At 43.3% G+C, this 129,109-nt stretch overlaps 1 protein-coding gene and 2 long non-coding RNA genes across 5 annotated transcripts; 2 read left to right on the top strand and 1 right to left on the bottom strand.

The window, feature by feature from the left end:
• Positions 1 to 20,903: 20,903 nt before the first annotated feature.
• Positions 20,904 to 114,833, bottom strand: ADCY9 (adenylate cyclase 9). Of its 3 annotated transcripts, XM_075106036.1 has the most exons (11): positions 114,155 to 114,759; positions 112,924 to 114,043; positions 64,938 to 65,110; positions 55,888 to 55,992; positions 51,286 to 51,503; positions 46,472 to 46,574; positions 43,221 to 43,429; positions 35,244 to 35,403; positions 32,059 to 32,207; positions 29,016 to 29,057; positions 20,904 to 23,061 (listed from the first exon to the last, which is right to left on the bottom strand). In XM_075106036.1, the coding sequence occupies exons 1-11, from the start codon at positions 114,620 to 114,622 to the stop codon at positions 21,873 to 21,875; spliced, it is 3,936 nt and encodes a 1,311-aa protein (XP_074962137.1). In that variant the 5' UTR covers positions 114,623 to 114,759; the 3' UTR covers positions 20,904 to 21,872. The 3 variants fall into 3 exon arrangements, with proteins under 3 accessions (XP_074962137.1, XP_074962135.1, XP_074962136.1); XM_075106034.1 differs by having other exon boundaries at positions 112,924 to 114,833; XM_075106035.1 differs by lacking the exon at positions 55,888 to 55,992 and having other exon boundaries at positions 112,924 to 114,833.
• LOC142062881 (uncharacterized) lies at positions 102,441 to 106,789 on the top strand. The gene is made up of 3 exons (XR_012662577.1): positions 102,441 to 104,279; positions 104,762 to 104,973; positions 106,537 to 106,789. It is a non-coding gene; the product is annotated as an uncharacterized LOC142062881 (long non-coding RNA).
• A 2,956-nt stretch (positions 114,834 to 117,789) lies between the features above and the next one.
• On the top strand, positions 117,790 to 123,802 carry LOC142062880 (uncharacterized). Its single transcript, XR_012662576.1, has 3 exons — positions 117,790 to 117,864; positions 121,838 to 121,889; positions 122,328 to 123,802. It is a non-coding gene; the product is annotated as an uncharacterized LOC142062880 (long non-coding RNA).
• The last annotated feature ends 5,307 nt before the right edge of the window (positions 123,803 to 129,109 follow it).

The following is a 129,109-nucleotide window of genomic DNA, read 5'->3' as shown; positions in this document are numbered from 1 at the left end:
CCCCCCCACCCCGCCAGACTCAGGGATTCTCAGAATTATCTCTGCCTCTTTCAGAGCAAAGTTAGCCCCATCTCCATCTTCCCCACCTCTCCTCAAGCAAGCAGTGACCCTCTGCACTCCCATTCCAGCGCGAGTTCCCACCACAACACTGGGCTATATAATATAACTTTGGTTATGAATTTGGATCCTTGGCTGGCTGTGCCCAAACCATCTCCAAACTGCCTGGCTTTTCCTGAAGTTTTAGTCCAGCTGAAACCATTAGATCATCTTTTCTGTGTCTTTGGATGTCACAGGTCCTTGTATTTCACTTGAACACTGAGCTCTGTAACTTGGGCCAGATTAAAACCCCACAGCCCTCGGGAGAGCGGAGCTGCTGTGGGCTGAGATGGAAAGTGACAAGGTGAGGTGCTGGTGCAGCCCCGGCACAGGCAGGGAGGGTTTAAACGCTTGCAGCACAAGCTTGGCGCTCCAGCCCAAAGGAAGAGTGACGATCCAGGCACCCCGGACCCCTCTGCCTCCCTGGCTGGCACAGGGCACTGAGCTCTTGGAATGCATGCTCTTGCAGCACCGGGGTAAGGCAAGAAATCCTCATGGCTTCACCTACCAAGTCCCTGCTCACAGGCTGAGCCATTCCTCCCAGAAACTGAATTAAAAACATACCATTGAAAATGAACTAATTTTGCTTTAAAGGCTGCAAGCCCTGGTGAGTGCACCGCTCCCCTTGCAAATTGTCGCAGTATGCAGTTACTGTCGCTGTGAGAGAGATGCAGCTTATTTCAAGGTTGAATTTGTCCAGCTTCTCATCCCCAGGACATTTACATCTCTGGAAATAATCTGGGGCCATCGCAGTCTGTTATAGTGGAGCTGTCACTTTCCTTGGTCAGATCTCTAGGCAGGAGCTTGGTTTTTAACAGTCTGATGTCACTATATACTCCCTTCTTTATATTCACTGTTTTATTTAATGTTAGGGAAAACATACATTTTATTTTCAAGCTTTTCTTTGCAGTTGCAAGGACCAGATACTTTTTTTCTAATGATGAGAGCTGAGATTCTCATGCATTTGCGTGACTGCAACCAATGCCTTTAAAAACTACTTTAACTAAATCACTGCCCAGAATTTATCAAAGACTCATGAGGCTGATGTACATGAGGGCTGCTGACATGCAGCACAGAACATATGAGCCCTAAAGTACCTAAAATTATCTTGTGTTAGCTTTTGAAAATATGTCTCCACCCTCCATTCAGAATGACAACTTTTGGCAACAACAAGAAAACAGAAACGACAGATGGTAACAAAATCTGGTACACAAACATGACAGTAGGCAATATAATGAACATTTCACCCACTCGTTCATTTATGCTAATCATCGCTTTTGAGCAACCTGAATTGTTATGCCAGACAGCAGTGGATCTGAAGCATGGCATAGCAAATCTCAGAGGGCCACCAACCTGAAACCAGAATAAAACCCCCACTGGGCTACTCGTTGTGAATGAAATTAAAGTATCGCTAAACTACAACCTGCTCTGACGGCCGCTGAAAAAAAATCCCTCCTTTCCTAAAAAGCGCATCAAACTCTCCTCCTGCCCTGAAATTCCTGCCCTGAAAAACACCACATCCACAAAACAGAGGTAGTCCAGTTTTCCTGCTACCTAAAGCTTCACCAAAACTCAGACAAACTAGAAAAAATATGCAGGCAAAGGTGAGAATTAGCATCCTTGCAGTAAATGCTTATTGTGCAGCTAACACGTATTTTTTTTTACAGCAACAAAAAAATTCTTTAAAAAATGCTTTCCACCCCAGCTAAGCTCTCTGGTAGGAATTCAGTCCCCACAGGAAAATGTTTACTCTTTTATTTGAAGCCCACTTATCTCATGCTGACATTCTCAGTGGAAGGTGCTACGTCACCCACAAAACTCCTTTTATTTCCTATACAAATGTAAATCAGCCTGGTTTTTTTCCCCCAACAACCTTATGTAATGAACAGTATCCTTGCTCAACCATTTTGAAGACATGCTTTTAGCCTCTGTTTCATGCAGAAATTTGTAAGACTGAAACCATTCCTCTCCTTCCTTCCCGACATTTCAGTGCTTGCTCCTCTGCCTGCTGATGCAAATGTCTGTCGGCATTCCTGGGGTGGGTAGGACCTAAAAAACATCTCAGAGGGCAACAGTAACCCCATTTTATTCTCCTGAGGGTATAAAATATCTTTTCCCACAAACAAATCACCAGCACTTTCAGGAAAAAAGAGGTAATCTTGAGCAATTGCCCTCAGAGCTGACCAAGATGTGCAATTGTATAAAACTTGTATTTGTGTATAAATGTTATATTTGTTATTATAACAGAGGCCAGTCTTCCATGGTGAAGATTTTGAGACACTGCCCTTTATAAGACCCAGTCTTCATTTGCTCACAATGCTGTCAAACATCACTTATGGCAGATGAAATGCTCTCTTCTGGGGCCAGAATCACAGTGAAAACTCACAAGAAAAAAGTAAATTTCAGCCAAAACGTCTAAGTTGTTTTTGAGGGGACAAAGAACCCCTGTAAGGTCTTGGAAGGTTTCCAGCAATCACGTCTGCAAGTCCTACACTTGCCCCAGGAGAAGGGGTTGGAGATAATCTTTGTGTCAGCGATGCACCTCCCATCGTCTTAATGAAGACCCACCCACATTTGTCTGACCTGGGGAAAACTTAGCTTTTCCTGCCATTTGTCTTCTTTTCCTTGTCATCTCCTGCCCTAGATGAAACACCCCAGCCTGTCTAATTGTTCCTTAGGTGGAAGCCACTCCATTTCTTTGATCATCCTTGTTGCCCATCTCCACTTCTCTAGCCCTTCTGCACAAAGAAATACATCTATTTTGAGTCAAGGAGATTTCAACGGCATAGACTGGCCAAAGCAAAAGCCTGACATGGATGGAGCCATGCTAGACCAGGGCTTTCTGTTTTCCCCTCTGCTTCAGTCTCAATCATTCCTAAAAATGATGCCCCAGCCAACTCCCAGCCTCAACCATGCTGCTGCTGGAGAAACACTGATTGGCAGGGCTGGGGTCTTCCAGAGACCCCTATGCTGCAGTGCCAGCAACAAGAGCATCTGGGCTCTGCCGGGTGGTTGGGTGTCCTGCACAGCGATCAGTGGCTCAGCTCACCCTCAGGAATGCCACTGCTCACTTTCAGCGGTCCTGCCCTTGAAAGAAGGCTGTTTCAGACTCAGGATGCTAGTCCTCAGCTGGTTTGTGGCTGGCTCCAGCCCATGTGCCATCTCCATCAATGGCAAGAAGACATTGCTAGATCTGACTTTCTGAGATCTGGTGCCTTCTCAGCTCAATGCCCTTTTGGAAGCACCTAGCCAACCATGCTCCAGACAACACCTCCTTGAGACACTTTTCTTCCTCTTAACAAGACCAGCCTCCTGCATAGACCGCTGATGTCTATGTAGACCAGGACAGGACATCTGATAGCTGTGGTCAGCGCTGCAGATTTGGGGTGACCCCTACTGCAGGACAACCTCAGGCTGAAGATGGGCGATTTGTTGGGGAGCAGGGCTCAGCAGCACTAGGCAGTGGCAATGCAGGACGTGAGGCTCCCCATGGACGTAGAGTGGCTGTGGCTGCCTGTAAGCCCAGGACGTCCTCCAGCCTATCACCCACCTATCACAAACCATATCAACACAGACAAACTGACTGCTGCGTTGAATGTGGGGCCTGACGCTCCATAGGTACAGCTGCCACCTGTTAAAAGACACGGAAATCCTCAGGTTTGTTTTTAGGTTTTTTCCACAGCTTTACGTACCTGCAAAGGTTTCCCATCCCCTGCCACGCACACTCCCTGCGTCCTCTGCCCCGTTTCAGGGTTAGGAAGCCAGAGGTGATGTTGCTCTGCTTCACTCCAGGACGCAGTGAACTGGCTGGCAGGTAATCAGGTGGGAAGGGATCTGGACTGGAACAGGATGAGAAGGTGGGAGCTTCTGCCTGTTGTTTGTCATGGAAAAGGGCAGATGTCTGCGTCCTGCTGACAGCACATGCGGCTCCCCAGACTGGGAACACCAGCTTGCAAGGACACTGCTGTGATGCCATGGCCGAAGGAGGCTTAACCCCATGCCCTCAACCACCGGGGTTCATGGTGGGGTCCCACAGCCTGGGGTGCCTGGGTGCCCTGGTGCTGCTGGCCTCAGTTGCTTTGCTGCAGCCCTGGAGCTGGGACCCCTGATAGCTTCCAGCTCATCCGGGGCCTCCCTGTGTCTCCAGCTGGGGTTTTGCCTGCTCGCTGGACACACTCAAAGTTCACCCTGCTATAAATACCCAGGTGCAGGGCTGCCAGTGTCCTCCTGGCTGGGGAAGGCTGCTAAAACAAAATGGGGTTTCATTGCAATTAACCCTTTGGGCGACTCCCTTCTATGCAGTTTGAAAAAGAGGAATCCTCTGATTCAAATTGTTTCTAAAGCCAGAAGAGTGCAGCAAACTCCTTCTGTGGGCTGATTCCTGCTGGGAACAGCCCAGGGATTGGTACCGGGAGCAGAGGAGCACAGAGGGGCTGGCAGCACACTGCAGAAGATTGGTGTTTCATAGCCAGGAACATGCACAGCCCCGGTGCAAACCCCTGGCTTAGTCAGGGATGTCCTCCTGCACCGCGGACACGTGGTGTGGGGCCAGTGTTGCTTCTGTACCTCCACAGAGCAGAGGCTTCCTGTGTGCCCCATGCTCCCTGGAGAGCATAGCCTCATGCTGCGCAGCCCCACACCCTGCACCAGATGGTCCCATGCCCCAAGGCCCCACACCCTGCACAGTATTGTCCTACACACCATGACCCCCCATGGCCTGGCCCTGTGCTGCCCAGCCCACCCTGCGCCCCTGTCCCCATGTGCAGGTCTCGCTCTTAGCCACAGCTGAGCAGAAGCACTAAACCTTGTCTAACACCCCAAAGGGCAACAGAAACGCACCAAACAGGACAAGCTCTCTCCCTGGCTTGGGGACAACCCGAAGACGGAGAGTCCCCAGTTATGCTGTGTCACCTGAAGCAGAGTACAGTGTGTCACCTGCAGTGGGGTGTGAAAGGGCACATGGGCAAGAGGCTCCCTGGGGAGCCAAACACAAGGTAGACTCCTGCTACCTGTAGCTGTACAAAGCCCTTTCATGGTGCCAAATGTGTCTTTTCAACCATTTTCCTGCCATGCATTACCACGCTGGGCTGATGGTCCGGCCATTCTCCAAGGAACAACCTCTTCCTCCTTTTACCCTGTTCAGACCACAGGAGATGTACAGCTCGGACCTAACAGCAGAGGACAAACCGCACGCCGGCTGCAGCGGAGAGGAGATGCCTGGGGAGCCCCAACAGGCTGTGTATGACCCCACGCCCCTGCTGAGGCTGGACATAGTTCAGTGCACATATGGACCAGGGACAAAATGTGCTCAGGACTGAGCAAGGTCCTTGTCCCCAAAGGTCCCACAGCACCCAGGGCTGATTCCCAGCTCCAGTGGGGCTGGGGCTGCCCCGAGTGTGGTGCAGAGACCAGCAGGGCTTGGTCTTACAGCCCCCCTGGCCTTGCAGATTGGGGACAACCTTCTCCTTTCACCCTGGGATCCTCGCAGCTGTGACGAACTGTTAACCTCAGGCCTGTGCAGGTCACAATGTCCAGCTAACTGTGACATGGAAACCACCTCATTTCAGCCTCAGAAATGTGACCTTTTGGGTACCTTTGGGCCAAGAAAAGGTGCCTTCATCGCCTCGCTCTCCTTCATGTCCCTCTCCTTCCCATCCCCACCGTAGCCATAACGCTCCCAAGATGCTGAATGCCTCCTTATTGCTGTTGGATGCCATGGCCCTGCCTGGCATTTGCTCAACCAGGTTTTTGGGTTACTCAGGTTGTTGCTCCCGATGCCTACATGAGTCCTGCCCCACTGCGATGCCGCACCCCGCGCCCCCGGCCATGCCCAGTCCCCCGCACCCCCAGCAGCAACTGGACTCCCTGTGCTGGTCTGGAACGTCGCTGCCCCAGAACTGGGTTTCCCCAAGCCCCATGGCTGCCGTGTGCGGCACAGATGGACTCTGTGCACTGTGCAACGCTGGAGCAAATGAACAGAGTGGATGGCACTAGGGGGAGATAAAGGCCGGGACATGCCGGGCCCTGCGCCTTCAGCAGCCCACTCCTGTCCCCGTGTCCCTGGGGCCACCCTGGCCCCATTTGCCCGCAGAGGTGAAGGGTAGAGCTGCAGGTTTCCACATGTCACTGTCCCCTTGCTTTGCAGAGTCTTTCCTGGCATTTTGGTCTTTGGGAAGCACCTTTAGTGATAAAGGTCCTTTAGGAGTTTACACCTTGCAGCAGATATAAAAGCAAGAAGCCACGTCTTGCTACATGCAGGTAGCACAGGGGCACCTGAAAAATGCACCCAGGAGGAAGGAAAATAGCACCCGATGCACAGAAAAGGGTCCAGCAGTGAAAGAGAAGTCTGGGGACCCAGCCTGGAAGCAGAGTGTGACACACACTGCAAGACCTCAGCTGGAAACTCAGCCCATCGCTGCCCTAGCTACCCTTTCCCAATGCCCCTGCGGGGTCCCTATGCCAGCAAACCTGGCTCCTCCAGGGCTAAAAACCATTTCAGGGGGATTTCTGGCACCAGGTACCACCGCGGTATCGCACCAGCTCCTCTCCTCCCCTGGATAATCCCCTCTCAGCACGCTCCCTGCAACCCTTCTCACTGGAGATGGGAGGATTTCACCTGGCAGTTTGGGAGCTGAGGAGCTGAACCAGCAGAACCTGCCCCTGTTAGAGCTGTTCGTGCATAGCTGGATCTCACCAGCACCCATTGGTGCAGCCGTGGGTCCCATGGCACGAACCAGCACTGCACACTGGGGTAAGCAGAGTGTGTCAGCGGCTCCATGGGGCAGCAGAAACACAAGGGGGGCATTTTTCATTTGTATTTTCTATGGATTAAAAACAAAAGATAGAATTTATGCCCTTTTTTCCAGGAGGAGGGATTCAGAGCCCAGCTGGCATAGCAGTTCCAGGGTTATAGTCACAAGTGATACTGAAAAAGGTTTGTACGTTGCCACAATGCCATCAAACCATGGTGCCCTTGGGGGCTGAGCTCACCAGCCACATCCCTGAGCTACCCTGAAACACCCACAGAGCACCTGCTACTGAAACCACCAACCAGTTCCAAAACTATGTTTTCTCTCCCCATTGCCCACAGCCTGGATTTGCAGAGGTTTTGGGCTTGTGGCCTCACCAGATCCCCGTGCCAGAAGGGAGCTGGATGTGGCAGGGGGTTTCAGGCTTTGCTGGCAGCCCCTTGGGCAGGGGAAAGCCCGTCTTTGGGTCTGTGCTGGCTTTCTACCACCTCCGCCACACCTCGGTGAGGGCCCTTTGGCCACAAACGGATCCCATGCCCCTGGTCACACAGTGGCACAGAGGGGCATTGCTTACCCTGCAGCCACATCCCTATTTGTGCTGGATGACCAGAGGTTTCGGTGCTTTCCTGGGTGCTGAGCATCTTTCCAGTCCAGCATCGCAGTGCGTAGCCCCTAAGCATGCAGTGTCACCATCACTTGCTAATGTTTAAAATTTTTGAGAGCTCCATATCTAAATTTTTCAATATTCTCACTCTTAAACTTTGTTAGGCTGGGGTGCACTGGAGGAAAACGGGGAGGCTGGGGTGGCTGGTAACTCGATAGTGACATTGGCCTTGGACTAGGGAGGCTGGGTGCAGAGGGAGGAAGGCAGAGGGGTGCCCGGGCCAGGGTGTTATCTGAGCCCCTGTGGGAACAAAGTGTCTTTGCTATGCAGTGAGCTGGCAAGAGCAAGAGAAGGGAAGGAGATCCTCCTCCGTCAGCACTTTGCTATGCATTGCACTCCCCACTCACCAGACACACAGACTCACCCCTGCAGTGGTAGGACGCCCATCCCCAGGGCTGTGCAGCTCGGAGATTGCTGTGTGCCGGGTCCTCACTCCCTCCCAGGCTTGGAAAAATTCACGTTCTGCTTTGGCTTCATTACAAACATACCCTGACAAGTGGTGACTCGGTGCAAAGCAACATCACTGCTTTTCCCTGGACTGATACACCAGCAGGCTGTGCTGCCATCCAGAGAGACCTGGGCAGGCTGGAGAGCTGGGCTGAGGGGAACCTGGTGAAATTCAACAAGAGCAAGTGCAAGGTCCTGCACCTGGGGAGGAACAACCCCACACACCAGCACAGGCTGGGGGCTGACCTGCTGGAAAGCAGCTCTGTTGAGAAGGGCCTGGGAGTGCTGGTGGGCAGCAAGCTGACCATGAGCCAGCACTGTGCCCTTGTGGCCGAGAAGGCCAACGGTATCCTGGGGTGCATTAAAAGGAGTGTGGGCAGCAGATCGAGAGAGGTTATCCTCCCCCTTTACTCTGCCCTAATGAGACCACATCTGGAGTACAGTGCCCAGTTTTGGGCCCCCCAGTTCAAGAAGGACAGGGAACTGCTTGAGCAAGTCCAGAGGAGAGCTACCAAGATGACCAGGGCTGGAGCATCTCCCTTATGAGGAAAGACTGAGAGACTTGGGTTTGTTCAGCCTGGAGAATAGAAGACTGAATGGGGATCTTATCAATACCTATAAATATCTAAAGGGTGGGCGTCAGGATGATGGGACTAGGCTCTTTTCAACAGTGCCCAATGACCGGACAAGGGGCAACGGGCACAAGTTGGAACACAGGAAGTTTCACTCAATATGAGGAAAAAATGTCTTTCCTGTGTGGGTGCCAGAGCAGGCGCACAGGCTGCCCAGGGAGGCTGTGGAGTCCCTTCCCTGGAGACATTCAAAACCCACCTGGATGTTTTCCTGTGCCCCCTGCTCTGGGTGTGCCTGCTCAAGCAGGGGGGTTGGATGAGATGATCTCCAGAGGTCCCTTCCAACCCCTACCATTCTGTGATTCTGTGATTCTGAGAGGGCAGCGAGGTACACACAGCAGCAGCCTGGCAGGTCAACCCTGTGCACTGAGTTCCCTGACAGAGGCAGCTCTGACACAATGCTGTCGTAAAAAAGAGCTAAAGATTTGTACCAAGTCCTGCGCTTGGCTTGTTTTTCCCTGCCAGAACACTACCTGCACCCAGCGTCTGACCACAGCATCTCCAGCTCCACATCCCAACCCCTGAAGCTGCTTCATCCCCTCCTCCAGAACCTCTCCCTGTGCTCAGCCCCTGTTATGGCCCATAAACCCTTTGGGGGCTCTGGTACAAGTCTGGGATTTGCACTGCCCCTTACCCAGCAGATCTAAGGATTTGCAAGGCAACCTGGAAGTAAAGGCTCATTTTTTATGATATTTTTGAATAAAATTAAATAAGCCCAAAAGCCAACAAGGGATAAACATTCAGGATTTTGGGCTGCAAATGGGTAGGGTTTGGTGTTTAATTGTTCCCTATGCAGGAGAGGAGCCAGCCATCAGGGAAGGCTCTGGTGCTCCGAGTTCTCAAAACCAGGCTGGAGCACTGACCACCGAAACAGACAGCCAGACCCAGAGATTCAGCTCAGAGAAGATCCCATTTGGCTTTCGAATGCTCTCATGCCTCTGTCTCCAGCTTTGCTCTGTGCACCAGCAGAAACCCAGAGATTCTCTCAGCAGCAGAGCTTGGCAGGGCGCAGCACCTTGCTGCAGTGAGCTTGTTGCCCTTGCACTGCCTCTCACTGCAGTTACAGATGTGGCTGCTGAAGCCCTGCCACCCCAGCATCTTTGAAACCATGCAAAACCCACCCACCTTTCTGCCAGAAACTACAGAAATCACCCAGGCTTTCAAGCTTCAGGTGTGCCCTTCATATCCTGGCCCGGAGGCCAGAGATTGCTGCAAGTAATTGGTGTTAGCAGCACCTGCCACCCTGATGCTGTCACATGTGCCAGGCTGGTGTCCCAGCAGGGACCCATGGGTGCTCTACTGGACCCTGCAGCTCTCCTGCACTGCCAACGGCACCCGAGTGCGAGAGAGGAGAAAGCCTGACCTGAGCATGAAGCTCTGCAGTGGCCCTGACAGCAAACCCGTCCTCTGCACATCATGAGACTTAAAAACCCCTCATCTAGAGACGCCCAAGTGTTGGACAGGTCCTTCAGTGCAGTGCCACGAGGTTAGGTCCCTTCTGGGGACTTGTCCAAAGCTTTTCTATAGTGAACCTCCTTGGGCGAAGCTCCTGGCTCCAGGTCTGCCTTCCCAGCCCTGACCTCTCGCCCATTAGGGAGCTGCTGGCCCCGAGCCTCTTGTCAGTGTTTCTCCCCTTTTGACACATCAGAAAAGTTTCCATGCTGGTTTTTTTTTTTTTTTTTTTTTTGCTTTTAATAAATCATTCCTAAGATCATGTCACCCTGCCACGTGTTTTACTGGTTCATTTCCAGGCTCCCAGCTTGGACCCAGCCTTTGAAAAATGAGATTTCACCTCCAACACATACCCCCAGCATTAAAGCCTGGTCCCTCCACAGGCAGAGCCAGGTTCTCCCCAAAGGCTCCCACTCCCAGCCGCCTCGTGCCAAGCCTAACATAGTGGCTTGTCTTAAAGCGTTAAGTACAAAGCATATGCAGGGCAGATGGATATGAGGTTATAAGATAATTAAGCATGTTAATTTCATTTGCATCTAGCTCTTAAATTCCCATAAACTCTGCAGAGCTGTGAAATGAGAATTGCCGCTCGACACCACAAAGCAACAAAAATTTAGTTACCAAAAGCAAAACACTGATTAACAAATGGGAGCAAAAGCCAGCTGCGGGCCAGCCGAACGAAGCCCCAGCAGGTCCCTGCTCCCCCAAGCGCTTGGCAGATCTGCGCCATGTGACGCCACCAATGGGTGCTTCAGTGGCAACGGTAATTGAATACGAATTGCTTATGGGCTTTGGCTGGACTGAAACATTATGAAGCCAGGGAGAGCTGGGAGAAAAAAATCATTGCTTCAAAAAAAGATTTGACCCCAGAGGTGGAGGAAAAGCTATTTACATGGTGTGAAAATGAAAGCCAGGTACTGGTGTGGGGAGCCAGGCCCGAGCACCCGCACTGCCACACCCACGGGCTCCACACGAAGCATGTCCAAGGCTGGCACCATCAGCAGGGTCCTTTAGGGAAGGCTTGGTGATGGTGCAGTAGCACGAGGTGTGTGGGCATGCCCTTGAGCAAAGGTGGTGTCCAGCTGGGCTGCTAGGTTGTGGGGCTGAGACCCAGAGGGAGCTGGAGCAGCCCCAGGGAACCACCAGAGCAGCTGGAGCTTGGGGACCCGCAGGGAACCCCTCAAGGATACCCCACGGAAACCAGGAGGTGGCAGATCTGCTCCTCAACCACCTTCCACGGCACTGGAGCTGGAGGGCACCCAGGTGTCCCTGTGCCCTACAGAGCCCAGGCCAGCTGCCACACCCCTGGGGTAAGTTAATACTTACCTTTCAGGCATCCAGGACAATTTTGAGACAAATGAAGAAACCAGCATCTCCTGCAGAGCTCCCTGCTGCCACAGCACGACTGAGGTGCGGGATCCCCGGTGGTGCCTGCAGGCGGGAGAGATGCAAGGGCCTCCAGGTTGGCCCCATCGTCCCAAGGCTGCCTACGGATAAATGCAGCCTGGCCTTTTGGGAACCGCTGGGAAACATGTCCCTCTTGTACCCACAGTACCCACGTAAACTAAACAAACACAGGGTGTATCCTTCAATATACCCAACATCGGAGTACAACGTGTTCCTGACCGCGAACCAAAGCACAGAAAGAGAAGAAACCTTAATGTGGGGTTACCTGGGGAGAAGACAACGCAGAACTGAAAGGAAAACAGGAACACTGGACTTATTTGAAATGCTTTAATAAGATTTATTAAAAAATATCCCTTGGCAGTTCACAGTCACCACGATCTACAATAGAAACTCGGCTGGATAACACTTGGAACAGTTTTCCCCTACAACAGAAGGCAACCCCCCAGGAACACTTGAGCATGGCTTAAACACACCTATTGGCATTAAAACCCTGGGTTGGCATCAAACATGGTGCAACCGCTGGTGGCAGAGCCCATTGCACCACACACGCATTACACATCTGCCCCGATACTTACCTTGTCTTTGGGAAGAAAAAACCTATTTAAAATATGGGGAAAACAATAAATCAGTACTGTGGAGAAACTGGACTCCACTTCTCTGCGATTTCAGGAAGACAAAGCTCTTGGTGTGCTGCAGCCTGCAGGGAGAGCAGGGGAAATGGAAGCTTGAACATCTGGCTGGACCCATACAAAAGGTTACAGCCACACGGCCCTGTCGTCAGCATGAAGAGGGGGACGGTTTGGTGCTGCAGGACATGACGGCTGTGGGTCTCGTCCTCCAGAGGAAACCTCCAAATCTTCCAGGTCAAAACCTTACTTTGCAAGGGCTCAGGGCTTTATTAGCATTTTTTCTTCCCCAGTGAAACCCCATGAATGTACAACAGGATGCTTAAAGAAGGGGGGTGCGTGTGTGAGAGCAAGCGAGCTAGAGCCTAAGCTTTGCTGCCGAGCCGCCTGCAACAGTCCAGCTCCATCAGCCAGACAGGTTCAGATTTTGAAAGCATTAAGGCTCCTCTCCTCAGCCAGCTGCTCCCGGTCAGCCAGTTCTTTTTCTGGGGACTCTTACTCCAGAATAACAATGCCTCACTCCACTTTCCAAGTGGATTAAGAGAATCTGAATAAGGCACTGTATTCCAGAATAAACCATCCATGCTCTCTGCTAAAGAAAAAAATAACTATTTAAAATTCATCCCCAATTTTGGCCAAAGCAAGCTCCCTGCGTGGAAAAGCTCTCTGTCGGGACCTCCTGTCACAGCCAGTGGTGCCAATACGACGGCTGCAGAGGTGCTGCTGGCTTGGCTGCTGCACAGCCCCTTCCCAACACTTCACAGCAATATTAACATGAGGAAAAACTGAAAAATTGGGAAGGAGTCTTCTCCTCAACTGGCACTGGGAACATGCAGGCTGTTTACCACCAACCAACACATTGAAGTGCAGTGGGTCTATGTGACAAATTCCTTTTGCATTTAAAATGCCTTCTAAATAGGCACCCGATCAAAAATTAACTCGGTGGTTTCATGATTTATCAAAGAAACATTGTAAAAAGCCAGATCCAAAACAAAGGGCTGAAAAAACTTCTGTTCCACACTATTACTCTTCGAAACAACGTGCAAAGGGCATGGGACTGCGTTTCAAGTCGTGCTGGAGCAAAAATAAAAAAGCAAACCAATTTTAAGTTGACATAGTGTATTGTGAATTACTTTCTCAGCGTTTCTACATCTAAGATAGCATGAAATGATCTGCCATACAGTAAAACAGTTTAATATACAGTTGATTACAGAGCCGTATTAACGAGTCAGAGATAATACACATTTTATCTATATACATATATAGCTTAATATTTCACAGATACAACTTTTTTTCCATTTCAGTTTTCTCAACGAAGCATAGGCAGAATATTTACAGTGAAGCCGCTGCGAGGAAGCCCCATCCCCCAGCGAAGCCCCCGGCAGAAGCCGCCAGCTTCCCCCAGCGGTGTGTGTAAACAGACCATTTCTCTCTCTCCTCGCAAGAAGGGAGGGCAGCAGGTAGCAGGGACAGAGACGTCATGAAGAAACAATTTCCAGCTAACCTGGAGCCTTTGAAATGTTTTAGATTTGATTTTTTTCTTCTTTTCCTTCCTTTTAACTGGAAACTGTTCTCAATGTTTCAATAGTGTTCTTGGTTAACGCGTTCTGTACAATCGCCGCGTGCGCTCACGCAAGGCCAGGCAGTGCTGAAGTCTCAGGCAATACTGTGAAGCAGCTTTTAAAGAAAGCAGAGGGTGGTTGGGAGGGTGCATCACTGCCCGGCTGACAGCTACGTGCTAAACCAAACGCAACCCCAAAGTGAGTTTCACTTTGAAAATAATTTCTTGCAGGCTGTTTGTAATGGGGTACCACAGGTCCTTACACACAGCGATTGCTTACGTAGGGTCGTGTGTAGGTGTGAGACTATATAAACCAAGGTTGGACAGACCAACCCCAACTTGCCACGCAGTCCGGCCATGATCAGACAGCAGCGCCTTGATTTCTAGTGCATGGTGTTAACAGCCAGTTGATATTTGCTCACATGAAAACGTGAAACGAAACCACCAGGCTGGGAGGGAAGACTTATTTACACAGGCATCTGGTAGCTGCTGGGCTGACCAGGGACACTGTCCCCAGAGCACACCTTCCCCACCTCGCCAGCCCACGGCTGCCAAAGCCTGCTGCTGCCCGGGCGCTGCTGCTGGACCGGCACAGTGGCTCCTCAGCTCCGGCCCTCTGCCGGGTCCAGCTCCTTCCCGGCTCTCCCAGCTTTCCCATCGTCTACATCTCTGCCTCCTGCCTTCTCCTTCACCTCAATGCTGCAGCACAGGAGCCTGGGGGGTGGGAAAGGAGGAATCCAGACCCCATCACCAGCAAAGACAGCTTTTTATGCTAAGTTAAAAATACTGTTTCATGGAAAGAAGCTTTTCCAAGCAATGCAATATATAAAGCCATCACACCAGCCCTGGGGAACAAGGTGACTTTCCTGAGAGCACAAGGGGAGAGCCTGTCTGCCCATTCCTGGGTAATTCAGGGAGGGTGGCCAAGGTCCTTAGCATCTTTGGACACCGCCACTGCCTCCTCTCAAACAGGAGATACCCGCCGTTGAGCAGAAAAATTCCTAAATATTCAGCACAAACTTGAAACGGTGTTTTGTCTCACGGCAGATGTTTGGAATTGTTAAGGCTCTTGGCTTTAAATAGTTTATTACTTTGGAATTTTAAAGCTGTACTCGCAGTAGGGTATAACAAGTCTCTGTCTCAGCATACATATGTATGTGTGTGTATATCTCTCTCTCTCAACACGGTCTCTGAAAACTAAAAGTGAGAAATTAAATTGGGGAGAAGGTTACTCTGGCAACTGTGGACTCCTGAACTACTACACATGAAGAGAAACATACGACGGTGCGGGTGGGACCGTGCCGGTACCTGCACAGTGGCCAAATCCTGGTTCAGGCAGTGATACTGCAAACCCCCTCTGTTGGACAACTTCTAGGGGCAAGAGCAAGATGAAGTCATACAGCTAATATTAGAAATAAATCACTAATGAAGCTCTGGTCTCACTCAAATAAGGGCAAAGTTTCAAAGATGCTAAAGAGGCATCTTCCCTCTGGGCATACCTACAGATGTACCACACGCTGCATTTCCCCTGCCCGGAGCTTAAATCTTTCAACAATAAATCAGTACAAACAATCTTTCAATTGCAAACTAGTATTTAGCCAATGCGTTAAGATGTGAGTGATGATGGGAGAAAAGAAGGAAAAACTCAAGAAGGTCGCTTTGTTTTGACTCATCCGAAGGAGGATTTGAGAATCAACACTCAAACTGGGGACGTGCAAGCGGCAGCGCTTGCAGCGGTCACCCACTGGGACACTCAGCTCTGACTTCACTCTGCATCACTGCTCACCATTGGGTGACCAATTGGTTAGAGCAGCACTGGTTAGAGCTGAAACTTAAGATTTTAGTAGCTGTTCCCAGCCACGACCTTCTCTGCTGTTCTTCAGACTCAATGAATACTGCAAGTCCTGGAGATTAGAATAGGGGATGTTGCAGTGAGCCAGAAAACAGGGAGAGAACGGAACAAACCATGTAAAGGTTTAAAAAAGCTGACACAGCAGCCTCGAGGCCTTTTCAGAAGTGTAAAACACAAACAACTAAATCCTCGACACCAATTCCTGACTTGGGAGACACACATGTGGAACAGCTGCTAAAAATTATGTTAAATGTATTGCAATTGGGGCGGCGCACGTGCAAACGCTGGGTGCCTGCCTCCCACTCCTCGGCAGCCTCGGGCTGGGCAGCTTCGGTAGGCGAGATAATGTTTAATAGCTCTAATGAAGTACCGGGGGCGGTACCACCTATCTGGGCTGAAGACAGAAGTTTAGCTTGCCTGATAAAGACTTGAAAAAGGTTTTATACAGAAAACTTGGATTATTTTTATTTCTACCGGAGCGTTACCCAGTATCTAAAGCACCTCAAAACTGTTCCCCATGGCACCACTCAAACTGAGCTGCTGTTAAGACACACCGTATTTCACTCCTATTTTCTACTTGAATCTCTTCAGAGCCTGATGTCTGATTTTTAACAAACTCTGAAAAGACAAAGACGACAAGCTCCTGGTGTCCGATTTTCACTGACAAACCTCCTTCTCATCACTGTGGACAGAGTTCAGAGGGTGGTGTTAAAGCAGATTTAAAACAAACATACCCATTTTAAGGCTCCCTGATGCCACCGCAGGAAACGTGCACTGCTCAGCCTGCTGGGAAGTCAGGGGTCTGCTCCACACCCCAGAAACCTTCCCCTGTGGCAGCCAGCAAACACATCACACCTCGAAACTAAAGATGAGCCTTAAAACCAACCCCACACCATGCTTCACTTTCACCTTCTCCTTTTCTCACTGGTTTCAGACCTGGAAGCACATGTTATCGTACAGAGCATCTCCCATGCCACATACATTTGCACGGCGAGCCAAAACCCCATCACTGCGCTGTCTCTGTTTCTGCAGACTGTGGTTTTCCACCTCTCCAGTTTCCTTTACATTTTTGGTATATTTTAGCAGAAAATGGTCCATAGTTTCACAGCTCTTGGCTGAAAAATCTTCAGACAATTGTACCACTCAAACTAAATACCGGACATCTACAGTGTCGGCAGGAATTAGTGCGTAATGGTTACAATTTCCAACTTTTTTACAGGACTTTGCAGAATCCTTCCACCACTGCCTGAGGAGGTAGCCTCAGCAACAGCAAAGAGTAATTCAGGTGATTCCCCTTAAATGTTGCTCCCCTGAAAATCAAAACAAAGACTGCTGCAGCCTGTAGAGAGATTTTGAAAGGAGAAAAATGCTGGAATGACTTTCCTGCCCAAATTGATGTTCCACATACAGCTAGCCAAGTCTCAGGGTTACTCTGAGACCCTAATCGGGTTCTTGCAGCTGCTGGGCATCGAGACGGAAGCACCGTGGCATTGGGGGATCCCAGCACCTCCACCTTGACTGTTTCTCTTTCCACGTGAAAATCATTCTGTATTTACAGACAAACCACCCTAACAACATCCTCAGCAATTGGGAAAATCACACCAAGAAATAATTACTGCATTTTAGCAGTTTTGTAATATGTAACTAAAACAGGACTTACAGGAACATGCCAACACTGACAGCAAACATTGGGATTTTATTTCTTACCCTCTTCTGCTTTTGCATGCTTGTTGAAACTCAGCATAAAACTTTTTTTTTTCCACTTTTGGTGTGATGAAAAATGTATTTTTTCACAGAATTCTTAAACTTAGCTACTAGGATGTGCCTGCTGCTCTTCTGTAGCTTCTGTCAAGCAGCTTAACACCCCCACAAGCAGAAAGCTGCAGCTGTGACCACACAAGTGGACCAAGACATCAAATCAAACGTACTCTTCTCCTTTATATTAGGAAGTACAGAGAGAGGCAGACAGCAGTGAAAGCAGCATCTGAAGCCACGACCTGGCAGCAGCAGCAGAGCTCAAACACTGCTGTGCAACGCGGAAGACGCAGTTTAGCAAAGGCGAGGAGCAGGGAGGCAAGAACCACTCGCGCGTCCTGTCCAGACCGAGTGAACAAGACAACACAGCAGGGAAGAAGGGACAAAACAGACACAGTCTTTACGTTTGGCAAATAACCCCCACCCCAAGCCACACAGTTAAATAGCTGATCGCATTATAACCAGCCTCAGGCACTCTCAGCCTCTGGTGATGTTGCAAAATAAAGATATGAAGTTAATAAACTGCTTCCTTACAACATTTTTTTTTGTTGTTCTATTCAGGATTGAAGTTTTAGAAAGAGGTTAGAGTTAGCAATTAAAAAATGCTAGATACCCTAAAAGCATGGCTTTTTAATCAAGAATAAGCTGCTCTTTACCTAAAAGCTGGTATGGGTACACTGTTTGGTCTACAGCTCCTTTCATTTTTGTTCTGGGCACCTCCTTTCTGTGTTTTAAGCCCCGAAGTAAGAGCTTTGTTTGTAAAGCCCTTGCGGAAGCCATCCTCCCCCCCAATTTTGCCACATCAAAATCCTCCTGTGCTTTGCCTTAGGACACAGCAGGAGCCACAGCCAGGTGGCAGCCCCGTCCCACCCTGCTTCAGCACAGGGGAACAGCCCCAAATCCTGGGAACTAACAGGCAAATCTGTTCTTCCCAAAACCATAAATGCCAGAATTACATTAATGGGAATGCCATTTACTTGTTTTTGAACGAGAAATCTGTCTCAGAAGCTGGGAGAAAAATAAGCATTTTGGTGTGTTAGCAGCAGATTGAGATGACACTGCAGGAATATTCAGCATATTTTCATTACTCTACACTCTAGAGCAGCTCCTGCAAGTGAACTGTGGCAGAAGGCAGCATGGGGCTAGCAAATATTCAGCAATCTTCCCCCACTCCACTCCTCCGGATTATTTTTAAATTACCACCATTAAAACACCCGAAAAATAGAAAGCACAGCTATGTGCCGACTATTTTTGCAGAATATGTTCCCAGGTACCTGGCCAATTCCTCAACTTTTACACCATGTTGGAATTGAGCTGGCCCAACAGAACAAGCACAAGAGACAGCTTAATGAAATGAACTTTGATCAAGCCCTCCTGCAAGTGTACATGTGCCGCGGCTGCAGAGAGGAACATAGAACCACGTAACACCATTAAAAATGTCTCCAGAGTAATTCTTGCGAGTATTGGGACATATTTTCAAAGGTGTAAAGGGAAGGTGTGAAGCTTCAGCTCCCACTGTTTCACAACAGAAAATAGGTATCTCCCTGCTCCTTGGGCCTGGGAAAATTTCACTATCCAAACCTTATGTTGAGAGCTTAGCTTCTTGATTTCGTTACTATAGTGCATCAAGGAGAAGATTTAAAACCCCCAAAAGAAGACCTGCAGTCTCAGTTGTTGAATGTTTGCTGCTATCCTGGTGGCAATAAGCAAACAGGCGTACTACTAGTTACTCAACTTTTCATGACTGTTTTCCCAGCTTCAGAGTTAAGGCAGAGTAACATCGCGGCAGTTCCCAGAAAAGATAACAGCCCTTGATTTCAGAGTCCGTTAATACTTCTGTCCTCAGTCATTTTATTTGCTTAGTGCCAACAAAAGGAGGCCCTGGTATTTTTTTTCTGGTATCCTAATGTTATCAGAAAACCAACGGTACTCCTGCAGCACCATACAACAATAGCACGGGAGTGTTATTTAGAGTTTATAGGCTGGAGGATGAGGCTTTTGTGTTCTGCAGTGCATTGCTTGAACAACGAGAATGAAGGTGCTCTGGGTCTGGGGCCCTACTCCAGCACCTTCTCCTTTCAGGTTTAATCACAGGGTGCAAATCTCCCACTGGATGCAGGACTGTTGCTGGTGGAGGCTTAGTTATTGTGCAGTGTCTCACGCGAAAGAGAAGCCAGTGTGTCTCAACTGAACTCTGCCATTGCAAACAGCTGATCAATGAGAGAGAAACGCTGGGTAGAGTTGTCCATAAAACTGGGAGAAAGAAGTGAAAGGGAGAAAGGTTTGTACAACTTTGAGACACTAATATAACACTAGAAGGCATGTAAACAATTCTGGACACGTTAACTCCTCTACTGTAAGAAAAGAAATACTGACACATACTTAACTGAAATGAGAACCCTAAAAATGGTTTCAAGAATACATTCTTCGGATACAAGAGGTATTTGCAGAGTTATACTACCTGAAAGTTGGAAGTGCAACCCACTATGGGGAGAGGGGCAAAAGGGGATGAGTTTTAATCTATGGAGAAGGAAGGCTGCTGTAGAACTGTGCACTAATAAAAACTTTATACTGTTGCTCATCAGGAATAGCCCCCAGACAGGCTACAGCATCTGTGGCAGAAAAGTACAGGGAAGAGAATCCCGTTTCTTTTGTGTGCTGGCAGATTGAGCAGGTAAGATTAATTTTAAATAGCGTTCCTATCAAACGCAATTTAGAGGCACATAAGCAGCAGCTTTTGGGAGAACAGTGTGCAGAGCCTTGTTTAACTAACTGAGATCCAGAAATCTCACAGATTTGCATCTGACAAAGGCTTCTAGGGCTGAGTGCTGCCCATGGAGTGTAGATGACCTCAGATAGCCGAGTAGGAACTTCACAATGTATATATTTATTACTCAAACTCCAAAAATCACAGAGGGAATAAAAAGAAGTATCAGTATATTCTGATTTTAGTTCAGATGGAAAGAAAGAATTAAAACCCACACCAAGATGCAGACAGCACAGCGTTGCATTTCACCAGCTCTTCCCTGGCTAACAAACTTATTTTGGGCATAAAAATTCTTTATTCGGTATCACAAGGAGTTAGCTGAAATAGAGTAGTTCAATAATTAATATTACCCAATGTGGGACATCAAATGTAAGTGAAGGAGGTGACGGAAGCATGCAGAGGGCAAACTGGTATAGTCTAAGGCCCCCATCCTGCAGTTCCCTCTGCGTAGGCAGGTTCCTGTGCTCCTGCAGGTCACCGGTCCCAGGGACCTGCACAGAGTTATCTGCAGGACTGGGAAAATATTGTGCTTGTTAGCTCACTAGAAAGAACTCTTTTCCCTATTCCTGCTTTCAGTGGACTGCAGGGAGCATGCTGTTCTATTCCCTGCTGCAAAAGCACAGTGTAGGGGGGGAAAAAAATCCTGAAAAATATCGTGCAGCACCATTGACTGAGTACAGAGGGAAGCTGGAATACACAGATGCATTTGGTGGCTTCAGAAGTTTCACCAGCTTTGAAACAAATATTGCCTAGGTAACATCCTCACAGTGGTTGGTAGTTCAAAGAGGCTGAAACACCATCTTATACTCTTATTAAACCAATTAACAATTCATCTCTCTTTATCCCTTCCATACAAGAAAACCCCCAAATAAAATAAAACCAGGAACAAAATAAATAAATAAATAAAGGCATTCCCAAAACATTTATTTTGCTTTTCTCTCTCGCTCAAATCAGACCAGCTCAGAGATACCAAACTTCACCTACCTTCGCAAATTCAGCTAGGGTACAGAGTAACATGACACTCCTTTAGATTTGTAAGACCTGAATTGTAACACTCTCACGGTCACTCGTCTGCTTCTGGAAACCTGTCCTGAGAGCTGGTGAAGTCCAAACCCTTATTCCATTCCCACAAATCAGTAACTCATTGGCTATACGGAAGTGTATCCAAAGCACACAATGGCACATTAAGGTTGAAGAAAGCATTGGTAAAGGAGAATAAAACTACAGCAGTTGTTCAGCCTACTCTCACTAAATGTTGAGCCACTGCAGAACTCCTCCAGCCCAACACAAAGTCAAATTGTGTCACTCCCTCACCAAGACATTCTTTTGTGGTACGTTACTGGCACTTTACATCAGTCTCATATGGTAAATACATGCGCATTTGTCTGTGTGTTTACATACAAAAGGTCTTATAACAGTAAAATATTGTTCAGAGATATATAAAAAACCCAAGGAGTTGCAATAGCCAAAAAAAGTGTTTTGTGAGAAACAACAATAAAAATGATATAACCACAGCTTTTCTTTAAAATTAGATAAATACCCAAAGCTATGATTTCACTTGGGGCCTCTGTACCTTGACAGGGAGTCCAATGGAGTATATCTGAAGGCACTTAATATCCTCTACTCAGCTGTAAGATGGTTGCCCAGTGAGCTGGGGAGCTTGGGATGTGATTTGGGGCATGGAGGAGAGAGGTGGATGAAAACAAGCCCTGAAGAGCTGTGATCCACACAGCACCAGGCGCTGAAATGAAAACAAACGTACAACCCAGGTGTTGAGAAGGTCTCTCTAGAAAAAGAAAACTGCCAATTGCAAATGTCTTTGTGTTTCTATTGACAGAGCACTTCATGCAACTCTGACAGTGCATCATACACTCTTAGAGATATTTAGCTTTGTCAGTTCATTGACCTCCTCAGTTCCTGCTTCCTCACAGCCAGTCTTCTCTGTGGCTTTGCCAAACCTGCACCTCTCCTCTGCTTGCACTGCATCTTTCTGGAGCTTCTTGGTGGAAGGATGGATGTCCCTGGTTTCTGAGTTATCTGTGCCATGGGCTATCTTATCAGAATTCTGTACAGAAGGCACCAGGTTGGCAATCTCATCCGTCGGAGATCGCCCAATGCTGCCATCCACTTGAACCCGAATGTCTGGAGATATAGACAACTGGTGATGTGGCACGATCCCATTGTCCATGCATTTTGGGTAAAGGTAGGTCTTCATCTGACCTTTCCCCTTCACATTGACTGTCCCCCTATAGTCAAAGTCATACCCCATCTTGTTTAGGATGCGGTAGCTCTCCTCACTCACCTGTATACGACACTCAACGCCAGTGGTGTCCATTCTGCTAGCAATGTTCACAGTGTCACCCCAAATGTCATACAACAACTTGGTAGTACCAATGACCCCAGCAGTGAGAGGGCCATGGTTAAAGCCAATCCTAAGTTTAAAATTAAACCACAGCATGTTGTTGTTGAAGTCATCTACCACTCGCATCATTTCTTTGGCAAATTCAAAAAGGGTCTGCAGATGTCCATGGGGGTGGTTGTTGTCCTGACACTGCGAGGTGTTCAGTCCTGAAGCGGCCATGTAGGTTGCCCCAATTGTTTTGATTTTCTCAATGCTGCTGTAGTGTGGTTTGCTTAGTAGCTCATCAAAATCCCCAATCAATTCGTTCAGGACTCTGTAGCACTCTTTGCCTCCTTCATAGTTCTCCTCATAGAACTCGCTGAAGTTCACAATACTTGCAAAGATTACTCCGCCGCTGTCGTGGTTTTTGGAATAGCTCTGGGAAACCTTCAACTGCTCAGCCACATGATATGGAATAATATTCCTCAGCAACCAGTCGGCTTGATCCCTCATGCTCTGAATTTTGGTGCGATGAAGATCAGCCTCCACGTCTCCATGGTAGTGGAGGCGGTAACTGACCTCAAACTCTCGATTCAGAAACCAGACCAGGAGGAGTAGAAGGAAGGAAACCAGAATCACTTCCTGACCAATCAGGTCTGCTGGCCTCTTTGTGTCATTTGGCACTGAACTGTTGCATGGACTTTTTCTGGAGCTGGAAGCAGAGGAAAGGGAAGAACATGAAAGGTGCATTTAAAAACACGGAGTTAGGGCACTGCCATTTCTGCTCTGTAGTTAGAAATTCTTTCCTAGAAAAAAGTGTAGGAAGTGTATGTTACATACTAAATTATAAAACAGGCTTTGATAACTTTAAGCATGCTAAAGAATTAATTTCATTCTTAAACTGAGTACTTCCTTAAAGGGGTATCACCAGGTTCAGCAACACAGAAATTGCCCAGCCTTTATGCAGTCCTATTTTAAGGACTTCACTAAGGAAACAGTTATTGTTATATCTAAATGTATAAGTAAAAGCACTACATGTAAATATGTACAGAAAAATTCTTAATAATGCCTGTGTGTGCATTTCAATGTATGCGTGCACAAGTATACCTGGATAGGAGGAGGGTGTAAGTTTTGTGGAATTTATCTCTTTTTTTTTATTACCGCCAATATTCAGAAACATCTGCTTTATTATATGCTCTTAGTGCTTTTCCCTTGTCTCCTCATCAAAGACCAGTAAGCTTTGCAGTGTGTCTTTATGTTAACACCTGAAGGTTTTGGAAGAAGTCAACCCTGTACAAGACACTTATTGGAAAAGTGCACGTCTCCAGCACTAAAGCAGAAAATATGGAGCTCCGGATTGACATCTTTTGTACATTAAAACACTGAAGCTTTTTATGGTGTAGACAGAAAGTTCTCAAAGTGCCAAGATTTAAAAAAAAAAATAAAATGTCATGTTTCTCATAGATGGAGAATAATATTTCAAATCCTTTTGACAATTCATCAACTGGCTGTGCAGATTACGAAGCACTGATGGAGGATGCTTCCAGTGCCAATCCGCCATTAACAAGGAGACATCTGCAGCTGACAATCTCAACATTCCGGAGATGCAAAGACACCAGTTTAATCTGAGAAGACACCACCTATGCAATCCTAGAAACTAAGTCTAAACCCAGACAGATTGGCATGCAGTGATTTCTGCAGTCACTTAACTGCAATTTTTCTTCTATAAAATTATGCCAAAGCTTAAGATTTGATATGAGCAGACACATGATGAAGTTTTTCAAGTTAAGAGATGGTTTGATAAGGGAAAGTGTCACATCAACCTTTCTCCTTGAAAAACAGAAAGGCAATCCATATCTCAGTGTCTGCCTGTACTTCTCTTATGAAGGTATGTTAGCAAAAGAGATTAGAACTCAAAGCACAACTGTAGCAACAGCTCAAGGAGAGAAGACGAAATTTGTTTCTGTATTTCTAAGTACAATTTGTTTCTTTATGTCCATTGGGGACATACTTCCACTTCTGAAACTGAAGCAGACATTTTTGCAATTGAGCTATGTTATGGACCCAGTTTCTTCTTCTGAATGTTCATTCTCAAATATTTGATTGACAGAAAAGCATGATGAAGAAAAAACATAGCACAGCTGTGAAACATGAACACGCACAATCTCTGAAAACATTTGTATGTGCTATGGTCTTTGTATCTATTAGCTTGTATCACAGAAAGCCTATAACACAAAAAGTTTCCCATAAGTAAAATATTTACAATAGAGAGCTTACAGGTTGAATTTCTGATTAAAGCCAAAACCACATACGATGTTGGAAATCACTGCTTTTGTTTTCAACCATAAATATACCTCTCCCAGGAGAAGTGAGGTATATTAATTTTATTGGTTTGATATTAAGAAAAACCAACAACCCATGAGGGATGCATGAAGGGAAGAGATTACTCCCAATTCACAGAATAGGTCCCTGTGATGAGGTTCCTGTAATTGCTGGTGCGTTGCCGTACTCCCTGCTTTCTCCCTTACAACTACTTTTCTCAACAGAACCTCTGTTACGAGCCTATTCATTTTCTCCCTAGAGAGACAAGTCAGAGACTAAGACAAAGGCCAAGTTATGAATGACTAGAATGGTAACAATCCCTGAAATATTCGCAGGGGGCAGAGTATCTCCCAATTTGGTGGGCTTATAAAACAAAACAAGGGGAGGATAAGTAAGAGAAAAGACCTTAGAGAATCAATAAGACTGGAGAAGATGAGGAACGAATGTTGGTTAAGGAACACGATTCAGGTCCTTTTCAGAACAGTTCATCATTTTCCGTTATCTTGTGGGAAGAGATCTGCTAGAGGATCTGAGCAATGACACGTTACTCCTTTGAGAGTACGAGTTTGATCCAGATCATCTGCTCTAACATCAAACATCTCTGCCACAGGGATTTATTTAAGTCATTAAAGGCTTTTTATTTACAGTTTATTGTACAAAATACTCCTCAAAGTACTTTAATTCCTCCTAAATGAATTGGGCAGGCACCACAAATTTTACGTTACAAGAAGTGGCTTGCACTGAACACAAGACCTGCCTTTTAAGAAAACCCTGCTGCCTCCCATTCACCATTCCTGAAGTACTGGCATCTGCGAGCTCTCAATCATCTCCTGGGGGTGTACAACCTTAGAGATCTGCACGTGAAATGAGTGACTCACTTGTAAGCTGACCTGATTTCATTAATAAGGTAATGGGTTAGTATCTCAAAAAAGAAGGTATCTTTTCCAGAGCAGGCTTTTTTGAGCACAGTGCGACTGCTACAAGTATTAGTATAAAAAGCCACAATGCCAGCCTGAAGGAGGGGGCAATTACATCTTACTCATTTGGAAATCAAATTTCCGGACATTGCAGTGACCAGGTTACAGGACCTACAGGGCTATGAATCACCTTACACAGCCAGTTAGCAAAGATGACCTGAAGCTCCCCTTTAGAACGAAAAGAAAAAAAACCAAACCCCACACCTATAACACAAAGGATCACACACAGAGAGATCTTTTTATACTTTTCATGAGGTGCTGCAGCAGAAAAGTAATTTAAAAAATCATTCAAATTGAAATCTTAAGCCGACAATGTTCCTTTAACTCAAACTGGTGAAGTGCTTCCTGGCACAGATGCCTAACTATTAACTTGGCATCTTCATCCAGGCTGTGTGTTGAATATGGAACAAGTGAGAGCTCCGGAGATATAATCTCCTTTGGCTTGATAGCAAATCATAAAGATAATGGCTTTCCACTTATAAAGATTTTTGGAAAGCCATTTTGCTTCTGAGCCAGTAACCTATGTTTGGATTTGGATATCTTGCTATATTTAAAGAGGATGCACGCCTGCTAAATCTTAAAAAAGAATGCAATGGTGGAACAGTGTGGAAAGGGGAAATCAAACAGCTGCTTTTGATGAAGAACATACAGTGTGTACATATAAAAAAAACCCCTACCATCAAGTGATTTTAGTCTTCCACCTCAAGTGGCCTATTGCTGCTCCTCCTCGAGCAGTCACAAACTGCAATATGACAGACCCTACCTGCTCTGAGATAAGAAATGAATGAAAACAAGAAATATTTCCTGCTTAAAAGACAAAGTTTATGCTCATATCTCTGTTGGGCTGAAGAACTGGTCTGTCTGGATAACAAGGCAAATACCGTATTTTGATTTATTGAGCATAGCGAGGACAATCCAGAGATGAACTTTATGCTAAGACTTCATTCCATTACTAGTATCCCTCTTCCCATGCAACATTAATTATCTCAATTCTTGATCAAGAAAAGGGAACAACCTCATTAAAGGCATGCAAAAAAAAAAGTTTGCTTGGCCCTCTTAGAACACACGAAAAGCTTTTGTGCTGCCTGGGGTGAGCAAGGAACCTTATTTATTTCAGTGAGAAAGGGACAGGAAAAAAATTTGTTAGGCTAAGGGAATTTCAACTTTTTAGTAGTTCATCACCAGGAGAAAGGGGAAATTCTGTTTGCACAGAACTCAAGAACTGTGATATTCAATAATGTACATTAAAAGAGCCCCGAAACGAGAAGCCAAATTCTGTTGCAAATTAATGGGAGAAACAGAATAGGATTAACCCTCTTTTAGCTTCCAACATGTAGCAGCATTGTTTCCATTTATAAGTTTGGACAGCTTCAGATCAGTGGAGTCTGGACTGTTAACAGAGATCATGCTGGACTGACACAGCTCCTGCATTAACACAGAGACAGCGACCAACTAACCTGACAAAACTGCTTCTGACATGCAGAAAGGGCTGCACTAAGTAGTATCGACATACGCACGACATACAGGCATTTTTTTCCCCCCACTGAAGGAATGACAGTCAAAGTGCAAATCTAGTATATCTCATAATAAAAAGTTTAAAATGAAGTTTAGAAATGTTTAATGAGCCAGACATTTTGGTCACTGCCTTATTTGGTATTTAAATCACAAGCTAGGGTTTGCAAAGCAGGCAGAGAGCACTCTGCGCCTGTTTGCAGTAACATCTTCTGCATGGTTTGGTTTCTGATCTGCTTTTACCTTTTTTTGTCCTGAGTTAGAAGTTATATATTTATGGAAGAAAAATATTTGCATACAAACAATGCTTGATAGCTCATTTATCAGAAATTTGGCAGAAAATTATGATGTAGAAATAGTCACCGAACGGAAGACTGCGTTGTTAATTATTTAAGGCAGAATGAATTATTTATTAGTGATTAGCAGCTGGTCAGGAGCCTGCTAAGCTGCTGTCAGCACTGGGCAAGACATTCGTAATTCTGAGCAACATAAAAGGTTCTGCAATTTTACAAACTAATAATAAACCACTCAGGATCCAAACTCAGGCTAATCCTAAGACATTACATCCAGTGATCATCGTGCTTTGATATTTTGTACATTGCCTTTTCAGCAAATTCCTTTCAGTGTTTCAGTTTACAAAAAAATGAAGCCGCCTCTGTTCTTCAGGCTTTAACTTTCCATTCGGGATTTAGTGAACTGGAATTCTGTTATGAAAATGAAGTTATCTTTCATGAATCAAGGCCATGGAAAAAGGAAAACCCATGATAAAAAAAAAAACAACAAACCCACAAAACCACCCCACCCCCCTCCCCCCCGCAACGACAACAAAAAACCAAACCCAATACTGTAGTAAGCGCTAACTTCTTGGTGAATAAATATCTAACATGAAAGCACAGTTACCATCCCTTTGTACTTAAAACTCACACATTTTCTAAACTACCATGGCATTCATGTAGATCACTTTTTTAAAAAGTAATTTTGTTTTGATACATACTCCCAGTAAAAGCAACATGCTCCTGAGTACACATTTGTTCAGATGAATTACTGAGTCACATATTCACCGGGTCATTAGTTCAATCACCAACAATATCAACCCAGTATTGATCCCAGATTTGTAATTAGCAAACACATACTTTTCTAATACCAAACACCAGTAAAAATACTTTAAAAATAGTATTGCAAAACTTGCAACAAAACCATGAGAAAAATCAGTGACTCGTTACCATGTTTATTCATAAGGGGCTATTAATAATGCAGAAAAACATTTTTGGTTTTTTTTGTTTAAAATTCTGGGGGCTAGAATTTCATTTGCTTTCAATGATATAACTTGCTATTCTGCCTAGGCGAGCTAAGGGTGGCAGACAGCACCCAGACGCATCGCCAGCAGGTCTCCATCCCCCTTTTTCAGCTGAAGCTCCTCTACCACAGGGAATTCTCACCTGGCCAGCTGTGGACAGCATCCAACTTGACACACTTCTGAATGGCGCAGATCAACCAAAGAAATCAAGTAAATAGCTCATGATGTACAGACAATGCTTTAAAAACTGTTATTGCTAGAGAAACAGATGCTATTTTATATAGCTCCTCCATAGTCCTATTTCCTAGAAATCAAATCTAAAAAGGAAATAGTATTACGCAACTCAGTGACTGCACCATCAGCGCTCTGATGATTTTTGGGCATACCCAAGTCCTCTGTAAAGGAAATTATGTACACAAGCAGCTTAAACACAATTTGCTGAACCAATTTGTCAAATTCCCAAGTGTACTACTGTGGATGCAAAGTTTTGCTACATATAATTGACTGAAAATATTTCTATCCCTAAACATAAAGATGGCGATTTTATATAAAGCTTACCTAAAGTTCTGTGCCAAATCTAGATGAAAAGCTTCCACAGAGCTGAAATAAAAAAGCATAGGTATCAGAAGGAAAGTGAAAGCATTCTGCCAGAATTTCAGTCAGCATTTTAAACTTTTCTATTATATAGACTGTAGGACCAATAATTGCATTGCACACTTGATCAGCTTCAGACAAACTTTGTTTGAATGTGACTTGTCTGCACTTTTTGCTTAGAAGAAGTAACCACAGTCAGTCAGAGAGATGCAAATACCTCTAAAGGGTAACTGATGATAACACAGTCAAGATGATGCCCGGAACGAGTAATTGTTAAACAAGCCAATCTTACCTTGGCAACATGGAAAAGCAATTTCAGAAGTCTAAATCCCAGTTATGCCTTCATCTTATCTGACTACATAATACAAAGATTTAAAAAACACAAACCCAGAAAAACAACCCCCAACTTCCCCAAAACAAAAACCCCTGAACAAATATAGAGCCTATTTTTGAAAATGCCATTACAAAAACTAAGCAAGCAGTTCAGGCAATTTTTGTGTTTACTTGCATTACAATTTCTCTACTGCAATCAGGTATTACAACCCTCAGGATTAGTTACTTTTGGAAAAAGAAATGAAGAATACTGCAGAATGGATTTGCCCGTGCAAATCTGCACAGCTGCAATTACCACTGTGACAAAAAATATTATCCAGACTAATGATAAGAGAGGAACAAAAAAGTTATTCTTACAAAAGTTATGGGTCTCACTAATTCAACCTGTATTATTTTTGTTCATGATCAATTCTATAAATTCCTTTTTCACATCTGCAGCTGAACAGCTCTATTACTTTAAATATTTATTTTTAAAAGATGAAATAACCACATATTTGATGATTTCTGTACTTTGCCCATTAATGGTCACCGCTATTCAAACCACAGGCAAAAATATTCTATCATTAGCAAAATTTCTTAAGACAATGTCTCTTTAATGTTCTTACCCCCCATTTAGTATTCGGCAAAAGCTGGTGCTATGAACAGATACAATAGCAAGGTCTCCACCTCTCTGCTTGGGAACAGCCTTTCCCAGTCCCTTCACAAAGTTGAAATGCAGGGAAAAACCCAAGTTTTGTGTCTGTCTTTCTGCACAAAGTCTCAACACAGAGCTTATGCACAAGCTGATTTAGTGACACACATAATTTGTTCTAAAATTTTGTATTTGAATAAGGAATTAGGAGTTACAATTATGGCACCAAACCTTCCGATTTTCTTCCGCAACAAATGCCATTGACATGGATGCACAGAGTTCTGTTCAAACAATCACTCAAGGGAATGTCAATCACTACAATACCTTTTTCACGCTTTGGCTTTACTGCCTGCCTTGGTATGAAGACTTTTGGTACTACAAACACATTGTATTACCCCATTTAAAAAGGCTCTGCCATGAGCCAGCATCTCGTGATGCCACGCTAGCTCCATGCAGACACGCTAGCATGCATGCAGGTGAATGAGCTGCAAGAACCCCTGCTTGGGGGGAATTATGGAAGAATAGCCAGGGAGTAAGGAAACGGTATCAAGGGTTTGCTTCCCTGAGAAACCAAACCCGGGGCTAACTTCTCAGTGAAGCTGGTGTTTGGACAGTGAGTGTCAGCATTACAAGGGAAAAAGCCAACAGGTGGAATATCAGCTTTCTTACTGGGAGAGGTCACTTAGTGTGCTGGAGGAAAAGACGATCTTACGTAAGCTGGACAACTAAAACCAAAGGGACAAATCAAAGATGAGAAAGGGGAGATGCATCCAGAATCTAAACACTATGTTCCTCCACAGAAGCTAGAAAGAACTCTCCTGTACTCCTTGCCCGAGTGCCCTGCAGAGAGACAAGAAAGGGATTTTTCTTTAGTCTAATAGAAACCATTTGTCAACTGACTCCAGTTCCAAGTTTTTTTTTCATGGAAGGACTTTCTTCCTACAACCCTTACAGCCACTTCCAAATTACAGATGTGAACAGGTGTTAAGGGGTGACTTTTATTATGTCTTTTTTTATATAAATTAGTTCAAGATTAAAAAAGACCATAGAAGATACCTGAAGAGGGGATTACAAGCTAAATACTCATGCAAAACACATGTCTGCGAACTTTTTCGTCTGTTGGTTTGGTTTGTTTAGGGTTTTTTCATGTTTTTCACAATATGATTCAGCAGGCCTCTGAAGAAGGGTAAAAGGAAGGGCTTTTGATAGGAACTAGAATAATCTAGCATAAGAAGTCCTTGCAAAGTCCACACTACAGGTAAGAGTACCAAAGGCTAAGATATATCTTAAGCCACTGAGAAGTGCAAGTTGATTATAAAATTTTGACAATAGGAATGGATGGCTGGAAGGACTCCCTTGACTCTCTTGGCAAGAAAATACAAGGAGAATACTGCAAGTAAGTTCTCCTATGGGGAAAATTGCTTATCAGAGGAAAAACTGAAAAGCCCTGAGGTTATTGCAGAGAAACTGCATTAACTTGATTCCTCTGGTTACTGTCTTCCAGCGTCCTCTGAAAAGATAGGAAAGTGAGAAAGGAAACAGGGTATTAGAATCCCATTAAATCTAAGCACCTGCCTTCCACAGCGGAAAACTCCTTGAGGAAGGAGTTGGAAGGAAGATGTATGGTCCCTGAGGGCAGAAATGCGGGGAAACCTAAGGCCAGTTGTGGTGGAACTACTGGGCTCTCTGGCACCACCCAATGCCTCAGAAATTTCTTAATAAAAAATAGATTTTCAGAAAAACAGTGAAAGGCAATTCTATGGGTCTGATATGAATAAGCATGCCCTAAAAACACATCAGCTGAGGACAGTGTCATTTCAAAAATAGATTGCAGGAAAGGGCCCCTCAGATATCATCCTGAAATCCTTATTAAAAAAAAAAAAAAGCAGAACTTTTCCCAAATATAATTATTAAGTTTGAGATGCTGGAGAAATTCATGGCAGATACTAAAATCCCATGCATTAGATCCTCGCTTCACTGGTGGAAAAAACCAAATCTGTTCATCCAGAACACGGTCTATGAGTGCTACGGCGTGCTGCTCACCTGTCTGGACACAAGGAGATGTAGAGCAGAATGAGAAGCACTGCTCCTACTACGGTTGCCAACAGAGATCTCATCCAGGAGCTAAGCTGGCAGAAGTTACAGTACTGCACAATGGTGATCAGAATCGCGCAGCACATAAACATGGTGCACTGCAACAAAGAAAGAGAGTGTGGGTTAGCTTCCTCTTGCTGACTGGAGCCCTTCTGCACATAAATGCCACTGTAAATTCAAGAATGTGTGACATGAAGGAGAAGGATCTACTTTTGCCTGTATTATGTGCACAGTAAGTAATCACAGTGTCTGTATCAGGAGACAGCACTTGAAGATGGAGGTCTTCCCTTCAAAGAGCAAGAAAACTTTTAGCACAGGTAGTTTGTCACAATTCTCCCTAAATGGAGTTTTGTATTACTGCAATACACAACCATTGTATTACTGCATTATACAACCATTATTTCAGCAGCTTTCAATACCTTCAGTTCACCTTTGCAAAAAGCTCAGTGCCTCTTCTTATTTAAAAACGAAAAAAAAAAAAAGAAAAAAGGAAAAAAGAAAAACGGAGAGAAAAAGGAAAGAAAAAAAGGTAAACATTCATGGTAACCTCCTCCCAGTTGTTGGGGTTAGACCCTGTTTTAAACTGAACATCAAAATTCCACTGCACTGAAAACGTGGAACACATTCACCCTCAAAAACTTCACACTGCCCACCTCTAAAAACACTTCTTAGAGGATATTTTCATACTGACCAGCAGCAAGTGAATTAAAATAAGAAAAAAATCTGTTTTGATAACAAAAGGCAGGTATCAGTCATTGTCAAATGATGCTCAGTAACACCACCACTTGTACCAACTTGAAAGGGCAATTTTGGATTTTCTGTTCCCACTGCCCTGCCTCAAAAATCTTCCCTTCCTCATCTCTACTGGATAAAGAAAAGGAAGGGCAGGATGGATATATCGCCCAGAACATCTTCATTTCCCTGAGATACAGTCTTACAGCGGTCAAAACTCTTAAGATGATGCACAAATTCTGGTTTTATCAAGAATATTCATGACCATCCAAGCTAAAACAGAGTCTCCACAACTGCATTACGGAGTTCTGTTTTAGCTGTATACTGCATTTTACAGTATCAATGATCATTCTCTCCATTTCCCTCTTATTTTAAATTTCCTTTACAACTGAAGTGCAGAGACTGCAAATTAGCAATACTGTAGCATAACAAATTAGCATGTGATTCAGAAGTAGTCACAGTGTATGGGAAACAACCTTACATAATTTACCATTTTTAAACCACAAGCACAGTTGTTTTTTTTAAAATGACTCAAGAGTGGATAAAAGGAATTTCAAAAGTGTCCATTAAAAAAATGTAATTTAAACTTACTTTTTTCCCCCCCATTTCAGGTCTCCTAAAGTGGCAGAGCACTGGTTCTCACTCCAAGTGATGCCCCAGCATGAAGCCAGCCTATAGAGGGTCAGTAAGTGCTGTTTTACTATGTATGCATGGCTTTGGAAAGTTTTTTTTTTCGTTGCTGTTTTTGTTAATTTTGATCTTAATTATTTTATATCCAGGGAGGGTATAAAATGCTATGTATAAAAAAAAAACTTTGCAAAACCATGTCATAGTAAAATATGACACTTACCTGACCCTCTATAGATTGACGCCATTTCCTAGAGCTCCATGACTGTTGAAACACTGAGCACAAGACGAGTTGGGACATCTCTTGGAGAGTGAGCCAACAACCCCACGACTCTGGAGGACCTGCAAGAGGAAAGAAAGCAAAGCTCATTCTCAGTTTGGTGATGAACACCACCATCTTACTGCTGCTGCCTGAAGCATTTAGACTAGCAACCTGATCTGAACAGGTATCAAGAATACACTAATAAAATGGTTCTTCCAACACTATTTTTAAACATTTGGAGAGATGATCAAGGATGGTGATGAATGAGATGATATAAAAATCAGTGGACAGATTTCAGAGATCAGGAGGTTTTCAGGTCCCTTCAGTGCGAGGAAAACATTCCTATAATTAGTTTACTGGCAGTCACAAGGGAGGAAGACCATCATTAAACTGAAAAAAAATTTACAGCTTAAAAATAGTTAACAAAAATTCACAAAAGCTAAAAGCTGCAGCATGATTTTAAACATGGCATGTGAAAGAATATCAAAGGCACTCTTCTGTGACTGTCATAACCATGGAATAATGTATGTTTAAAACAGGAAGGACCAAAAGACGTCTGGTCCACAAGTTCCCATGGAACAAACACTTCCCCACACCTGGTAATACACTGCGATAGGAAGAATGATGAGGCTCTGTTTGTTACCTATGCCCAGCGCCCTGAAAAGGCAAGAGATTTGTGAAACAGAATTCCCTGAAGATCCTGGAAAGGAAGGATCATACACTGTGCTACCTAAGAGAAACTTGCAGAGAAACAAACTTTCATCTCTGGTTCCAGTCCATTTTATTCACAAACAGTTTTAAGCATTGATTTTAGGTTACAGTTGGCTTTAAATTAGCTATTCTGCCCCCTCCTCAATATTTAATCCCTTGTTCTCCCCTTCCGAATGTTTCTATTAAAGAAGACACTAAATCTCCTGTGGATCTTTCTGTGGCTGGGCCAATTTCCATGCCAATTTCTTTGCGCTCCTTTTCAGAAGAGAGCTATTGCATTCTTTTAACTGTTCTGGCAGCCCCTGCTTGGTAATCGTTTTTACGTACTGAGAGCTCTGTCCTTTGAGTTTCTCCATCTCACCCTGCAAAGAAAAACCATCCACTGCTAATACTGTTCTCACTGTTGAGATTTGCTAGCGTGCATGCAAAGTTTTTAAGTATACACAGCCCTTCCAATGACAAACGCTAAATCGAAACCAGAATGAATGCAATGATACACTATTTGCATTACCTAGAACAAACACCTGCAGAAGTGTTTGGTCTAAGAGAAAAAAAAAAGTATGTATGTCGGCAGGCATTTATAGGTATCCCTCTCCTCTTTTGTATGAGAGTTTTTGAACAGGCAAATGACTGTATTTACATAACAAACTAGGCATTTCATCATACACAAAAGCCCTATCCCTCTAAGGGATCTGTATCAAACAGATGTAAAGCACGAGGGAGGTGAAGGAAGACGGCAGGCAAGCAACAAGCTTTGTTAGATCCAAAACATCTGATTATGAAACAGAGTTCGACAACTTACATGTATATTTGTTTCAAAATCAGAGGTGAAGTGTGAAAAAACTGCAAGAGCTGGGAGAGAAACCAGGATTGCACCAAAAAAATGTCGAGGCAGCCAGCCAGATATCACCTTCAGGAGACGCTTGGTGCAAGTCATCACCTCCTCCAGAAAGAACGCCATTCTGGAACAAATGAAATCACAGATCGAGGCATTAATGTCAGCACATCACTTCATACATCCTATTTACCTGTAATATAACTTCAAATCCTTCACTTAGACTGTATGAGCAATCACAGCACATTACATGCCATAGCACCTGTTGTAATTTCAGGAAATAATGCACCTTTGCTGAAAGATGACAGGTTGGTTGCTCCGGCAAGGAGTGCCGGCAAAGGGAGGGAGAGCAAGTGGGATGGTGGGCTTTGAGAAGACAAACTGAAACCCAAACTTCACTGACTTGGAAGGTAAGCATAGGAAAGACTTCTCTCCATTCACAAATATTTAGCCTTAAAGCAGGTGGGGAGAAGGGAAGCTTTTACAAGGTAAAAAAAACATTACTTAACACCAGCAATGTTCAAAAAGCGGGGCTGTACACCCTGCTAACAGATCAGTCACCCAGAAGCTGTGCAAATCCATCCCATTTAACATTGTACTGCAGTCAAAACCAGTTCTCCCAGTTACAACCACCCTGACACAAGTTCCCGTCTGCAGACTCCGTTCCCTCTCATTAGGGAAGGGAAAGAGGAGTGTGGGCTGAGAGCTGGCACCCTCGGCAGGCAGCAGAGCCTGTGAAGCAGTTGCAATGAGCACTGCGGAGGCCAGCTGGCAGCTGACATGCTCCTCCGCTCGCCTGTTGGTATCTATCATAGCAACGCGGCTGGCTCTGCACAAGGCATGCGGGAAGGAACGGTTCTTGCCTCGAGCTGCTGATCAAATGATGGCCCAAACCTGTGAAGTGCTGAAAGAGCCAACTGGAAGAGCTCTGGAGAGCAGCTTAACGGAGATGCTTGTTAAATGAGAGCATTTCTAATTGTTAAAATAAATAAGGAAAGGTAAAAGGATGCTTAATGCTCAAGGACATTGCACAGAAAACTGTTGTTTATCTACAGAAACAAATCCTCGGGATAACTTGCTTCGTAAAGCTCAAAAACATTAGTCACTCTAGAAAAATTGTGACTGCCGTTCAAGTTTCTAATTATTTTTATGAAGGCATAAAAAGGTAACATAGTACAGTTTAGTTTCATTCCAAGACAGTTTGTTGTAGATTTATGTAATTATCAGAATTGGTCTGGGCAGGTAATTTTGCTATTGTAACAGTGGACTACAGCAGAACCCAAAGAGCAAATAATTACTTTTTTTTTTTTCTTTTGAACAGAGATGCTCACAGCTAAAAAAAAAAAAGAAGTATAAATACAACATACTCTAAATATGAAATACACACTCTCCAAAGTTACGGATTTTTTAACACTTGTCTAAAATACAAGGTATTCCGGATAAAAGCCTGATACAAAACAGGATAATCTTAAGGTTCTTTATGTGAATTTGACACTTAATCCACACCTTTAAATATGTATTGTTTATGAACTTCCATGACCAGGCTTCCATAAATTTTGCAACCTCAAGCATTCTTTTGAAGCTTCAAGAGCTCTTCTCTAATTTCAGGTATTAAAATCTGGAAATTATACTTAAGCACATAGAAAAAGAGACATTTGGGGTAACAGGCTGGAAGATGCTGTAATACACAAGGACCCCACGAGAGGGTGCTCACAGATTTATGAGTTCCTACTTTAATGGACTTCCATTTACACCAAAAATTATAGCTATATTCCATCATAATAAAGAATTTCCAAAAAAGCTCAGAAATTAAAAAAAAAATTTACATAAAGCAAAATAAAATTTTTTTTAAAAGCTCTTTAGAGTAAGAATTGGGTTTTCTGAAGTGTCATATATATATGAACCATCCTAACCCATTTGCCTCTAACATCAACGACAGAACTATCCCTGTCTTCAGCAGCAGCCAAGTTAGCCTGGTATCGAGTACTTCTGAAAATGCCACCCAAGTTCATGCCTCTAAAAATAAAGTTCAATTCTTCCAAAGCCTACAAATTAGGATTAACATTTACAAGGCTGAACTGTGAGAAAGGAAACCGAATCGCGCTCCAACGCAGAGTACCACGCGGGCTAAACTACATCCCTGCGCTCCCGTACGGCAGCTGGGTGGAAAGCCAGGAGAAGGCAGTCACTCTGAAGGCAGATCAGCGACACCTCTGCCCACGCTCTGCGTGATCTTCCACGTTGCTCCCATGTAGGCTGGCACAGAAACCAGCTCTGTGGCACGCAAAGCGCAGCAGATACCCCGTGCAGCTCATGTCTCTCACCCCAACCCACACAACAGGGACTCCATGGTGCAGAAAAGCTTTTTTAGTTTTTTTTTTTTTTTTTTGGCCAAGCCTCCATGCCAGGACAAATTCTTGTGGGAACTATAGCAACAAATCCATCAGTGAACACGATCAGTTAATCCTGTGATGAGGACACTTCTTTATTTAGGCAGCTGCATGTTTCAAAAAAGCTAGCACAAATTCCAGGACAATGCCACATTTCTCATCATAATGTTTACCTTCTTGCATTGATTCCCCCCTCTGTCTGGTATTTATCACAATGCTCTGCACTCTGGAATTAAAATGATTGAAATCTCATCCTTCACAAAACAGCAAAAGCATGTGAATACAGCACAACCCTCCCATTGCAGGAAGAAGTGCGTTAAATCCTGACAGCAATGAGAGCTGCAGACAGATTTACTGGCTACAGGGCAGTATCAGTAAATAATGCAGTGTCAGTGGGTAGCTCAACAGGGCTTAAATGCTAAAGCATCTAAGATGTTTACACAAGCTTGAGTTCAAATTAGTAACTTTGACATAAATGATTAATGGGCAATGGCGAATGTTACCATCATGCCTGTATTTACTGGCAGTTTAAAATCAATTCCCATAGTTCAAATCAAAAGCTTTTGGCATAGCAGCAGTTTGGTCGGATATTAAGTACCAAAGTCACAGATGTTAGAAATAAATATAGGGAAACAGAAGACATTGTTTTCCCTTGCATCAATACTCTGTATCAGTCATATTGTTAACAGAACCAGTTCATTAAGCTCTAGTTGCAGAAAAAATTTTCTGTTTTGGGTAATTAGGAATTTAAGAAGATCCAACCAGTTGGCCACAGGGTCTCAGCTGTGGACAGACTGTGGATGTTACTTCAGCAAGCTCTGGGAAGGTAAAGTACCAGGCAAAGGGCAGTTTTGCTTAGTCAGACAACAGCAGTTTCTACTGTTTTGATTGTACTTGCTTGCTTTCTTCTTCCAGAAAATACACTTTTTTCCCCTCTAGAAAGGTACTTATGAATTCATGAAGCAACTTATCAAGCGCTCCCACCTCTCACTCTTTTGAACAGGGTTGAAATATCCACTATTCTGGCCTCATCTCTTCACTCAGAAGTCTCCACTGAAGGATGCTATCAAAAGCAACACGTTTTTTTAAACAAACTTATTTATAATAAGTTTTACTTGAGAACAAGAACTAGATGTCAATAGTATCTCTTTAAGAAAAATCCTGTATTTACAGCTAATATAGTGGGCAGATATCTTCTATCTGTATTCCTGCAGAAGCACTCCTATGAATCCCAAGTGAAAGCTCACACACTGTTGTATGTTCAGTGTCAGTTCCCAAGGTATTTTTGTAAAATAGCAAAACTTCAGGACCTCTTACGCTTCAACTGAATTCATGAAAGTCAAAGCATTCACATTTCAAGTGGGCAGAAGGACATTCTGTGAACTACTTTTACAGAACAGGAGATGACATCTTCCACATGCTTACAAATGAAGCACCACTTTTTGTGCACAGCTTTATACAATTAATTTTAGAGTGGCACTTGTGATAACAGTGGGATCCTCATCTATAGTTACTCCATAATTTATTATCAGACACTTCAGAGGAATCAAAACATCCTTCTCCCTTGTAAGCCTCGCTCCATGCTCTTCTGGAACTTAAAAGTTTTAACTCATATCTCAATGTCCAGACAGTGATAGTGCTCTCCCTTCCTGCTCCTGCAGCTGGACTAAAGGTCTTAGCCACAAGAGCTGTAGTGAGTACTTCCTAGGATAAGTCCTGGATTCAATTAAAAGTTAGACTGATTTAAAAGCAGGGTGTTTCACATCACAATAATGAAAATACAATGAGAAACTTAGGCAAGAATTTTCTGGTCCTAAAATAATCCCTTTTCCTGAAATTCTGGGATTGTGCCCAGCATTGTAGTCCAATCTCCACCCTTAAGATATCTCAGTGGTATTCTGTGATTGCCATTTGGGATGACATTTCTGCACAGGAAGTTCTGCACTGTTTCTGTGGATAACGAGTCATCAGAGCAAGCAGTCCTCACTTTGAAGAGGAGAAAGACAATTTTTTTCTTTCTGCTCACGGGAACCGTACAGAACTGTGTGCCTCAGGTTGTGGAGACCAGAGTGGCCCAAAAGCATATTTTATATATTTACTCTAAAGATAATGCATATTATAAATTCAAAACAAACAAAGAAAGAAAAACTCCAAGCCAAACCAGATACCTTTTCCTACAAAAGTCCCCCCCAAATAGGCCATTGCCATTACATTTAAAACTGAAAACCTACTAGAAAGCTTCTGACAATTTTTGGTGTGTAGTATGAGGCTATTTTCAAGAAGGTACCCTGGGTAAGATCCACTCAGATCTGAGACGATCCTGTTTTGTACTTTAAGAGTTTTACTGAAGTGTTACCTTAGCTGCAATGATCAGAGGTAAGACAAATACAAATGATACCCCATTAGTAGAGGAGAGATCACAAATGCGAGCCCAGAGTAGCAAGTTCCTGAGAATCAATTGCTTGTAACTGTGGAGTAAATACAGAGTGATTTGCAGACACTTCCCTCCCAGCAAGAGAAAGGATCAACACATCTCACTTGCATGACAGGGGCTCCAGTAGCAAGGGATACCTCCTGACTTGCTTTCTACATCCCCACTCGTCAGCTTGATGGAGGGCAGGGAAGGGCATCAATCACTTATCCCATCCAGCGATTCCTGTTTCCCAAACTAATCATAATATTTTGTGGGGTCTTGAGATTCATGGTCATCTTGACTCCAATGGATGCAGCAAGCGCTAGCAACCACTGACCATCTGTACCCGCAGCAGATGTGCAGGAATTGCAATATTCCCTGCGTGCCCAAACCTCCTGTGAGTGCCTGTTAGGGTAAAGACAGTCCTGCATGCTGCCAGTACAGTGTTTATTGAAAATCTGTTATTACTACACCAGGTGGGACTACGTGAGTTTTGATGGCTGGCTACAGGTGTTCTCCACGACGTGAGATGTTTCTCAACCTGTTTTTCAAATCAAAATTAAGCACGAAAGAATGATTAAAAGAATATATACTTCTAAGACCTGGGAGTCATCCTGTAACACTTGCTTTTTATATCTCACTGACTTTAAATGAGGCATCCAAGCTAGCTTAGGAAGTAAAATTCAGGCTTTAAGCCAACATAGCCTCATGAAAATATTAGGAATGTCAGTGGCAAAACCAAATAGTGTTAAGAAAACATTGTAAAGCCACTTAAACTCACCTCGGTAATGGCCCAGGCTCACTACCAGTGAACATGGCTCTCAATAAAGCGCTGCAAGGAAGCCAAACCTCTGTACAGCCATACATGGTTCAGAAAGAGAAAACACTTTGCAAATTCTTGACTATATAGACAGCATACTGAAAACAACAATTTTCCTTCTCCTTAAGAAAACCATAAACCACCAATTACAGAACAGGACTGAAACAAAACCTTATGTACACACACATAAAAATTCCTAAGATTACAGCAATAATTTTTTATAAATGTACAAAATAAGAAAAGGCAAATGCAATGTAGCATTGGAAAAACAAGCGGAACAGTAATGAATTTAAAAATGCTAAAATGGAGTATTTTGATAAGGTACCTGCAAGGTGAATGAACACAAATTTTCTCCAAACATATCTGGATAACAGAAATCAGCTCTTCTGCAAAGTGGTGGTTGAGTTGTTCAGAACTGAGCAAATTCAAGGATACAACGCCATGCCCACCAACCCCAGACCACCTGCCCGTTGCTGCTTTCTACTCTCCTGGCTGGTGCAATGAAAGAGCTGCCTAGGCACATTAAACTGACAAGCACGCCCTCCCCCCCAAGAGGGAGTGCAGAAGCTGTTCTGCAAAGGGGAAGAGGCATTTCTGGTGCAAGAAAAAGGACAAAGAAACAGTTAATCCAGTTTAGGATGCACTGGTATGACAGTCCTACCAGTTCAACCATCTCCCAGTACAGATTTTAACACTTTCTGAATTTCTAGATTTTCCTAAAAACTCCAGAACTACAATACTATTCAAATTGCATCAAATACACCTGCTAAGAAATACTATCCTTAAAAGCATTTCCATTGTTCAAAAATTACATCTCTCTACTCCTAAATGCCAGCTTTCACATAAATACACTTGCATACATTTATACACACACCGAGTTACAAGTTTGCTCCAGTGACTAAAGTCGTATTTTAGTATTTTCTACCTTGACCCTGAAAAGTCAATGTAAGAGTGCAAACTGCACTCTTGTTTCTTTTGAAACAACAGCAGAATTGCTTCTAACTTGTAATTACAAAAGCATTTTAACTTACACATACCTGACAGATTTGCAGAACTACAAGTGAGGACACACATTTCCACACACCACCCTTATAATATGGTCTTGTGTCAGAAGGAAGCGCAGTGAAAACGGGATGAGGAAGGCAGAATAAAGTTGCTCTCAAAAGTATAGACGAACAACTTATTATTGGGTCTATCATCTGGGTTAATAACAGGTTACACGTGGTATCTGTATAAATCAGACAACACACCCAGGAGAGCCTGAGCTTTACTGAACGGAATTACAACTGCAGTCTTCTGCTACACTTAAATGTGTTAGTAACTCCAGTGCGCCTGGGTGAAACCCCACGTTACACAGGAACCACACAGTAACCACTCGCCAACTCGCTACAAATGCCAGCGTAAGGCCCACAGGTGTCCTAGAAGTCCAGAACACACATCCTCCGGGTGGCTCGGTACGTCAGGGATGAGAAGTCACTGTTAAATATCAGGTATCTGTGCCTGCAGCCAAGCCTCACCTCCCAGGGCACAGGAGAGGTTGAGGTGCAAGGGTTGCAGGGACACATTTCAGAATTCAGGGACTGGGGATTCTTTGCTGTGGGCTGCGAAGAGGCAGTTTTGGGCTGGCACTGCTAAGCACAGTTGTGCGAAGTCACCCTTTCTGCAGAGACAAACTAGTGCCTCTTCCCTTCTCAAGCAGCACCTGACTGTCACACAGCCCAGGACTTGGAGGAAATGCTGAACTCCAGCTGTGTGTGAGAGAAAACACAAACTATTTGAATATTAAACCCATGAGACTTGAAATAGAGATCATTAAGAAAACAAATTCTGTACAGATGTAATTGTCACTTTTTTTTTTTAAAGAAAAGGACGGCTCTTTGTATTTCTGATAAATTACTTCAATTTTAACACTAGAATGGTGTACTTCTCTCTGGGAATTTAAAGGCAGGGATTTTTTTCTTTAAGGACAGATAAAAGTTTTCCGTTTGAATACCCTCACTCTGCTGGCCCTGTGAAGGGAGAAGATATCCAGTTGCATGTGGTACCCCAAGGAACAATAAGCAGGGGCAGGCATGGCATGCAGATTCTGTTTCCTTAAGTGGCCTCTATCAGTGTCACCTTTCTCTCCTCCAATTTCTGTAGCTAGACCTCTCTTTGCACAAGATCTTCTTTGCAAGTCTTCTTGGCTTCACTAACACTGTTCTCCAAATGTTACACAGCATCCAAGTGAGTTCCTGGGATGCTGTCAAAAAAAATGTTCCCAAGCCAGCCACCATTTCAGTTCTCTCTGCTATTTCAAGACTTTCTTATGCTTTATTTACCTAATTGAGATGACAAGGGACAGCACCTCTAGCAGGATGGCGATGATGAACACCACGACTGCTGCAGGTGGCGGAGGTGATGCGACCATTCCGTGTTTCAGGAAACACGTGATAGAGAGTATGAGGAAGACTGTGGTGGAGAGGAACACGTCCAACAGCGAGCTGAAGGTAGCACTGGCAAATGTCTTCACTGGAGCATTCCTCATAACCTGTGTAGAATACAGGGATTGAGGGAAGAGATGAAAAATGAATAAATGCTATTTTGCTGAATTCAACCATACCATGAACAACTCCTCTCAAAAACAAATAAAGGAATACAGAACTTTTTGCCACTTCATTAGTACAACGTAAGTACTGTTTTGAAACAAGAAACAGAAGAGGTAGTTCAATGGCTATCACAGTTCCCTGAGAATAAGTCTGTGTTGGAAGAAAAGCACTGGCAGCACAGACCCTGTGTCTGGGGTGATTTTTACCAAATATCATGATACAGAAATAAACCATGTGAAAATTGCCTATTCTATGCAAAGAAGCATAAAAACCGTAATTACTAGCAGATAAAGTGATAAGAAGTTTTCTTCAAGGATTTTAATTTAAAACAAGAATAGATTTAACAATAAACATTTTAGCTCCAATGGTTCTTTAAGAAAACCCTCCAAACACCACTCTACAGAAAGAGTTACTTGTCTGTGGCAGAATTTGCATCTCCCTTTCAGACCAGACTGAAAACTGCAATTGGGACGCTATGTAATCTGAATTGATCTGAGCCCAGGACACCAAGTTCTGTTCTTCCATAACCCCTTACTACACATTCCCATCCCATCTCGTCCTGGCCCCAGCACTTGTGCAGCTGCACCGTGTGCTACTTTGGCCAGTCCAGCTGAAAACTAGATTATGAGCCCCACATCCTGGCGTACTCAGATGAGTCCAGTCTTATGAGTGTTTATATCTGCCCAAGGGACTACAGAAAGCAAGTTCCAAGGAAAACCAAAAAGTATGTTATCAGTATCACCACGAAACAGCCCAGTTTGAGTACTCTTGTTTAATTTGGGTATTTGTTTTGCTCCTCAGAACACTATCTGCCCTCAGCAATATTTGGAAATGAGCTTGTTCCTGATTTGTACCTCTCTGTAACCTAATGAATTCAGCTAGTATCATTTCAGTGCCAAAATTACCTTCTAATCTGAACTGCAGCAGAATCCTGTTAGTCCAAACAGAAAGTCACAGAAATTGAATTAAGGAAACAAGCACTGTATCCTAAAGTGACAGCGTCAAGGACACCCAACAGTGTTAAGTAGTGCCTTAATTTCCAAACAAGAACAGGCCAAGCAAGCTCTTGGGATGTGGAGCTGCTTACAGAGAATGATCACAAACCGAGCATGCAGCTGGCACTGTGTAATTAGAGGTGAAATCAGTGGTGTTGGAAGTTATGTTCAGCAACAGTTTACTGCAAGGCAATTAAGAACCAGCAGTGCTGGCAAATCATTTCACTATCCAAGGGCAGATTGTTTTGTTTTGGTTGTCGTTGTTTTGGACCAGTACTATGCTAATATTAAGGCTTTAACAGGTTTTGCACCAATGCAGCATTTCCTATTACAGAGTGAAGATACCCATTTCCAGGGAGGTTTACATGATCATTTTCAAATTAATAGCTTGCCACAAACAAAATGCACAGACCACATTCCCGCTCCTTCTATGAATTTCCTACATATCCACATTCATAGGTCAATCTGTACATGCTTGACTATCACTGCTTTGCTTCTCTTTCTAATCTTTCCATTGGAAAGAACTTGATTTACTATTTTCTGCATAGTTTGTGAAATTTTTGCAGGCTATATCCCACAGGAAATTTCTCCCTGTTGTTGCTATACGAGCTTTATTCAGAGAGATGCCACTAGAATACAGTGCTGCAGGATGAGTAAGGAGGTCCTGAACAAAGTGAACAAACTGAACTGCAACGCAGCTATGCTTCCCTTTTTTAGCAGAAAACATAAAGTTAGGTCTCATTTGTAAACATTGGAAAACAAGCAAACAGGGGCTATTGCTAAGGACAATGTGACATCGCTGCCCAGAACAGAGAGCAGCCCAAGAACAGAAAGCAACAAGCAGCAGAAGTGGAAATCCTACCTGCCCTCAGATGCAGGGCGTACCAGGAAGAAAAGAAATGAACACGTACATTTCTCAAGATGCAATTCCGCCACATAGATGACCCAAACTAATAGCTCAATGCTACTGGAAGGGAAGGGCCCGTTCCCCTTTCTGCTGCCCGGACACTTGTCTTGCACTGGGTCTGGCACTTGCCAACTCCCTGTGAGCTGCTGGTTCAATACAGCAGAAAACAGACCCAGACGGAAAAACAAAAAGCCCCAAACAGAAAAACAAAACATTAGTATCTTATGCTAGGTTGGTAAAATGAACTGGCTCACAGCAGGGAAGGCCTGATAAGCACCAGAGCCACTAGAAGGAGCAGGAAGGAGTAGGAACAAAGAGGGGAGAGCAATTGCCCTCTTTTGGCAGCAACCTTTCAGCTACAATGGAAATCCAGCCTCAGTTAGTACTGACACCTAATGTCACTCTATCTAAACTTAAAAACATCTTGCTAGTTTGTATTAACCAGGCAGAAATATCCACTGACATGGGAAGCCTGAAATACTACCAGCCCCCAAGGGGATTAAGGACTTCTTACAGTCAGTGCAGAATCCTGAAGAAGGCACCAAGTTACTCACAATTTACTCACTGTTCCTTACAATTACACAGTGTTTTGAACTGCCTGTTTTGGAACACAGCACACTTACAGAACTTAGGACATTCGAGTTCAGAGCAGGTTTGGGTTCCACGGAATAGCCATGAGGCTGCAACATGAGCAAGAGTCAAGTTCAAAGTTATCAACGTTAGGATATTTAGTGAGAAGACATGTAGCATTTGGTCCCTTACTTTCACCTTAGCATGGTTCTCTGGCCTGCCTAAAGCCTTAAAACATTAACCTGAAAATGGAGAAAAGGCAGGTGAGAAGTAATCAGTGTATCTTGGTGGATTGTGAAAATGTATTTCCAGCCTAAACGTTGGATTAGACTCAGGGCACGGCACAAGACAGGTGAAGGGAAAGGAGACTGTTTTCAGAGGCAGCAATACCAAGTAGTAAATCACACGACATTTCATGACCCTTGTCATCAACTGTAATGATGTGTTAAAACCAATGACAGACAGTTGCTTAGACAGATGACAGAAGGAAATTAACACCAGGAGGAACACACCTCTTCCTGATAGCTCGTCCTGTAGGCCGTCTCCAAATCCTGTTCCAAGAAGTTCAGGCTCAGCTTGTTAATAGGCGGTTTAAAGAAGTAGTCTTTCATGAGGCTAAAGAGAAAAGACAATATCAACATCAGTTCACTCAGCTGTAACTCTTTCAGAGGCCCCTGTTCTGCAGTTTCTGTTTCTAGGGACGCTGGTGCTTGGCTTTTCTCCACTCTCTGTCACTGAGGTATCCCCTTATCCACATTACTCGCTCAGTCAGAGGAAGCATTTTACTAAAAAAAAAAAAAAAAAAAAAAAAAAGGCGAGCAAACTTTCATGTTTTTCAGAAGAGACTAACAAGTCCTTCCAGAAACTTAACAGCTATAACTGTAGATGAGTACTGATAATTGTAATATAAGACAGCAAATAGTGAGGGTTAATTGCTGCTACAGAGGCACAACTTAGGAGACGTGGCTGTGGGATGTTTGTGTCTTAGGTGGAGTTCTGTCATTCAAAGCAAGCCAAGGATGACAAAGGTGACAAAATGTTAAGAAAAAAATGTTGTCCATTTTAGAAAACAGCACTTTCTTGTTATTTCAAAGACACTAAGATAACTCAGTAACTCAACTGGTAACATTCCCTTAATGATCTGGGTGCAGAGAAACAGAACCTGAGGAGATGGATTACTTAAATTTACTTCTGAAACAGAAGGTTTGAAATCACCAGAATCATCAACAAGGGCACTGACAAATAATGAAAGTAGCTCACTAGGACTGATGAACCAGGAGGCAGCATCTACCAGAGGGTGTTTATGCAGTCCTTCACCATATCTTCCAGCGTCAGGTGCAGGAAAAAAAAACAAACCCAAACATAAAAGAGGCCTCAATCATTAAAAAGTTGTTTCTATTCCCCACCCTCTGGAGCAAAAAATTGAACATTTTTTTGAGTTTTACATTAGTTGTAAGAGGTTTACGAAAGAAGTTTTCTAACAACATCTATGGCACTTGATCCGCAAACTTTTTCTTTCTCTAGTAGGTGTCAAAGAGCTGAAAGGACCCAACTTACAGAGCACTGAGTGCTTTGTGCCAATGGTGGCAGAGTAAGGTCACACCTGCTTATGCCATTTATTGCAGGGACAGCCCATCATCGTCTCTTCTGTGCAGTCCTCATCTGAGCCTTCAGAACGCACACTCTTGCTATGTACCTCCTTTTATTTTGAAGCAAACAATTCCACTTGTTATTTACAGTGAACTAACTTGCTGTAGAAAAATCCGGCAGTTTCCTTCCAAGTGCTATTCCCACCTTGAAAACTGTATCACTGAAACAATTAGACTGGACTGTTTTGCTGTTGATAACTCTTAAGCAAAAACCAGAGATGCACAAGACCAAATTCCAGGCAGGTGAAGAACTGAAAGGCCCTACAAAGCCCATCTGTGCCTGAATCCTTTTGTTTGTTTGTTTGTTGTTTTGTGTTGTTGGTGGATTTTTTGGATCCCTGCCAAACAGGTTTTATGGAAGTACAAGCTCCCCAGCACAAGACGGCATGTGGGAAGCATTTTTTTCTTGAGATGCAATACCAACCAACCAAACACATACTCCTAGACTGAAGCTTGAGAAGACAAAAGACTTCAACCATGAACATGGCAGATACTTTATAACCTTTAAACATTCTGGCTTTGGCCCATATATTAAAAACATCAGGATACTCTGATGGAATGACAGGACACATTCACTTCAGCCCCACTTCTCTCTTTCATTCTTCCTTGTCTTCCATCTCTCACCTCTCTTAGATGTTTCTAAGAGCATCTTACAATAAGAATTTTGCAAGTGTGGTTTTTTTGTTTGGTTGGTTTTTTGTTTTGTTGTTTTTTGTTTTGGTTTTTGTTTTGGTTTTTTTTTAAATATTGTTGAATTCACTTTCTTCCTCCAGGGAAACTCAGAGTATGGTGATGTTCTGGAGCTGTGATGGTCTAAGGATATATGAAGAACAATCCAGTTTGCAAGTGCAGCACAAAACAGAAGGTCTAACACGACAAAACAAGGGCGAAGGCAGCATTTCTGATGTCAGCCAGCCATACCGTGGCAGTCCAGCTCCATATCAATAGTTGTCTGTCTCAAAGAGGAAGATCCCAGTGTAGTTGACTAAACACAGCCAAGTACATAATCTGCTTCCCAGGAAGCGCTGTGCCTCCCCAGCACAAGAGATTTCTGCTTGATTCAGGGAAAACAGGACTGGGAAGTGCGAGATGAAAGAAGCAAACAAATTTTAGAAATATTTAAACAGGAAACTGACCCAAAGGGGGAATGAATGCTTGCAGCGACCCTAGCTTCTGGGGGAGCTTTGTATTTCCCTGGAACTCTGCTCTGTAAGTGTAAAGAGACCATTTCTAAGTGCTGTCCTGGTTAGCACACAAGTACTTTTTTCTTGTACTTCAAAAGGTTTATAACCTAAGGAATATGTAATTTCTCTTGGAAACAAAAACCTAAGAAGCGAGACTCCTTTGAGGGTATCCCCAACGAAATTAAGTTTAAACATTTTGTACTCATACATTAAAGTATTCTTTTAAAATACACAGGTAACATGCAGATTACTATGAACAAAGTATGGTATTTTTGTAGTGGTTGTAGTCAAGCCAGACTCAAAGCTCAAGCTATACACTGTTTGCAAATATATATAATTAAGTTGTAAGAAGATGCAAACTGATGACTTCTATGAAAGGAATTCTTGTATAAAGCAATAATACAAACATGCCACACTAACGCTGGTAGTATTCTTATTTAAAGACAGCTGGAACTGTGCTCAGGTATCAGCTCCAAGGCATGCAAAGAGATCAATGGCCACTCATGAAACTCTCAGCCACACACCTAAACCCCGGAAAGAGGCTGGGAAATGAAAAATAGCACCAGTGTCCAGCGTTTCTTCCAGGCTAGCCCTAGGCAGCTTCCCAATGCAGTGTACAGACTCCTGAATCCTCCCTAGCATATGTTTAATTCTTCCCAGCTGTCCAGGAAGCCCACGAGACTAATTTATGCACCTTATCACTGTATCTGGGTTAGGTACTTTCTGTTAATGAAAATTTATATCACAGATCAGAACCCCCACCGTGCACCACAGCGGAAACCACTGCCTGATGCTAGGGGAAGCTCACGCTTTGCTGCTGCTGGCTCCAAAGCAGCAAAACTCCAGTATTATTATTGCGAATGGGGTTTCACATAAGATGACCAAGGAGAAGTTTGGACCTGACCCCCCTCCCTGAGAAAACTCAAATTTCCCAAACATCCTCACAGGTCCTAAGATTTATTGAGGCCAATAATATATTTTGTCATACAGTAGGGGATCAAGAATGTTGTTACCATGACTTACTACATATATTGAAAAGGATTAATGTAAAATGGTAGGCTTTAACCATTTTGCATAGACCTAATTAATCAGAAGATTATTTTTGGAAAGTTATGTTTACATGAACTGAACTCAGCAGAGAAGTTTCCCTGGCAACAAGGAATGGCCCACTTAATATGGTAATGATGATATTTAATTGAGATAAAGGAAAAAAAAAAAAAGCTAGACTTTGACTGATATCAGATCATGGTCCTACTTTTTCCCTTTTCTGAGTCAGGAAGAATTATCCATTTTGTAAGTGGAAGAGGAAAGCACCAGGAAAACAAGAGCTTGAGCTAGGTCTCTTCAGCAAACTGACAGCATAAATTAAGCTACTTCTATAACTCCAAACTTGCAAGTATGCTAGTTACATTTTAAACAAAAATCCCATTTGTTCTTGCTGACTTCTGCCAACATTTGGACTTTCCCAGCCCTTCTGTCTTCTACTATTTAAAAATATCAGCTAAACACCTATTCCCAGACACTAATGACAGAACACACATAGAGGGGAAAAAAAGGGAACCTAAATTTTAATTGAAGTTGGCCACAGGAGAAAAGTAATCTGAAAAAATCTAGAGAAAAGACTGGAGAGGTACTGGCATTCCTCCCTCTCACGTCTCCCTGCTTCAGTCATGTTTTCAGTGTCCCTGTTCCAAGTAGCCTGGAATCTATACAAGCATAGAGTTTCAAGGATATTTAGATAAAATACCCTTAATCTGAGTGGAAGCAGTGAAGCAAAAATAAGAATAGCCATAAATAATAACAAACAAGTTATCTGTTTAGTTGATCCAGTGAAGTCGCTGCCGTAATAAGGGAGACATGGTTGTGTGTTTACAAAAATTACACACCACTGAGTTTTAAAGAACATATTTTCCTCTGCCCAAAATAAGGTTTTTTTTATGCTTGAAACAGAGAGGGAATCTAACTTTACAAAATGCTGTAGGTAGGTAGTAGGTCCATGAGAATTCGCTCCTATTAATTCTGCTTCCAAGTCCAGTATGATTTCTAGGCATTAGTTAGTTGCACGTTATCAGATGTTGTCCTTTTGCTATATAAAAATGTGTTTTGTGGTTCACGTTTTATGTTACACTTTTAATTGCAGAGGAATACTCTGTGCATTAAGAGGACTTTTGAACGTAAAGATAAGAGTTCAACTTCATGACAAGTAATTTAAGATGTATTTTTCCTTTTCAAAGACTCCACTGAAAAATGGCTGTTCACCACGGAAATTATGCAAAACCTCGCTTTACATATTCCTGAGTGGAACTTTCTGACATCAAGTTCCTGCTGTAGTTTAAACAGAATGTCGACTAAGATCACAAAACATATGACATGTTATATATTAACAAAAATTATTGACATTAGACAAAAAGCACAGAATATTAAAGATATGGGACCCCTGTTACTGCCTTCTCTCCTTTGTAAAATTTTACTGTACAGCTCCGTTTTCCTTACCTGTCTTCTTTAATCACATCCACAAAATGAGCATCTGTCTTTTCTCTGATGTTTTTGAACCTCAAAGGAAGGAGAGCTGATTGATCCAGACTCACTCCGCCCCATCTTCCTTTCTCTTGCAACATTTCATAAAGCGAGGTTTGACTATTGCTGAGCTTTTCTTCCTGTGGAGGACTCAAAAGTCCATTTTGAGTCTTTGGACTGTGTCCTCCTGGAGCCTGAATGACAGAAAGCAAAACATACAAGGAGAACATTAGTGGTTGAGAAAGCAGACAGAAGAGATTTCATGGAGCAAAAGTTGAAAGAAGTTCTTTCCTCAACACACTCTGCTTTTTACCTGATCATGTCAAAGACCTAACTCCACCTGCCTTAGTGTCATTCACATACTCTGTAAGTTCATGCCTATTTAGGTGTCATCTTTTTGCTTTTTATGTACCAAGTTTCCAAGAGGCAGAACACAAAGTACGTTTTTACACATGTAATGAAGACCAACCACAAGTTCAAATTTCACTCACTGATCTTAAGATCAAGATTCTTCTAAAAAGCTTTTTAAATACCTACTTAAACTGTGCTATCTTTCCACAGATCACAAGATAACCTACTCTGCCAGCCCTTGCTGATCCTTCCGCTGACCACAATAGCCCTGCTGCTTTCCCAGACAGAGCTTCCTCCTTTCTCCTACCTGTGGAAAGAACCCTTTTGTACATCTCATCATCCTACAAAAAAAAAAAAATGATCCTGTACATTAAACCACATTTTCTTCACTGGCTAAGAGGCACCTCCTTCTGGTTTTCTTTTGCCTTTGTATTAATTAATAATGCATTTTTAGATTTTGACACCAGCTTGCAACACAGCTTAAGTACACAGTATTATCAATTCTGCTTTCAATCATTTAAGAACACAAATTACATTTCACCAAAAATTATTTTATTTCCATGGAACTGAAGTTCTTTCTTTTACATTTTCTTTGACCTAGACCAATACACACTGAAGCAATTCCAAAAAAATTAAGACAATTAAATATGATTAGAATGAAAATGAACTGCAGTTAGGATCATTTTCAAACGCAAACATGTATCAAACTTAGCATATTTGAATGCTCATTTGCCCCCCTCCATGTCTTATTTATCACATATCATTTATCCTCATCCTGAAACCCACTCGTGACAGAAGTTTCTTCATTTCTGCCTGTACAGCAGTCAGCACAGCAGTGACAAGCTCCTCCAGAAGACTATTCTTGGATGCCACTGCGGTGACCATAAATAAACACCATAAATTTCACCACCAGCCCAACCATGCACTGAAATATGTTACTTAAATTGTGAAATCAACTTAGTTAAAATTAAGAAGTATCTGGTTTCTGGCTGCTCATCCAAAATTAATTCAACCGCCTTGTGTATCTATCCTGTAAAGCAAATGAGGCATATGAATATAGGCATGTATAATTAAAGGTGCAGACACCACCAGTGAAGACACAGGACTAATGGAGCAGCAGGACAATGTCACCTTGTGCAGGGAAGAGTCAGAAAGCACTCGGGCTTGGCTCCCTATCACTGCCAAGACCTCAAGGGCTAAAGCCATAACAAGGTGTGTTGGAATGGTTCCCTGGAGCTACAGGAAAAACAGGAGGAAGATGGGCTGTGCTTCCCTTTCCTCCCACCCAGGAGGGACACAGGATCCCCACCCTACGGGTTGCCACGATGGAGGTGTGAGTCCCTAGAGCCATGTGGTGGGAGCCAGGAGATGAAAGGATTCCCAGTCTAGTCCCTTCTACCACTCACAACAGTTGTTTTGGCAGCTTGCAGGTGTTCACAGCCCAGTGACAGCAGCTGATGAAAGAGAATAGGAAATGTAGTAGTTACCTTAATATGTTGCCAATGTTTTGCTAAAGATTGTAATCAAAAGAAGAGAAAGGTGATTTCAGCAACACAGATCTCAGCAGAAGCAGGGCAAAAACTCTTGGACTGGACAGGTGCTTGTGTATGACAGAAGGCCGCCCTCCTGGTAAGCCAGAGGCACAAGAACTGCTCACATCAAAGGTCACCAGTCTCTTTTCTAAAGGAGAACATTCAGCATCTTCAGATCAAGTCCTCCTGCAACGCCAACAGGTTATGTAGCCTACTCAGAGGGAACACAGCTATGGAGCACAAGACATACTGCAGTGCCAAGGTAACCTCTCTCTTTTTGAGATGAGGAGTACTAGCAAAGGCAAAACAAAGAGAACTGACCAGCAAGTTGCTAGAAGTAAAGGGTCTTAATTGTTTGGGGTTTGTTGGGGGCTTTTTTGAGGTGGTTTTTTTTTTTTTAAATTTACGGTAAAGATTGTATTTGCTCAGACCACTTCCCAGAACAACTTGAGGCCTAAAAAAAAAAATATCTTCCTCCATTTCCTCACCCCTGCAGCAGATAATATTACTTGAAAGGCAGTAACTGAAAGAACATAATTTTTGCTATGAGCAGCTCAAATAAAAGATATGAACTCCTGTGCACTGCTTGCTTTCTCTGTCTGTTCTTCAAGTTCATCTGAAGAATGCAGTGAAAATTTCTGCTCTTTCAGAGAAAGTCAGCATGGACTTCTCTTGGCCTTTTCTCTTTAGCTCCTTGGCAAAGCCTCAAATCCCTAAGAAAATTCTTCCCCTCTGTCAGCTCAAGGTTTTCCTGTGCTGTCTCCACTCTGTTAATCTCAACAGGGGGGATTAGAGTATGAAACTGCTTGTGTGTAAGGAGAAAATCCCTATTTATTAAATGTTGTTAGCTCCAACATTACTGTGGTTTCTGATGGCAACAGGCTGTACAGGTTTTTTTTAAGCAGAGATTCGATGTATCACATGACAGTTTCTGCTCATCAAGAGACAGGGAGGCTCCAGAGGCTGTTGGGACACACGATGGTCCAAGGATGTGGTTAACATCATTAACATTCCCTAAAGACAGGGGACATGAGTGCTGCAGGGCCAGGTGCAGTGACATGGCATGGGAAGGGTACAGACTCCAGAGATGGGTAGAGGGAGCTTATGGTTCTTCTTCCCAAGAAAGCTGAGACTGCAGAGGAGATCTGGAAATTGAATGCCACTGCAACTTTGTGCATGTAGCTGTTCTTTAAGCTTTTAGTTAAACAGGCATCACAGAATTACTGGTAGCTACTTAACTGGACCAATTTTTGACTTAGCAATAACTAAACCAAATCAAAGAAGGACATGCAGTTTGGTCTCCCCTAGCATGTTTCTTCCAGTGAAATTACTGACATTTTGTTCAGCACTGTACAGACCTCGTTTAAACAAGGTTAGATGACTTGCTGACTAACACACATAAAAGCGAATACAGCTGTAGCAGGAAGAAACTTAAAGGATAATTCTGATGAAGACAACATACAACATGAGGCAGTTGGTACCTAAGGAAAATCTCTGTTTGCAGTTGGCTCCTGGAGATCCCTGGCGCATGGGCAGAGGCAGCCTGGGGAAGAAGCATCTCACGCATACCATCTTGGCAGCCTGGGTACATCTCCCACGATGTTTTCTGTCTTAAAGATTTCATGCTGTTCCGAGACCAGTACCTGCTGGCCACTCTGCTCTATCTCCCTCAGAGCTGAAGGGATTATTATTTTATTTATTTCTTAGGCAGTTTCCTAGGAACCCTGGCACAGAATATGGTCTACTGTGTTACAAACCATTTCAGTCCAGTACAGTAAGGCAGCCCCTGCTTCTGAGCTTACAATTTAAGCATAGGTCAAACACAGGCAGAGAGCAGAGGGACAACTACAGACTAATGTAGTAGCTCATGAGCAGAATAAATGCTGGCAAGTTTTTCCATTAGCTCTATATGTGAGATGAGTAGTCAAACAGGTGGGAAAAAAAAAAAAAGCTAGCTATCTCTGAATGCGTTTATAAAATGATTCTCCCCAACAAGGGAAAGCATGAAACTTATTTGAAGATATAACAATCAGGTGATGAACACTGGTATCCAAGCCTGCACTGATGCAGGAGCTTACTATTCAGGAAGGAGTGAGAGGCGACAGGCAGAGCAGAGAGGCTACGAAGGCCACAAACGAGATGACAAATAGGCACTGCCTGGTATTGTAAATGAAGTAGGTGGCTTCGGAGACAATATCTAAGCAACAGGCAAAGAAAGCAATCTTGGCATATATTCAGCATGCTGAATATATAAGCAGCTGTATTTGCTGGTCAGAAAAGGAGGCAAACTGACGTAGATGCTGTGAATTTGAGCTGTGCCTTTGAACAGGGATGACTGTCTTAGCATAGAGCTATGATGCAGAAGACATTGGGAAGGCATTGGTGTGACTTGTGGCTAGGTGACATGGAGAGCGTGACAGTGTTGTTTGTGCCTCTTTCTTTGGGTAGCCTCAACATAATTTAAAGAGTCCAAGTTTTAGGTCCTTCTCAGTATCAACCTGGGCCCATAAAATTACTAATAATTTTGAAAATTTGGGGGAGCTCAACTAGATTTTAGAATACAAGTGCTCAAAATCAAAACTAGTTCTGTTGCTTAACAGCTTGAATAAAGGAAGAACAATACAAAAGTGAGAAAGCTAACTGAAGCAGAGAAATAAGGGAAAAGGAAGGGTAATATCATAAATACTTAAATTACCTTCGTACTGTTTTTATGCTCATCCTGACAACCATTTTGGATAGCTCCTTCATCTATGCTGACATCGCAGTGGGGAGCAAGGGTGGTACTACATGAAGGGCAAGGCTGCAATGAGACAAAAAAATATTTAGCCAGGAACATTCTGATGTCCTCATAGTATTATGCAATTTATAATTTGGTCCACTTGTATACTTGTGGCATGGTTAAAAGATAAACACAGCTACAGAATGGGAAACAGGGAGCAAAATTTGACTGGAACAGAATGCACCATTTCAAAAATAAATCACAGATTTTCTGTTTACTGAAGCTAAATCTAATCCAGGAAAGCTTTACTAGCATATGATCACAGATCTACTGTAATCACTGCATACTAGCAAAGGACTTCCCCAAGAAGAACGAAATACTCTTTAGTGAGAGAAGTGCAATTTTCTTGTTTAAAAACTGCCTGCAGAAGGATCTGAATGGCATTATGAGTGAAGACTTAGCACAAAATGCAGCAAAATTCAAAAAAAGCATGAAACACCATGATGCATTATGAACAGTACAGGGAAATGGAAAGCAAGAAATCTGAAACTAATAAAGGGAAATACTTTTTCGTATAGTGCTCTAAGGCAGTGGAGTGAAGCTCAGGCTATCGTACAGTGTTGAACCCATCAAATGTCACAGGAAACAAGGAAAGTAAAAACATCGGGACTTGTAACAGTTGCAAGTTATGCATTTCAGAAGCAACCTAAAGCGTCACACTTCGGCTTTTAAAACAACCTAACGCCTTAAAGTTAAAATGTGATCTTTCTAAGGGGTATTAACCCCATAACAGTATCTTGCAAGTTCTTCATACTTTTCTCCAGTCCTGGCCACATACAGGCAGGGTGCTGCAGAGGGACCCTGCGTCTCATCCCTATCGGCGATTCCTCTGCCCCAGAAATGGTCCAGGCTTGCCAGAGGTCTGCTAATGGGTACAGAGCTGCCAGTCACCAGGATCAGCATGCTACATTAGGCACCCTATACCCAGTGGTGGTAGGTGATCCACTAAACATCTTAATAAATTTTCCAACAAGCAACCTGAGCATTTTGTCCCAAGCTCAATCCTCTGCATCCATTTTATCCGTTTATTCTGGACTCAGGAGGGACTGGTTCAGGCCTCTGCAGCATATCATTCTCCCGGTCCAAAACCACAATGACAACTGCCTCCAAGTTTACTCCCTATTTCAGAGACCAGTGTCTATGTCTTTTCAGAACCATCTTTTTCCATCTCTGGTGTCACACCTGAAATTGCAGAATGCAGCATCTTCAATTTTCAGGTTGCTACAGCATGGCATTTCTCCCAGCCCACTCCTCCTGTGACTGCTGATCCACCTAATCACTCAACAAAGCCTCTCAAAGGCTTTCATAAAGACTCTGAGCCTTCTCAGCATCCAGCAGACCACCCTATCTGCTGCTGCTCAGGAGCATAGTTCAGGCTGGGGCACTGAAATTACTATAAATTTCCTAATCTGGCATCAGATAAAGCAAGTTACATCCAGTTCTGAACCTGTACAGTCTGAACAAACACCAGTGTACTTGAAGAAACTATGAAGTTGGTTCTTAAATAGTTTTGTTTAAATATTATCTAGGACTAATTATCATTAATGCTTTGGCCACTCCGTGGAACGCAGTATTAGATGGCTTTAAAAACTAATATGATGATGGGCTAATGAGCCTCCTAGGCTCCTAGAGTGTTAACTAGTTCACAAAACCAAATACATCTAACATAAAAAATAAATAAAATACTCCCTGTTTGATCTTGCTAATAAATCAGCAAGACCACCTTAGCTCCTGGGGTTAGACGAGAAGACAAAGACCTCAGAAAAGAAGCCTGACCTTTTGAGAAGGGGCAGAAGTCCATCTGACTTACCCCATGCGCTCAAGTCAACATCATTAACTTTGCTCTCTGTTGTAGACACACGCACAAGCTCAGTGCATATGTGACCTCATCACGATGAATAATATATTATTGCACTTTCATGAAACACCAAGACAAGCAGAAGTACTTTCTGTTTTCATACCAAGAGATAATTAAAACATTTTTACAACAGCTTATGACTCCCTGTCAAGTAATGGATTTTATAAAACATGATAGGAAAAATAAACTGGTACCGAAACTGGTTAAGCAAGTTACAGTGTTTTCATTCAAAAAAATCAGCTGCTATTATAGATTTACCAATAGTTTTTAGCATCTATCTTCACCATTTTAATTATGTACACACATTTTATTGAAATCCATCCTGCAACAAGGTTTGCAATTAAATGAGCTACTACTCTCACTGGAGGAGAGGAGGAGATACAATTCCTTTCATGGATCATTTACTGTTGCATTCTCCTTCCTGACTTTCCTTAACAGATCTTGTCTGCTAGAACATCCATTCAAGCCCAAATTGTGAAAGTCATCCTTTGCATCCAATATGGCTACTTATTCCCTTTAAAATAAAAATATTTCAACTTGCCTGTAACTTTGCCCCTCCTACTTAGTCTCTTTTGCATAGCTGGAGTCATCTCCTCCTACACTGACACTGTTTACAGCTTTGTATTTAAATTGGTTGGCATGTAAGACATGATTCTTCTGCAAATTATTATCTCCAGACCCTACCAGCAAGCTGCAGGCTTTAAAAAGAAAAAAACAAACCACTGTAAAAAAGAAACCCAGCTGAGGCAGAGATAGACAGGTGGCTTTAGAATCATGCTCCTGTGGCAGACACCACCGAGAATGAGGCACCATGGACCCTGGTGACTCACAGAAGCAGGATTCCACATCAGCCTGCACCCTCTGCCATCACAATCAGATATGAAGCCTTAATGACTGAGGACACCCATGAGCAAGGTCTGCAAAGTCCCCCACAAGGGGAAACTGTACCAGCAACATACAGTGAACATCGTAAAAAGAAACGACGAGCACTCGTGGTGGGTGACTCTCTGTTGGAGGGTACCGAGGCGCCCATCTGCTGACCTGACAAGGAGTCACAAGAGGTATGCTGCCTTCCAGGAGCCAAGGTCCGAGATGTTGCTGAAAGGGTGCCACAACTCATCAGGAAAACAGACTACTATCCACTATTACGATTTCATGTAGGCATGAACGACACTGAGAGCCGCAACCTGGGTAAAATCAAGGAAGACTTTCAAGCCCTGGGGGAGTAAGTGAAAAACACTGGCACCCAGGTGATCTTCTCTTCCATTTTGCCAGTTCGAGCGAAGGGAGCAGCCAGAAACAGGCACATAATGTATATCAACTCCTGGCTATGTGGCTGGTGCCACCGTGAGGGGTTTGGCTTTTATGACAATGGGGTGTTCTTCAATGACGATGACATGCTAGGGAGGGATGGAATCCATCTGTCTAAAAGGGGTAAGGGAATCTTCAGCAGTAGGCTGGCTAATTTGGTGAGGGGGACTTTAAACTGAAGGACTTGGGGGGTGGGATCCGTGGAGAAAACACTCACACCAGCACGACCAACGGGGGAGTAAGTCAGGCCAAGCAGTGTGGTGATAAAGGTTCCTTAGCTGTCTCCCAAGAGGTGAAACAGAAGAGTAATCACCTCAAGTGTATGTATATGAATGCACGCAGTCTAGGAAACAAACAGGAGGAGCTGGAGCTCCGTGCCCACCCAGAAGGGTATGACATCATAGGAGTAACTCAAATATGGTGGGACAACTCAAACGACTGGGGGATCGCAACGGACAGTTACAGGCTCTTTCGTAAGGACAGGCAGGGTAGAAGAGGTGGAGGAGTTGCACTCTACATTAAGGAGAACCTTGAATGTATCGAAGTCAGCTATGGTGATTGCGACTGCTCTATCGAGTGCCTCTGGGTTAAAGTCAAAGGAGTCGTCTCCAAGCAGGACCTCACAGTGGGCATCTGCTATCGACCTCCTAACCACGATGACGATGTCAACAAAGCAATACTTGGGGCACTAGAAGTGAGCTTCTGGCCAACGGAACCTGGTCCTTATGAGAGACTTCAACTACCCAGACACCTGCTGGAAGAACAATACGGCAGCTCGCATGTCATCCACCAAGTTCCCGGAATGCGTAGAGGACTGTTTCCTGATACAAATGTTAGATGTGCCAACCAGGAATGAGGCACTGCTGGACTTGCTATTCACAAACTGAGAAAGCCTGCTTTGTGACATCTCGGTTAGTGATAGCCTTGGCTGCAGTGATCGCAATATTGTGGAGTTTGGGATCCTGCTGAGTGTGCTGAAGGTCAGCTCTAAGACAAGGGTTCTGGATTTTAGAAGAGCAAACTTCCGTTCCCTCAGGGCTAGACAAAGGAGCTAGTGAGTGCTGGGAGTTCTTCAAGAACTCTCTATTGGAAGCACAAAGCCAGTTTATCCCCTACAAAGGAAAAGGAAGTAAGCAGAGCAAGAGGCCCCCATGGCTCAACCATGACCTCCTGGGTCTACTCAAATGCAAAAGGGAAGCATACCAGAGATGGAGAAGTGGAGGATTATCTGTCAAGAGCTACAAGGGCATTGCCAGAGCGTGCAGAGATGCAGTTAGAAAAGAAAAACCCCAACTTGAATTGAAACTGGCCATAGATGTGGAAAATAACAAGAAAGGTTTCTTCAGGTATGTCACCCAGAAGGAGAAAAAGAAGGGAAACATAGGCCCACTGTTAAACATAAAATGAGAGTCAATCACCAACAAAGCTGAAAAGGCAGAGGTCCTCAACACCTTCTTCACCTCTGTCTTTACCAGCACTGTCGGGTCCCAGGCTTTGGGAATGAAATTGACGATTGATCCAAACACCAACCCACCATTAGTGAAGGAAGAGTTAGTACATCAATTATTACAGGAGCTTGACCCATACAAATCAATGGGCCCTGACACCATCCACCCGAGGGTGTTGAGAAAGCTGGCTGACATCATTGCAAGGCCACTGTCCATCATCTTTGAGAAGTCATGGAGAACAGGGGATGTCCCCAGAGAACTGGAGGAAGGCAAATGTTACCCCTATCTACAAGAAAGGCTTGAGGGAGGATCTGGGTAACTACAGGTCCATCAGCCTTATTTCAGTCCCTGGGAAAGTTATGGAACGAATCCTCCTGGGGGCCATCACAAGTCCAATGAAGCACGTGATTGGGAAAAGCCAACATGGCTTCACTAAAGGCAGATCGTGCTTGACAAACCTGGTGGCCTTCTATGACATGGGGCAGGCAGTGGACATTGTCTGCCTGGACTTCTCCAAGGCCTTTGATATGGTCCCCCACAGCCTCCTCCTGGAGAAATTAATGCGTTATGGCCTAGACAAGTGGTCTGTGCAGTGGGTGGGGAACTGGCTGACAGGCCGCACCCAAAGGGTGGTGGTAAATAGCTCCTTTTCCAAGTGGCAACCTGTTACTAGTGCAGTCCCCCAGGGATCGATATTGGGCCCAATGTTATTCAATGTCTTTATAAGTGATCTGGATAATGCCATCAAGTGTAGCCTGATGAAGTTTGCTGATGACACCAAGTTGAGTGGGGAAGTAGACACTCCAGAAGGGGGAGCTGCTCTGCGGGGAGATCTGGATAGGCTCAAAGAGTGGGCCAGCAAGAACCTTATGAAGTTCAACAAGGAAAAGTGTACGGTCATGCACCTGGGAAAACATAATCCAGGAGTGCAGCACAGACTGGGATCCACCTGGCTGGAGAGCAGCTCTGTCAAAATAGAGCTGGAGGTCCTGGTGGACAGGAAGCTCAACATGAGCCAACAGTGTGCTGCTGCAGCCAAAAAGCCCAACAGGATGCTGGGTTGCATCAAAAAGGGCATTGCCAGCAGAGATAAAGAAGTCATTATCCCGCTCTACTCAGCGCTTGTCAGGCCACACCTGGAGTACTGTGTACAGTTCTGGTCCCTGCTTTACAAAAAAAGATGTAGACAGGCTGGAAGGGGTCCAGAGAAGGGCCACCAAGATGATCAAAGGACTGGGAAGCTGCCATACGAGGGTAGGCTGGGAGAGCTGGGGTTGTTCAGCCTTGAGAAAAGGAGGCTTAGAGGGGATCTCATCACCATGTACCAGTACTTAAGGGGTAGCTACAAAGAAGATGGAGACTCCCTTTTTACATGGAGTCACATGGAGAGGACAAGGGGGAATGGACACAAGTTGCTCTTGGGGAGATTCCAATTGAACACCAGAGGAAAATTTTTCACACTGAGGACAGCCAACCATTGGAATAATCTCCCCAGGGAAATGGTTGACTCGGCCACGTTGGACACCTTTAAGAGTCGTCTGGACAGGGTGCTGGGCCATCTTGTCTAGACTGTGCTCTTCCTAGGAAGGTTGGACTAGATGATCCCTGAGGTCTCTTCCAATCTGTGATTATGTGATTCTTTTCAAAAATTGTGCATGATCTGTGATTAAATCACACAGCTGTTCATTGTGGGGATTTTTTAATATACATATTTATTTATATATTTATTTAACACTGTAAGACCTACTCTAGCCTGGCTGGCAAATTAAAAGTTCCTTGAGAGCCTGACCCAGCCTTCTCGGTCTGCAATCACTCCAATAACACAGACTAGCCAGCAGAGAGAAGGCTGGTGCGTGTCTACACTTGAAAACATGCTGTGGTGTTTGGAATACCTCTACCTAGCCATGCTGTGAGAAGCAAGTACACGCACTGCCTTCCCATGCTGCAACTATATTTGCAGAACATGTTTTTAAGTAAGTGCTCAGGATTCACATGATTGCTTCATCACTATGCTACACGCATTCTGACATAGTTTCTGGCATGCATTATACGGATCTTATCAGACCGCAGGGAAAGCTGACTTTGGGGTCATTCAAAATTCTCTCCAGCACCAGTGTATTTTGGGCAAGATAGGCACCCAGTTTCAGAGAGTTGTGAAGATGCTTAGGAAATCACTTGTCAGACCTGCAGTGTTCATGGTAATAAATAAAAACGGGTACCTATAAGTATAAACTCGATGCAGTAGCTTTAGCACAACAGTAGACGGGGTGTCCAGGAAGGCTGAAACTGAGCTGGCGCTTGTCCTAGATGCTCTTGTGAAGCAGCTTCTTTTAGCTTCTCCTTCACTTACTCGGATAGCCACGTTTGCACTTTTGCACTGTGCAGACCATCATTCAGCATTTAAACAGCAATTAACACCCAGCCAAGGTTGTCCCAGAGCAGAAGATCAGGGACTAGGCAGTAAACAAAACATCATGGGCCAGCAGCATCTCTTGACATTGCATAGCAGCTGTTTAGGAATAGCAATGCATCTCTACCTACCCTTCTGCAGAGTAAGTCACCCCATGTTTTAGAAAATACGTACCATACCATAGCTGAGCCTTAACAACATATTTCATTTTGGACTTGAGTCATTTTAACAGCATGTACCACAAGTTAATACATAACAAATTTCATCAAATCCTAGCTGCGGTCAGGTCAGTCCTGTAGTTTGCTGTAGTTTCACAGTCCTCCAGTTACAGCTAACTTTGCTGTTGGACATTAACAAGGCATCCTCACTTTCTCTCAGAACAGCACCCTTAGTTTTACTGCTTTAATCTCTCCTCTCTCCCTTCTGCTCCACGGACAGGCAGCTCAGTCAAACTGCTCCATTTGGTGCATTCTTCTTCCTTCACTACTTGAAATAAAGGAGTTTCTACCCCTTCCTGTCACATCTGTACCTCTGCATAGCCATGCACTGGGCAGTACAGACAGGCTTATTTGTACAGACACCCACTGATGGCTCTGAGATGTATTTTCTTACCTTATTTGCTAGCACCTTCATTGAAAGACGAGAGAGAGCTGGAAAGCTGGTGCCTGAGGGATGCTAAATATATTCCTTCTTACATGGGAGAAGGAATAGAAAAGCATCGCCAGCAACTTGGATGCAGTCAAACCACACACAGTGCATATTTTGGGGAGGGATACAGATGGCTACAGCTACCTTCTGTAGTTACAGAGCAATCCAGGACTGTTTAAGGAGCTCACTTAATGTTGGACCAAATCTTTGGGCCAGCCTTCCAGCTGATCTCACTTGAGATCCAGCGTTTTTACTCCAAAACTTAAAGCCTGGCCCAGAGGCAGGGTAAATGTGCCCGACTCATGCTCTCCTAATCCAGACAACAAACATACAAGCAGCAAAAATGGAGCAGCATGAAAGTCACCCCCCATCAACTCTGTCAGCTAAACATCAAACCTGTGTTGAAGAGATCCTCCCAGGACTAAACACACTGAAGTCTAAGGACAGTGACCTGCAGGTGACCACCCGTGGTTCTGACATTTGTGCCCAGCTCAGGCAACCCAGGACGAGCATCTATCAGCACAAATGCAAATAGAGAATAGACATCTGTTGTTTGGTAAATCTGTTCTGAGCTGGAAGGTGGAGAGTAACAGCAAAGCTTCAAAGCAATACACATTGTTTCACAGATTTCCTTGTCAAGAGATCTTGTGAGAAGTGTGAACATAACAAAATGTCATCATTCCTCTAAGCTGAATCCATACAAATCATTGCCCTCAGTTCTAGATGTAGGTTTCTCGAGCAAGCTGATAAAAACAATCTCATAGGCTACTGGAGTGCTTTCTCCCACGACAAAAACCACTCCTTTATCTTTTTGTAGGGTGTCTGTTATATACGTATATGAAAGGGTTTATAGGTACATGACCTGCATGATAGAGGAACAGCAGAACGAGGGTGCAGCAAAAGCAGAAAATCACAGAAGTTACAGTAGCTGCTTAAAGCATATTTTTTATTCCCCCATAAAATCAAGACCACTGAAAGAGCAGCATTAACCTCTTAGTCCTGAAATATTTTTAAAAAATCCAAACAATGTATTTGAAACCACCTTTAAAAAGTGTTCATGTTTAGGGATTCCTTGCCAACTGGCAACGCATTTTACTTTGTAAATTTTTTCATCCCTCAAACTACATTTTGTCACTATATGTGTGTACACACACACATATACATACACACATATATAGAGGAATATACAAAGGAGTGCATGAACAAACCTGTAAGTTTTCCCCATCCACACATCTCTCCCTGGTTTGCACAGTCGAGATCTATGCTGTTTGGGTTTGATACAAGAACTCACCTTTGTTTTTTCTGCATGTTTGAGAGTCTTTGTCAAGTCACTGGTGTTCTCAGCTGACGATGATCCCTGGATCCTGGCTCCATCTCCGGGCTCCAAGCCAGGAAGCAATGCTTGCGGGCAGCTGCAGTGGGGCTCCTTCACCTTCTGACCAGAGATCAGATAGGTCTTCAGACCTACAGGAAAAAGCAATTGAACTGTCAGAAAGACAAAAATAACGTTCCTTTGGACTTCTCAGATATTAAATACTATCAAAGCACTATCAAGGCTCAGGAATATAGCACACAAAAAAGACGGTGGTGAGGAACAACCCCCAGGAATATAAAGATGCTCTGTGGAAAGTGGTGGCAATTGGGATTGCCCAACGTCTGCTGTCCCAGACACAAGAGACTACTCTAACACACAGCAACAGCTAGGAATGACATGTACTTTCTTTATTCCATTTTCACTCATGCACTTCCAAAAAATAGAGCTAAGACCTTATGTATTCACTTCCAAGTTGTAATCTGAGCTCTCCCGTTAACTCTTTACTTCTGGAGAGGTTTTGTAGCCTGTTTTTCAGTGATATCTGTGTTAATATTCTACTTCGGAAAAATCAGCATGTATTCCTCCACTTGCACTCTCCATTTGTCAGAAAGACATTATGAAGATTGCTTAATGCTGGTAGCACATTGAGAAAGGAAATGGTGTTTAAGTGCTAGAAATCCTGAAGGGTTTTCATAGTTAGTGCAGACCACATTTTTAAAGAACAAAATCAATATCTCTCTCACACGTACGCCCACACATGCTCTCTGCAAATGTTGTATGAATTGAAGCATAACTGGAAAGCAGATCCAATATTAAAGGCCAGGCTGGTAAATACCATGCTGTATCAAGCTAAGCCATATCAAAAACCTGTTAAAAAAAAATAAAAGATCTGAATTTTGTTTAGAATATCGCTTATTTTACTTCCTTGAAACTTTGTGCTATCATGTTCTGGGTTATTTCTAGGCACAAAGACTAAGAAGGAGCTACTAATCACACTGCTTTCTAAACTCAAACAAGTTAATTTTATGCCACTGTATTTGAAATCTCCCACTCAGCAAGGAAGGGCACTGATATGCTCCACAAAGTATGAAGGTCACCAGCTCGCAGAACTGGAAAGTGCTCGTTATTTTGTGGCTCCAGAGACTGTCGTCCCATGTGATTCTGTAGCCAAGCTCTCGCTCACAGGATGGCTGCTGGTTCTGTGTTTGGGTCAGCCCTGCATCACCGCCCTCCCTTTTTCTGATCCTCATCACTCAGTTGTAGCCAGACACGTGGCTGTCACAGCCATCGACTGCACTCAATTGCCTCCATCCATAGGATGAAAGCTGGAAATAACTATGTCAAGTTGCAGCCCTTGGAAGAAGGCAGGCTTCTGTCTGTTATGACAAGGTCATTCTCTCATAACCTTCTATACAGACAGAAAATCATATTCTATCAACCTTTTTTATTTTGTCTCTAATATATATCACAGAGTACTTTGTCTAAAACATTACCGATAAAAATAAGTTGGACATACTAATAGCATTTTGGTAGTTTCTCTGTTTATTCTACTGGAAACTTAAGCTCCTGAACACTTCTACAGCCAATGCAGAAACCCAAATCGATATTGACCATTTCAACCTCAGGCTCAAGAGCTGCTGGGAAAGCTAAGGTGTTCTCACAGTGTCTCCCAGCTCTGGAGCACTCGCTCTCCTATTTGAGGTGCTACACTATAAGCCAATCTTTATTTTTATATTGCTTGTAGTAGGGCTTGGATTTTATTTGGCAGTGCCGCTTAATAAAATCCTGATCTGCTGCTGGCTTCCAGATGTAGGGCTGTCTCTCTAAAACTTATATTGATGGGGGTTGTCATTTAAGGAATTCACCACAATCAGCTTACAATTATATGTTTACTGTGGTAAAAGCTAAAGCACTAAGCTTACTACTCCTATTTTTAAAAGCTACCTTAAAGCAACAGGATTATTTTCCCACTCCTATTATTCCCCCATTTTTTTCTAAACAAACATTTTCTTTGGTTTTTTGTGTTTTTTATTGTTCTGTGTAGCATAATTATTTCTTCAATCTGTAGTGTACAGTAATATTATCTCCAGTTTGAGCTCCACACTGTGGAAAAAGGGAAAAGGCTACAGTATGCCAGTAATTGAAAACGTGTTTGGGAAAGAAGAATCCATCCTCGCCCCAACCTGAAACCACAGCATGCTGCAGTTCCTCGGGCCCGCTCCACCCCTTGTCCCTTCCATCCCTGGCAAACCCACCAGCCCGCAGCCACTATATCGCCATGTTGTGCACCGACAGCCGCTTGCACCCGCTTTGTCCCACGGCCTTTAGCTGCAGGGTTTAAAGCTGGCTAAAATGGCTGGTTGCTGGCACCGAGAACTGACTATAAAAATCTCTTCATTACCTCCTCATGCACACCAGCCCCGCCACATCCAATGAACAAGGAGTGTTACTCAAAATGGTTGGTTTCAAATCGGACAGAGAAAAGCCAATATTACACTGAATCACAGCATATGTTTAGTACAAAGTCAGCAGGGCTACTCCTAGCGCTGAATGCAAGGTCAGGGTCTCAGGAGAGCAAGTAAGGCAAAAAGGTTCTTTTTGGAAAGTTATGGATAATTAGGAGGTGCAAAAATCTTTCAGCTTTATAGAACTTTACTAACATTGCCTACCTAATTCTTTGTCTGTTATTAAATCCTTCTCATGATAGGAAAATTCGATTTGCTTTAGTATTCCTTGCAACTCTGTGATGCTTCACAAAGCAACTCCCACGTTCAGTCTGAAGTATTTTGGTATTAAAAAACGGGTCATTAATTCAGTAGAACTGTATCAATGTAACTAAAATTATTATAGAAGAACAGTATTCTTCCTCCTTCTACATCTCCAGTGAATTAGTACAATCAGCACTCTGTCATTTTCCATACAAATGGTGTATGGAATAAGAAACATTCACACCACCAGGCAGCACGTTTAAATCAATTAGGTAATGCAACAATATTAAATGAATAAGCCAACAACAGAGGAGCTGCTACTTTATGTGAAAACCAACAAACAGGGTGCAATTTTTGGTGTGTGTTGCTGTGCAACGATGCCACTTAAGACATAGTAATGAAGAAAGTGTTATGAGATGCTTATGCTGCCATTTATAAAGGCAAAGCTCATCCTTTCTTCTCCTGCCATTCTCAACCTTATACTCATTCCTCTGCCCTACATTTATTCAAAATAAGTGCTGAAAAATAAGACAACCTCAAACTGCCTGATAACAAATCTGTACTCTGGCAGGCTTTATCCTGCAGCACATTTCTGCTTTTTCCAGAGATGGCTCTTGGAAGCAAAGACGTGGAACTGGCTACAACAAACCACCCCCAGCACACTAATCTAATGCATATAGTATGTTCTGTCCTGGTGAAAAAATGAGCTACATCGTTTATATTTGAGAAATGCGAGCCATTTCCTTCACTTGTCTTCAAGTTCTGAAAATCTGTAAGCATTATAAAGAATAACAGCTCCTGCACACTGAGCCAAAGCACGCATTTCTTTAATTCAACCACTTTGAATATTGACATAGCAGTGTCTGTAAAGTGTATTTTTGACAAAATAGTTAACAGGTGAGATCTCCACAGAAGAACAGTGGGTTCATTACTCCCACTAACAGTGAATTTTAGAAGCATTAGGAAATTTCTATACTTGGCTCCGTTTTTCAGTTAGCTTTGCTTTTCATCAGTGGCACTCCTCTGAACTTATAAAATAGAAAACCACCCCAAACATTAAAAAATACTCTTAATAACAATAAAAAAAAATCATATGCATGCGCTCATGTACAAATTATTTTCTGTATGCACAAAAATAAACAAAAGTATAAATAAGGCTTTGTATAAACATCCCAGTCTTCAACCTGGTTTTGACAGCGTGAGAAAACCCGGTCATTGCAGAACGATTGGGAAGTTCAGCAGCAGCGGCACAGGCAGGGGCAGGCAGAGACCGGGGCTCCCTGCCCAGGCGCAGCCTCCCTGCCCACGCCCGGCCCGCCCCCTGCCTGCCGCTGGGTTATACTGACATGGGTCAGGCTGGAGCGACACCGCTGTCCTCGACTGTAGCTATGCTTGCAGAGAAAAACTGTCTCGGGTAACTGGTAGGAAGTCACTTGCTGGGAAGGAACGGGGAACAGGAGAGAAAAGATGGTCCTTCAAGTCCTTAATTAAGTAATTTCCTTTCTTTCAGCTCATTTATCTTCATGACTTCAGGACAGAAGTTGCTGTTATGTAAAAATCTGGTTAGATTGGCATAAGTAGAGGGCATGCCTCCAAGATGGGATGTCTTCTGCTACAGGACATCTCAAGAGATAGGAGTTAATACTTAATTAAGAGATAGGAGTTAATGTTTGATGAGCAATTCCTTGGTAAATCAAGACTCAAGTTTCAATTTTTGATGCTCCACCTGCATGGAATTGAAACTTTTTATCCCTCTATTGATAGCAGACAGGAAAATTACTTTCTCTCTGGCAAACTGAATGTGTCAGAATTCTCACATCTCTAACAAACTTCAAATGCTTTTGAAAGCCTTTTCAGCACGGATTCTAAGAGACACCAAAACCTGATGGCAATATTTCAGTCATGGTCTTACCGATTCATTTAATAAAAATAGAATCCCACTTTTATTATATATTCCTGTTCCTCCATCCATGAATCACATGACCTTTTTAGCTGCAGTATGGAGAACTAAGAGGTGACCTCCCCTTGCAGAATACCTGCTTCCCAGTATACAGCCCTCTCTTCTGTATGACTAGGGATATTTCCTGTACTGATGTAAAAAAATCCAAACTGTATTGATTATGCCCCCTTTTACCTAACAGTGTTTTACTAATGCTTCTCCTTCACTGTTTATCTTTCCATCATTTCCCTTGGAGTCTACATACTTTAACCATTTAATCATATCTTTCCAAATAATTAAGTGTAAATCTATAAAACTAACTGAGCTCTATTTTCACACCCTCTACTTTTGCAGTATCTTACCTCACAAAATTAGAATCTGCACGAAAATTGTTTCATCGTGAGAACCACCGGACTGTCACTCCCACACAACAGCAAGAATTACTTTCAGCTAGAAAGTAATTTTAATCACCTGCTGCAGTATGCCATGATGAATAAGTTAGCTATTATCTTTCAATAATTTAATATCTCATTTTATATAACTCTGATCCAAGTAACTAGTAATGATATAGCAAGGTCATAAAAAAACCTTTGCGGTTCAGGACTGGCTTTAGCTCCTTCCTTTCTAAACTGATGAGTGCTAACTCGTGGCTAAGTTATGCTTCTCTGCAATCAAGCAGCTCTTGTTTTCTCTTTATAGAAATACAATAACAAGTTTTCTCCACACCGTTTAAAGGCATGATCTTTGCACCTTGCCAAATATCTGGGAGTGAAAATCCTGCTGTTCAGCCACTGCCACTCCAGAGAAAGGAAACACGAGACCTACAGGTAGGTTTCCTTGTACAATAAAACATGCAGCTATACAATTTCATTAGAGTCTGACTTGCTCTGCAAAATAATAATTAACTGCAACTTCTGGAATATAATATGACAGGCAAATAACAAAAACAACCCAACCAACCAACAACAATAACAACTAAAGACCAGAAATATATTTACTTCTTCCAATTGCAGTTTCTTTTTGGCATGTCTCTAACTTGGCATCTAACCAACCATGTTGTTTTTTTTTTTCTTTGTCAAAGCTTACTTTTTCAGGTACTAACCTAGACTAATGTTTATGCAAGAAAAAAATATAATGTATACCATCATTCCAGGAGCTTTAGTATCCTTTGGGTCCAAGTTGTTGCTGAATCTGAAGATGATTTTCGGTAGCAAAGAATCGCCCTCATTCTTAAAATCCAATAGTTGACAAATCTGTATTTATGGGGACTATTTCCTCACTTTATTAGATCCACTCCTGCACGGAGAGTTCATGCAAACCTCTTCTCCCCCCATCACAACAGTCTCATCTGTTGAACCAGGAACTGGTACTTCACACCACAACATGGAACCTTCAAAGTAGAAAAGCCAAGCAAGGCCGCGGACCCCCAAGAGCCTGATGGCACTGCACAGCAGCACTGACACACGCTGCTAAGACGCTCAGCTACTCAAAGGATCAGCTGCCCACAAAAGACAACTAGAACATTAAATGCTGCTCAAAATCCATAAACATTAGAAACTAAAGGACAAAAGCTTTCTCTTTATTTGAGAGCAAATGTGAAAATGGGTGAATAAGAAATTTAAATTCAGAGGTACCCAGTAACCAAGCTGAACATAGTGCCAAGAAATGGGTAACTTTAAATGTAAATGGGGTCGTTACTTGCTTTCTTTTCTTTCCTATTTTGCCATCTTAATTTGGCAAAAGACTGTTATACTGAAGAAATAACTTCAGAGAGTTTTTCTCCTTGAAGCTTCTAATAATTTCATTATTAAATTACTTGTGCACACAGAATTGAAGAGAGAAGCAAAAGCTCAGAGCAACGTCTTTACCTGGGCAAAGGTGGCTGGTAAATACAAACTGGATAATCAAAGGGGTTGAGATATTCCTACAAAACATCTCTCAGTCAATTGAGCTGTCACAGTTGTGAGAGCAGAAAAGCCATGTGCTAGTAGTAATTCTACATCACAACTCGTTGGAGTTGCTCTGATTTTGAAACTCAACTTTAGGCTTTTGGTTTTCAGAAATTTAGGCATGTAAGGGCCTATAGGTACATTTTTAATCTCAAGCAAGCTGCTGCATTGTAATTAGATCACCTGGAGAGAAAATTGCAGTTGAGCATTTCAGCAACTGGGGAAAAATAATAATAATTTTTTAAAAATTAATAAATTTCTGCATGAACCTCTGAAGCAGCCCAGAACTCATGGGACTGTGCAGGGCCAAAGGCTGTGCAAAGAGGCCACTTACAGGATATGTGCTTGCAGCACCTTTGTCCCCGAAGAGACATGGGCAGACAATCAAATATCTGCTTGCCCATGTTGAACTGAGAGCACAGAGCTTCCACAGCAGAACCTTACAGGTTCCCTCCAAGGCATCAAGTCCAGGATGTGGAGTTGTTAGCCTGATCTTTAACTGCAAGAGGAGCTGCTTTTCCAGCAAGTTTACAAGACGCTCCAAGGGTGGAAACACTTGCCTAACCCAGCCTGCTAGCTGTGCCCAACAGGCCGTGCCAGTTTATATGATTTCCTGAAGGAACTACCAGTGGTTGTGTTCAAACAACACTAGACACAGCATCTAAGAAAGTGCTGTTCTCCCTCACTCCTCAGGAAGAATCAGACAGAAAGGAAGGAGTACTTAACATAATATTTTGTCTTAACGTTTAATCTTCACTCCAGCTGCAAGGCTGTAATAACTCCCACCTCACACATAACCACGGGGCGCTGCTTGTGCTTGCTTCTGACTACAAACTCACAGTTCCCTCACACTAACTTTTTTCTAGATCTTCACCTTTTTCACCACCTTCCCAGACAAACTAAACAGGATTTTCAGAGAGGAAAAGAACATGTTTCCGTAACCACACACCAAACACACATTTACTTTACTCTTTCAGACAACTTCCCCAGGATCACTGAGAATTACTTCTCTTTCAGGCACAGCACCTCTCTTGCCATCCTTCCTGCAGGTACTAGGGGCAGCCTGACACACTGCACCCCTCCCTCAGCACATGACTTGATCTCTCAAATCCAGCAGAGAGGTTAGTGCTGCCAGGTCCCATGGTTGCACACTTGCTCCTCACAGAAAACCACAGGCAGAGGTGTCCCACATCGCACAGTCCCTTCCTCTTGTTGTCTTCCCGCCTGAAAGCAATCTCGTCCCTGCAGAGCCAAAGCCAGCAGACTTCTTCACAGACAATTAAGGAAGACTTTTATGTTAATTCTTATAAACCTTATACAAAATGCTTGCAAATTTCTACTGCTTCTGCGTGAGGTATGGTTTTTGTGCAACTTTACACGCCACAGTAGTTTACTGAACACTTCAATATTATTAAATACAACCTAAAACCCCCTACATTATGATACCCGTTCTTCTTGAAAAATAGCAGTAGAAGTGCCAGGCAAGTCAGACACAATGCCTCCCACTGGTCTGGTAAGTGGCCATGTAGAATGCCATGAAAATACTGCATGGGTTTTGGTTTTTTTTGAAGACTTCAAAATACTTTTAAGAGTTGTCCTGCTGTAGTCCGGAATTTTAGCTTTTAATATCCAGATATTTCAGCAATATAGCTGGAAACCAAAAGCACATCACTGCCTTTTATAACACAGGCATTTTCTGTCACTCACACTGCAGAACTGTGCAAGGCGACATTGGATGACTTTATGAAAAATAAAAGTAATTTTCTCCAACCTGTAAAGCTGCATTTCCAATGAAGTAAGTCCCACCCTCTAACCCATAGAAACCACTTCCAGCTCAGTGCAAACAAATGCACATAACCCAAAATGCCTGGATTCTAACAAACCAGCCTACCTGGAAATGCACTTCGAATGTATGGAGCAACATTTCCTGTGGCTAAAATTAGAAAGGGAATTTATGAGCCAATTTGTTATCTCTTATGTCTCTGGAAAGCAGAAGCAATGATAATAAGAAACAGAACTTTATATACTGGGAACACAAAAGAAACTCCAAAAAACAAAACCCCAAACCTATCTTCATAATCTCCAGAGAAGAACTGCAAAGAGCCAGAGAAACCAGAGGCATCTTTTGTACTATGGAAAACCACTGTTTTTCTTATGTCTCTTTTGTTTAGCAAAAGGCTTACTTTTGATCAGCTAACAGAAAACACTGCATTTGGAAAATGCTGATCAACAACATATGTGTAATTTTGGTATTCAGCATCTGCCAGTTTTAAGTGGGGAACCCTGTACCCAAACCCACAACCTACATTTATAGTTAAACTGCTGAAATAAAGTTGCAGGCTGCTGGTCTATCCTTCTTCAGTCTCTTTTATCTTCTTCTCACCTGTGTGAGGGGGAAAAAATACCAACCAACCAAAAAACACTGCAGAGAATAAGTCCTAGGCACGGACATGCAGCTCAAGCACAAAGGTCGAGCCAACAGTTTTGGCTCAGGAATATATTTATGTATGTATTTTTAAATTCTACTGGCAAAATAAAAGATGGGATAATGAGTGAGCCTGATCCCTATCCTGGGGCTTACAACTGCCCTTATATTTATCTTCTGCTCCACTGGCTTTGCAGGTGCCAGTGTGCCACTGACCACGGCCTGAAAACAAACAGCAGGTGAGCCCATTCCCTGGAATGTCTCTTAGCTTTGAACTCCTTTTTTACCCCATACAGCTCATGGCTTCACACCTTAATAGGAAAGAAAAGTAGGTTTGAATCAAAAGGTAAGCCTGGGATTTTTCAGTCAGAAATAGCGCGCTCCACATGAGAAGTCCCGCAAACTTAGTAACATGTTTTAGAGAATAGATTATCTCTATCCTAAGGACTCCTCACCAAACCTAAGAGATATATGATGTTCCTACATTTAAAGCAAAAAGAGGGCCTAACTCCTGCTCTATGATATTTGGGATTAACTGGTAAAGATACTGTCTGGCTTTCAGGCGCACTGCTCAGTCCTGTAAACTCTCCTGCAGTCTTGTTCTCTGTAATACCTCTGCAAATACAAGTTCCTCGATGCAACTACATGTGTGGAAAAGCATCTGCTATTATCTTATTGGCATTAATTTTTACATTTATTGACTCTCCCTTTGCCCTCTGTGTTAATTTTAACAGCTGAGAAGGAACAAGCATGATGGGAGAAAACAAAATTTTTGAACAACGCAGCTGCCAAAACACAAATCAACCAAGCACATAGGGGCACGGCTTTTCAGGGGGTTCAAACACCTTCAAAAATTATACTATTCCTACTACAGAATACATTTTCTGAAAACATACCTCAAGAATAATTAATTAGAAATTTAATCTAACCACAAATACAGCCTGTTTAGAAATCCAACATTTGCTTCCCTGGCTGGATTGTGAATGAGGTGCCGGTGCCAAAGGAACTGCAAAGGCAGAAGAGCAGAAGGGATGCTTTGCAGCAGGGATGAAAACTGAGCAAGCTCAGCCCCAGTAAAGCCATTCTCCAGCACTGCCCTGCTCACTACTACACCCACTCACAAGTTGTGAGCTGTGGTATGGAGACATACAGCCTGCTTTGCATGGCTGCAGTGATGTAAAGCAGATGTAAATACATTTTAGATATATGATGTGCCTGTTCTGGCATGCTAGCGACTCTGTTATTTAAGAAAGATGATACGGTCACAACACTGTAAAGTCTTCTGAAGACAATAGAGAGAGGCATTTTCTTCCGGTTTCTTGTTTAGGGTGCAAATATGCATTTGGGGTTTTCTTCCCCCTTCGTAATTGACATGAAAATACCTCAAAGTTCAAAACCAGGTGGCTGAGGCAATAACCAACCTTAACTTCTGCCTAGCCTTCCATTTTAACAAATGCAGGACCAGGCATCAAGACCCAGGAGTTCCTCTGTAATGCACCTGCATTATGTGCATCCCTGTACTTACATTAAATTACTGCTAGTGGCCAGGCCATGAAAACAGCATGGAAGTCAGCAAGATGATGGAGGAAGCCTTTGGGCCTAGCTTCCCATATAGTGTCTTCAATCCAAGCTCTCAGTCGGGAATCTGTCAATGTTTCCCTGCTGAATTTGCACACATGGGAAGTTCTGACATTCCAGATCGCTCAAAGAGCACAATGATCCTTTGGAGTTATGTAGCGTATACTTCCAAAACTTCCTTTTATTATAAACAAGAGAGCGTTTCCAACTTAAAACTACATTTTACTGTGGGAGGGAAACAAGCAATAGAGAACACTGCATAGGGGATATCTCCAAGGCAAGGACTTAAAACAATCTATCTAAACAACTGAGATCTACGGATAGATGAAGATTTTTCCAGAAAAATTCCACTCCTCTAGATGGGACAATTATACAAAGCCACAAGCATTCCAGAAAGACATCCTATATATTAAATTTTCTTCTGCCCACACACTGGCTGGCATACCTCAGGAACTACAGATGGCCGTACCAGCCTCTGCTAAACACAGCCGGAATTTAGTAAGTTGAAGAGAGAGAGGCTCCAAGTGAAAGTTTTGTCAGCTCTAGGCTCTCAGGGATGGGAATTTACTCATTTTAAACTAAAAAGGCACGGCCAGATTGAAAGTGGTTAGAAGTTTATTAGAAATCCCACCCAGGAAAATTTCACTCAGGACCAGAAGTTGCCACTTATTTTTTTGATTGATGTTTTAGTAATGGTGAATAGCAATCACACAGGATGCATGAAAAGATTCCAATAAAAAAAACAATAGTGTGATGCAACTGGAGCCTGCTCTGGCCCTTGGTAAGACAGCGAGCTATTGTGGCTCTCGGTACTAATATTTTTATAATAGAATCCAGACAAGAACACGCATCAATTTAAACAAGACTTCAGAAGTCTATTTTGTTATACTGGTGCAATCTCTTTGTGTTGACAGGACTACAATCAGGCGAATTCTTTCCCTCTTGCATAATGCAGGTAGTCTGGATTTGACATGCTAAATCAGCATTTTAGTTAAGCCAGGGCAATGCTACAGGCTAATTATGCCCTTGCGCAGAGCCATGCAACTGCACCGCTCTCTAGAGACTCGCAAGCAAGTAAAGCTAAAGCAATTAAGAAGCACATGCAAACCTACTATGAGCTGGTGGGCTCTGCACGGGGAACTGGTTTTGGTTGGTCACACAAAAATTCATGGTCTGACATTTAAAAGGTAAAGTAAAAACCAGACACCATACCGTCACCTGCAGTTTTCAAAATTTTTTTGCTATGCAACTGATCAAACAATACTGAAAACATGCAGCAAACACCCACATTTTCACTAAAGTCAAAATGAAAATATATCATCTCAGACATCTTTGTGACCACATGTAAGAAAACTAACTTATATGTTTCCAAATACCCACCACACGACCCTGCTCATTAACCTTTCCTCGGTATTGGATATCCACGTGCATTCCTTATCACCTCTGCCTGTTACAGAAAGCAGTAACTAAAGAAAAGCAATTACCTGAGAAGGTGTGGCAGGGCTTTAGGAAGTGCGTACCACTGGTTCCGCTACTCAATCAACCTTCACTACATTTGCCCAAGCTTTCCTCTTTTCTCCACACCTGTTTCTTTGCACTGGGGCATCTTTATAAAGATGACCCTTGCACTCTGCAAGTGACCCTAAATACTTAATTGAAAAGAACGAGACAGAAATACCCTCCAGACAATGAGAACATTTTACCGAAGTACATTCACTGATGTTACCTTGAATAACACTTTACTAACTTGATTAGCCTAAGTCATACTGAGAGAAAAGAAAAAAATTGTCCTTAAGGGACTAAATCAAAAGAAATAAATTGGCAGATAATAGATAACTCCTGCCTTAAAAACAAGAGTATATTAATTTTTTTAAAATTACATCTCTGTATCAGTTTTCTCAGTAAAGAAAAACATTTTTTCACCTGCCATCAGAGCCTACCAGCACAGTTTGAAGAATTAACGTTTGGGTCAAGTGCTTGTTAAATACATTTTATTTATTATTGTTAAATCTGTTAATAATGATTTTGTTTGTTTGTTTGTTTTTGTTTTCCCCCATCCAAGCTCTGTTAGTCTTTGGTTGGAACTGAAGAGCTACACAGTGAGCAAGCACAGCTCCTAAAAAGCTTGCAAAAATGTTGCTCATCACATGTCAGATGGACTGGAGCGGAGCCAGCATGTTCCACCAACACGACAATCCAGCAATCCCCCTACTAGGATTGCGGCTGTGGGAATTGTGTGAGCATCAAGATACTCATTCAAATGGGCTACAAGAAACCAGATAAATAGAAATAATGTTGCACTACTGAATTCGGTCATTTCACAACTCCCCCAACATCGTGCCCTGTGCAATACAAACAAGCAGTTGTAATTCAAGGTAAGTTGTTATTCATAACTTACACACCACTTGTTTACATGTGGTTGTCAGTTTTAAATGCTTACTAATTCAGTACTGAAAAAATAAAACTAATGCAAAAAAAACTGCTGCAGGAGGCACTTCAGAATAACAATATATAGTAGAACACTGGTGAGGTGGTGAAGAAGAAATCCCTAAGTGCAGCCACCATATAAGTATGCATCACTACACAGCTGTATTTTTAATTCACTTGGCAAACTTCAACCACAGAGTATTTGCCGTGTTTCTAGCACAGAAGAAAGATTCATTTGAGAGCTGCTGCTGAGAACAGCTGAGTGTTGAGTCTCCCCCAAGCACAGGATCACCTGTTCAGACAGCTTATTTCCCCTCCTTAAGTAACATGTATAAACAAACAATCCCTCCCCAAAACAAAAAGAATTTGAAAGTCGCAAAACAAAGTTCAAAAGGAAATATTTGCAGAACTATGTTTATTCACACAGTCAATATGTTTCTGAAATTCCTTCCATTTCCTCCATGTCTAACATTCAGACAACCTCTAGTCCTGACACCACATGTTAACCATCCCCTTCGTCTTCACATGGCAGCCGTGGTTTTAGACTCCAGGTCAGATTACCAACATGGATCCATTTTACCTGGGACATGGCCCTAAACCCACCGTGGAGACCCACCATCTGTTGCTGCTACACACGGAGCAGACCCTCAAGGACACGATGGCTCCAGCAACATCTGGTTGCAAGAAGGTGCTCGCCACCTTGCATGAAGGGTGCCGCGCTCTTGGCTAGTTACGCGATGAGAGAGACAGCCAACCTCTCCACTGGAAGAGTCTTATCCAACAGCTGATTCGATTTTCAGCTGTTTTCAGCCTGTCATCCTTAGTCTGTGATTTTATGGAGTATTTATTAGGGCTCTGTGAACAAAAACCAGGGAAAACGAGCCTGCTGAGAGCTGGTTTCGAGTCTCTAAGCATGACAGAGCACCCATAGGAGCCTGCAAACCAAAACAGGTTGAAAACCACTGTAACAAAGGATCCTCTAGGACATCTTCTACTGCCCTTTCCCATTATATCACTGTCCAACAGAGTACGCCGCACCTGTTATTACTAGAAGATGACATGACAGGCAAGAGGGGTGATGACACCACCACCCCCAACTGCAAGGACAGAGGACAAGCTTTCTGTCACATGAGTAGCTGTTGAGGGTCTTCATCCCATCACTCAAAGCTCCCAGCATACAGGAGCCAAACACCTGGGTCAGGAGACATTAGAGCAAAGAGGTATCGCATGCCAAGACTTAAACCACGCTACCTCTTGTCTTATGCGTTCACTTCAAATGCTGTATCACTACCACTTTAGCAACTTGCACTTCACCAAGTAATATAACATGAGAGATTACTCACAAGTTAGACGAAACATGCCCATAAAATATAGAACATATGTAATGAATTCTTTCTTGTATCCAAATGGTAAACTGCCTGATGAAATGAATATTGAGATTTGTCAGTTGCTACTGAACAGATTTGCTTGCTCATCATTATTGTCATGTCACTAAATCTACCTAGTGTGAATGCCATTAAATAACATACAGTTAAATAAATATTCGCCAAATGCAAGTCTGTTGACATGTTCCTTTGGCTTGTTACTGTGTCTGCAATGAGTTCATCCAACAGGTCTTTGCCCAGTAGCTGATAGTCAACCCAGTTTTAAGACCGAAGGAGATTCTAACACCACCAGCTGACAAGCAAGCAGAAGTCATTCAAGTGACATAAGCCAGACATGGGTAAAACCAGCATTTCTGTTGTTCCATGGTTTGAATATTCCATAAATCACCTATTATTATTCTCCGCATCTGGACCAAACCTGGCAGCCTGCTTCATACCAAAGCAAGCCCCCAACAACCAGCTCTTCCATCAGCTCATGTCCAACGTTTGATTTCTTCATCCTTTGCAAAAACATTCTCAGACTCCGTGCTAATAACTAGCCGATTACATTTCAAACTTCCCTCAGGCTAAAAGTTATTACTGGGGAATACAGGAATGTGTCTGGAATGCAAAAACAACAGGGGTGAAAATCAGTGGGCTGTGAGCTGGTATAAATAGATAGTTCACTACGGAAACTCATCTCCTCTCAAAAATCCAAAACCACAAGACAGTAGCCCACTATCTCCTCCAGTTAATCTACTGGTGAACTGATTTAGCCAGTCTCCTGGCTCTGAGGAAAAGGAATCTCATACCTACAAATTACAATATAAACAATGTTGCTGTTATGCTTGCATGCTAGAGAGCTAACTACCGCGAGTAATCTGTTGATAAACTGATGTAAGAGACAGTAGTTTTGGGTTATGTCAAATACTTCACATTTTGGATAGAAATCGGGAAAAAGTCCTACTTGTGGAAGCTTTCTTTATGGTTAAATGACACCATGTAACAGCTTTAAAGATAGAAAGTTTCTGTTATGAAAATTTACTTTAGTCCATGCAAGTTCCTGCATCACCCTCCGCTTTGTAGTGCCTGGGCATCTTCAAGCAGAGTATTAAACCATGAGATCAGCATACATAGCATGAAAGGCTCTTCTCTTTTCCCAGCCTCTCTGCAAAGGCTGTAGCACACAGCAAGAAAGTAGCCCTGTAAGGAACCTGTGAGGTATTTATGGAAATTAGGGGATCATCCCCCCCAGCTTGATTTTTGGGCCTTTGGGCTAGTGTTGTGCCATGCCTGCATAACTTAAATCCCTTCTCATTTAGACGCGGAGTTATCAGAAGTTGCTTAATCACTTTGAAGTGAGGTGTAAAGGAGACTGGTTAAAGTAAAGATAATGTTTCAGGTCTCCAGAAGAAGATTCTTCTGAAAGCTACAAATTTAATTGTAGCCATACTTGTGGGGGAAAAAAGCTAAGAAGAGACCCTAAAAAACAAAAAATCAAGCAAAACCACAGAAACAAAAGAAATAGCCCCTCCCCTACCATACACTAAAGAAGGGCTCTTGGCTATACTAAGCAAAATTGAAAGAAATCTAAAGGCTAGATGTTTTTCTGACACCTGTATCTCCTTCTGTGCTGCCATGGCCATTTGCTGTCAGAACTCTGTTAGAGCTGGAAAGGGCACCTCTCCTGTCCAACGTCTTTGTACTTCTACTGAATCACTTGCCTAATAAAGCCTTTCATGATTTATTTGAAGATCTAAACGTTCAAAAAACAAAATTCCTCAATGAAGAATGAAGTATTTTGTGGGATTACTCTTTCCCTGAGGTTATGGATCAAGGTTTCTGAGAAACACGATGAATCACAGTGGTTTTAGCTTACTCATCTTAAAAGTGGGGCTTTTTTTTTAAACTGATAACAAGCAATTCTTTTTTCAAAAATATCTAAGAAACAATCTTGAGCTTGTTTGAATGAGAAAGAGAGAACATGCTTTTTGTTACCCTCGCACTTGTATACACTATTTTATGTAAAGGGAGCATTTTATAACCAACTGCTAACACTTTTTAGTATCACCTTGAGATAATCACTATTATCTCTTGATGATTTAGAGGCAGCAGCATATCTAGAGTACAGCAAGGCAGCTGCAAAACTCAAAGGTGCATAGGAAATTTCAAAACAGAAAGATTACCAGAATCGCCCTTTGATTCGCAATGACTTCCTTCAAGGAAAATGAAATTAAATCACCAACATAATGAAATTAAAATATACTGATAGCATGGAACGCTTTTAAACAGAGTGCATGACTTCCAGGTGAGTGCACAGGTTGTTCAGCACATATATTCCCTGTCACTAATATCAAAACCTCAAATCGCACAAGACTACTACTCAGTTTTCACAGCATTTTTGTGTACAGTGAGATCTCTACTGTTTGTGGGCATTTTGCCCTCCTCCTGGGTGGACTTCTGACTGCACTTCACTCCTGTTGCACCTGCACGCCCTCCTTTCTTAACCGGCAATACAAAAATAATAGAATAATGTCATGTCAAAACAAAGAGTACCCTCCCAAATGATTAAATCTAAAAAGCTTTGTTAACAAACTTGTTTGATAAAAGTTTACTTAAGATTAAACAAATTATTTTTTCAAAATTTCACAAAATACTTTGTGGAAATATTTTTTAAGATAAAGGAAGACACATCAATGCTGTGGGCATCACGTAGAGGTCAGATTTTTCTCCCTGAGAAAGCATCATCACAGGATATCTTAGAAACACCAGGAAAATCAGAATTATATTACAATATATGAGAGCATGCAAACATACATTGCTATACAGCAGTCTTCCACTGGAGCTTACAGAATGATCACTTCTTCCACAGGAAAAAAACCAACAACAAAAACCCAAACCAAACAAAAAAATCAAAAGTTGTACCAAAGTGGGCAAGCCAAGATTAAATGCATTATGCAGATTATAGCTTTTGAAGAAGGCTTCACTGATCTCCCAGTGCAGAGCTGCAGCTCTCTGCTGAACAGAAAAACGCCCAACAGGTTACACACACAGCCAGCAGTTTTGTTCCACTTGAGATGCCTCCCTAGGCTGGAAACCTCCCATTCATATCTCTCAGGAAAATTAAACTTCAAAATGAACAGCATTATCCTCCTGCAGAGCACATAATCCAACCTAAAAACTTTCTGTGCTAAACCCGTAATTCAATGTCTTTTTTTTTTTTTTTTTTTTTTTCCCCCAATTAGCTGCCTAGTCCAAGAAAGGACATTTTAATTTCTCATTGATGCAGGCCACTGGAATTTCATGCAAGAGTTCACTTGGGAAACTGGAACAGGAGCCTATAAACTTACAACTGAGAAAGGAAATACTTTTCTAATAGTTACTGGAGGGCTCCACTGAGGCATAGCCATCTATCAAAGGTATTAAACAACAGCTGGGTGTCCTTTTTGTAGAATATGAAGGATATAGAGAATATGGAAATCACATAGTATTTCTTAAAAAGAATTTCTCATATGGAATATATACTTTTTTTATTATTATTTATTAAGCTGCCACAACCTTAAGGAGCAAGCTCTGGTTTTAAAAAGAGGTATGCTTTTCATCTTTTATGTCAGAAGCATAAATGTTGTTTACTTTAGAAGAAAACTGATTATTTTAAGTCTGCTCTCCCGTTAGCACCAAAGCACAAGCAAAGCATTTGTCTTTTCAGCCAGAGCGGCATGGTGTACACATCCAGGGTAGCTGCACTTTCTCTCTGAGGCAAACCAGCAAGCACAGAAGTCTGGCGCTAAAATTAAAAAAATAAAAATAAAAAAAATGTAGCTGTGCTCAGTGAAGCCTGAATCTGATCTTTTGGTGTGAAGCCTGTGTTGCTTTTAGATTGCCACTTTATCTACTGGAGGGTACAGCAAGTTCAGGAAAAGATTTGCCAACTCAAACAGGGAACTGTTGTGAGGACTATTACAACAGTTATGCTTTGTTCAAGATAACAAGGTGATTTCAGGAGTTCAGCTGAGGGGCCCATAACAACATCAGAAACCAAATAAGATATCACAGAAAAAAAAAAAAACAGTATTTCAGGAAGACACAGAACAGCTACTTCTCTCAAAAGCAAATAAAAACACTGGGTACTTGGGTAAGGCTACGCCCATTTTTGCCTGATGCACTAAAAATGCTGGGCAAAGATGCTGGAGCCCCCTGATCCCCAAAGAGAGGAGCATGAATACAGAACCTGCCCTGAGAAACCAACCGCTCTAAAATGCTTCAGTTCATATGGTCTTTTCTAGGAAAAGAAACTTAGAGGACATCTTCTTCTAGTCCAAAACAAAGAATCCACTGACCTCCCCCAAAGGCTCTTCATCGTCTTTATTATCTGTAACAGAATATGTAACAAGAGCAGCACCCCCAGACCGTATCCCCAGAGCAACTCCTCACGCTCCCAGAGCTCTCACAATCATCTGCAGCACTGCTGCTGCTGCAACTCTGACCCTTTTGACCACCAGTATCTCCTCGGGCACTCTGTGGATGTATGCAGCTGAGGAACACAGATTCATGCTGTGCTTGCAGGAGTGCCTCCAGAGGAACCCCTTTGGTGCACTCTTCTGAAGATGAAAATGAAAGATGCTCCTTTCCCTCCCTCTACTTTTGTTAGTAACCAGCCATCTGCACATCTCTGTATCTGCAGGTTTTTATCCCCTCTGTTTCTCTCATTCTAATGAGAGGAGTCATCAATCTTGTAATTACATTTTGGAATATTTTTCCTGAAAAAAGGGGGATAAAACCATGGATTTGTGTTAAACTGAGCACAGAGTGGAACTTCCAAGTCTTACACTGTGCTCAAGAGACAACACAAGGCAGGTCCCACGAGAGAGGAGTTAGAATCCAGCTCTAAGCCTGGCAGTCCAATGGGACCTTCTGGCCAGCTTCTTCCCTAGGAGGCAGAGCTAAACCACCAATAGCTCTGGTTAGACAGATAGGTTAGACAGACATCTGGACATGCTTCCCAACCAAGAGTGACAACAGCCTCTGAGGATCGCTTATTGAGATGCACGTTGCCTTCTCTAGTCCTTTCAATAAACTCCTCTGCTGCCAGCAATACTACAAAGAAAGCTCCTTGATGGTCAGAAATAAAACATGTCAGACTGGCTCCAGCAAACAGGTGTGAAAGTTCCCTGCCTTACTGAGTAGTCTCAATCTGTAGCCAGCCTGTACGGGCTTCCACTGTACAGAAGAGCCACCGACTGCATCAAGTGCAAGAGGTTTTGTGATGATGTTCTCCAGCTGCATTCTGGAACCTCTCCTATGCCAGGAACCAGGTTTCACCAAAACATGTACTAAAGAAGAGCCCAAGTCCTTGCAAACCAACTAAAATCCACCATACAGTTTGCAGGAATGGGGCAGGGGAGTGACTTTTTCTCTCTTGGCCTCTTCTACTCTGCTTGCCTCCACACAGATGAGTGGCAGTGGTTACGGAGCCCTCTCTGGTCACAGCTGTCTCAACATGAAAGCAAGGTTTGGCACTCATCCCTCCCAGTTCTGCTGTGCTTTAGAAATGGTCTGTTTTCTTGAAGCTGAAGCGGTAAAATACTGGAGATCTCTCAGATGAAGTTACTTGTCATCTAGTGCTGTTACACAGGTTTGGTTTGTCTCCTCGCTACAAAGTGCAGGAGCGCCTCAATCTGCAGATCTCAGAATGAGTAAGAAAACAACCCTGCGTTACCATTGAGTTCATGGCCAATACCAAACTAGGGGGGACAGGACACAATGACATGCTGGGACCAGTCAATAGACTGGTAGATCAGGCTGCTATTCAGTGAGACCTCAGCAATGAGAGCGTACACCAGTGAGCACTTGAGATGGCACTGGGAAAACCATGCCTAGTTTTGGGCTCCCCAGACCGGAGAGACACCTGACACAATGGAGTGACGCCATGGAGGGCCACCATGATGATCATGGGGCTGAAGCACACAATGTGCGAGGACAAAGCTGGGTTTCAGCAGCTTTGAGAGGAGAAGACTGCAACTACCTAACAGGAAGGGAGGGAGAAGATGGAGCCAGGCTCTTCTCAGAAGTGCACAGCAACAGGACAAGATACAATGAGGACAAGTTACAGCTGGGGAGATCCCTAATAACCAGCTCTAACTAAATGTCTTTTGAGCATGAGTTTGGACAAGACACCTTCGGAGGTCCCTGAACAACCAATGCTATCCTGTGAAGCCAAACGGCTGCCCCACAGAAAACTATAGGAAAAGCTTTGTTTGTCTCAAAGTTCTGCTATGTGCCTGTTTGCGTTAGATTTTCATTGATCCAGCAAGGAAGAAGTTTTCCAAGTTTTTGCCATACTTAATTTAAAAATTCCTCTTCACAAAGGAAGATCATACTAGATGAGTTTTATCAATTCAGGTAAATCTGAATTCATCATTAATTTTGTCAGATTGACAAAAACTGTGGATAAACGCTGCTCAGTAACCATCACCACTGTTTAGAACAGCAGCCCTACAAACATACCTGCATCTTATATGAAAGTCTGGGCGCTTCAATAAACATTATAAGCCTGTACATTATTAAAAAAAAAGAATACATGTATCTTTTTCAGTTGAGTTTTCAGCATTTCCTTCAACATTTTTATTGCTATTTCTTCAGAAACAACAGTGTTTAACATCAAGTGTATTAGAAATTCCCACTCTGCTCTCTGACTGAGGAATTCCCACCATAACCCCACATGGCCTTGGAAAATGCTGACCACATATACTGAAACTGTATTTATGCACCGAAAGCTTCATGAAACACCTTTGGTGAGATGCCTATATGGGACAAGACCTTCTAAATCACTCCTGATATGCAGTGATAAACCAAATTTCAAGTCCTGTCATTGAAAGAAGAAAGACTCAAGATATTAACTGGTTCACCTGACTCAAAGCATGAAGGTTACATCTGAAAAGTACCAATTTTAAATGCTAAAGTAGTTATTTTTAGCACTCCTGCTCATTTAAATTTAAAGCAGGACAGCACTACTGATACTGTTAGGTGCTGATATTGCTGAAATGCAATGGGAATCAATAGTTTTTCAAGAAGAATGAGCATGGAAATGAGATGAGCAGTTGCAAGCCTACTTCACCTCTGCCAGCAGCAGCTTCAACCACATCCTGGATACTCAAAACCCAAATTATCTCCAACACCTTACTTCTGCCAAATACACTAATTTTTCTCTCATCATCTCACAAGTCCCTAGCTCTCACATCCTCAAGAGCTCTTCCAATACAAGCTAACATGATGAATAAAAAGTATGCAGCATACTGAATTAAAAAATCTGGGAACAGCTCTAACAGCTCTAAATATGCCATACAGATTTTATTACTCTCTTGCACAGTGAGGCAGAGCGTACTTGCAGCAGCCGCCTACTTTCCAGTTCAAAAGAACATGAAGCTCTTATCAAGCACCACACTACGCATTTCCAGGTTGAAGGAGAGTCCAGACCACAATTTAATGAAAAAACATGATTCAGATTCTCACTCTTCATACATACCTCCATAAACTTCCCACTAAGGCCATACATCACAGCAATATTCTTTTGGTAAACAATTTAGTTCTTTGTATTTAAATTTATTTCCTTCAGAAACTTGGAAAATTCTTGTGCATTGGAAAAAAAATAGGTTAAAAAAGCAGGGAATGAGAAAACTGCAAACAGTGAAGTAATGTAAAACCTTCACGGTAAAAACATTTTGAATTCAAATTTAATTGGAATATAGCAGCCTAGGAAATTATGGTTCTAAACCACAAACAAGCAAGGGAATGCTTCGTAACCCCAAGCGAAAATCCCCTGGCCTCTCTAGCAGCACGGTTCAGGCTTGAAGCTTTATATCTATTTATAGACCTTGGGCACATATTACTACAATAGTTGATTGTGCTTTGCAGCTGTTTTGTATATCTAGAAGGGCAGGAAAGAACAGACTGCACTTTGATCTTTCCCTTTTTTGGAGTATTAAAAGAACAACAAAAAAAAATGCCATTAGAAAGGACTCATTTTTGAAACACAAGGGTACATGTTCCAAAAGCCACAGCTTACACTAAACATATACAACTCTGAGCTAACACATTCAATTGTTTACCATTATTATAAATACAGGCTGCAGAAAATATTTATTCTAGAAGCATGCAAACTATTTCACCTATCATGAAAACATATGCCAAATCTAATTACAGGAGTCTTTACTCCCCAAAGCTTCTGTTGTTAAGTGACACACACATAAAATTAAGATTCAACCCGAATGCAACTGGACCAAAAATAAGCACTTAAGCATTTGCTTAATCGCGGGATAAGAATTAGCTACATGCAACCTATAAAACCTTTTGGTATTAAAGCTTTATAAATTAGACAAATGTATTGGAGCTGACTCTACTAAAGGCAGAAATATATATTATTCATGAAAGTCAAATCAGCGATTCCTACCTTAAGAAGCATGCTGGCCCCTTCTGAGCTCTGAGGTTAGGGAAGGATCTATTGGCCACTCTTACATTCTTACTATGTGTATCACTCTAGCATTCAAAAGCTGGGCAGTGGGCAGTACTATGCTAAAATTTTTGTCACCAATAGAGAGGAAATAAGCATAAAGCAAGCACCTTCAGAGACCTGACTGTACCATACATAGCCTCCCTGAAGAACATTTCTAATCAATTACTGATAGGATTTACAAATTGCAATAAAATGTAAAAAGGAATATAAATGTACAGCTTACATTACTATCTAAATGAGTTTGGATAGCTTGTTTCCAAACAGCCGTGTGGACTGAAGTACACAAATATGTGTAAAACACAGCAAATGAGCAGTCTGTAGAAGGGATTTTAAAAAAAAGAGGCACCATTAGAGAAAAATAGAAGGTAAGAGCTTGTGGTGAGCCTTGTAGTACCACAACCAGACCTTATCGATGACGCAGCATGCCTGGGGACCTTCCTGCTGTACAGCAGGCTGCAGGGCAACCCCAACTCTTCCACACTTTCCAAATGTTGATTCAGGTATGTCAGAGAGGGCAAATAAAGATATTGTTGTATTAGTGAGATGGAAAAGTAGCAGCAGGCTGCAAGAAATGCAGCAGATCAAATGAAGGAGAGAACAAATCTCTAAGAGGAAAGCTGGCAAGATCAGACTTTCGTTAAGTGTTAAACAGCCTCAGAGTTATCTGTACTGCATGATCAGCACAGCACATTTGATGATTACAAACAAAGCTTTTAGACTTTTAAATATGAAAGTTAGGACATTAGATAGTACTTTTTAAAACCTCATTTTGAAAGAAGATATTTATATATATTTATGCCCTGAATACAGACTTATTTCTGCTGCGGCCTATATCTCGCTGCTGTATCTAGCTCATTTAAACAAGAGCTCACAAGGATAATTTTTATTGTTTTTAGAGCACTTAAGAGAATGTTCTTGATTTTCAGTAGCATTATTATATGATTATATATTAGATTAGAAATTAATATATAAAATAATAATTTACTAAATAAATTTATTTATATTGGGATAATAATAAAAATGTTACTACATCACCCTGATCACAGGTATGGGAGCAGTGGAGGAAGTATTTATTGCTAAATACATAACTGTGTTTCTCTGTATGTATTTGAGCAACTACTGAAAAAAAATTGGAGACTTTTCTTTCTTGGCCACAACAGTTTTTACAAACCATTGATTCTTCAATGGATAAAAATTTCCCGATATAATTCAACCAACAAATAACACAACTATGAACATTACTGGGGGGCATGTTTGTGTTGTTTCCAGCTGTCTTTCCTAATGCTGCGACAACCAGATGACTTCGTTTACACAGAACGAGTTGCGCTTAGTCCTCCAGCTCCTCTTGCTGGACCCACCTAGTGTCATGAAAACACCCTTGACATGAGTATTATAATCCCATCATGAGGACAGCCCAGTAGAAATAGAAGTTGTCGGGCCAAATTTTTGTGACCAAAAATTCCACTCTGCTGTGGTGACTGCAGGAGGTTCAGGAAGAGAACAAGGGGATATGAGTTACTACCAAAAGGAAGTTGCTACTAGAGAAAGTGATGCAATACAGGGCTTCACCAGTGGAGAGCTCGTGGTCCTGGAAAGGCACCTCCAAACCACAACTTCAAAATATGACTCAGTATTAGCAGGCAGTATTAAAGACAGAACAAACAAGAGAAAGCAGAAGCTGATGAAGATAGCAGCAGCACCTATGGAGACCATGATAATTAAAATTTCTAACTCTGCATATCACTGACAAATTTATTAATCTGATCCGAGTGAGCTGCATTTCAGAAAAGTAAGAAAACACTCTGAAAGGCTCCCATGTATCCACATTCTGCAGTGCAATCCAAGACTGAATCTTTGCATTTTAAACGCAGTATTTTAAGAGCTGGAAAAGCTGAAAGTTAGATCTCTCACACTATTCTCTTTGACAAAACTTGTATGTAAAAACATGTTTTACATACAAAATATAAACTTTCCAAAGCAGATTTAGCTATAATTATCAACTGAATTCCAGGTGAGTGATACCTGTTATCATAACTCTTTTCGAGAGAGGAACACCTCCCAGTAGCATTATTTCTGAAGTAAAACTTGTTAAACATTAAGTTCAAATGTCAGGTTGGCTCAGTCTGAGCTAAGCTTTAGCTTTAGGTAGTGTACAGCTGTTGTGCAATGTCAAAGCACAGTAAAGACTTCCATCTCACTGGTTTTCATGCCCCCGTGGAAGCCAGCCAGTCCTGATGACACAGATAGGACACAGTAAAGCTTGTATAATTACTGTTAAAACACGAGAACTGTGCTAAAGCAACACTTACAATCTTTGTTACATCTACAAGAATGTGAAACCCAGAGGAGAGTCCCTCGACAGAGGCCATGGAACAAGGTACTTCAAGACACAAGGTACAATAAATACCCTATTCTTGCAAAACACAAGTGCTAAACATCAAGTTCCGAAGAGAGGGAGCAAAACCAAACTCCGCTTGCCTGGTGAGATGCCTGAGATGAGGAAAGTTAATTAACGGTATCTGTAAGGGCTCCGCAAGCATCCCCATAAAAAGCTTCCCCAGGGAGTGCTGCACATGCCAGCAGCCAGGCAGAAGCCCCAGACTGAGTTGACCCAAGACCGGCATTTGATGAAGCCAGCTCCCACTGCCTGACTGTATTCCTCATTTTTGGATTAGACAGACAGCTCCAAATCTAGCCTGGAATATGGATAAACCTCTGAGAATGATAAACTTTACTGCCCATTAATTTGCGTTTGCTGACAAGCGGATCAGCCCTTCTCAGGAAAAGAGTGACAAAAGTGTATGGGATCTGAGGCACCATGGCTGTCAAAGACGAATTTGTATCCATTTTTAGATATACTTTCTAGAATATAAATGCAATTTTTAAAACACATTATCATTTTAACAAGCAATGGTGCATACTAGCAGGCCTCGAGAAATATTTTTACAATTGAAACATTACACACAGTAACCATTATTTATACTTTAATATGTCAGCCTTAAATATTTACTTTTCCACGAACTTAGTTTACATTATATGCCAACAGAACACTTTCTTGCATCATTTAAAGAGCCTACAGAAATTTAAAATTCTCTGAGCAATAAAAGAAAAAAGTGTTACAAAGTAATTCAATTTAAATGATGAGGAAGAAATCTTTGCTAGTTTTTATTCAAAACTGAATTTAATTCAAAGGTTTTTGCAAATAATGAGTTAGTTTGCTATATTCCCTCTGATAAGAGACTTTTTTAAAAACAAAAAAGTAAACTGTTTTGAACTTTAAACCCTCTCTAGGCTTCACATCGCTATGTGGCGACCATTCATCAGTCAGTGGCATTACGCTATTCCCCTGCCCAATGGGTTCTGAAAAGCCAACAATTCTAATTAAGAGTAAGTAAATGTTTACACTTTTAATCTGCACATCACAAGGCTGTATCAGCAAAGTTACTGGACATTTTCCCCAGAAAGCAAACGGGCTGGGCAGCTGTATTTTGACAAGAAATGTTGTTTCCTTTTATGGCCCATGGAGTCGGTGGCTGTGGTCTGCGTGGGGGAAGGCAATGAGCACCCTCTGCTCCCTCCAAAGGCACTCGTATCCCCGGGCAAGCTGTTCTTCCCACAGTCATCCTGATTCTTCCCTTCCTAGTACACACTTATTTTCAAGTACAAAAGAGATGCTCCAGACAGGATACTGTATTATTTACTTTATGTTTTGCTCTATTGTAAATCCCATAAATCCAGAGTTAAAACTACCTGGATTGAAAAAGGTTTCTGGGCACTTCCTAGCCCACCAGGGATGGGCTCCTTTCCTGCAGAGGAATCAACAAAGGGCTCAGCTACTCTGCCACCTACTCTGCCATTCACATCTTTAAATTTTTATGTTATTAAAAACAGCTAAAACAAGTTTTGAAGAATGAATGGCCTGAAGATTCACTATCAATTCACCATTACTGAGATTGCATAATTTCCAGATCATGGCCCATATAAACTTAAATGGACAACTATCACCCTTTCCAATCAAGTTTTTGACTGTCTCTTCAGGAATACCATCCTGATGGACACATTAACTGGACAATGGCAAGGAGAAAAAGATTACGCTGAAGGTAGTAGGAAACCCCTGTAGCAGATGTACTGCACACCGGGTGTGGAACGCCTGTCCATCAGCAGACCTGCTGCGCAAGTTTCCAACTATCCCACCCCAGCTACTTCATTTACCCCCTTTGCTTCAGCTTTTCACTCCTTCAGCTGTACCACACTCTAAATCAACCCTTTCTTCTGGCTTCAATCTCAGAGTGGAAACCTGGAAGGAAGGACTGGAAGGAAGGGAAGGGGCATGGGGAAAAGTAAGAAGCTGGAGGCAGGGAAGGAAAACATTTCTAAGATTTTATTGAAGAAGGTAAAACAGATTTTCCAAATGGCTACTCGAAATTCAGCAGTTCTAATGTGCAAGGCGGGGGGAAGACCAAGAAACCACACAGCCACGTGAACACTGTCTGCATCACACTACAAGCAGCAAAGCCTCATTACCTCCCCTACTTAAAAACCCTTTACCTTGCTTCTGCCCCTTTCCTAAGACAAAGCCAAAGCTGAAATTTTGCCTGAAGGCACACTCCAAGCAGCACTGAACAACAAACACTGCACTAGCAGAGAACCACCCACCTCTTAAAATGTATGCATTTTACCTGTGTTTCCCTAATTTAATATGAATAAAAGCTACATTAATGAGAGTAGAGGGGGAGAGCTGGCAAAGGAGGGAAGGAAGAAGGGTGCAAGTGGGCAGCAGCAACTGAGAGATACAGCCTGAGGAGCATTAACGCCAAGCCTGGGGGTCAATTTGTAGGGATGTAGCTTTGCTGGTTGGTTATTTGCACAAGCTTATGGGCATGGGAAAACTGCAGAACACGGAAGGGGTACACATAACTCCTGTAATGGAAAATCCTGCCAAGAGGAACGCATCGTGGCCACCACCAGCACAGGCTGAGCACCAGGCTGGTGGGCATTCTCTTGTCCTCCAGCAAACAATGTCGAACTCCCACAATCCTGAAAAACACTGTGTTTGGCAACTGGATGGAGAAATTAAAAGGCCTCTTTCCTTTCTGTCAAAAGACAGGATTTAGTTCATTGGACTAAATCTCAGGTCTATCCCAGCTGCATCAATCCCAAATGAGTTGGAGACTGGAGAAACAGGTGACCAGATCTCCCTGGTGCTTCCTGAGAACACGGCATACCAAGTAAGGAAGGACTTCAAATTGCTCGACACAGCTTGCTTTCTAGCAAAACAGCCCCAGTGAGGCAAGCAAAATATATCTATATTTTTATTTTCTTCCCCAATCTGAGCTTAAAACTTGGTTTCCACAGTAGGTAGGTAGGTAGGTAGATTAGATTGACAGACAGATGCAAGTGAGTTAGAGACACAGCCCCTGCTGTGATTTCAAATTGCAAATTAAATGCAAGGTGTAGCCTGGATAAGTTCAAGACTTGTGAAAGTTCAATGTAGTAGGAAATGTTTAAATTGTAAGGAAGTTTAAAGTAGGAAATTTAAATCATTAGGTCCTGCACTGTTACAGGAGATTTGAACAAAATCAAATAAAAGACTCAAGTTGCAAACTCAAAGAGAGAACAAATTATTGAAGAAACCTGATACAAACATACACTGGCAGCATTTCAGTATTAAACACAGCCCTGTGCAATTTAATAAGAGAATTAAAGATATATAAAAACTAATAAAGATGCAAAGAAATCCTTAGGTAAGAGCCCTGGTATAAATGGATTAATATACACAACACAATTCCCTAAAACTTCCCAAGACCCTCAAAAATATAGTACTTCAAGGCAACAATTTTCCTGATCATGCAAATAAATCATATTTTTTTTAAAAAACCCAAAACAAACCACTAGCAAAACATCATATGAAAGCAAACTGGGGTGGGGGGGGAAACAGTCTCAAGTTTTAGGTACCTAAAAACAGCCCTTAAAGTGATCCTCCCCTAAAGATATTTTGATCTTAGTCACATGTTTTTTCTACGGTATTTTTATTTAGTCTCCCTGTAGATAACTGCAAGGAGACAATTGCCAATGTGGTATTCAATTAATTATTTGATGTCTCCCATCATAACTGAGAGAGGCATTAAGTCTGAAATATTACCAATAAATTTATTAGGCTCACCAGCCTCAGGGAACGTTCTCTCACACTCGCATATTCTTTCAATCACTTGCCAACTTTGTCACAATAAAAAAATCAAGTTAATTTTCTTAATCTTTGACACGAGTACTTCGATACTTACCTGCTTATCAATAAGCAAGCCTATACAATTGTAGTAGTAGATAAGAAAATGAAGTAAAATAAGAAGAGAAAATATTTGAGAATGTTTCATGATACGTATGTGCTTGTTTACACAAAGCCAAAAAGGAAATAGATCTTTTACTACTCCCGGCTCATACTTTCACCCAAATCACCTATTTTTTCACTTTCATCTTACTGTTTGCAATACAAGTTTGGAAAATATACAGAAAGAGCAGCTCACACAACCACCTTTCCATATAGTTACGTCTGGTTTGTTTTTGCAAGCTTAGACAGCATGAGTGAAGTTTCCAGTTAAACAGACCTGGGAATGTTATGGCAAGGCTTGCAGACCAGAGCAGAATAAATTCCAACAACAAATACACTTCTAATCACAAAAACTTATCGTACGAGTGTACCCACAACAAAACCACCTTCAGACCAGGGATCACTGGCACTGCAAACTGAGGCCTGGCTAAGTGAAGTGGAACGGGATTCGGCTGGCCAAGGCACACACAGATAAGCACAGTAAGTGAAGACATAACAGCCAGATTCGCTCACACAGGGCCAATGCTGACCTGGGCTGTCACATCTACCTACCAGGGAGACAGGCTGCCTCAGCAGTGGAGGCACCACTTCATCGACAGCTAGAATGTTAATAGATATCCAGCTTCTATCCTGGAATTTCATACAGCTGCAGCATCCAAAGGCTTTCACATTAAAAGCAAAACAAACCCCCAAAACATGAGTTTGCAATATTTTTTTTTCAGTTCTGAACTAACAGAATCAATGTATTTATTTATATACCAACACATGTGTGTATAAAAAGATAAAAATTAATACCATTGCATGCTGAATTTGTACTAATAGGAAAAACTTTGGTAATGAGAAGATGAGACTAAGTGTTAAAAAAAGAAAATAAATTTAAAAAAGGAATACGAACTCTATGAAGCACCTTGCTGTCAGTGAGAGGTAAAGCAAGTGTACAATTATCTGTTCAACACCACACTTTTGTTCCAGAAACGCATACCACGACACCAACACACATCTGGGTCACCATCTTGCAACCTGTGTGGGCAAACCTGCACCCGTGTGCACCCCTGGGCTCCTCTGGGAACACGCAATCCGGATGGATTACCAACAGTGCTGGGCACTAAACTTTCATAGAAAGGAAAGGCTTCAGCACTACATTATTACTCTGTGTAGCTTTTGATGACACACTTTTGATCATCTCTATCTACTTCAAGCCAAGGAATTCTCTTTATTCTGTGTCCAGAAGAAGTCAGACAGTTCACAACACACACACAAAAAAAACCCAAACAACAATCTCCCCCCTCAGTAAATCAGCAACAGTTTTACGCAAAATTATTCAAAAAGAGGATTAAAATTATTTTAATGCCATCTTGCTGAAATACCGCATCCTTATTGACAGCGGCAAGGCTAAGCTATATAGCAGCAACCAGCTGCTATAATTCACAGCTTCTTGATCCTTTCCAGAAGGTGAGAATTTGTCTTCACAGAAGCAACAGATGATAAGGCTTGAAAGACCACTGAGTATCCAGGCACTCACCTGCCCCAAGGCCAGACATCCAAAATAGTCCCTGCAGATAGCTCCTTAACTGCTGCTGCTGTTCCCCAGCACACCTCGTGCTTTTGTAGTAATTGAAGTTCAGAGCATCTTGCTCTGTCTCCCTTCCTCTCCACAGGCAGCCTTCACCACCTCCGAAGACCACGGCTCGCTCTCCCACCCAGCTTTTTACTCCCGACTAAACCAACTGCAATTCCTTTACTCTTTCCTAGACATGCAGCTATCTCAGTTGCTCTCTCATGGATTCTCTCCATTTGGTTCACAGCTTTTTTGTTTATATTTCTTAATTACTGTAACAAAATTTAAGAGATTGAAGGACTAAACAAGCAACAGCCCACAAAAAACGGTTCAGGTTAGTTTTCTACAGATTTCAACTTCTTCTAATCTCTTCCCTCGCACTGTCACCCAACATCCCTTTGATTTTCACTTCCCCACTGCCTCCCATTTTTTCGAAATACCATCACAAAATTCCTTTCTAATTTACTTCCTAGAAGATACAATCTAATGGGTAATTAAAAATACAAAAGAAAATTTAGGAATAACTGTTCTCCCTTAACAGCTTCCATCCCATTAAAATATTTTGCTGCTATAATGCCTATGGGGCTTATCTTCAGTTGCAAGAGAATAACAAAAACAAACACTGAAAATTTATCTAAATAAGCCACAATATTTTGATAAAAGCTACCATGGTGCTATAGGACCTTGGAAACTTGCAGCAAAATACGTGAGATATTGCTCAGAAGTAAGTTTTGCTCTTCATTCTATGACTAGAAACTGTAATAATACCAGTATATGCAAATCCTGCCCTTCCTATTTCACAACATATTTCACATCAGCAAATTGCATTGGAAACACTATTACAACTCCCACCACAAAGTTCACCACTACCTCCAGTTGTTTATGCTTTTGAATTATTAGCAAACAAATATTAAAGAACACTAAAGTAAATAAAAATGAGAAAACAAACTGCAGCATTTACATATGATCAACTACATTAAATTGTAAATAAAATACAGAGTCATTTTTAAGAGGGGGGGAGCTGCTAAGTTTGTTTATAAAGGAGTCTGGTTCTCTTCCAAGTTTCACGTTCCAGCCTGAAAATAACTTCTTAAAACAGCTGTCAGTTTTTTGGGGGGAGGGAGAATGAACTACCAGCAAATATGGTCTTTCTTTAGAAGCACATGAGTTATCATGGGTAGTAGCTTGTGTTTCACTGAGAAAATTCAACTCCTATGCAGCCCCTAAAATCTGCCATCAAGAATGTGAAAGACCATCCAAAAAGAAAAACTAACCTCCACGGAAAGACACCAGCATCTGAGCTCACAAAATAGACAAGCACCATTCACCTCCGTGCTCAGAAGACCATGGGAACTAACCATCTCCCACTGGACCAAAAATCAGCCATTAATCTTCCTTTCACTTCAGGTTCTTTTAAAAGATTTTTTTTTCCCCCAACTAACTTCTTAGTTAAGTAGACTTAAAAAAAAATTTTTAAATTAAAAACTACAATGTATTTAAAAATTAAGTAATTGAAGCTCCAAATCTCATAACAGTATATTTTAAAGGCAAACGTGAAGGGATTCAACAACCTACTCACTGTGCTGTAACATTCACATTAGCACTTACCTTTCAGACTGGTCTCTGCTGTCTTGGCTGTTAAAATGGCACGGCAACTAAAAATACGGAATTTTTTTTTTTGTACAATATATACTGATAGTTCAAAAACTCCAATTTCTCCACACACTGAGACATGCTCACAACAGAAAAAGTATTCACATAAACAGTCATGCTAAGTAGTCTCTGTATTCAAAAGAGTCAAATATTCACTGGATACTTTTATGCACTGGATACTTTTATACACTTCTACACATGGGACAAGTAGAGGCTCCTCCATGTTTTTACCATCTTGAATTTACTTTGGGGAGAGCTTATTACAAATTAACAACAAAAACCATCTTGGGTATACTATTGTTGCTGCTTTTTTCAACTCCAACATCCAAAAAGCTAAATTCTTTTTCAGGAAATGGCATGAATTGCCCCAAATGCTAGGCAGCTTCGGAAAACTTCAGACCATTAAAGAATCACCTCCTTCCTCCCAAATAGACATCACTTAAAAATCCTCTCTCTTCCAGAACTACTGTAGCATTGCAGTAAGAAAGATAAATCATTATCTGTTTTGTATTAAAGAAAAAAAAAAGCCTACTGAAAAATATAGTTCCTGACAACTTCTCTAAGTCTCCAGCACAACATTTGGCTCCCACCGCAAACACAGGAACTGAAAATCAAACAAAAAGATGCAGACGAGCAACTGGAAAAACAGCGCTGATGACTATCTGCCACCCAAGCACAGGAGAGCAAAACAAACACCAGGCTGCAGGATTAGCATTACTGAGGAGATGCAGGGGACGTTTGGCCTTACAAACGTTGCACCTAGGTATCAGTGAAGAGATTTCAAATGCTGCTGTGCTGAACTTGCAATTCTTCATCCTGTTTTGGAAACAACAATGCCTGGTGTTTCCACAGTCCCCCTATCTCTTCTCATCCTGATGTCTGAATACATCAGACATCTGATGTCTGATTTACCTTTTTAAGATCGCAAATTATTTTACAAATTATTTATACTGCCATACTAAAAAGGGAAAGTACAATTCTCCCCTCTGTTCCCCCTTACTTCAACATCGGGGAAAAATACTGTGGGTGGGAAAATGTGGGACCATGATGGGACATAAGACAATATTCCCATCTCAGCAGAAAAAGAATATTTGCAGACAAACAGCATCCAAGACAGAATTATCAAGCAATACACCCTGCGTCTCGTGGAACAATAATATTAGCCTCCCACTATTTAGTCTGTTTAACTCAGCTATAGTAGCAAGCACCTGGATGTCTAGAGAAACCTCAAACAGAGTGTTTTGGGAATCACTGTCAACAAAGCACTCTCACAGCTTCTTATCAATAAATGAAGTCGTTACCCAACCTCAGCAGGTACCAGCACTTCCTCTCTCGTTCTACCACAAATACATTTTTGAAGTGAACACATGTATGACTGCTGGGGATTTAAACCTGGTTTTAGGAGCCACATAGTAGAACATACTGTAGAAATCCAGGTTTCAGCAGGCCAACACTTCATCATCACGTTTTTCAGGATGTGGCTGGTACGCTTCACTTTAAAAAAAAAACCCGTACACTAGCAATAGAACAGGAAACTGAAGTAAACTATTCCAGAAGCTTTATTAGAGCAAGCAGGAACACCACAAAACACAAAGACACCTGACAACAACTATAACTGTAATTTGTTTAGGGATGATTTACCTCCTCTGGCAGATTGTTGAATGGGCACCTCAGAAAAATAATACATTCAGCCAGTCAAATATCTAGGCAATGGGTTTTCAGGAATGGGCTACACAGCTAAAGGTGAGGAGTTTATTCATTAAGAAACTAAAGACAGGGACTCTAGACACAGTTTTCAAGCCAAGCACTTGGCTCACTCTTACCAAAGTATCCCTGTACAGGTAACACACCTTTAATCCACACTAGTTATTCAAATACCCGGTGATCTTTCCAGTTTGTGTACCGTGCCTGGGTGGTAGATTTTTATCCCCTGACAAGGAAAAGGAGGACTAAATACTAGAGCAAAATTTCATCCTTCATTTGTTATGGTTCAACTACGTATTAGTATAAAAATATCCAAATGTATATAAATCAAGACATTTATTTTAATCTTTCTTGAAATAAAAGGCATTTGGAAGGGAGTTTTCTTCAATTTATGAGACATGGCAAAGTCACATCACCAAAAAAAAAAAAATAACTACACTCAGAAAATCAAAACTATTTCTTTATCCTATAAGACTCTAACAGAGCCATTACCAACTCAAGCGCAGGGATGGGATCCTTGCTAGTTTTGCTAGATTACGGCCCAACACTGAATTTCAAGCTGCTACCTCCTCCTTTCCTTGCTTCCACAATGCACACCCCCTCTGCCATGTGGGGTGGAACAGCACATCTGGAATAAGTTATCGGCAGTACCAGCTCACTGCTTTCTGCTTTCACTGTGCGAGAGTGCACCTCACTGGGGCTCCTCATCAACCGAGAAGCCCAGGTAGCAGCAGAGACTTCTTAATTCAAGCCCGCTTCTTGTCTGAGAAGCGCCTCATTCTATAAATAAAGAACAAAGGATGAACCCTTTCAATGACCACCTAATATCAGCTCCACTTCACTGGCTAACTTTCCATAAGATCATCTTCTAACAGTCATTGCAGCAGAGTTGTAATTTTACGTATGCATTGAAAGGGCAATAAAAACTCTTACAAATACTCTCAGCCATCCTTCTGATCCCAAAGTCTGTACTTACAGCTTCAACTCTTGTATTTTGTGTTCATTTTATACTGCATCACAGCAGCAGGACTTTTAGAACACCATTTTGATTTACTTATATTTGTGAAAGTCATTTGCTACATTTAAAGCTGTCTTACTTAGATAAACTATAGACATTATGAGTATATATTAAATGCAGTTCCTGAATCAAGTATTATGTATTTCTCCCACACAGACTGTTGTGTTACCATAAAGTCCCCAAGATAACATTTAACACACACACACTCACATTACTTCCACAAATTGATAATTCTGCTATTATTTCTTTTTTATAACACTTAGAAAACACTGTGCCTGATCAAAAATGTCTACCGGATGGTCTGATTCATTTTGAGTATCTGATTACGGACACAAAAATCATTACCAACTCCTGAACAGCAAACAGCCACAACCAAACTGTCTCTATCTCCAAGCAGGGTAAGCAACAAAGCATAATGGTCGTCCCAATGTTTCATCAGGGCTCAGAAACCAGCACCTTCCTCTCGGTAGCCTTTTACATTTAAAAAAAGACCAAAAAGTCATCCTTTATCTCCCTTTTTTCCATCCCCTACATCAGACAAAGCCAGAGGTCATAGGCTCAGTTACCACGAGCACGCAGGTCGTATTCAAATGCACCTCCACTATAGCAGCGACCTTTCCAGATTTCCTGGATTCCAGGTCTTCTGACAAAAGATTTTCCTCTTCCAGAGCTGGCTTCCTGCAAGCAGCGCTGCCAAGCTGGGCAGATCCCATGCCGTACTGAAGCAATCACAGCCAAAGACACACATGCTCTGACAACCTCCTTTAGGTGCGGCTCCCACCTTCTATTATTATCAAAAGGTAGGTTTTATCGTGCTCCCGATTAAATACAGATAGCTAAGCCAAACTTTTATTAAAAAATGCCACCCATTTGATGAACATCTGGTTGTTCATGCCACAAGAATTAAGCACGATTAAACATGATTCAAGCACTTGATTATTCAAAAATTATGGACTGCAGAGAAAATTTGGAGTATTTTTATGTGCATCCTGAGGATGCACATACTTACTGAAATGCTATATATGCGCATATATATGTATGTATAAAAGCAAACAGCAGCTTTATATAATTAAGATTTTTGGACTTATTTGTGGAAAACTATCATCAAATACCAAATTAAAGTATCCGACACAGGTAAGAAAACATGATTTTAGTGAAGACTAGCAGACCTTTTGTTTACTTCTGTATCCACAGCAAATTCCAGTAGCAGCAATGTTTCAAAACCTAAGATGTATATGTTATTTTAACATCCTCAGCAGAAAAATTCAGTTACTGATCATTATGGAGTCCAGAACCTGGGGTGAGGCGTGGGGGGTGTGTGTGTTTCTCTTAAATGGCTTATTTGGATTATGAAACAACTTACAATAAATCTTCTCATCCTCATGTGGTATTTTTAAAAATGCTCTCTGCTTCTAGGTAATGCCACATTGCCAAGCAGCAAGTAAAACATTTAAATATTGTTCATATTGTCTCATTAGTAACTTATACATATGAGAGAGAATCTCTTTCATAAACTCTATCTCAGGCGCACGGTCAGTCCCAAACAGGGAGTCAGACAGAGCAAACCAAGTAAAACCCTTCTGCTTTCCTACATATTGTTATCAAATCACAACCAAGTTTTTAAAAGCTGGAAATAGATAGGAAAGGTTACAAAAGTCTTGGATCAAAGTCTGATTATCTGCTGGTGTAATTTCACTGTGGGCATGTGTGACACTGCAAAGTCTTCATCTTTCTCTGGAAGCCTGGCCATTTCTTCTCTCAGTGCAGTCCAAACAAAGACCTCCTAGAAACAGACAGCTCTTACTAAGCATCACACTAAACACAGGAAATGTGGAGCTCATGTTGTACCCGTTTTCTTTGCAGATAATGCCCTTACAGGAACTATTCCTCATGACATTCTGTCTTTAACACCTGTCCTGTCAGGCCCTGAGCATTTCCAAAAGATTTATCTGTTGTACTTTTGTCCAAGTCAGTCAGAGGCTAAAGACACTTAGTACCTTACAGGATGGACATCACATGTCCATTAAACAAGAGTGTCCTGGTTTCAGCTGAGATAGAGTTAAATTTCTTCGTAGTATCTAGTATGGGGCTATGTTGTGGATTTTTGCTGGAAACAGTGGTGATAATGTAGAGATGTTTTAGTTGTTGCTAAGTAGCGCTTACGCTGGTCAAGGACTTTTTCAGCTCCCTGTGCTCTGCCGGGTACACAAGAAGTTGGGAGGGGGCACAGCCGGGACAGCTGACCCCAACTGACCAACGGGATATTCCATACCGTATGACGTCATGCTGAGCATATAAGGCTGGGGGAAGAAGGAGGAAGGGGGGATGTTTGGAGTAATGGCGTTTGCCTTCCCAAGTAACCGCTACGCATGATGGAGCCCTGCTTTCGTGGAGATGGCTGAACACCTGCCTGCCCATGGGAAGTAGTGAATGAATTCCTTGGTTTGCTTTGCATCCACCCGCAGCTTTTGCTTTACCTATTAAACTGTCTTTATCGCAAACCATGAGTTGCCTCACTTTTACTCTTCCAATTCTCTCCCCCGTCCCACCAAGGGGGAGTGACCGAGCGGCTGAGTGGTGCTTGGTTGCTGACTGGGGCTAAACCACGACAGTCCTTTTAGCACCCAACGTGGGGCACAAAAGGCTTGAGATAATGACAGATTTGACTGGAATGTGCTAGATGGAATTTATAGTTGTTATTGCTATTTAGCTATGAATCGGCAGGCTTCTGTGCTTGCTATGGGGCTCGCCTGACTTACTGTATATACATACACTGTATGCCTTAAAAACTGCGCTCGTTAGTGGTGCTTTTTGCTTTCGCTGCTTGCTGTACTGCTTATCACCTTACCCTGCCGTGCCTGGGAACATTCTGATAAGAGCAATGGCCAGGCGCCTGGGCTGGCAGATGGCCAGGGCCCAGCTGCTGTTTCTGTGCTGCTGTACTGGTCAGGCTGGAACTCCAGTGTGAACTCAAGTCAAAGGGACTGTGACCTGTGGATGAGTCCATGTGGGAGGAGGACACCCCGAAGCATCTGTGGCTGTGTATAAGCCCATGCCAGAGCAGGTATATCTCAAAACATCTGCAGCCTTGGTTATTTCTGTGCCACAGCAGGTACACCTCTGAGGCAATTGTGGCCCAAGGATATATCCATCTTGGAGAAGGTACACCTCAAAGTGTCTGTGGCTGTAGATAAGTCTGTGCTGCAGCAGGTACACCTTGAAGCATCAGTGGCTGTGCATGAGGTCATGCCAGAGCACCTCAAAGTACATGGCCATGGATAAGCCCACAACAGAGCAGGCTTACTTCTGGAGGGACTGCAGCCATGGGCAAGGCCACGTTGGAGCAGGCTTACTTCTGGAGAGACTGCAGCTGTGGGTAAGGCCATGCTGGAGCAGGTATATCTCTGAAAGCATTAAGGCCCATGCAGAAGGCCACGCTGGAACAGGCACACCTCGAAGCGACTGTGGCTCTGGATAAGTCTATGCTGCAGCAGGTGTATCCCTGGAGAGACTGTGGCTCCTGGGTAAGGCTCCACTTGGAGCAGGTACAACCCTAAAGGACTACAGTCTGTGGATAAGTCCAAGCTAGAGCAGGGGCAAGGGGAGGAGTTTGTTACAATGTTAAACCTGATTGGTCTGGTCCAAATGGACCGGGGTGGAGATTGTAATGGAAATACCTTTAAATTGTTGTAGCCTAGGATTTGAGTTACATGTTATGGAAATTACACTATAGCAGAAACCCCTTGTTGCTAGCCAGGCTGGGAGCAAGGGGAGGAGTTCACTGCAATGTTAAAACCTATAACCTGGCCCAAAGGGGACAAGGGTGAAGATTGTAATGGTTCTACCTTTAAATTGTTGTAACCTGTGATTTGAGTTGCATGTTGTAGGAATTACTACAGCAGGAACCACCCAAACCAATGGAGGACAAGCCTTTAAAGAAGCAGTGCAAGTGCAGCAGCGACCCGACCTGAGCTGGCTTTGGTGCCCAGTAACTCCACGCAACACACCACCTCTCCAGTCCTGAGTGACCACAACAAGAGATGGAGCCCAAAGCCATGGACTAAATGATATCTGTGTATTTTATCAAAGGATGGGAAGCAGGGCTGGAGGTTAATGAGGTTGTATTGGATAGTGTGGAACCTGAGCATGATGTAAATGGTATGGAATAAGGCGTGGATACAGGACAAAGAGTTAAACAATGCAATTTGATTCCAAGAACTACTGGGACCAGCTATGCTAAAGCTCCTGCTTACCAGGGAGGCCTTTTGAAAAACAGCATACCTAATGTAATACCCCTTAAAGAAAACAAAAAAATTACCTTCTGTTCTGTATATTAGGCATGTGCATCTACGTCAAACAAAGCTGCACATTTAAAAAATAACAAGATTCCATTTCTGACTCAAATATCCTTGTTTATCTCATGAATGTAAAATATTAAGCATCCAGTATCAGAAGTTTTCCCATGTTTGCTGTAGGCTGAATCAATATTTAACAGCATGTTTGATTTCAATTATAGACTTTTTTTTTTGCTTATTGTGCAGTTAAACACAGTCAACCAAACCACCACCATTTTGGCTCTTAAAACATACGAATAGCTGTTAATATTATTTCAGTCTTTCTCCTCCTCCCTCTCTTTTCAGGAGGAAAAAAAAGGAATTTTTCTAGTAAGGCCCATAAATTAACAAGACCAGAAGAAAAGGAAGTTTTTATAGACTTAGTTATAGACAGCTGGATGTGGATGCTTTTTGTCTCTTTCCGTGTGGCCCTCTGCTCCCTTGCAATGGGAGGACCTCTGGTTTAAGGAATCACATGGCCAGCAGGAACCTTCCAACCCACAATGACATCCACACAAGTGAGTCTGAGTTAACTTCAGCTGACAGCTGAAGGGGGCTGGGGGGGGGGAGGGAGCAAAAGGAAAGCAAGTTGTGGTTTGACTAGTAGATATTCAAGATGTTACACGTATAGCAAAAGACATTTTCCTTTGTCTGCATGTTCCTGCATACATTAAAGCAGCAGACAGAAGGAAAGGTCCATTAGCAAGCTAGTGGACTTCATTCCACTAGCTCCTCTGCCCTGTTCCAATTTTGGAGATTTTATAAGTAATGATATTTTATTACAATAATGTGATTTCTAAATTTATCGAGTCAAGGTGAAGACAACAGCTTTAGAATTGCAACAAGAGGAACAGTAAGTGCTATCAGTGAAATAAACACTCACAATATAATCATTGTTATTTATATGGTTTGCTAAAACTTCCAACATTAAGTTACTGTAACAAATATGAAGCCAAAAGATTTTCAGGCAATTGTAAGGGGCATTTTGAGTATGACGGATGCTAGCTGAAGAAATATACCTAGAATGTTTTGTTCCTTCACAGAGTAATTTCAGAACTGTGAAAAATATCTATCCTTAAAGCCATACATCTAGTAGGCCTATTGCTCTAGGTTAAAACATTTGGGAAACAAAAATGAAAGAAAATATCCATTTGATGAAAACAATTTGGCTTGGAAGGGCAGTACAGATTTCTGGTACAGTCCAACACTGACAAATGCCTAGCAAGATAAGCCTAACCAGCCAAACTGTCCTATTGCCTGAGACAGTCCCAGTGCCACCACACTGTAGCTGTATCACTACAGTACAACGTCCAGTCTGTACTTCTCCAACTGCCACTTTATACTTTCACAAATTATTACTTGGGAGCAAGCAGCTACACTTGCAAAACCTGCATGACTTTGTTTTAAATCAAACTCCAACAATTTCCTACAAACCCATGAAAGAGCCATCACTATATGCAAACTTATATAACGGGACCTGTTAAAATGAGATAATGAGCCTCTACCGACTAGCTGATTTTTTTGCAATGCAACTCCCACAGGTTAAAAATTTAAAGCCTAGGAATTTTTCCTTTTTCCTTTCTTTTCAAAGGACAGAAACGAGATTGAAAGAATCTAAAAATAGCAGAGAACTTTCAAGTGTCAGCTGTAATGGAAAGAGGAATGTCTGTCTCTCCTTACAGAGCCAGGAAGGATGGAGGGTAGCTTGTGATTTAGGATCGAGAGAAACAGCTTACACACAAACTGTAGATGGTAGAAAATAATTTTAATTTACTATTTTAGTAATATTCCAGGACAACCCAGAGCAACTTGAAATCCAATGAAACTGCACTTTGTTTTAAAGTGGCGAATGTAAATTCTTATATACCTTGCCTGCCAGAAGGAATAGTGAAGTACATATTGTGAAATAACTGCAAAAGAGTTTAAAACAACCCATTCAAATCATGCATCCTCCTCATGACAGAAGATGAATAAAAATTACGTGTCTTTGACTTTGTTTTGTCTTTTCCATCAATCTTTTCCCCCCTAAAAGCCACAGTGTCAAGGCTTTTATTTAAAGAAGTTCTCTTGCATTTAAATAGGCCCTCACCTACCTCTGAAGATTTACTGACGTAAAAGGGAAGAAGGAAGACGAGAGCTCGGATTTGATATTCGTAGGGTACCTGTTTATGTTGAAGCCCCTATATTTTAGGTAGACAAAGAAACACAAATGAAGGACTCTGCAGATGACGATCACTGCATGCAGCAGAAGCCATGGCGTCCCTCCAATATTACAGGACCTTGGATTTCAGTGCTTATCTTCCCCATGTTGTAGAATAAATCTCCACTCCTGCCATCCTCGCTTCAACTCTTGTTGGATGCAAATGTCTTAAGGTCTATTGAAAACACTACTACACTCTGCAGTGCTTACACAGGGCTTAAACAGGCAGAGCTGCAACACTTTACAGCCAGACTGTCAGTACTGCCTTGACTTCTTTGTTAGTGTCAGGACACACAACAAATTGAAACCGGAGCCCACGCTGTTAAACGAAGTATATGGTTAGAGTCAGTCTCCATCCTGTACTAAAGCAGAGAATCCTAGGTAGATACTAACTATGCTTATAAATTGTTTTTCACTGTGTGCAGTCAAATTAGCCCTTAAGTATGTTATCAAAACTCAAAGCCTCAAAAGCCAACGTCCAAGTTTCCTTTAAATAACAGAAACAGCTTAAGTCTGACTATTTCTTAATTGAGCTATCTTTCTACTTGGTCTTGCACAAATACAACCAAGAGCAACTCAACAAATCTTCCTCTAAATTTGGAGAAATTGTAACCTTCCTGTAGAGATCACAAAACCTACCTGGCAGTAAAGCTGATTAGTACTAATGGACAAACACATAGGCTTACTTTCAGAAAGAGTTATGTCGTAGCTCGTAAAATATTTGGAAAGCTCAATAATCACTAGGTTTTCATACAAAGTTCCTTCCTTTGTTTTTAGCCATGAAACACATCTTCACCACGTGAAGACTTGACAAGAACCAGGTTGAGCAACTATATTCACTATTTACCTCCTTTTCTTTTTGCTATTACATGGTAAAATTACAGATCATGTCAAAATGTTAAATCAATGTAGAATTTACATCTTCCTGGCAATATGCCTTCATGCAAATTACTTCTAATTTTAATTCTTCATCTGTCACTGAATACCTTCGTTTTTTAAATACAGGAGTGCAGTCAACCTGCGTATGATATTTTATTTTCAGTCTCACACTTGAAAATAAGATTGCAAATCACTACCTCAATAACAACAGTTAATAGGTCAGATTATGTAAAATTGATAAGCTGACTATTCACTAGAATTTTCTACCTCAGTCACTCAGAATTTTGTTTTGTGGGAAGGGGAAATACATACACATGCTTACTCCATTACCACTGGAAAAAAATTTACATTTGTTCTATATATCCGCTGTTGCCTTACTGTTAGATTAGTATCGGAACACATGAAATCCAGAATTAACACGTCTGTCACAAATGAGTTCAAGAAATAAGAAGCCGTTATCTAAAGATTTATGTTTACTGAATGTGATGAAACTAGAGGTTGAATGGGAAGACCTACACAGCAGCTTCGCAAGGCACAAGACAAGCAGTCTAACCTCCTGCACCCACCCCAAAAACACTCACTAGTTAGAGACTAAAGCTACTCCTAGCCAAGCCACAGGGCAAAGCTGAATCTGTGCAGAGCTGTCTGCTGGCACCAGCACGAGCCTTCTAGATTTACACTACGTCCAACAAGCTGGGATCAGAAAGCTAAGGAAAACTTTCATCTTATCTTTCTTCTACATATGAACTTCCAGAAGCACATGACAGCCACAGGTCCTCTAAGCACAGGTCTGGTACAAGACAGAAGATGGGACAGGCAGGGAAGACTTTGTTGCCGTCAGGGTGCAATCATGGTCTTCCCATGATCAGCCACAGAGGGGAGGAAGGGAAGAAAACTTCAATGACTTATCTCTTCATAACCTTACCCGAGACTTTTGTCTTTGAGGAACACCTGCACCGTGTTCCCTGTAACCCCAACCTGAAGCAGCAGCAGAGTGTCAGGTCACCAGGCAGAGCTGTACCCCATGGTCTGTCAAGGGAAGAGCATCCCATTGGTCACAGCCTGGCACCATGTAAAGAGCTAGGCTATTTCTGGAGAAATAGCAGCCTTACCTTATACTAAAATGTTTCAATATTGAGCAAAATGGTGACTTTTATAACAGATTTGCTTTATTAAAAAATGTTTAACAGTAAAGCCAATACTAAAAGAAACAGAGAACAGTGAAAGACTATTCAGTAAGCTGCAGATCTTTGAGCTGCTTTATCAGAAGTGGCCACCAGTTGCCACAGGACTTGGTTTGGTTAGCCAGGTGACAGACTACACAAGATCCACTTATGTTTTTTTATCCACAATGAAGCAAACAATAAAATCAGAGAGAAAAGCATGTCTGTATCTTCCAGGGCTTCTAACTGAAACTCAGCAATAAAGCCATTCCTTGAGGCAAACAGAACAAGGAGGTGTCTTGCTGCAGAAAGTTTGGGAATTATTTCAATGGGAACTTCAATAACAGTGACTCTTCTTAAAGTATCAGCATAAAGACAAATGCCCCAAATGAAATCATGGCTCTGCTGCACTATGCTTTGTAAACAGAGAACGCATTCTTGCCCAACATGCTTACATATTTTGAACACTCAAAAAAAGATGCTGGTGACCCTGGTATTTCTGGAAGAGTTGCTGGCTGGCTGGCAAATAGCAATATTGTGACCTCCTAAGTAACAAGAAAGAGAAATGCAAACAACCAAGAAGAACAGAGCAAAACAAAAATATTTCCATAAGCAGAACTTTTTATATCCTGAGGTCTCCAGAGTTCAGAAGGGACACATTGACAAGTATTATGTGACTCTTGGTATCTCATGGTCTTCAATAAATGTATTTGCTAGGAAGCTCAGCAAGAAAACAGAAAAAGTGAATTGTCTCAAATCCTGTGGACCTCAAAAAAATCACCACAATATTGCTCTCCTACACTCCCCTCACATCCGAGGGGGTCAGGTGCTGTGAAAACAGATGGCCTAAGCAATCTTAAAACAAAGAGTGGTCAGAAACTGGGAAAAACATTGTAAGGTCATCAATGGCTTGCTCTCTTTGGTTTGGTTTAGGCACTATCTACTTAATTCAGAAGTCAGAAATAGCAGGGAACTACCAGGGCCCCACTTCTTGCAATAAGGAGCCAAGGAAGCAAAGGAAGAAGAAAAAGGTATTTCTGTCCTAAGATTTCAGTGAACCACAAAAGAGCACAGGGAAAGAAAAATTCAGTTTTGCCTCATCTATGCCAAAAAACAAGGAGCACAGCACTAGGACAACTCATGGTACATCTGCACTAGTATTTCAAACGGAAAGGGGAGCACAGTTTTGAAGCAGATGGCCCAATTCACTCCTATGTTCCCTGATTTGGTGCACACCTTAAGCTGCACCTGGATCCCTTCTGGGTGAACCAAGCCAAGAGACTTGCTCCAGGAGCACCCCAAAGTCCTGATTGTGCATAACATGGGAACCAAGTCCTTGGCACCTCCCATTTTGCTCTATAAAAAGTTTACTTGATCATGTTGACTTAGCCTCCAGAAGATAGCTATGACTTCTGCAGCAACTCCTACAATTAAGAGATAATACACTAGACATACAACACAAAAAAAAGGATATCATTAAGATACCAAAGGTTGAAAGGAAGCTGAGAAATGAAGTACCAGTAGGGAAACAAAGCTTATGTCTGTTATCTCCACAGCATTTTCCTACTTGAAAAGAGTATGATGTATCACATAATTAAATAACCACAACAAAATTCCTATCAACAAATTTGGGGGGAAAATAGTAAAGCAAAGCTTCCTAACAGCACCTCCGTTACAAAGCAGAGCAGGTGCTTGGCAGGGGACAGTTAATTAAGAGGTGAAATCTGTTTACTCCGTTAAATCTCAAAGCTGTTCCTTAACAAAACGCTCCCCTGTAGCAGGTTCTAGACACCAGCCTGTGGCACTGCTGTTAGAATGCTTTTATCATTGCCTTCCCCCCGCCCCCCCCGCCCCAATGCCATTTACCTATCAGCCAAGTAATCTGACTGCAGAACAAAGTACTCACGAAACAGGAAAACACGGGCAGCTCTGCGGCACCCAACATGTGCCCCTGAGGGTCCAGGAACAGGAGGGAAAGGGACTATGCGTGCCATAGACCTGCAGATAAAGGTCATCACGGCATAGGTCTGCTTGGTTTAGAAGTACACACAGACTCTGATTTCGATAACTATATGAGACATTGATAAGAAATGGAAGCTAATTAAAGTTCCACAACAAAATACAGAAGGGAAAGGGAAAAACACCCTGACTCATATTCCTCCTTAAAGCAATTCTTACCACATGATGTTCCAGCTGATTTCACAGCTAGGTTTCAGGGTAGGCAGAGACCATCAAAACGTCAGTCCACAAAGCATACTTCATCTTATCTAGATTGCACCTCAGTTTGTTCATCTGTAGAGTCCTGGCCAAAGCAGGACCTGTGAAAGGCATTCAAAGCTGCAAAAATCTGAACCACTGGACTGACAACATGCAGCAGCCTATCCCTCTCGCAATAAATGAAACCAAGGACAGAACAGAAGTCTGAGAAAGACCATGAAAACCACTCCTGGCATGGGGTATAACTGCTCTACACAGTGCTCTTGTGATCTCCTAGAACATATAAACAAATAAATAAAAATATTTAAGAGCAGTACCATCAGTCTCCACAAGTAAGTTCATGTCATTCAGTGATTAATGGTACTGAGTACAGTTATAAATTTAGCAAATACTTAAGGTTTCATCTGTTGCTACAACACAGCCTTCATGCTGCATGAGGCTGTAAAGGTAGATGGAGGAGGAAATATCACAGGGCTGTCTCTCTACAACCTGTGCCATTTCTTTTCACCAGAACAGCAAGATTCAGCTAAGAGTAATGGAGAGATGATGTCTGATCCTTTTTTCTTGAAGGCATACTTCCACCGAAATACATCAGTGTCAACAGTTATTAAAGAAATTAACTGAATTTGTATTTTTAGAAGCTAAACAGAAAGCCAAAGCCTAGGGACACGCATCTGCTCCAGTTCTATGGCTTCCAGCCACCAATGTCACCGTCGATATTTTTCCTCCCCGTAAGCCTCTCATTTCAGCCCTGTTGCCATATGCATGCGGACAGCCAGCTCACCAAAAATAAGTATTTGTGTCACGTCAAAGCAAGCACCTGCCGCAGGCAAGTGGCCTGCCATTCCCTCTTCCACCCCTGTTTTGCAATACTCTCCCCCCCATCCCCGTCCTTACTCACTGACCTTTCTACAACCATCCTGGCCTCGTTTTGTATTTGTTGCAACAAATATCTCCTTCCTCCATCACAATGCTGTCCTATGACTCCTTTGGTTTCTTCCACTCTATTTTCCATGCTTACTTTATAAAACTGGGTACACTTATCAACAGAACAAATAAACTCACATAGCATAAAAGGGTTTGCAACATATTCTGCTCCCATTTTTATTCGTCTGCTCCCCACCTTGGACTACAAGCACTGCAGACAACCATACCTCTGCGAGACAAAGGCACAGCAGTAGAGACAGCTTTTACTAAAGAGACAATTAAACCCTCAGCACGTACCATCCTCCTGCACGCACTTCTAAGTGCTGCCAGAAAGCAGTCAAGGGTTTAATTTCAAAATTAGCACTCTTGTAAAAAAAAATGAAAATCGGACCCTTACACATGCCATACGGGGAACCGAAAGATCACTCATTTTCTTTTCCAAAAGGCAAATTTGCAGTTTCATCCCAAATCCTTAGAGCTGCAGAAACGAGAGCATCTGCCAGCTCACTGAACCACCTGAGTAACTTTTTCCAGCCCCACTTCGAACTGTAACAACTTGCTATACCAAACTGCCAAATCTACAGTGCTCATTTCTTTCTGTGAATCCAGCTGTCATTTTTCCCAAATGCCTTCGCAGTCCCAACTCTCCCAATGCCAAAAGAAACTTTTCACAGATATACATAATTCTGCAAAACACATATGCTCTATGTATGGCACATGAAGTCAATTAACAAGTTTACTTACTGAATTAAAGGATGACACACAACAGTAAACCAAAAACCTCTTGCAGACAGCAAACACATTAACCTTCTCCTCCCTATGATGCGATACTCTCACAAGAAGCGCGAGGGAGTTTTGAAGCCTAAGTACATTTTGAGTACCCCAGATCTTTTGCACTTATCTCCATGGCATCTTTTATTCCATAATTCCCATGGTGTTTCTGAGCACCAGGACACGGAGTTAAATGCAAAATGCGTTCAATTTGCAAGTCAGCAAGCAAAAAACATGCACTAGGGAAAATATATTTCCTCATGAAAGAAAAGAAAAAGAAACAAGACTGAGCACAAAATAAAAGCACTTACCTTTTAACTGGTCAGCTACCACGCTCTGACCGACTCGCTCCATCACCTTTCCATCCTCCATTTCGTAACGATCATCTAAATATTTTGCAGTAGCTTCCGAAATATGGACTTTTCCAGCCACCCCAAGCTGCTCCATCAGATTGGCCAAATTGACATCATTGGACCACACATCGAACTTGAACCTCCTCATTCCCAAAATGCCGCACAGGACTGTCCCAGTATGAACACCAACTCTCATGTTCACCATTTCTTTTTTCTCTTGGCAAAACTGCTCAATGGCTTTAATCATACCTAAGCCCATCTCGATGCAGCAGTAAGCGTGATCTGCCCGGGGCTCTGGGCAGCCAGCTACACAGTAGTAACAGTCTCCCAAAGTGCTTATCTTCTCACATTTAGTGTCCTCGCACAGACGGTCGAAACGTCCAAAGAGGTCGTTCAGGAGTCCCACCAGAGCATGGGCAGATTTATTGGCACTCATTTTTGTGAAGCCAACAATATCTGCGAACAAAATGCTCACTTGCTCTATCTGCTGCATTTTAAAAGGACGGAATATTATGGGAGTTTTCTGTATGGAGGGCTTCTTCTTCTTGTTTTTGGGGCTTGAGGTGGAATGACGTTTGACGGAGTTTTCACTTTCATCATCCCCCTGCTTCATTAAGTCATCGGCTATTATTCTTGGCATAACAGAATGAATCATCCTCTCTTTCAGGGCTTTTTCCACTTCCAAGTCTTTTCCATGCATGATGGATTGCCCCACTTTCAGGAACGTGCTTCTCGATCTGACTTCGGACATGATAAATAAATGAACACCAATGGCGTGGATGCAGATGTGCAGGAAGGCTTTACTCAACAGCTCCCAGTAAACCGCACCGGCTCCAAGGGGTGTAAAACAGTTCACATCGCGGAAGTGATAACCGAAGGTCTCAAAGAGGACCGAATACGACAGTCCCAGAAACAAGCTTAAGTACAAGGGTAAGTGCATCACCGTGTAAAGCAACAAGAGCACTTCGATACACATAGAAAAACTGCCCACTTGAGAAAGGCAAGTGTCTGTGGGATCTGCCGGGGGAGTCTGATTGGACATGTCACCACTTCCTGAGAGAGGTTTCAGAGCCTGGAACTGCGGAGCGAGAGTCAAAGCAAAAACCAGGAGGGTGAGTATCAGTGAAGTCCGTACGTAATGGCGGGCGTAAGCCTCAGTGAAAGTGAACACAAAAAACACTACACATACCAAGAGGAAGCACAGAGCCGGCACCATGAAAACAATCTGTTTCTCTCTCATGTGTATGCTGAAGTAGATGCCCCAGAGAAGGCAGGCCACGCCGATGTAGAAGAGGGCATAGCGAAACCTGCGCTGGGTCTGCGGGAAACATCTCTCCATGCAAGCCTCCTCCAGGTTGTTGGAGTCGAACTTGGGATTCCACCACTTGGAAGAGGCCCTCTCGAAGAGCTGTGGCAGCTTCTTCTGCCGGCGGAGGCCGGGGCCACTGCTACCACCTCCACCGGCTCGGCGGGTGCCCCCCGACTCCCCCGAGCTGCAGCTGGAGGAGATGCTGTACTTGCAGTGCTTGGAAGAGGAGCAGCCCTGGTGCTGCTTGGCGTTGATTTTCACCGTCACGCTGTTGCTGTCCCCGCTGGAGTCGCAGCTCACCTCGGTGCTGTGGTGATGCAGCAGCTGCTGGTGCGGTGGGGAAGCCATGTTGTCAATTCCTTCTCAAGAACCCGCTCAGGAGTTAGGTCTCTCGGGCTGGGGATGCCACCGGGCTCCTGGGAAAGTCGCTTCTAGTCTCCTCCCGCCGCCGCCGCCTCCTGGGCGGAGGGGTGGCCGGGCAGCGCCGAGGGGCTCCGCCGCTCGCCGGGCTCGGCACACAGGGCGCTGGGGCGCGGGCAGCCCCGCATATTCCCCTCGCCTCGCCCGCCTTCGCCGGCCGAGCAGGGCCGGGGCTGCCGCCCGCCGCTGGCCCCGCTCCCGCAGCCGGACCGAGGCGCGGGGCGGGCGGCCGCTCGCTCAGTCCCGCGGGGGGGACGCCGGGCCCCCGCCGGGAGGGGACCGCTCCTCCATGTCGGCAGCAGCTGGCGGCGGCTTCCTCCCCGCGCCCGCCGGGCAGCGCTCCCCTCAGGGCCGCCGCCAAGGGGCCGGCTCCCGCCGCGCCGCACCGCCTCCCTCCCTCCCTCGCCCGCCCAGCCGGGACGGCACCGGCGGCCCTCCGCGCCACTCCCCGCCGCCAACGGGGCCTTGGGCCCTCGGCCGCCCCGCGCTCTCCCGGCGCCGCGGGCAGCGCCCGGGCGAGAGACAGCGAGTGCCCCTGGAGCGCCCCTCAGCACGGCTGCCGCCGCCGCCACCTCCTCCCGCTGCTGCTGCTGCCGCTGCTGGGCTGCCGCGGGGCCCGGCGGGGCTGGTCCCGTCACCCCTCCCGGCGGGGTGGTGCCGCGCCGCCGCGGGGAGCTCCGTGCCCTGGCGGGGGCCGGCCGGCCCGCCTGCGCGCCCGCCCGCCTGCGCGCCGCCCTGCCAGGGGAGGGAGGGGAGGGCGGAGAGGGAGGGGAGCGGCGGGGCCGCGCTCAGGCGCGGGCGGCCGCCGCCGCCATCATCTTCCTCACCGGAGGGAGACGGGGGGTGGGGGGGGAGGGCTGCGGGCTAATGGGGCGCAGCGCCGCGGCGGGATCGCGCACCCCGCCCGCCCCCCCCCCCCCCGCGCTAAGGGGCGGGGGCGCGAGTGCGCCCCGTCTCCTCAGGGGCGGCTGTGGGGGTGGTTTGTTTCTCCCCGAGGCAGCGGCGGCCCCTCGCCGGCAGCGGGCGGGGCGGGACGGGGCGGGCGCAGGTCAGCCGCTGGCTCCCTCAGGGTCCCCTCATGTCCCCCTCAGCCCCGCGCCCGACCTCTCGCCGTGCGCCGCCCCCGTGGCCGCCCTGCCCTGCCCGGGGGCGACGGTCGCCTCCCTCAGGGCCGCGGTTACTCCCGGGTCGGGGAAGCGCCGCCGTTGGCATCGCTGGCATTTGCCATGCGCGAGGAACGTGCGGCTCAGCGAACGCTCCAGCCGCTCCGCATCCCTCCCCGCAGCCTGCTGGAAACTTGCTGGCTTATTTTTCTCCTCTCCTCTTTCTTCCCCTGTTTATACCCGACGCTATCTCGCCCGCACCGCTCCATCCCGTGCATTATCTGTTCCTCCCAGGCGGCCCGTATCTTTCCCTCCTTCGCAGGCTTTCTCCCAGCACTTGCTTCAGCCTCTTCCCCTTCTCTTCCCAGCTCTCCATCCCTCACCCTTGCTCACAGGTGATGTTTCCAAACGCTCGGCCACACAGTTACTGGAACTGAAACCTGTGATTCTTTCCATTGCCTTTGTAATTATATTACTTACTGGGCAGGAACCATGCTGTGAAATGTGTTTTTATTATGATTTTGAAGAATTATTTATTTCCTGACATACTCAAATACCAAAATAATCTATAACAAAAAAGTCCAATAAATAGCAATAATGGTTTTGGTTTTGCTATGACATAGCTGTCTCTCAAATTCCAACTAATGGCTCAGCCGATCAATGTTTTATAGCGAGTGCTGCTTACCGTGCCGCTCTGACATAAACATTGCTGGGAAGAAAGAAATCCCTCAGCTAACGGCAGAAAGGAGGGACAGCCTCCCAGGCTTGGCTATTAATTGATAAATTGATTGAGACTTCTTTGCAACCTTTTTATTGATTCATCTAAATGTACTTTAAGTTACATTTGAACTTCATAAAGGATGATGAATTTATTTAATCTGGAGGATTAAATAAATTCAACAGCTTCCAAGGATTCAAAGGTACTGTAGAAATTTGGTGGAAAAAGGAAACAAGTTTTAGGCAAAGAATTTAAGGTAAAACTACCTAAGTTTCTTAACTTTGTGATATAAACCTGTAAGATTGATGTGGTTGCAGAGAGTGGATGATTTGAAATTGGAGATATAAGAACTACTGAAATTCCAGCATGAATTTTTTTAGCCTTGCCTTATGATAGTGTTGGGTTTTTATTATTGCTTGTGACATCCTTACACAACTGCCAGTCTGGATCAGCTGCATTTCCTTAACGCCCCCTCTAAAAGGCTAGAGACTACAAAGAGCTAAAATACAGGGCGGGGGGAAATAGGAAATATTTTAAGCTCATATTATTTTTGAGTAAATCAGGATGTCATTGAAAAGAATACCAGGCTACGTTTTCCTCCAGTTGAAGATGGGAGTTTTCCTTCTGGTATCAACAAGGTCATGATTTTCATTCAATGCCTTTGATCCAGGGCGATTAAGAGTACATGGGCAGTGAATAAGCAAAACATGGTTTGCCGAGAGTGCAGTAAAAGTTGAGGCCCTTCAAATTGGTTAGTTATTACTGAAACCTGCTTGGGTAGGATTTAATTTTCAAGAGTATCTAAAATGAAGGTACAGGAATGTACCTTTGTTCAAAATAAAACTCTTGGGTTTGTGTGTGTGCAGCAGTGAGTGCGTGCCCAGGAAAGGGGTGCTCCAGGTACATGTGTGCTGCACAGAGAGACTTCACGTGCACAGGTGCACTCACGCAGTCAGAAGAGAGAGGCCGTTCGTATGTATTGTCCCTGTGTGCACGCAGAAGAGACCAACCCTTCAGGCGCGGAGGTACGTGTGTGCAGGAGACAGAGGACAAGCAGAAGCAAAGCTCAGACTGAGAAGCTGGGGAAGTGTGTCTTGTTGCCCACGTGTACAATAAAGCAGGACTTTGTGCGTTCTTAGAATAAACAGGATCACATCAAAGATACTGGCTAGATCACAAGTTTTAACCGAGTGACCCACATGATCCCAGATTTTTTCTGGCTGCTAGTCAGAGACTGCTTTTGATCTCTGCTAATGAAGTAGTCTCCTCTTTCCCAGCTTTCCATATTGGTTCAAAGGGCAGTGAAGTGGGACTGAAGAAGACATCTGACTCATCAAAACCCTCCTTCGGTAAGCTTCAGATCAGGATTTCAAGATTGTTCAGAATCCTTTCTCCCCCAAGGAAGCTCCCACTAGGTTTGTTACGTGTAGACTCCCATCCTGCTCTTTCTTTTGGTCGTTGGGTGAAAGAGTCACCCAACACTCACTGGCCCAGCCGTTCCCCAGCTTCCTCTGTCATTATCAAGTTCTGTGGAAACATACACCACACACACGGTGGGGAGTTATCTTGTATTGACTTTTGTTAGCTCGGTTCTGGCTGGGAAAAACCTAGTGCTGCCTCCCGAAAGACTGAATTTTTCTAATAGGGTGTTAATGTCACTGACGCTATTCTTTCACTTTGCTTTTATCATGAGGATTTTTCTCCGTTGAATTCAAGAAGCAGATTAAATACATGTAAGCAGAAATCAAGAAATGCCAGTGATGCTTGTAGTTATTTCAAGCTTGTGTAAAATTTGTCATAGAGGACAGGAAGTGGTTTGAAGTTTTATCTCTTATCCCGCCCCCCCCCCCCCCCCCCCCACCTTCTGATTTGTTTTTGTCCAGGAGGAGTTTAACCCTATGGAATATAATACGGTCAGCATGCTCCTCTACGGCAGCCTCTGCATGGGTAATGTTTGTAGCATCCTTTAAGGAAGATGCTTCCTTTGGGTCACTTTCTTAGCAGCCACAGTTAGCGCGCCTTGGGAAAGCTGGGAGCTACCATGCAGTATTGGTTTTGAGTCCCAGGTTTGGTTAGTGTCTGGTCGTTCTGGGTTGTGCCGTTTTCCTGTGGAGAACTCTGACTGCTCTTCCAAAATACTCTGTGGCTGGTTTCTATTCTCAAAGACCAAGTTAGAGGAAATACTTTACAGTACAATAGCTGGGCAAATGTGTATCCTACTTGCACACTTCTTTTGCCTTCATGCCACTAAATATACATATTTAGTCTACGGAACTGAATTTATTTCCCTTCTCAGAGGCACAGCTTTGTCAGCGCTAATGATTGGCTTTTGTTTCATGCTCATAATATTGTACTTCACTGCTTATCTGCTGGAGCTGCGCGAAACTATTTAGGGGGGTTCTGAAATTTGACAACCCACATGATGCTTTTTTAGACTTCACAAACCGCCTTCAGGAGGCAGAAGAATATGACATGGGAACAGCTGGCTAGAACAACAGCGTATATTAATGCCATATAGTTGGTGCAGTCGGGGAGGAGGAATGCTATTTAGAAGTTCGTGGCTTTTATTGTATGCTGTCAAAGCAAAACGTACAGCCTGAAAGAAAAGGCGGCATGGATGCCATGGGTGGAGGCTATTCATCCTGTCTGGCCCTGGAAACAGCATAAATATTGGAAGAAAATGTTAAAACCTGTTTAGTCCATCCAGAGACAGAAAGGTTCGAGGGAGACAGCTCAGGTGCCCCATTACCTACTTTCTTACCTTAATAAATAGCAGGATCTCGCTTTCTGACAAACTTCTGCATCTGCATCCTTGCTGACGTGCCAGCATTCATTATGAGCTTTTTTTTGAATCCTGGTAACCTCTAGGTGAAAGAACTCACGTTAGGATTTTAAAAAGAAACTTTCCTAACTTCTGTTCATAGACTAACAGGTAAACATTAGAAAATATTTTGGAGGAATGTTACCTCCATGGTTTTTAAAATTAGAAAAGTAACAGGATGCTTATTTCACTTGTCTGTAACAGAAAAGCACAAGGCTTTTACCTTTGACATCTTTTCTATATGAAGCCAGGGAAGCTGAGTAAGTGGTGCATTCTTCTCACTTCCTCAGGGCAGGCAGGTTGGTTTTGTGTTCTGTGTTTTCATCATTCTGAAATTGCAGTTCAAAATATTATATTACTGGCATGATTTTATATCCCAGGTGAGATGCACCAATAAGTGATTAAGCGGTAGAAGATCTTTTAATGTGACTTGAACCTCAAGAGGGAGGATAAAACCTGGTCCGGATGAGCAGGAATCACTGGCTTCTGTAGGACCAGGATTTTACTTGCAGGCTTTATGGCTGTCTCATCCAAGTGGCCTTCTATGCTGAAAGAAATGCAGACTATACCACTTATTTGGCAAAATGTCTGCCACCAGGAGGTGACTTCACTTGAATATACATTTCTGTAAGATGAAGACAAACTTAAAATTTACTGTTCCTTCCATTCATAACCAGAAGTTCTCCAGGCTTGCCAAGCTGCTGAATCAGCTTGGGTACCTCAGCCTTGAGTCAGCAAAGCCTGAAATAGAAACTTGCTCTGTTTCTGTAGAAAGGAAGTACCAGTCTTGTCTGCAAATACAGCCACATCTAATGTGCTTTTGTCACTGCGAACACTTGGTGGAGGAACTTGTGTGACACACTGCTTTCTTTTTTTTTAAAGAAGTGGGGCGGGAAGGCATTTTCTTAATTGAAGTAGGAGTGTTATGCTTGCTATGAATGGGACTGTCAGGGTGGAAGCACCAAGGAATAAATATCAGGAGGACTGTACAAGTGGCAGTCATCGATGTCACCTAGACTAGCCCAGCATGAAGCTCCCACTCCACCTGCTTGCAGCTTCTCAGAATGTTCAAATTAGGGAGACAAAAGGGACAGGCTGCAACCAGGCTAAAGCAAAGTCTTAAGCCATCAAGAAATGATGACAAGAAGGCAGGGTAGAAGCTATAAAACTGACTAGAGATCAGCTACAGTGGTGCATATCCAGGAGTCCCAAAGTAGAGTTGAGTCACTCTTGCTGCTGTGCCATAACTCTGCTTCGTAGCAGAGCATAAAACAGTAAAAAACAGTGAAAATGACAGTTGCAGTCTACTAGTGGGAAGTGACACTGTAAAGTCATCAGCAGGACTTCCATGAATAGGTGGAAGGCAGGGAAAAGGCATGTAAAAATAGTCCTGATGAGATATAAATGAGTTTCTGTGGCTCCAAGTCAGGCCAAGAAGTAGAAAAATAATCAGTGTTAATTCACCCTTTCTCCACTTCTCAAGTTGCTCGGCTTCGTGTCTTGCAGGTGTAGCGTCAGGAAGTTTTAGCATACTACAAAAGGCCACCCAGTAAAAATAAAGTTTCAGGAGGCTGTCAGGCAGACGCTTGTTGTGTGCCACCTTCCCATGAACGCTCCTGGTTTTCCCTTCAGGCATGCTGCAGGCCAGTCTTGCGTTCTTCCTGGTGCCAGCAAATGACTGCCGCTGGTGCTTCCGTTAAGTCTTCTGAACTGGCTTTACCTTCCATAAAGAGCTGGCAATCCTAATGGGCAAACAAAAAAAACAGTAACCCGTCTCGAACCCTGAGCAGATGAGAGATGCAACCATTACTGGGCCGAGGGGAAAAAAACCCTTCAACTTAGGGAAGTCCTGATGTGTTTTTCTTCCTCTGGAAGCTTTTCATCTGTCTTTAGATGTCCACGTGTGGTTTTCCTGTGCAGTGATGCGACCTGCTCCCCTCTAGCCGCGAAGATCTTGTATGTGCTCCTCTACCTGTATAACATCACAACTTCTCACAAAATATGGTTTATGAAGCCAGCGCTACAGAGAAACAGAAAGTAAAACCTTTCTTTTCGCACAGCTCACTTAACTTCGACAACCTGTCTCCATAGCACAGGTTCTGTGTGAAGATCTTTATGGATAGGGGAGGTCTCTTTTTATGGGAGCAGCAAAAGGACCCTCAGAACTAAACTATTCTAAACTAGTGTGACTATTCAGAGCTAAACAGGTCTAAACTATTGATACAACCTTGCAGGCAAGTTTACTCGTAGGGTGACGCTGCAGGATCTTCCTGCAGTGCTAGGGAGAAAACAGTAGAGGTTTGGGGAAATTGTCATTTCTGCAACAGGTGCAAACGTTGCAACACACAATTTTACCATTTTCTGATTTTTGCAACAGTGCAGCTGCAAGTTGCAACACATTTTATATTTAGCATTTGGATTATTCAACCAAAAAGAGGTGGGGATGAGAATTTACCAGCACAATTACAGGCTTATGCAATCATCTTGTGCACACGGCACAGGTTTGGAAGAAAGACCTGCTGTAAATCCACAGAAAATCCTGGCTGCAGGATGGTAAGTGCCGCAAGGAATTACACAATGGAAAACTTAGCGAAACATTTGCTTTGCATGTACCAAGCCCTTTTTGAATTCAGGTTTTTGGGGAGAATAGAATTGCTGTGGCATTTTTGTGACTTGATCCCGTGTCTCGGTTGATCTGCAATAGAAAGGTGACCCTGAGCGGCACTGAGCTGGGAATGGATGTGGTGAGAGCCATCGCTGTCTGAGCTGAGCGTTCGCTGTGGGAGCAACAGAGCGTTCCTAACCACATCCAGGAATAGATTAACTTTCTCTTTCCCTGGCTCAGGCTGTCACGGTGTATTTTAACTACAAATCTGTTATTCTCTACTGTGGGTGCCAAAATAATTTAAAAAAAAAAAAAAGAAAACCAAAAAAACCCCAACCAAACTCAGTAATATTGGATTTTTTGTGACTTTCTCTTTTTTTGCCCAGAAAGGAGAGATGAGGACGTTCTTCTCAGCTGTACCCAAGATGTCACCTGCGTGGCTGCTGTCTAGGAATATAGATGACCTTCGCTACTCTGGCCAGAGTGGGTATATCTCAGCGATTTAGCAAAGACATGACAAGCGTGAAGTGGAAGGCGTTGAGAAAGCATTATATCAATTTTCAGTTTGTCTTGAAGATGGTTTCTACACACTTGTGTTCTATAACCTTGGAAAGAGTACCCTTGTCCCATCTTCAGACATGGGAACTAGCCGTTATTTCAATTTATTGCTGTGGTAGTAGGATTAAGCTTTTGATGAAACCAGAAATTATACCTCTGCTGTGTTAGTGCAGTGACTGAAATTGGTTGGGCCAGCACGGTGCACTGATTCAACTGCTAGGTGATATCTTTTGCATTTGAATTGTTTAAAACCTGGCTTCATTCTGAGCCAATTGCTGCTGCACCTCACACTTTATAACTTAAAGGTATTATTTACACTGCCTCAAGACAAGACTACAGTAAAAGATTATTGTTGGGGCTTCAGACTCAAGTACTTAAGAATTACCAAAAGGCGACGTTAATTTTAGCATTTTGACACTCTCAGATAATATCCATGGGGTGCTTGACACTCTCTGAATATTAAGGACTTTTGCTGGCCTCTCAATGGACCAGGAATGCAGAAAGAGCAGTGCACACCTTCCAAACAAGCATGTTTAAAACGAAGTGCGAATCTATGTTTCTGTGACATGCCCAGTTGTTTCCAGGGAATAAGATGGGAAGAAAACATTGTTGAAAAGTGAAAAAACGCAGAACACGTTGGCAGAGATAGGATGAACATGTAAAGTTTTGCGGCTGAGGTCTTGTTTGAAATACGTGTTAGGCTGAAAAATTAACGCCCCGTTTGTAGGAGCAAAGGATGCTCCCAGTGCCTACAGATGCTGCTTTATTTAGCAAAAGCAGCCAAATCTACCAGACTGTGGTGTTGGAGGACTTTTATGTAGAGCAAATAGTAAGTGTCTTTAATTACCTTTATTTACCCAATTGGTGTCAACGTTGAACTCTCTCAGTTAAAAGGGCAGAATGTCCTTCATGGAAAATGTGATTTTTGAAGTCTGACAACTTAAATACAACAGGAAGGTTTTTGCTAAGGCTGCCTGGGGAGAAAAATCACCTTTCGCTCAACAGAACAGGAAGAAATTCAAGCTCTCAGTCAAAGTTTTTCAAGAAACTAATGAAAATGGAGGATTATAGTTTAAACTGTTTTGCAATCGTTGGCCTCAATCCTGCAGATGCTTTTTACACGCGCTTAACATTATATACGTGGTTAGTTTTGCTGACCTGCATGGGATTATTTACACATGTAGATGTAAGTACATGCCTGAGTGTTTACAGAATGGAGTTTAAACTATAGCATTTGTTGCCGTAAGAAGCGACATTATGTCAAGATCCCCATAATTGGCTCACTGAGATTCTTTATGTTAGTAAAAAAAAAAAGAAAAAAGCTGAGAAATTCAGGAATTAAGATTCCTGAGGCAGTCTCAGATCTGCTCCCTCATGTGAATAGGATCTTTTGTTGTGCTGGATCACGGCATTGAGCCACAAAACTTATTTAGCAGCTATTAAAAAAACAAAAACCACCACCCTTATATAGTTTGAATCTTCTGCTCATAGGAAGATATTGTCTGCATTTCTTTCCTCTCTCTAATGTACATCAAAGCTAAAAAAGGTTTGTTTGACCGCTAGCTGAGACTGAAAGGTTTCCTCTCATCAATGGGAAGCACATAACTGAAAAAAAAAAATTACTTTTAAAAATTATTTTTAAATTTTTTTAAATTCTTTTTTTTAATATCATGGGAGTATATTCTACCTGTCATGAAGTGACTTGCTGAAACCCTTTAAAACAAGAATAAATTACCTCTGCAGACTGTAGTTCTGCTGTTCATTGGCTTGTTCCTGTGCAGAAGCCAAACTGCCATTGAGCTGACTCACATTTTGGCATTTTGTGTTTATATACAAGATGACGATGTTTGCAAGCAAGGGGAGGGGGGGGAAGCAGTTCATCGGCACTGCGGTCCCAGCAAAGTCTTTCCCTTCTCTGCCGAAGCAGAGCCCAGGGACGTGGCCGGAGCTCTGGGCCAGTGTGGGGACCGTTGCCATCACTCTTTGCCATCTGGGAGAAGCTGGGGCATTCCCACAGTCCCCCACATTTTGTCCCAGACCAACTGCTCAGCCATCACCAGGCTCTGGGGCTGCCAGAGTACCAGATCTACCTGAATTTAGGCACCCCTGGTGATCCCCCATCCCTCCCTGTCCATCCTGACCCTCCGATTGACCCTGTGTGATTCTGCCAGCATTCTTCATGGCTCTGAAAAGCCAGCTCTGGTTGTCAGGACACTTTTTATGTGATCTTTATCACACTAGGTCCAAAATATTCAACATAGTATTTCTAGCACCAGTATCCTACTTGCCGCAGGGTTTGTTTTCCCTCGCTGCCCCTCTTTATCTCCAAATCCCTCACCCTAATTCTTATCTCGGGGTTTTTTGCCTTTCCCCAGGCCACGTCAGGGGTTTAAGTACCTGCTATGGAAGGGACAGGGATGCTGGCCACACTGTTTCTAACCTGCCATGGTGTGGTGTATCAGCTCTACATTGCTGCCACCCAGACCTGTCTGTCCTGGCATTCCTCAGATTTTAACTGTGGCTTCTGGCCATGTCACAGACCTGTCAGTCACTGAGGAGAAGCAGAGGAGGGTCCCCCTTCGGCCCCCACCAGCGCAGCTCCTTTCGGTGTCCTCTAGTGAAGGCTGACCCATTGCCACCAGCTCCACATCCCACCCTGTGGCATCCTGCCTCATCCTTCGGCAGGGGAGAATCGCAGCCGGAATAAAGCAGGGGGACAACGTTGTGAGGAAAACCCTGTCCTGGGATGCAATAACTGTGTTGTGTGTGTGTCCCTGCCACATTCTGCTTTGCCCTATGATCGCACTTGTAGGCATGACTCTGCTGCTACCCTCAGGGCTGTGCTGGGCCCTGCAGGATCAATAGCCAGGGCTGGCTCTTCAGGAATGTTTGGCTGCAGTCAGTCACCGTTGACATAAGTAGAAGCAGGTCTCAACTGCTGAAAATCCCATCCAGATCTGCTGCAAGGTGGAAACAAGCTGTGAAACCCTATAATTGGGGCAGTAGCAACCCTTCATCTAGTGGAAAGCACAGAGCATTCGGTTTTCTGCTGATGGAGAGGATGGGGGCTCTGTGGGTACCTCCCAAGTTTCTAAACACTTCTTCACAGTTTCTAAAACTCTTCAGTTTTATGCTTAAATTAAACCAAAAAGATGTCAAAACAGGATGAAATGTTTTTTCAGGAGATGCTGGTGGGCCTGGTGTGCCGAGGCACTGCCTGCTGCTGGCATCCCCAGGGGATTCGGGCTTTGGCTGTACCTGCCAGCTGTGCTATGGTTCTCTGGCTGATGGAGATGATGGAGCTGAGCCAGAGGGACCGCCTGGCTTCACAGTGCCAACGGGGAACCGGCACCCCTCCTGCTTTCCCCAGGCTCCCAGCATCACTCATCACAGTGCAAGCAGGTTCTGAGAGCACCCTGTGCCTGGCAGCCTGCTGGGTTGAGGAGGCTTTCTGTTCTCCACTAATGATTTACTGGGGCACACTGTGCTTGTGTACCCGGCTTTGCTGACAAGTCCCCTTGCTGGCAGAGCTGTAGCATTTAGATCCAGCTGGGTATGGCTTGCATCCTGCCCCAGCACCAGCTGCAAAGGAGAGTCGAGAGCATCAGGCACCAACTAGGGAGCGAGTACCCAGAGCCCAGCCCTGGCTTTGGCCAGGGCTGGGGCTGCATCTGCAGCTGCCATGCAATTTCCATTGGTTGCAATGGGTCAGAGGCAGTTGGGGCTCCTTTCCTCCCTGCTCGATCCCCCACCATCAGGAGGTGCAGGCAGGATTAAGGAGAAAAAGCAAAGTATGGGTCATGGGAAGAGGGAAAACAGAAGCAGCTCAGCCACCAAAGAGGAAACGGTGGGACACAGATGTTGGTGGAAAGCTGAAGCCACTTACAGAGGATGCATTTACTCTTATTTCCTTCCACTATGGCTTAATAGCAATGTTTTTAATGACAGATAGGACAGGAGCTGGGTTTCTGCCTAAACACCTCTCCGCCCTGCATAAAAGTGTTGAATTTAATATTAACAAAAATTAATCACAGCTACTGGGAAGCACCCGGCAGTATTCCCCATCCCTGGGAATGCTTGGTTCATGTGCTCAGCACCATTAATTCCCATCTCTAGGCAAACAGCACTAGAGCGTCACCGGAAAGCAGAGGCCTACCCTGTCCTGCTGAATATAGACCCAGAGTTTATCTTGTAGTGGCACCAGCACCCCCTTCCCGTCCCCTCTGACAGCCTTTGCTGTGAATCCAGGGTGGTTTCAGATGCCCCTGGATAGGAAATGGCTGCTTGACACCAGCTCACCCACCTGTGTTTTGGTTTCTCTCCCTCTGCCCCAAAAGGCCACTGGGATAATTCCAGCTCACAGCAGGCTGGCTGAGCTAGGTTGGATCTCAGGTTTGCTGAGACATTGCTGTATTTTTCCTGTTGTTGCTACCACAACTCCCTCTTTCATTAGTAGCACTAATTGCTCAGTGCATATTTTGCATATGTATATTAGTATTTCAGAACAGGTCATTTTTTCATCCTGTAATTAAATGACCACTCATGGATGTGTTAGAAAAGGAGCAGCCAAATGAAATAATGCTTGTGGGAGTGCTGGGCATATATACAGCCATTGCCCAGGACTTCACTATAACGTAGGACTGAGCTGCCTCCCCTGCTGGCCAAGGAGCTGTTATAGCCCTACATTATAGAAAGCAGCGTGTGAGCACCCTGCAATCCCTCCAGTCTCTCCTCTGATTTAATGGACTGCCCCCCCAGGTCCTGGCTCACCACCCACCTCCCTCTTACCTCTTTCATTTCCGGCATCCACGTGAGCTTCTCAGTTGAAGCACCCACCAGCAGCCCTCCGTCCCCTTGTTTCGCAGGGGTTACATTTGCTGGACACCCTGTGGGGCGAAAATAACCTTCCCAGGTCCCTGGGCTGCTCTAGCTCCTCTGCCACTCGCCCTGAACATCACCCAGGCTCCCTAAAGCAAATGGTGACCTGTCAGGGGCAAACATCCAGGCTTTTCCCATCTCTCTCAAGCTGTTGATCCTCTGGGGCATCGCTGCTCCCGCAGCCCCAGGCTCTTCCCAAGGTAGGCATCCCAAGTGGTGGACTTGCTCCCCATCCTTCACCCCACCTCCACCAGGAAGGGCTGTTATCATGTGCAAACCCCAATTCTGGGTCCGAATCCCTATGCAGCCTGCAAATGGGTGATCCTCCTCCTGTGGGTATTGACCGAGGGAAGCGCCCCCAAAGCACCTGCATGCTCTTCAGGACAAGGCATTACTTGCCCTCACAAGTCAGTGTCCTGCACATGCAAGTCTTGGGCAAAATATATTCATTTTTGGCTCTCCACAGATGTAGCCCTCTGGCTTGAGCCAGGGGGTGTTCAGCCGATGTGACATGAAGCCACACGCTGCTCATCAGTGCTTTAATGTTGAAACTCTTCTGGCTCCAAGCAGCAAAGTGGTGATGAAATCGGAGCCTGACCCCTGCCGTGGACACCCTGAAGGCTGGGGATGGTGCAAGCCAGGGTGCCCTCTGGGCTGCAGAAAGCCAGAAGGTCCCAAAAAGGAGGGATTTGCATGGAAAGAGTGTTTTGTTCACTCTGGGATCTGTAAGCACAGGTTGAGCCTGTCAGGCAAGTTGCTGCCAGCGGGATGGGCGCAGCAGGTAAGGCAGCAGCCCCAGCTCTGTGGTGGACAACCAGGCTGGCAGATTTTTTGGACCACCTGGGAAAGGAGAAAGAGGCTTGGTAAACATGCCATGTCCACAAGGATCCTGTGATTGCAGCACAGGGCATTTCAGGAGCAATGTTTGGTGGGGTTTTGGTGCCAGGGGTTGTGGGTGTCCTCCCCGCCAGCCACCGGGTGCCTGGGGACATCAGGGGACAGGCTGGATGGGGATGGTCACACAGGAAGAGCTCCACCACACTGCAGGTGGAGAACCTGTACTCCCCCGCAGTTCCCAGCAGACTTTTCCAAAGGTTTTAGGTTCTTTTCCAATGAAAGGGGCAATGAATCCCCATGTTCCCCATGTGTGATCAAAGGCAGGTGCTCTGCCATGGGGTGGTTATGGCTGGAGAGGTGCAGCGTTTGGCTCATTACTGCAAGAAGCTCTGTCCTCAAGCTTACAGCAAGAAAAATCAGTCTGCTCAGGCAACCCCTCCTTGTTTCTCCCTGCAATGTCCATTGGGATGCCTATAAAAAACTAGAAATCGGATCGACATTGTTGCAAACGAGCTGCTGGGTTATGGGATATTTTCATCTCTGAAATGCAGAGATGCCGCCAAGGGGTTGAGGTTGTGGAGGGCAACCAAAGCAGCAGGGACCATAAACCCCTTGGCTTGTGTTCAAACACTGGCAATGCCACCGCCAGGCACCTTTGGGACACCTTTGAGAAACCTGCTCAAGGTTCCCCTTGGCAGGAGCGCTCCAACACAGGCAGGATCTGGCCGCCGCAGGGCTCTCGGCAGCACCAGCGGCTCTTCCCCAGCAATGTCTCTAAGATAAATGTTTGTCTTTTCCGTCCAAGAGATACGGCAGAGCTGCTGCCAGCACTATGTCTCAGTGGAATCACTTTTCGTTCTGCCAGGAACGTTACCGGCTCATGATTCACATCTTT

This window comes from Phalacrocorax aristotelis, chromosome 10 (genome assembly GCF_949628215.1).
Source record: "Phalacrocorax aristotelis chromosome 10, bGulAri2.1, whole genome shotgun sequence".
NCBI classification, from domain to species: domain Eukaryota; kingdom Metazoa; phylum Chordata; class Aves; order Suliformes; family Phalacrocoracidae; genus Phalacrocorax; species Phalacrocorax aristotelis.
Note: the sequence above shows the minus strand (reverse complement) of the source record. Positions and strands in the feature narration are given on the sequence as shown.

Excerpts from the sequence above, each read along its gene's own strand:
- ADCY9 (XM_075106034.1), bottom strand. The coding sequence starts at position 114,622 with ATGGCTTCCCCACCGCACCAGCAGCTGCTGCATCACCACAGCACCGAG. Across the intron at positions 55,993-64,937 it reads AACATGCAGAAAAAACAAAG|CCTTGCCCTTCATGTAGTAC; the intron begins GTGAGTTCTTGT and ends GTCTCATTGCAG. Across the intron at positions 23,062-29,015 it reads GATTTGGCACAGAACTTTAG|CTCCAGAAAAAGTCCATGCA; the intron begins GTAAGCTTTATA and ends CTCTGCTTCCAG.